Source organism: Hordeum vulgare, chromosome 4H (assembly GCF_904849725.1).
Source record: "Hordeum vulgare subsp. vulgare chromosome 4H, MorexV3_pseudomolecules_assembly, whole genome shotgun sequence".
Classification (NCBI taxonomy): domain Eukaryota; kingdom Viridiplantae; phylum Streptophyta; class Magnoliopsida; order Poales; family Poaceae; genus Hordeum; species Hordeum vulgare.
This window is the reverse complement of record NC_058521.1, coordinates 482,369,405-482,513,583: the sequence shown is the minus strand read 5'-3', so window position 1 is coordinate 482,513,583 and position 144,179 is coordinate 482,369,405. Positions and strand designations below refer to the sequence as shown.

At 43.1% G+C, this 144,179-nt stretch overlaps 3 protein-coding genes across 13 annotated transcripts; 1 reads left to right on the top strand and 2 right to left on the bottom strand.

Annotated features, from left to right (window-relative positions):
• The first annotated feature begins 52,313 nt into the window (after positions 1-52,313).
• Positions 52,314-56,431, top strand: LOC123449051 (serine/threonine-protein phosphatase PP1). 3 transcript variants are annotated; one of them, XR_006631957.1, is made up of 5 exons: positions 52,314-52,611; positions 54,163-54,722; positions 54,806-55,030; positions 55,106-55,158; positions 55,917-56,431. XR_006631957.1 is itself a non-coding variant. In XM_045126128.1 (4 exons), the coding sequence occupies exons 1-3, from the start codon at positions 52,395-52,397 to the stop codon at positions 54,992-54,994; spliced, it is 966 nt and encodes a 321-aa protein (XP_044982063.1). In that variant the 5' UTR covers positions 52,314-52,394; the 3' UTR covers positions 54,995-55,030; positions 55,917-56,431. The 3 variants fall into 3 exon arrangements, 2 of the variants coding, with proteins under 2 accessions (XP_044982063.1, XP_044982064.1); XM_045126128.1 differs by lacking the exon at positions 55,106-55,158; XM_045126129.1 differs by lacking the exon at positions 55,106-55,158 and having other exon boundaries at positions 55,605-56,014.
• Positions 56,432-82,393: 25,962 nt separating this feature from the next.
• LOC123449050 (flagellar attachment zone protein 1) lies at positions 82,394-85,863 on the bottom strand. Its single transcript, XM_045126126.1, has 15 exons — positions 85,684-85,863; positions 85,463-85,550; positions 85,331-85,353; positions 85,089-85,163; positions 84,955-85,008; positions 84,772-84,849; positions 84,612-84,680; positions 84,396-84,548; positions 84,128-84,296; positions 83,853-83,893; positions 83,424-83,513; positions 83,241-83,345; positions 82,982-83,146; positions 82,782-82,891; positions 82,394-82,695 (listed from the first exon to the last, which is right to left on the bottom strand). Exons 1-15 carry the CDS (start codon positions 85,717-85,719, stop codon positions 82,620-82,622), a joined length of 1,332 nt encoding a protein of 443 aa, XP_044982061.1. The 5' UTR covers positions 85,720-85,863; the 3' UTR covers positions 82,394-82,619.
• Positions 85,864-89,105: 3,242 nt separating this feature from the next.
• On the bottom strand, positions 89,106-95,321 carry LOC123449048. Of its 9 annotated transcripts, XM_045126123.1 has the most exons (7): positions 93,592-95,321; positions 91,319-91,533; positions 91,025-91,165; positions 90,797-90,910; positions 90,382-90,482; positions 89,771-89,820; positions 89,106-89,342 (listed from the first exon to the last, which is right to left on the bottom strand). In XM_045126123.1, exons 2-6 carry the CDS (start codon positions 91,403-91,405, stop codon positions 89,817-89,819), a joined length of 447 nt encoding a protein of 148 aa, XP_044982058.1. In that variant the 5' UTR covers positions 91,406-91,533; positions 93,592-95,321; the 3' UTR covers positions 89,106-89,342; positions 89,771-89,816. The 9 variants fall into 9 exon arrangements, 8 of the variants coding, with proteins under 8 accessions (XP_044982058.1, XP_044982057.1, XP_044982059.1 ...); XM_045126122.1 differs by having other exon boundaries at positions 89,106-89,820; XM_045126124.1 differs by lacking the exon at positions 90,382-90,482 and having other exon boundaries at positions 93,592-95,320.
• Positions 95,322-144,179: the final 48,858 nt, after the last annotated feature.

Below are 144,179 nucleotides of genomic sequence, written 5' to 3'. Positions count from 1 at the left end.
ATGGCTAGAATTGATCAAGGACTATGACATGAGATTGCATTACCACCCACGCAAGGCAAATGTTGTAGCCGATGCGTTGAGCCGCAAGAGTTATGTGAACACAATCATAGCAGGAGGATTACCCCAGGAGTTAGCCGATGATCTCCGAGAGCTCAAATTGGAAATAGTTCCAAGAGGATTTGTAGCCACACTGGAAATTCAGTTCACTTTGACAGAAAAGATCCGCGAAGCACAGAAATCAGACAAGGAGATAGCTGAGATTAAACAGAAAATGAAAGACGGGAAGGCTAAAGGTTTTCGTGAGGATGAGCACGGAACTTTATGGTTTGAGGATCGCATTTATGTGCCCAATGATCCCGAACTCAGGAAGTTGATACTTCAGGAGGCCCATGATTCCCCGTACTCGATACACCCCGGCAACACCAAGATTTATCTGGATCTGAAAGAAGTTTCTGGTGGACAGGAATGAAGAAAGACATTGTCGAGTTTGTAGCAATATGCGATGTTTGTCAGCGAGTAAAAGCCGAGCATCAGAAGCCAGCAGGTTTGCTTCATCCTCTGCCGATACCCGAGTGGAAATGGGAAAAGCTTGGTATGGACTTCATCACAGGATTACCCAGGACCCGTTCTGGCTATGATTCTATTTGGGTTGTGGTCGATCGTTTGACCAAGGTAGCTCACTTCATTCCCGTGAAGACTACTTACACGAGTGCCAAGCTAGCCAAGATATATATGACCAGGATCGTATGTCTGCATGGAGTACCGAAGAGTATTGTGTCAGATAGAGGGACTCAGTTCACATCAAAATTTTGGCACCAACTGCATGAAACCTTGGGAATGAGATTGGAGTTCAGTACAACTTTTCACCCACAGACAGATGGACAGACCGAGAGAGTCAATCAGATTCTGGAGGACATGTTGAGAGCTTGAGCACTAGACTATGGGTATAGTTGGGATGACAATTTGCCTTATGCCGAGTTCTCATACAACAACAGCTATCAGACCAGTCTGAAGATGGCCCCTTTCGAAGCTCTATACGGAAGGAGGTGCAGAACACCGTTGATGTGGGATGGAGTTGGAGACCGACAACTTTTTGGTCCCGACCTTATCCGAGATTCTGAAGAGAAGGTCAAGTTGATTCGTGACCGACTCAAGATAGCTCAGTCCAGGCAGAAAAGTTATGCTGACAGCAAACGCAAGGAAGTAACATGCGAAGTGGGAGACCGAGCATATCTTCGGGTGTCTCCACTTCGAGGAATCAAGAGATTTGGTGTGAAAGGAAAGTTAGCACCCCGATTCATTGGCCCCTACAAAATGCTTGAACGTAGAGGTGAAGTTGCATATAAACTGGAACTGTCGGAAGGATTGTCCGGAGTTCAGGTGTCTTCCATGTTTCCCAGTTGAAGAAATGCCACGCTGAGATGGCTGATGTTCCGTTGAGAGATACAGTGCCACTAGAGGCCATACAGCTTGACAGTGATCTGACGTATGAGGAGAAACCCGTCAGGATTCTCGAGACTGCCAACAGAGTTACCCGCAGCAAGATCATCAAGTTCTACAAGGTGTTGTGGAGCCACCACACCGAGGAAGAAGCCACCTCGGAACGAGAAGAAGATCTTCGTCGAGACCACCAGCACCTATTTTCTAGCCAACCCGAATCTCGAGGGCGAGATTCATCTTAAGGTGGGTAGGTTTGTAACATCACAATTTTCCTAATTGGGAATGTTTTACCATTGTAGCTAAGCATCTATGCATATTGAATGGCAATAAAGATTTGCAATTGAATTCTCTCAATTTTTGCTTTTGCATTTCTATGTTTTTCTTCACACGAGAAATGCCGGGGAATAATTTCTTGCAAGCAAGAAAGAGCGGAGGAAAATGACCCTCCAAAATGTGAGGCACTTGTGAAAATATTTGAGCCAAGAAAAACCCAAGTTTATGGGGAAAAACATTTTGCCAATAAACTATATAAAAAAAGGAGTTTTTCTGAAGAAAAAAAACATTTTTTAAAAAAGTTTTTATTTTGGTTTTGGAAAAATGATAAACAATTAGGAAATATTTTTCGGATCAATTTGATATATAATATCACTATATTTAGATTTTATTTATTTACCTTTTTCTTTGATTTACTTTCTGTTTTTTAAATAAATAGAAAATAGGAAACCTTCTCTGTTTTTTTTTGGAAACTGCCCGAGCGGCATTTAAGGCGTGTGTGCCGAATCCTCACCTCGCCAGATTCGCAGGGATTACGGATCGGCCGCCCGCACCTTGCCCCTCGCCTCTCTCTCTCTGGCTGTGGGCCCCACGCCCGATCTCTTTCCCTCCCTCGACCATCTTCTTCCTCCCCGAGCCCTTCTCTTTCCTTCCTCGGCCGATCGCACCCGATCCCCTTCCCCCTGAGCCCCCGATTCCTTTCCTCCCGAGATCCCCTCTCTCCCCCTATATAAGCCGAGCCCCCTCCACACCCTGTTTTCCCCGCCGTCGCCCCTCGTCACTGCCCCAACCCCCCCCCCCCCCCCCCCCCGCTGCCTTGCCGGAGCTTCTGCATCTCGCTGTCGCGCCGCCCTGCGCCACCCACCACCACCAGAGACACCCCTGCCCTCTCCGCGTTCCATTCCCCTCCCCAAAGCCCAGAGCCCTCCACCCAGCCGCCCCTGTTACCCCCTCGCCGGAGCCCGACCACCTTCCGAAGCCCCGAGCTCGAGGAGCTCGCCCTCGCCGCCCTTCCGCACCTCTCCGACATCCCCAGAGGACACCGGAGGATCGCCACGTTCCCCTGGTGCTCTCGCCGTTGCCGGAGGAGCACCAGAGCACCAGCCTCGATCGCCATCACCTTCCTACTTCACCGGAGAAGGAGCAACGGCGGCATCTCCTCCCGTGAGCAACCCTTCTTCTCCCTCCTCCGTCCGATTTGTTTTAGATGGCTAGGATTAGATACCATGTACCCCTTCGGCTTTAGACAAAAAAACAAAACGGTTTTCTCTTCACTTATTAGTTAGTCGGTGCTTTTGCTTAGATTGTGGCCGTTTGCTAGAAAGCCCCGCAGCACACACCGCCTAGGCCAACCAGAAGCTGCCACGTGTACCCCTGTCCGTTAGAACCAGTTCTATTTTTTTCTGTTTAATTCCAAAACAGAGAAAGTTCTAATTTTGTTTGGCTCATAACTTTTTATCTAGAGATACAATGAGGTTGATTCTTTTTCCAGTAGATCACAATTTTTCTGTAGTTTTCAAAAACATATAATTTGTCTATGTTTGAAATTTTCAAATTTGATTTAGATCAGATTTAGTTTAAACCTTGTTTTGCTTATTCCAGGAGTTTAAAAATAGATTTTTATTTGATTCTTTTTGCTACTGCTTCCTAGTGATTATATCTTACCGTAGTAAAAGTTTCAAATTTTTATAAATATTTTTACTTGGGGTTTTAACAGAAACAATTTCTGCCTTAGTTAGGTGAAGTGAATTCTTTCACTTTATGCCATAGCTACCTTATGCTTGTGATGTTATTTTACTTGTTGATGATTGTAGTGCTTATGGTGTGTATTTGTTTGTATCGGTAGATCACCCGGAGTGCGAAGCTTGTTACTTAGAATCGCCTATGCATGCTGAGTAGGTACTTGGAAATTATCATCAAGGCAAGTCATTTTGATCATACTATTCGCCTATGTTTTCTACGCATGGTAGTTTCACCTTTCTTTGCCCAATTGCATGCTGAGTAGGTACTTGGAAATTATAGTTATAGGTTGTAGTATCATGTGGTAGGCACACAACAACCCCGATACTTGGCCCCGGACGACAAATTTCATATTGCTATGCTTGAGTAGACGAGATTCTGGTTGAGTGCATAACATGAGTGATGCGAGGATAATTAATTAACCAAGACCGGTTAAGTCAAGATTTTCAAGACCTCGTGAAGCAATGCAACTCTGGGTGAAGGACAGTTTGACGGGCTCCCTGGAGAAACCAGTGGACGACCCCGGGATGCTGGAGACGTGCCATGACATCTTGCAGAAAGCTTCACCCAGGCTCGAAGAGACGGACGGAGGCTTCAAGACCCAAGGCTTACCTGCACAGCCACAAGTAGTTATGGGCTCTGGCTTGGTTGGACAACGCGGCGACTCTAGACAGGCGGTGCTAGAAGATGTAGAAGAACTGTAGGAATGGATGGGCACCGACAGGGATTCAGAGGGACCCGTTGAAAGACCCTGTTTTGATCATCCGGTCTTCAAACACCCCGAAGTGCGAGGACATACTCAGAGGCGATCAAATATTGTGGGGAACGTGTGTAAAACTCTGTAGAGTGCCCAAACCTAATCGATTAGCCGTGTCCACGGTCATGGACAACTTGAGCCGAAGGCATTGAAATTTCCCTGAACTCTCTACACAACTTAATAATGATGTGGGAATTATCAACAACTCGGGTACGAGAATTGGTTGGCGGAACCATCTCGTTAACAACAAACAATGTAGTAATATTTTGCTTTCAGTCCTCTCTTGTTGTAGGAGAAAATTGGCTTTATGCTAAAACTTATAGCCCCACCTGCCAAATAAGCATGTAGAGATAGTTGGTTATTATTTTTTTCCCTCTCTTTGATGACTTGTCGGCATATTCCATATGTTGACCTACACGGCTGCAACGTATCATGTTGTAGAGTACTTTTCCAACCAGGAGTGAGGCTACGATCTACACTCAACGACATGCCCTGGAGTCGGATGGACTCGTCTACCTGATGCTTCCGCTAGTCTTCGTTAGATATCTCATGAGATGGCCTTCAACCACTTTATTGTAATAAAGTACTCGATATGAGATTTCGATTAATAAAGCTGTGTGATTGAACTCTTGATATATACATTGATGTACTGAGTGTGTACGAGCATGATCTTGGGATGGTACGCAAACACGAGAGGCTTGACTCGTATTGAGTCGGGTCGCTACAAATGAACACGGACAACTGAATTAATTCACCGGGAAGGAACAAAATGAAGAAATGATGAACTCGACTCCTGAGAATGTTCACAATGAATCACCGGCTACAAAAAGGAAGAAGAGATAGCGGAAGCATCACTGAATAAGAAGGCACTTGGATGAAATCCAAACACTGAAGAAAAGGGCGGGAGGGCGGGGAAAAACAAAGACAACTTGGGACAGATGTGATGAACTCCGGAATAAATGAGAGAATGATCTACAATATTGGAGAGGGTTGAATTCACTTGGAGAGAAACACACCATTTGAATGGAATTGATACGATGACTCCGGTTGACAAGAATTGATAAGACAACTGATTGAGCAAAAGAATTTGCACTCTCACATAAAAATATGAGAACACCTCTTAGAAAAGATCTGAAACACCACTTGACATCGAAGCAACTTGAATTACCATATTCCAACAAAACAAAGGGTGAGGCTTATGGAACAAGCCAGAACAAACTCATGAGAAAGATTTCGCCCGATATTTTCGTGGACAGGAATCCACTAGATGTCGAACCCCAACCTAACATCATGCATTTGTTAGAAGATTGTCCTATAAGCAACTACTAGAATTCCCACCTATGAATTCCCGAAATATCTGGTCATGCAATCTGGTACACGGATACAAGGAGTAATAATCACACAACTCCTATACTAACCCGTCACCTGTATCACATCTGTCAACACACAACCAGAATCTCGGACCTTCATCTACAACAGTCCCTCGTGATCACAACGATACAAAGTATGGCAGTACTCCCGAATAATCTGCACCAGTACTGGGGACATCGGGGTTATCTCGCCACTACTAGTATTGAAGCAATTACGAACATCCTTCGTTCTCAGATACTAAGAAATCTGAATGATAACGATGTGCTCAAGAATCCCCTGGAGCTCAACTCCCCTGAAACTCAAAGCAGATAGGAGGCACCAAGACAGAACTCCGTCACATCGGCATCATATAGATCTCAAAAATATCCGCGTGATCCTAAAAAAATTTGAGTGAGAAGAGAAGTAGACTAAATTATTACGTCAAGATTCCTCACCAGAGCATAGAAGAGGAGAAAAAAGAATCCTACTCTCCGATATATAACTAGACTCAAAGTAGTTTTTCACTAGACTCGACTCGGCCAGGTTCGATCAAACAAGGGGGTTCCTAGGTCGGTACTGCTCTAATACCAACTTGTCATGCCCAAGATATGACCCTATCCTCAATTTGGCACGAAGGCCTCGTCAGGGATAGAAGCACATCTCGTCGTGTCGCAAGAATCGATATCGTTACAAGTACATGTACTGAAAAGAAGAGATATATATAGAATTGGCTTACACTCGCCACAAGCTACATCAGAGTCACATCAGTACATGACATAATCATCAAGAGTAAGAGCAGGGTCCGACTACGGACGAAAACAAATGAGAAAAATAAGAACGACGTTCATCCTTGCTATCCCAGGCTGCCGGCCTGGAACCCATCCTAGATCGATGAAGAAGAAGAAGAAGCAACTCCAAATGATCAATCAACGCGCTCGCGTCAAGTAACCTTTACCTATACCTGCAACTGGTGTTGTAGTAATCTGTGAGCCACAAGGGACTTAGCAATCTCATTTCCAAAGGTATCAAGACTAGCAAAGCTTAATGGGTGAGGCATGGTTAAGTGGTGAGGTTGCAGCAGCGGCTAAGCATATATTTGGTGGCTAAACTTACGAGTGCAAGAAATAAGAGGGGGAAGATCTACGCATAACGTACGTGAACTACTGATGATCAAAGGAATGATCCTGAACACCTACCTACGTTAGACATAACCCCACCTTGTCCTCGATCGGAGAAGGAACTCACGAAAGAGACAGTCACGGTTACGCACACAGTTGGCATGTTTTAGTTAAGTTATCTTCAAGTTATCTAGAACCAGTGTTAAACAAAGTTTCCACGTTGCCACATAACCGCGTGCACGGCTTTCCGAAAAGATTTAACCCTGCAGGGGTGCTCCAACTAATCCATCACAAATTACCACAAGCCGCATAGAAATCCTCAATCACGAAGCTCGCGATCTCGTCGGATTCCCTAGTGGAAAACCTCAACTCTGAGATTACCCAAAGCATCACCGGAATCCCGATGCACAAGATATCTCGTCAAAGGTAAAACTAACCAACAAGGCCACCCGGCGTGTCGACGATCCCGATAGGAGCCGCGTATCTCGTTCTCAGGACACGACGGATAAGCACAGTGTACGATGGCCTGATAGAAATCTCCCGAGTTGCCCCGGGTTGGCCCCGCAAACGGCTCTAGTTTTGGACCAGCACCATCAGCACTAGCCCCCTGTATTATGTAGAATTACTCCTCGGGTAGCGCTAACTCCCTATGCATTTTAGTTTAACAGAATTATTATGTTGGGCAAATAGTACCAATGTTGGGCCTTGCCAGACCAGCTTTAGTCTAAAACGAATTATCAAGGGGGTCCCCATAACAACCCCGATCATGTTAGGAGCGCTCAATTATGGAACATAACACCGGTAGCCGAAACCAAGGGGGCAAAGGTGGAACAAAACACCAGGCTAGAAAGGTCAAGCCTTCCACCTTTTACCAAGTATATAGGTGCATTAAATTAAATAGCAATTACTATGGTGATATAAGAAGGAACCCATGTTATCACATGGAAGCATCTGCACCTGCAACTAGCAACGCTACACAGGGTTAAGCAAGCGGTAACATAGCCAATCAGTGGTTTGCTAGGTTGTGAACAGGTTGAAGGTTTCATGGCATTGTTGAGAGGCTGACATTTAACATGTGGTAGGCAACGAGACATAAGGATAGAAACGGTAAAACTAGCATGGCAATGATAGTAATGGTATCTGGGGAAATGGTCATCTTGCCTGAGATCCCGCTTGGAAGAAGAATGACTCCGTGAAGCAGACGAACCAACGTAGTCGAACGGGTCCTCACAATCCGGCACGCTTGCGGAACTCTATCGAGACGAAGCAAACCGGAAACACAAATCAACACACGATATTCACCACACGATGCACAACACATATGATGCATGAGCAGCTGAATACATGCAAGTCACGACATGACAATTCATGACAAACAATCACTACACGTTAAGTGAAGGTCAATATGCAACGAGTTGCATATTGACGAAACTCCACATTTATTTATTTAGTTCAATCCCGATTAGATACACAGCAATATTAAATGTGGTTAAACATGGCAAGAGGTGAAGCGTAATTAAACTACCTATCTAGTCATTTTAAATGAGGTCGGAAATGACATATAGCACCTCCGAGACGACCTCACATGTTAATTTTCAATTCTGTCCAGATCTGAACTAACACATTTAATTGGTTGTTAAACAGCAAAACAAATAGGTTCACGTGATTCTACGCGTCATTTCAAGCAATCTACACATAGAGAACATCTCCAACGGAGCTACGGATCAAAAGTTACAAGCACCGCAAGATATGATGGCATGAATGCAATATGTGTGCAACGACGGTCACGAGCACTTCAAAACATACAACCAGCAAGAGAAAATGAAATTAAACGAGATTCTAAGCAAGTTTCATGTAGGACACGATCAAATCGGAGCTACGGTTCAAAAACTACGAGCAAAACAAGAAATCACTACAAACTGCCAAAATCAGCCACATAGCATTTTCTACACCCCTCAACTATGAACTATTCATCTCAAATATAATCAACCAAGGCATGACACGAAAGAGGGCAAGAAGCACTAAAACAAACAACTAACAACAATTAGCATGGCATCATGGATCACTAGGGAAAGAAGTCACAAAATGGCATCTCACACACTATTTCAGACTTAGTGAAACTAACACTTCATGAAAGTGCAGTTTTCGATCTGAAGCCATATTGACAGCAGAAAAAGCTATAGCTACAGGATTTCAAATGGCATGAAAATTCACAACATGCTAGAGAAACACAAGGGCTACAACTAACTCCATTGGACCAACCTCAAAAGAGCTACAGATCAAAAGATACAAGCAAGACAAGACAGCAACAAAATATAACAGATTCCAGACTTAGAAATATTTCAGCACCTCCAAATCAGCACTATTTCTAGCAACTTGAGAGCAAGCAAACCACACCTAAACATCCATTTCTATTGCAACCAAAAATACCAGGGGCTAGACTAAACATCAAAGAACGACTCTCTAGTTGACAACTTAATCTAACGAAGCACGGAATAAATCCTACGAATTAAAAAAAGGGCATCACAGCAAAATATCGCGCGAACTAATTTGCTCAAAAGCTAAAACTAATTGCACAGAAAAATCACAGAAAAATACCCCGGAAACATATAAAATATGTGGGGTTGCACAACAAAAAATATCGCCACACGTAAATGCAAGAAAATAACCTATACACGGGAAAATTGTCGGGACCCCGATCCTAAGCCATAGGAATCCAGCCTGTAACACATCGCATCCCTTTGTGGTCTCACGCACGGTTAACTCCACGGCTGCAGCCTTACCTTAGCCGGGACCGTTTGCCTCTTTTGACTCACGTATGCGATAGTGTCGCTAGCAATCCAATGTCAAAGAACCCGGATCGACATGTCTAGTCATAAGCCAAAGTGGCAGTACTGCACAAGGACAGGCATACATGACCCAACAAAGCAGGTGTCGGTCATCAGCGAATGTAGACGAGTCGTAGCAAGCTACAAGGACTCCATTACATCGCGTGACATTTCCCCGAAGGGGACAGACACAGCAGCTAAGAAGGACACATGCCGGTCAACCAATGTGTCCGGAGCAGTAGCGAACTACCAAGGCTCGTTGGATCACAAAGGGGCATTTCCTTGTAAGGGGTGCTACTAAAGTTCACGACTAGGTAATCGAACCCCATACATATCAAGTACGACACACGTACGCATGGCATACCGATATGTATAGATACATCGATGGCATCACAACATAACCATAAACATACAACCTTTATTTAAGAGGCTCGGAAAAGCCACACACATAATATTACACATTAAGGTCTCTCGACCCATAATAGAAGTCATACAAATACAAGCCAGCGGAAGAGTTATAAACTGTCTGGGTACAGACAGTGCAACTAGAAGGCACATGGCCTTACTATACTACAGAGCCGATGTAGGGCCAGATCGTAGCTGGGACACCAGCTACTCGTCGTCGTCGATGTCTACGAAGAACCCTCCATTAGGGTCATTAGCAACCTCTGCAACATTTATTAAGCAAACATGAGTACGAAGGTACTCAGCAAGACTTTAGGAGAACTAACTACTCATGCAAGGTATCAAAAGGTATTGTGGGGTTTCATGCGGGAAGCCAGCATTTGACTCGTGGCTAGACAACTTGCATTTTGAAATTAGTTTTGACAACTTGATTTCTCGCACACGAGTCCACTAACACCACAACAATACACTATCATGGAATCATTCCATCTCCATACGGAAATGCCGTCCACGACACTCACGCTTATCTTGACAATTTTATGAGTAGCCATTGAAGTTATCTATGAACAACATATGTCTCCAAGTAGTCCATATCCGCGGACGCGGCTATTCGAATAGATCATAACCCTGCAGGGGTGTACTTCGTCACACACGCTCTCGCCACTTATCGCCATGTGCACGTCATGCACCTCGGCAACCTTCAAGCGGAAGCCCAGCGAGGGAGTCGGCCACGACCGTTAACCACACCAGTACCTAGTCCAGGTTTATCGCCTATCTGAGAGTAACCCGTACGGAAGTCCGGCCGAGGTTTCCGCCACGGCCTCAAACGATGTGCGCAGGGTTCCCAAGCCCACCATCCGGGTGCCACTTGGTACACCGTGCCACTGCCTACCGCATCACGGTCCACCTCTCAGGTCAGCACCATGCACGGCCTCCAGCATTACTATAAACACCAGAAACTACTTGCAACTCCTGGACCGAGTACTACGCGATTAATAGGCCGAGCGGGGTCATATTTCAGGGCCCAGCATGTGGTAGTATCTAGTCTTGGATTACATACACGGAACTCAGTTCCTAAGGACGGTTCCAATGAAACAACCCGCCATGTACTCCTACACAGCCTTTCACCGGTACCTTTACCAAAACAAGTTCAACACACAACCTTTGCTCATCAAACACATTTCACAATTCTGTTCATCTCCCAGATGACAGACCATACACAACTCTAAGCATAGCATGCATAGCAGGATAAGGCACATCATAGCTCAAGCAACTACCAGGTATGCTAGGTTGCAAGGTTCGGCTATTTACCGTGACAAGGTTAAGTCATGCAAAGGAAGTGGGTTCAACTATCGTGGCAAAAGCAGTTGGAGCATCTGATCTTAAATGCAATAAACAGGTGCAGGAGCAAGAACATGGGATTTATCGGGATGATCAAAAGGGTTGCTTGCCTTGTTGCTCAGAGGAGGAACGATATCCGTCAGATGGATATTCGGTGGAATCCGGGGGTGCGGAGCCTACCGAAATGAATGGCAACATTCAATAACAATCATATGCACTCAAAATGATGCATGAGCATGGCATGAGAATGCAAGGTGACAAGTTATTATTTTCAACATGTAATAGGTTTAGAGTTGATTTGAATCACATTCGAATAGCAATTCAAACGGGTATTCTCGGATACCGGTTTAATTGATTCGACCTGATGCTCGGTTCAACTTGATGTTAACATGCATGAAATGTCATGTTATGATACTGGTTTGTAATTAGGGCAGTGTGTGATCATTGCACATATAATGAAATTTGAATATTTTTGCAAATTCCATTTATAAAGTGATTAAAAGAATTGAATTATTCCTTATTCCACAATTTAGGGTTCTGTAACTTTTTCAAACATGGTTGAAAATAGCATAATCAGAATCCTTGAATTTTTCTGATACTTTTTCATATATAAATTATTTTCATTGGAGTTACAGATTAATTTCTATGATTTTTACAAATTTTAGCAATTTCCTGAATTAGTTTTATACTGGAAATTCCATTTATTGCATCAGGCTGACGTCAGCAGGTCAGCCGACCTGTTCAGGTCAAACCTGATAGGGGGGCCCCACTGGTCAGCCTCTCTGGGACTAATCCCGCGCTGACCAGCCCCTAATTGGGGTTTGACCAGGCGTGGGGCCCTCTGGCAGCGACTGAGGGGAGGGCGATTACGCCCTAATGGTCGGCCACGTCGACGCCCACCGGAGGGTGGTCGCCGACGACCAGACCCGCAGCGGAGGGCTCGCCGGAGGCGACCTAGACGGCGCTACACAGCACCAAAACGCACGCGGTTGGCAGCTACAGCATGCTCGCGAAGTGGCCGATCTGGCAGGACCAACTGGGGAGGCTAGGGTCGCCGGAAGAGGCGTCGGCGACGAGCCGAAGCGGCGGCCGAAGCTCGGCGTCATCGGGGTCTTTGAATCATAGGGATCTACGTTCGGTTCTTAGCTGCTACGGCATCTACGCGTCGTCCTGGAGCTGCTGGTGCCCTCGGAAGGACGAGCTGATCATCGGAGGGCTATCGGCGACGAGCGGCAGCGGCGGTCCTCGTCGGGCTCCGGTGAAACTAGGGCTAGAGGAGGGGATCGACGGGGAAAACTTAGGGGAAACGACCGCATGCTCACGGGGAGTGCAGAGCAAAGCTTAGACGGCTCGGGGAAGGCCTGGGGGCGACGAATCGACGGGAGGGGTCCGGCGGCCGGAGGTGGAAGACGACGGCGTTGCGGGCGTTGTAGGGCTCGAGGAAGCTTCGGCTTCTGCAGGGATGACCAGGGCGACGAGGCGGAGCTAATGGCGTGCTCTGGGAGGGAAACCTATGGCTAGGGGCACGGCCAGCTCGAGCTCGAGCTCGGCTCTAATGGCGGCAGCAAGGAGGAGGAGAAGATCCGGGAGGAGGAGGAGAATCGAGGCGGGGAATGGATAGGGGAGGCTCTGGGGAGCTTATCCCCGTCGTCGCCAGCGCGAGGCGGCGGCCAGGCAGGCACGCAGGTGCGTGGCCGCGCCGGAGGAGGCGGCGGCCACCTCCTGCTGCCTACTGGTGCGAGGGAGGGGACGAGCGGGGAGATGGGCCGGGCCAGGCTTGGGCGACAGGTAAGGTTTCTCTATTTTTTTCTGTTTTGCTAATTATTGTTTTGCCAATTAATTCAGCTCCAAAACAAAAAGTAAAAACTATTTTAGACCTCCTGAAATATTTGTTATAATATCCCCACTCATTTCCACGGTTTTCAACATTTTTGGAAATTTATAGATTCTGATTTCAAATTTTAAAGTTTGAAACCAGTGGCTTTTGCATTTATTTAAAATGCTTAAAGTGTCAAGAAAATAGTTTTCTCCAATGCTCATTTACTTTCATGATTTATCAGAAAGTTTGAACATTTCTTGAGGCCATTTTGGGTTCATTGATTTTGAACTAGTTTGAAATTTCCTTTAATTGAAATGGTGGCTAGGGTTTTGAGTTTTGCCTTTGCCACTTTGTTGTTTTTGTTGAAACTTCTTAGATGCAAATGCAAAGAAGACATGAGCACAATGCTATCTTGCTTAAGGGTTAGGGATGTGACAAAAATAAACTAGCGGCAATCCCTACACGCAAAAATACCAATGACCGCTCTAAAATACATGGAAAATAGGTTCCTAAAACATGCGTATTTTAGCTATGGCATACGAGCAACCCAGACATGCGCGAGAAATAAATTACGGGACGTATCCTATTGGAATAGCACATGAACATATGCCTTCGACACGTCAAACAACGTCAAATAAATATGCTAGTTGCAAAATCGTATTCTACAAGAAATTCTACACGAAAGACATATACAACTCATAGCGAACCGATGTACGGTTTAAAAGTTACGGGAGTTTTATTATACGGCTATTTTCTGGAATTTACTTAATTCTGAAAATCCCTAAACAACAATAACTACCGGGCCGAAATCCAACTAACTGGGCCTATAGAACACGGGCGCTGGATAGCTATCATCTGCCTGGGCGTGGAATAGTGGTTCGGGGGGGTCTCACCTTTACGGGCCAGCTTGGTGCAGTGGGCTCGGGGTGAACTGGCCGAAGGAGCTGGCCTGCCTGGCGCTAGGCCTCGGGGCGAGACAGAGGGGGCCGAGGCGCTAGCGTCGCTGGCGCACATCCCTCCTCGTCTCGATCCAGCTCAGGATCGAGAGGAGGCGGCGGCTGCTGCTGGCCCGACTCCGGCGAAGGCGGGCGAGGAGCTCCGGGCGGCGGAGGCGGCAGATCCAGCCGGATCTCGCCCGATCCGGGCCGGACGGCGGCGGGGCAAGGAGTTGGAGACGCTCGAGCTCGGGAGCTCTCAGGAAGGAGAGCCCGAGGCTCACTGGGCGATGTCCGGCGGGTTTGGGGCACCGGAGGGTCTGGCCAGGTGCAGCTCCGGCAGGGAGGCGTGATGCTCGCCGGCGATGGCTGAAGAGGGAACTCGGGAGAAAGGCAGACACAGTAGCTCGGCAGCGAGGGCTGCTCCCTCGGGCACGGGCGCGATCGGGCCCGGGTGGGCCTGCGATGGGCTCCGCAGCCCGCGGTGGCTGACAGAGAAGAGAGAGAGTGGGGGGCTAGGGTTTCGGGGGCGGATCCCGGGGTAGAGGGTGGTTGGCTGTCCAAAATACAGAGGGGACTATATATAGACAAATGGGGGGGCTAGGTTTAGCGGTTTTCCACCCCGGATCCAACCACGCGGACGGATTCGACTAATTCCGAACGCGGGACGAACGAGTTTCAATTATTTTCGAAAGGCCCCTAAACTTTTTAGACAGCAACATAAAAAGTTTAGGGGCCTTTCGAAAATAATTGAAACTTACACAAATCCAAATGGGCATTTAATAATTATTTTGCCACTCTTATAAATGTCTTAGAGGCACTAAACCAAATGATAAAATGTTGGTTCCAATTTTTAAATAGCTTAGAGAATAGTTGCAACCTAAGCATGATTTTTAATTTGAAGTTTGCAAAACTTTTAGTTTCACATTTCAAATAATTTTGAATTCCATAGGGATTTGAACGAGTTTGATTCCAATAGTGATCACACATGGATTAGCAAAATGGATTAGCATAATCCTCAGATTACTGTAGCTTGACTACAGAGTTTACTGTAGCACAAATCCAGGACGTCACGACTCTCCACCACTAAAATAAATTCTCGTCCTGACAATTCAGAGGTAGGGGTAAGGGGAAACGTTTGGTTACGAAATTCTAATGAGTCTTCTCGTCTTGGTTGCTTTTCCCGAAGAGATTCATCATTTTCATTAAACCCTCAATTCTTTGACTCAAGTCATCCTGATGAATTCTTCATGCTTCCTTCGGGATCTTCCTCGTCCTACGAATGCGATAATAGGGGAAAACGTTGGAAGAATGCACCTACACAAAGTTGGGCATGTGACGGCAAACTCAAGGAAGAAGACATGAATTAGTCCTCAAGTTGTAACTCACGGGATTCATTGAGAGTAACAATCGATGGTACAGAGGTTTCCAACGATTAGGCAATCGTTTAATGCCTAAAGAGATATGAGAGGGGGTTAGAGCAACGAATATAAATATTGCTTCTAATACTGAATTGATCGTCCCATTGAATGGTGGCTCGGGGATTTCATACGAAGCCAAGTGCAAAGGATACTTTGGAGTCAAAAGATGTACAGGAGACTCAGGTTTCGATCTTGTGGAACTTTGGGTTGTGGGTCCACCATGTGGGCCAAGAGTTTGGAACTTTGGGTTATGGGTCCACCATGCAGGCCAAGAGTAGGCAGAGCGGTGACGTCTTATACGGTCTTGGTAGCAAGACATGTCAAAGGATAGCCTGTCAGTTACATTGGCAACAACGTCGGTACCAAGGGCGGGGAACGAATAGAACCATTTTCCTGCTCGTTGGAACGAGGTAGACCAATAGGCAAAGTTCTCGTCCACTAACGGCTACCGGAATGCTATCCACAATAGTAACCGGGTCTTACTGGCAGAGTTGTATACCGAGGTGGTTACCAAATCAGGGGATTAACACTGCTTAGATAAGTTCAGATTCAAGAAAGGTTAAACTGACCAATGGAAGGAAAATGTATTCACACACACGAGTATTAGAGTATACCAATCACGAGGAAAATACAGAGTATGGTATACATGATAGGTCATCAAGTACATAACCATCTTGATAAAAGGGAGAGGAGAATCATGATGTTTACCTATACCATACGGTTTGGATAATTGATCAAGAACAATTTAGCATTGCGCTTCCAATGTTCCTGTTGAAATTTGAAGTACCACATCTGTGCTTCGAGGTAGCATCGACATGATCATCAGATAAAAGTTGGACTTTGGGTACACAAAGGATACATGGTGAACAACTTATAACACAAGTCTTACAATTTCCTCATGGTAGAATGGCTAACCTTATACATGGAAGAAATTATAACAATAGGTCCTTTGACCAGGTGTGCTGGACAAGACATCACCGTACTGGTTTACATAAAGACCAAAGTTATAATTATTGGGAAAATGTTCCAACCATCATATCTGACCAAGATTCAGATCTGATTGGTGTCAGGATACCTCAGGCTCGGGATGCCTGAGAAGAAAAGGGGGCAACAAAATTGACAAGATGGTGATGCAAGATCCTCGGGATATGAAGTACAGAAGCAGGTATTGAAGGGATGCCTGAGAAGAAAAGGGGGCAACAAAATTGACAAGATGGTGATGCAAGATCCTTGGGATATGAACTACGGAAGTGGGTATTGAATCATGAGTTGGATTGTAAGACACGTGAACACAATGCCAAGACATTCGTGCCCACATGGAATTCTTACACCGAAATGCAACTGAGTTATGATTTGAGAACTGATGACCCACAAGTATAGGGGATCAATCGTAGTCCTTTCGATAAGTAAGAGTGTCGAACCCAACGAGGAGCAGAAGGCTCTGGTAAACAGTTTTCAGCAAGGTAATAACTGCAAGCACTGAAAGTAGCGGTAACAAGTGATGGTGTAGTGAGGTGAAACGTAGCAAGCAAAAAGTAACAACTAACAAGTAGTAGAAATGGTGCAGCAAGTGGCCCAATCCCTTTTGTAGCAAGGGACAAGCCTGAACAAAGTCTTATAGGAGGAAAAACGCTCCCGAGGACACACGGGAATTTATGTCATGCCATTTTCATCATGTTCATATGATTCACGTTCGTTACATTGATAGTTTGATATATGGGTGGACCGGTGCTTGGGTACTTCCCTTACTTGGACAAGCATCCCACTTATGATTAACCCCTCTCGCAAGCATCCGCAACTACGAAAGAAGAATTAAGACAACGTCTAACCATAGCATTAAACTAGTGGATCCAAATCAGCCCCTTACGAAGCAACGCATGGACTGGGGTTTAAGCTTCTGTCACTCCAGCAACCCATCATCTACTTACTACTCCCCAATGCCTTCCTCTAGGCCCAAATATGGTGAAGTGTTATGTAGTCGACATTCACATAACACCACTAGAGGAAAAGACAACATACATCATATCAGAATACCGAACGAATATCAAATTCACATGACTATTATCAGCATGACTTATCCCATGTCCTCAGGAACAAAAGTAACTACTCACAAAGCATAATCATAATCATTATCAGAGGTGTAATGAATAGCATCAAGGATCTGAACATAAACTCTTCCACCAAGTAATCCAACTAGCATCAACTACAAAGAGTAATCAACACTACTAGTAACCTTACAAGTACCAATCGGAGTCGTGAGACGGAGATTGGTTACAAGAGATGAACTAGGTATTGGAGAGGAGATGGTGCTGATGAAGATGTTGATGAAGATGCCTACCCTCCGACGAGAGGAGTGTTGGTGATGACGATGGCGACGATTTCCCCCTCCACGAGGGAAGTTTCCCCGGCAGGATCGTCCTGCCGGAGCTCTAGATTGGATCTGCTCAAGTTCCGCCTCGTGGCGGCGGCGAAACCATGAAAAAGCTCCCGATTGATTTTTTCTGGAATGAAACCCTTCATATAGTAAAAGAGGGGGGCCAGTGGGCCGTCAGGGAGCCCATAAGCTTGCTAGTTGCCACCAGGGGGTGGTGGTGGCACGGCTTGTGGCGCCCTGGTAGCCCCCCTGTGGTACTTCTTTAGCCCAGTATTTTTTATATAATCCCAAAAAATTCCACGTAAACTTTCAGGGCATTTGGAGATGTGCAGAATAGTGGACTAAGATTTGCTCCTTTTCCAGTCCAGAATTCCAGCTACCTGAATTCTCCCACTTCAAATAAACCTTGCAAAATAAGAGAGAAAAGGCATAACTATGGTACCACAAAGTAATATAACAACCCAAAAAGCAATAAATATCAACATGAAAGCATGATGCAAAATGGACGTAATAACTCCCCAAAGCTTAGACCTCACTTGTCCTCAAGCAAAAAACCAAGTTCCATAAACATGTCCACATGTTGAGGGACGAAGGTGTCGATAAAACATAATACGGACATGAGGGCATCATGATCACACATAGAACAGCAATACATCATAAAGATTCTTATGGGAAAGTAACAATTCCTTCACAAAGCAAAGTATGAAGCAAAAACCTTATTGAGAAGTAACCAACAACAGTCCAAAGTCATTGAAGCAATTGCAATTTATCACAACATCGGAAAGAGTCAAATAAGAGCTTGTGAGGCAAACCCACATACTCAATCATCTCTTTTGTTTTCCACAATTGTTACAACTCACGTGGTACTCGTGGTGTCAAAGTTTCACGTGGACACAGAGGAAGATAGGGGCTTATAGTTTTGCCTCCTAACTATTTACCTCAAGGGTAAAGTCAACAACAATAAAGCATAAGTACTCAACTCCAAGTTGATATATAAATATAGATCTTTCCCAAGCATGTGACGGTAGCCAAGACAAAGGCAAAAAAAGGGAATTCGTGAAGATCACCATGACTCTTACAAGGGCAAAAAGTAAAGGTACAAGATAGGCCCTTCGCAGAGGGAAGCAGAGGTTGTCATGCGCTTTTGAGGTTTGAATGCGTGCCCTCTTAGTGCGGACGAACGTCACTTTATATTGCCTCCTATGATAAAGAACTTTATTATGCAGTCTGTCGCTTTTATGTCTTGCTCATCACAGGTTCGTACAAAGCTTATTTTCCACACACTAATAGGTCACACATATTAGAGAGCAATTTTTATTGCTTGCACCGATGACAACTTACTTGAAGGATCTTATTCAATCCATAGGCAGGTATGGTGGACTCTCATGGCAAAACTGGGTTGAAGGTTTATGGATGCACAAGTAGTATCTCTACTTGGTGCAGGAGTTTTTGCTAATATGAGGTGGAAGCAATCGTCACATGCTAAGGGATCTCTAATCATATAACATTGTTTGGAACCAAGCAAACACAATTCATTATGTTGTCTTCCCTGTCCAACATCTACTCCTAAGCATGTAATAGTTTGGTGAGTGCTCACAATTGTAAAAAAGTGTCTAAGATGATATATTTATATGTGAACCTATCTTTCCTTATTACTTATTATTAATTGCAACAGTGACTAAGGTCTATGTTGATTTATCCTCAACAAGTTTCAATCATCATACGTGTCATATGTGAAGTTATCACTTCCCATAAGATCATCTCATGATCTTTCATGCTATCGTTCTTTTCATACTTTTGATTATGGCACAAAGCAAAGCCCTTGACTAAGATATTCTTTATTATATAGCTCGTAAGCTCGAATACATCGGGGGAGAGACAAAAGCAAAAGACTCAAACTAAACACTAAAGACTTATTCCTCTAAGAGAAGAAATAAAAACTGAAAAGGAAAGAACTAAAACAAAGGTAAAAGCAAAAGATATAAAGGTGATAAGATACCAGGGCAACTCCCCCAAGCTTGGCAGAAGCCAAGGGGATTGCCCATACCAATGCTTAGTTGTCTCCCTTTGGTGGTGATGGTGGTGGAGTTGTTGAAGTAGTCTGATCCTCCGTCTTCCAAGGCATAGGTGCTCCATCATGGCAGGATGAACGAGTCGCCGGAATCCTCAAATCTACAGCCAACCTTATTGATTTAAATCTGTACTAATACTCACAGTTTTGGTTCTGCAGGTCATAGATCTGGCCCTGAAGTTGGTCAACCCTGTCATAGAGCCTGGAGAGGTGTTTCCCAATGTCAATGGCATCCATCTTGTGATTGCTAGTGAACTCCGTGATCATCATGTGGTTGGCGTTGAGTCCACGCTCCACCATCCCTTGACACTTGAAGACTTGTTGCTCCATTGCTTCGAGCCTCGTCTCCACGCTTCCGGTCTTCTTAGGCCCCTCAACATCACGGATATGCAACATCCCCTCGCTCATCTTGATAGATTGAGGGTGTTTCAGCACTTCTGTGAGGTAGGGATTGATGACCTTCTCGAAGATCTTGTCCTTAGGAGTATTTGAGGAAGTCATGATGATCTAGATCTGCCACAGAAACAGGCTCGAAACAAAAACAGAGGAAAACTACGCGATACGGAGATCAAAACCTTCGGGCAAATATATATTGATTTTTTCTGGACCAGAAAGAGTGCTCCACAAGAAAATGGAGTCCGGGAGGCACACGAGGTGCCCTCAAGCCCTCCATCCACCACCAGGGGGGTAGGTGGCGGCTTCCAAGCTTGTGGCCGCCTCATGCGCTCTCTGGACTGCTTTCTATTTTTCTAATTTTCCAAAAATTCCAAAACGGAGGAAATTTCCTATTGGAAAAGCATCGGAGTCCAATTTCTTACCGAAACAGATACCTCTTCGTTTTCAGGGTCTGAAACAAGCTGATAAACATCCCTTATGTACTCCTCTGGAGTTATGACATTGATGATATTGGTCTCAACATTTATGGGAGTGCCGGAGATGTAATGCTTGATTCTTTGCCCATTTACCACTCTAGGAAAATTTCCTTCCGGGTTATTGATTTTGATGGCACCGGAACGATATACTTCCTCGATAACATAAGGACCTTCCCATTTGGAGAGAAGCTTGCCTGCGAAGAATCTTAAACGAGAATTGTATAGCAAGACATAATCACCTACATTGAACTCTCATTTCTGTATTTGTTTATCGTGCCATCTCTTAACATTTTCCTTGAACAACTTGGCATTCTCATATGACTGGGCTCTCCATTCATCTAACGAGCTGATATCAAACAACCGCTTCTCACCGGCAAGTTTGAAATCAAAATTGACCTCTTTGATTGCCCAATAAGCTTTGTGTTCCAGCTCAAGAGGTAAATGACAGGCCTTACCATAAACCATTTTATACGGTGACATTCCCATGGGATTCTTATAACCAGTCCTATAAGCCCATAGTGCATCGTCAAGTTTGCCTGACCAATTCTTTCGAGATCTATTGACGGTCTTTTGTAGGATCAATTTGATCTCCCTATTACTCAACTCCACTTGACCACGAGACTGAGGATGATAAGGAGATGCAACTCTATGGTTGACATCATACTTAGCGAGCATCTTGCAGAAAACACCATGAATGAAGTGTGAACCGCCATCAGTCATCAAATATCTAGGGACTCCAAATCTTGGGAAAATGACTTCTTTAAGCACCTTAATAGAGGTGTGGTGATCAGCATTTTTAGTGGGGATAGCTTCTACCCACTTAGTGACGTAATCCACAGCAACTAAGATGTGAGTGTACCCATTGGAACTCGGGAAGGGTTCCATATAATCAAAGCCCCAGATATCAAATGGTTCAATGACTAGTGAATAGTTCATAGGCATTTCCCGACGTTTGCTAATGTTCCCTATTCTTTGGCATTCGTCACTTGACAAGACAAACTTACACGCATCCTTGAAGAGAGTGGGCCAATAGAAACCTGATTGCAATACCTTATGAGCAGTTCTGTCTCCAGCATGGTGTCCTCCGTAGGCCTCGGAATGACACTTCTGCAGGATCTGTCCCTATTCATGTTCAGGCACACAACGTCTAATAACACCATATACTCCTTCCTTATAAAGGTGAGGATCATCCCAAAAGTAGTGTCTCAAATCAAAGAAGAATTTCTTCTTTTGCTGATAGGTTAAGTTGGGTGGTATGTATTTGCTACGATATAGTTTGCGTAATCAGCAAACCACGGTGCACTATGTGAAGTGCAGATGACATTTAGTTGCTCATGAGGAAAGTTCTCATCAATAGGTCACGGCTCATCAAGGACATTCTCTAGCCTAGACAAGTTATCTGCTACAGGGTTATCAGCACCCTTTCGGTCAACGACACGCAAATCAAATTCTTGTAGCAGGACAACCCATCTGATCAGTCTAGGCTTAGCGTCCTTTTTCTCCATAAAGTACTTAATAGCAGGATAATCAGAGTGAATAGTGACTCTGGAGTCAACTATATAAGATCTGAACTCACATGCAAACACGACTGCTAAAAACTCCTTTTTCGTAGTGGCATAGTTTCTTTGGGCACTATCTAGAGTCTTACTAGCGTAGTGAATGACATTCAACTTCTTGTCAGCTCTTTGTCCTAGAACAGCACCAACGGCATAATCACTAGCGTCGCACATGATTTCAAAGGGCAAGTTCCAGTCAGGTGGTTGAACAATAGGTGCGGTTATCAAAGCCTTCTTAAGTATTTCGAAAGCTTCCTCACAATCCTCATCAAAAACAAAAGGAACATCCTTCTGCAAGAGGTTGGTAAGAGGCCTAGAAATCTTAGAGAAGTCTTTAATGAACCTTCTATAGAAACCAGCATGACCTAGGAAACTTTGTATACCTCTGATATCTGTGGGGCAAGGCATTTTCTCAATTGCATCAACCTTAGCCTTATCAACTTCAATGCCTCTTTTAGAAATTTTGTGTCCTAAAACGACATCTTCGTTAACCATAACGTGGCACTTCTCCCAATTCAAGACGAGGTTGGTATCTTCGCATCTCTGTAAGACTCGATCAAGGTTGCTCAGGCAATCATCAAAGGAAGACCCGTAAACGGAGAAGTCATCCATGAAAACCTCGACAATCTTTTCACAAAAGTCAGACAGTATAGCCATCATACATCTTTGAAAGGTGGCAGGTGCATTGCATAAGCCAAAAGGCATACGTCTATAAGCAAAGGTACCGAAGGGGCAGGTGAAAGTGGTTTTCTCCTGATCAGATTGTGCAACAGGTATTTGCGAGAGACCTGAATAACCGTCTAGAAAGCAGAAGTGTGTGTGTTTTGATAGCCTTTCTAGCATTTGGTCGATAAACGGCAAAGGGTAATGATCTTTCCTGGTCGCCTTGTTCAGTTTCCGGAAGTCTATCACCATCCTATAGCCAATAATAATCCTTTGTGGGATTAGTTCATCCTTATCATTAGGAACGACGGTGGTACCTCCCTTCTTAGGTACGCAATGTACTGGACTTACCCAATCACTATGAGCAACAGGATAAATGATTCCTGCTTCCAGAAGCTTTAATATTTCTTTTCTAACAACCTCTTTCATCTTAGGATTTAATCTCCTGTGATGATCAGCAACTGGTTTAGAATCAGGATCGGTTTTAATCTTGTGCTGACATAGAGTGGGACTAATACCCTTAAGATCATCAAGAGTATATCCAATAGCAGCACGGTGCTTCCTCAGAGTTTTTAGTAACTTATTCTCTTCGTGCTTTAAGAGGAGAGCACTAATAATAACATGATATATCTCCTTCTCATCAAGATAGGCATACTTAAGAGTATCAGGCAACTGTTTAAGCTCGAACACAGGATCACCCTTTGGTGGGGGAGGATCCCCAAGCAGTTCAACAGACAGATTATTCTTGAGAATAGGATATTGTTCTAAGACAATTTTATCTATCTCATCTCTTTCCTCCATATGCATATCATTTTCATGCTCAAGCAAATATTGCTCTAAAGGATCCGTAGCAGGTACGGAAATAGAGGCAAGAGCAATGATTTCATCCCTACTAGACGACTCTTTTTCATGGGTTGTCTTCCAAACTTGGAGAAGTTAAATTCATGAGACACACCCTCGAAACTAACAGTGACGGTCTGCTTAATGCAATCAATGTGAGCATTGACAGTGTTGAGAAAGGGACTACCAAATATGATGGGACAAAAGCTATCTTGTGCAGTACCAAGGACGAGGAAATCAGTAGGACACTTCGTCTTACCACACAGGACTTCTACGTCTCTCACAATTCCCAGAGGGCAGATAGTGTCTCTATTAGCTAGCGTAATAGTGACATCAATGGGTTCTCGCTCAGCAGGTGCAATCTCATCTTTGATTTCATCATATAGGGAACGGGGTATTGCACTAACACTAGCTCCCACATCACATAAACCATGGTAACAGTGATCTCCTATCTTGACAGAAACAACGGGCAGGCCAACTACAGGTCCGTATTTGTCTTTCGCGTGAGGTTTAGCAATTCTAGCGGAGTCCTCATAGAATTTGATAACATGATCATCTACGTCTTCGGCTAAGAGATCTTTGATAATAGCAACACTAGGTTCAACTCTAATCTCCTCAGGGGGTGCAAGTGGTCTAATGTAACCCCTACGTATCACGGTTGGAGCTTTAGAATAATCCTTTATCCTAGCAGGGTATGGTGGTTTCTCAGTGTAGGCACAAGGAACAACAGGATCACTAAAAGCAATGACTTTCTCCTCAACTAGATTGGTTTTGACTATGTTGATTTCTACGGGAGGATAATACTTAAAACACTTCTCTTTGGGAAGATCAACATGAGCAGCAAAAGATTCACATAGAGAAGCTACTATCTCAGAGTTAAGTCCATACTTAGCGCTAAAATCTCTAGAAGTGTTTGTCTCAACAAAAGATTTAACACAATCAAATTGGAAATCCATACCTGACTCCTTACCTTCCTCCAGCTCCCAATCTTCAGAGTTACGTTTGATTCTCTCCAATAAATTCCACTTGTGGTCAATATCCTTCTTCATAGAAGAACCGGTACAAGAAGTGTCAAGCATGGTACGATCTTCATGAGAAAGCCGAGCATAAAAGTTTTGAGTGATAATTTCTCTCGAGAGCTCATGATTGGGGCATGAATATAGCATTGATTTAAGACTCCCCCAAGCTTGAGCTATGATTTCCCTGTCACGAGGCCAAAAGTTATAAATAAAGTTCCGATCACGATGTACTAAATGCATAGGATAAAACTTTTGATGAAATTCCAACTTCAACCGATTGTAGTCCCATGATCCAGTATCATCACATAGCCTATACCATGTCAACGCCTTATCCTTCAAAGATAAAGGAAAGACTTTGTTCTTTACCTCATCCTCGGACAAACCTGCAAGCTTAAATAAACCACAAACTTCATCTACATAGATCAGATGCAAGTCTGGATGTGAAGATCCATCTCTTGTAAAAGGATTAGCCAGCTGTTTCTCAAGCATACCCGAAGGAATTTCATAAAAGATATTTTTAGTAGGTACCTCAGGTTGAGGAACAACTCCTCGTGCTTCCGTTCGTGGTGAAGATACCCCAAATAAACTCCTCAAAGGAACAGTTTCCATAGTGACAAGTGACAATAAATTTCAGCACAGTATATAGATGTTTCCTTACCAATTTCAACTTACCAAAGGCGCTTCACTCCCCGGCAACGGCGCTAGAAAAGAGTCTTGATGACCCACCAGTATAGGGGATCAATCGTAGTCCTTTCGATAAGTAAGAGTGTCGAACCCAACGAGGAGTAGAAGGCTCTGGTAAACAGTTTTCAACAAGGTAATAACTGCAAGCACTGAAAGTAGCGGTAACAAGTGATGGTGTAGTGAGGTGAAACGTAGCAAGCGAAAAGTAACAAGTAGTAGCAATGGTGCAGCAAGTGTCCCAATCTCTTTTGTAGCAAGGGACAAGCCTGAACAAAGTCTTATAGGAGGAAAAACGCTCCCGAGGACACACGGGAATTTCTGTCATGCCAGTTTCATCATCTTCATATGATTCGCGTTCGTTACTTTGATAGTTTGATATGTGGGTGGACCGACGCTTAGGTACTACCCTTACTTGGACAAGCATCCCACTTATGATTAACCCCTCTCGCAAGCATCCGCAACTATGAAATAATAATTAAGACAACGTCTACCCATAGCATTAAACTAGTGGATCCAAATCAGCCCCTTACGAAGCAACGCATGGACTGGGGTTTAAGCTTCTGTCACTCCAGCAACCCATCATCTACTTACTACTCCCTAATGCCTTCCTCTAGGCCCAAATATGGTAAAGTGTTATGTAGTCGACGTTCACATAACACCACTAGAGGAAAAGACAACATACATCATATCAAAATACCGAACGAATATCAAATTCACATGACTATTATCAGCATGACTTATCCCATGTCCTCAGGAACAAAAGTAACTACTCACAAAGCATAATCATAATCATGATCAGAGGTGTAATGAATAGCATCAAGGATCTGAACATAAACTCTTCCACCAAGTAATCCAACTAGCATCAACTACAAAGAGTAATCAACACTACTAGTAACCTTACAAGTACCAACCGGAGTCGTGAGATGGAGATTGGTTACAAGAGATGAACTAGGTATTGGAGAGGAGATGGTGCTGATGAAGATGTTGATGAAGATGCCTCCCCTCCGACGAGAGGAGTGTTGGTGATGATGATGGCGACGATTTCCCCCTCCGGGAGGGAAGTTTCCCCGACAGGATCGTCCTGTCGGAGCTCTAGATTGGATCTGCTCAAGTTCCGCCTCGTGGCGGCGGTGAAACCACGAAAAAGCTCCCGATTGATTTTTTTTCTGGAACGAAACCCTTCATATAGCAAAAGAGGGGGGCCAGTGGGCCGTCAGGGAGCCCACAAGCTTGCTAGCCGCCACCAGGGGGTGGCGGTGGCAGGGCTTGTGGCGCCCTGGTAGCCCCCCCTCTAGTACTTCTTTAGCCTACTATTTTTTATATAATCCCAAAAAATTCCACGTAAATTTTCAGGGCATTTGGAGATGTGCAGAATAGTGGACTAAGATTTGCTCCTTTTCCAGTCCAGAATTCCAGCTGCCTGAATTCTCCCTCTTCAAATAAACCTTGCAAAATAAGAGAGAAAATGCATAAATATGGTACCACAAAGGAATATAACAGCCCAAAAAGCAATAAATATCAACATGAAAGCATGATGCAAAATGGACGTATCAAGAACCATCATCAAGGATATCAAGGCCCTTGTGTAAGCCTCGATTAGCTCTTATGATAGAACTTAATTTCCTTGATCAAATCAGTCAGTGGCTTGGGGTGCTAAGAGAAATTATATGAAGTGAAGATAGCAAATCTCCAAAACATATAACACTTCGCACATGCGTGAATGAATTGGGATGATCCTTGGGGAAGCAAAACAAAACTTTCACATATTCACGGAGGCAAGAATGCACGTGAATTTTGGGAAAACATTTCTTCTATCAAACATATTCTTCATGAGCTAGGCACAAAGATAGTGCTTTCAAAAACTTCATCACGAACCATGGAGAAGTTGAGGGTGTGGCCGATGGGCTCAGCAACAATCCCTCAAGATTTCGATGGGGATGAATTTCCAGAATTATAAGGACAAGGGGACACCAGTTTACAGATAAAATGGTATAATGACGTATGCTCGAGGAAACATTAATAATTAAACATCGATTGAAGGGTGCACTTAGAAATACAGACCGAGTAGCATGACCAATTCTAAAATGTGAGTCAACAATCAACACGCTAAGAATGAAACAATTAGTTATTAACTCTGAAGCAATATGGCTGCTAGAAGTATTGGAATCATACATCAGAGTTCACTTGTCAGTATTCCAGTTAGAAACAACACGGGGACCAAGAAAGTATGGTGATGGCGAGAAGTATCACTATATCAAGAATTCTTTAAGAGGCGCAACAATCCTTACAACGCTCTTGACATAAAAGATGGTAATACTCCAAGGTAGAAATTAACATAAGTTGTATAGCAAGGAACTCAAGGGACAACACAAAATGCGATCAAGTTTGTGTTGTAGGGAAAGCAATAAGATTGTCGATGATAACACACATCATCGAGGGGAAAAGGATGGTATTTATCACCATGAACTCGATTAACATCCTGGAAGAGCTCAGGATGCTAATGATTGATCACGACACATTTTTCAAGAAGTTTCATGAATATGTAATCGTTCAGCAACGACGTGAAGCAAGGGAATGATGAAGCTAAAGGTTGTCGGAACAACATATAAGATTGAAAGCTCAGAATCCAAATTGCCTTTCAAGACAACAAACATGATGTTGAAAGCTTGATGTAAGCTTACCCACATTTGGAAATGTGTTCGAGGGATGGAAGACATGCATAGCATGGTCAAGTTTTAGCATGACGATGATGATGTAGCTTAACACCTTGGAATGACAAGATCAAGTACAAACTTGCAAGCAAATAAGATTACTAAGAGCTCTTGAGTCGCAATGTGTACTCGATTTAGTACATGTGTCTTTGAGTGTCCAACAACTCAAAACACATGGAAAACTGGAATCAGTAAAATATCATAGTTGATGAGGAGCTTGCTGCCTCTTGAGCTTGTGTTGGTTTTTCCCTTGAAGAGGAAAGGGTGATGCAGCACAGGAGCAGTAAGTATTTCCCTCAGTTTGAGAACCAAGGTATCAATCCAGTAGGAGAATCGAGCCAAGTGTCCAGAGTACCTGCACAAACACAAACGAGCTAGCACCCAACGCTATAAAGGGGTTGTCAATCGCTTCAAGATTGATTGCAAAATGAGATCTGAAGGCGGAAAGTGCAACGAAGCAAAAGTGTCAGGCTGAAAATATGATGTGAAGTAGACCCGGGAGCCATAGTGTTCACTAGAGGCTTCTCTCAAAATAGCAAATAATATGGTGGGTGAACAAATTACTGTCAAGCAATTGATAGAACCGTGCAAAGTCATGACGATATCTAAGGCAATGATCATACATATAGGCATCACGTCCGAGACAAGTAGACCGATACTTTCTGCATCTACTACTATTACTCCACACATCGACCGCTATCCAGCATGCATCTAGTGTATTGAGTTCATGACGAACAGAGTAACGCCTTAATCAAGATGACATGATGTAGAGGGATAAACTCAAACCAATGATGTAAACCCATCTTTTTACCCTTGATGGCAACAACACGATGCGTGCCTCGCTACCCCTTCTGTCACTGGGTGAGGTCACCGCACGGTATGAACCCAAAACCAAGCACTTCTCCCATTGCAAGAATCATAGATCAAGTTGGCCAAACAAAACCCACAACTCAAAGAAAATTACAAGGATATGAAATCATGCATATAAGAGATCAGAAGAAACTCAAATAAGATTCATAGATAATCTGATCATAAATCCACAATTCATCGGATCTCGACAAACACATCGCCAAAGAAGATTACATCGGATAGATCTCCATGAAGATCATGGAGAACTTTGTATTGAAGATCCAAGAGAGAGAAGAAGTCATCTAGCTACTAGCTATGGACCCGAAGGTCTATGGTGAACTACTCACGCATCATCGGAGAGGTCATGGTGTTGATGAAGAAGCCCTCCGTATCCGAATCCCCCCTCCGGCAGGGCACCAGAACGTGCCCCAGATGGGATCTTGTGGAGACAGAAGTTTGCGGCGGCGGAAAAGTATTTTCGTGGATCTCTCGCGCAGTTTTGGAATTTTCAGGAATTTATAGGTGGAAGAGGTAGGGCAGACGAGCCATAGGGAGCCCACAAGCCTGCTAGGTGCGGGCCCCCCTGGCCGCGCCTAGGGGGCTTGTGGGGTCCCCTGGTGGCCCCTGCCTTGGTTCTCACATCCCGTGTGTATCTTCTGTTCCAGAAAAAATCATTTCGGAAGTTTTATTCCTATTGGACACCGTTTAAAATCCTCCTCTGAAAAGGGTCAGAAACACGGAAAAAACAGGAACTGGCACTTAGCACTGAGTTAATAAGTTAGTCCCAAAAAATATATAAAAGGCATACAAAAGATCCAAAGTTTGACAAGATAATAGCATGGAACCATCAAAAATTATAGATACGTTGGAGACATATCAAGCATCCCCAAGCTTAACTCCTACTCGTCCTCGAGTAGGGAAGTGATACAGACTGAATTTTTGATGTGGAATGCTACCTAGCATAGTTGTCCTTTGTAACTTATTTCATGCGACATGAATGTTCAGATCCATAAGATTCAAAACAATAGTTTGCTATTGACATGAAAACAATAATACTTCAAACAAACTAGCAAGGTAATCATGAACTTTTGAAATAACAAGGCCAAAGAAAGCTATCCTTACAAAATCATATAGTCTGGCTATGCTCCATCATCCCCACACAACTAATTTAAATCATGCACAACCCCGGAATTGGCCAAGTAATTGTTTTCGCACTCTTACTTTCTCAAACCATTTTCAACTCTCACGCAATACATGAGCGTGAGCCATGAATATAGCACTATGGTGGAATAGAGTGTGGTGGTGGTTGTGAGACAAAAAGGAGGAGATGGTCACATTGACTCGGCGTATTAAAGGGCTATGGAGATGCCCATTAATAGATATCAATGTGAATGAGTAGGGATTGCCATACAAAGGATGCACTAGAGCTATAAGTATGTGAAAGCTCAAAAGGAGAACAAGTGGGTGTGCATCCAACTTGCTTGCTCACGAAGACCTAGGGAAATTTTGAGGAAGCCCATCATTGGAATATACAAGCCAAGTTATATAATAAAGATTACCACTAGTATATGGCGGTGACAAAACGAGAGGCTCTCAATCATGAAGAACATGGTGCTATTATGAAGCACACGTGTGGAAAAGATAGTAGCATTGTCCCTTCCCTCTTTTCCTCTCTTTTTTTGTTTGGGCTCTTTGGCCTCTTTTTTTTATTTTCTCTTTTTTTTATTGTGGGAAACTTTGGCCTCTTTTTTTATTTCCTCACATAGGACAGTGCTCTAATAATGATGATCATCACACTTTTATTTACTCACAGCTCAAAGCTTAGAACGATGATGACTCTATAGGAAATGCCTCCGGCAGTGTACCGGGATGTGCAATGATCTAGCTTGGCGTATGATGTTGAAACATCTCGCTAGCTATCTTACGATCATGCAATGGCAATATGAGAGTGATGGCACAAGTCATGAGATGGAACGGTGGGAGTTGCATGACAATATATCTCGGAATGGCTATGAAAATGCCATAGTAGGTAGGTATGGTGGCTGTTTTGAGGAAGGCATATGGTGGGTTTGTGCACCGGCGAAAATTGCGCGGTACTATAGAGGCTAGCAATGGTGGAAGGTGAAAGTGCATCTATACCATGGACTCACATTAGTCATGAAGAACTCACATACTTATTGCGAAAGTTTTTATTAGTAATCGAAACAAAGTGCTAAATGCATACTCCTAGGGGAAGGGTTGGTAGGTGTAAACCATCGCGCGATCTCGACCGCAACACAACGGATGACAATCAATAGATCAATTATGCTCCGACTTCCTAACATAGCGGTTCACCATACGTGCATGTTACGGGAATCACTAACTTCTACACAAGTATTTCTAGATTCACAACACCCTACTAACATAACTCCAAATAATACCAAATCCACGTCTCAGAACTAATTGAGAGGAATCAAAACTTCTCTTTCTACTCAATGCACATGAAGATGGAGGTTTTATTGTATCCTCTTTGGGTACCTATCACCTTTGGGACTACTTTCATAGCACAAGCCAACTACCAAGTTACGCACCGCCATGCTCTAAAAGATCTAAGTGAAGCACATAGAGCAAAATGGTCTAGCTCAAAAGATATATGTGAAGCACAATGAGCATTCTAGCAAATTCACGATGAGTGCATTTCTCTCTAAAAAGGTGTGCAGCAAGGATGATTGTGACACAGCAAATATAAAAGACTCCTACGATACAAGACGCTCCAAGGAATACACATATCATGTGGTGAATAAAAATATAGCTCCAAGTAATGTTACCGATGGATTGAAGACGAAAGAGGGGATGCCTTCCCGGGGCATCCCCAAGCTTAGGCTTTTTGGTGTCCTTGAATTTGGCTTGGGATGCCTTGGGAATCCCCAAGCTTGAGCTCTTTCCACTCTTTATCCCATTGTCCATGAGAACATCATCCAAAACTTGAAAACTTCACAACACAAAACTTAAACAGAAACTCGTGATATCATTAGCACAAGAAAAAAAATTACCACCTCTTTAGGTATTGTAGCAATCTTGATTTCTATTTATATTGGTGTTAAATTACTGTATTCTCACTTTTCCATGGCTAGTACCCCCCCCCCCCCCCCCCGATACTATCCATAGTTTCATCAAAACAAGCAACCAACTCAACAAAAACTGAATCTGTAAAAAACAGACCAGTCTGCAGCAATCTGTATACTTTGTATACTTCTGGTATCTCAAAAATTCTAATAAATTACTACAGTCTAGGAAAAAGGCATATAAACCAGAAGCAAAAAAGAATCAACTCAAAATATCTTTATGGATAAAAATGAAAAATAATTTCGTGAGCGAAAAGTTTCTGTCTTTTTCCAGCAGGATCAAACAACCATCACCAAAACTAGTCATAAAGGTTTTGCTTGACTCAAACACAAAAATAAATACAAAAGACACAATCATAACAGAATTATGATGGTGTGGACGCAACAAAACAGAAAGAAAAAGATAAATTCATTGGGTTGCCTCCCAACAAGCGCTATTGTTTAACGCCCTTAGCTAGGCATAAGGTGATGGAATCATGTATCGTCGTCTTTGGTGCTCAAACCATAAGTAGCCCTCATCATGGATTCATAAGGAAATCTTATTTTCTTTCTAGGAAAATGATACATGCCCTTCTTTAAAGGAAATTGAAATCTAATATTCCCTTCCTTCATATCGATGATAGCACCAATAGTCCTTAGGAAAGGTCTACCAAGAATGATAGGGCATGTAGGATTGCAATCAATATCAAGCACAATGAAATCCATGGGTACATAGTTCCTATTTGCAATAATAAAAACATCATTGATCCTTCCCATGGGTTTCTTGACAGTAGAATCCGCAAGATGCAAATTAAGAGAACACTCCTCAATCTCATTAACGCCTAGAACATCACATAAAGACTTTGGAATCGCGGAAACACTAGCACCCAAATCACACAAAGCATTGCATTCATAGTTTTTGATTTTGATTTTGATAGTAGGTTCCCACTCATCATGAAGCTTTCTAGGGACAGAAACTTCCAACTCAAGTTTCTCTTCAAGAGATTTTATCATAGCATCGACGATATGATCGTAAAGGCCTTGTTTTGACTATAAGCGTGTGGAGAGTTTAGCATGGATTGCATCAAGGAAATGCATTCAATCAAGAAGCAACTATCATAATTGAATTCCTTGAAATCCAAAGTAGTAGTTTCATTACTACTCAAAGTTTTGATATCTTCTGCTCCACTTTCAATGCTTTTAGCATCAAGATAGATGGACTCCGAATCATTGGGGCGTTTTTCAACCAAAGTGGATTCATATACAGCCCCATCATCAGTAGGTTTGACACTAGAAAACAAAGATTCAATGGGAGTCACACCAAGCACTTTAAGATCTTCGTGATTCTTATCACGAGAACACGCCCTTTTAATCCATTCATGTCTAGCACGAATTTGGGCGGTTCTTTCTTTGCTCTCACTCATGGAAACACGCATAGCTTTCAAAGTTTCATCCATATTGATCTTGGGAGGAGCACATCTAACTTTCAAATCATCAATATCACTAGACATTCTATCAACGCTCCTAGCCAAATCGTCAATTTTGAGTAGTTTTTCCTCTATGGACGCATTGAAAATCTTTTGCGAGTTGATAAACTCTTTGATATTACTCTCTAGATCAGAGGGTAATCTATTGTAATTTCCATGAGTATTGTTGTAGGAGTTGCCAAAGTTATTAGAGGGGTTACTAGGAAAAGGCCTAGGAACATAGTTTCCTCTAAAAGCATTGTTGTTGCCAAAATTATTCCTACCAACAAAATTAACGTCCAAGCTCGCATTACTACTCTCAATCAAGGAAGACAAGGGCATGTCATTAGGATCTAAAGGGCACTCATTGAGTTAATTTCTTCTATAGTGTCTACCTTCTTACTAGTAGGTGACCTTTCAGTGTGCCACTGAGAGTAGTTTGTCATGATATTGTCTAGGAGTTTTGTGGCTTCTCCTAATGTGATTTCCATGAACGTTCCACCTGAGGCGGAGTCCAAGATATTTCTAGAAGCGAAATTCAAACCAGCGTACAAGATTTGTATAATCATCCAAAGACTCAAACCATGAGCGGGACAATTTCTAATCATCAATTTCATTCTCTCCCAAGATTGTGCAACATGTTCATGATCAAGTTGCTTAAAATTCATGATATCATTACAGAGAGAGATAATCTTAGCCGGCGGAAAATACTTGGATATATAAGCATCTTTGCACTTGTTCCAAGAATCAATACTATTTTTGGGCAAAGACGAAAACCAAGTTTTTGCTCGATCTCGCAACGAGAACGGAAAAAGCTTCAATTTAATCACATCATTATCCACATATTTATTCTTTTGCATATCACAAAGCTCAATGAATGTACTAAGATGGGATGCGTCATCTTCGCTAGGAAGGCCAGAGAATTGCTCTTTCATAACAAGATTCAGCAAGGCAGCATTGATTTCGTATGATTATGCACTAGTGGCGGGAGCAATTGGAGTACTAATAAAATAATTATTATTAGTATTCGAGAAGTCACAAAGTTTGCTGTTTTCAGTCATGGTGACTTCAGCAAGCAAACAAGCACACAACCGAACAGGAAGCAAGCGAGAGAAAAGGGCGAACGAAAAAGGCAAACGAAAAAGGCAAATATTTTTGTAATTTTCTGTTTTTCAGAAGTGGGGAAGAGGAAAACGAGAGGCAAAAAAGTAAATTCAAGAGATGAGTTTGCGACACTTACTTGGATGAGTTCTTGACTTGATCCTCCCCGGCAACGGCGCCAGAAATCCTTCTGCTGCCTCTTGAGCTTGCCTTGGTTTTTCCCTTGAAGAGGAAAGGGTGATGCAACACAGAAGCAGTAAGTATTTCCCTCAGTTTGAGAACCAAGGTATCAATCCAGTAGGAGAATCGAGCCAAGTGTCCAAAGTACTTGCGCAAACACAAACGAGCTTGCACCCAACGCTATAAAGGGGTTGTCAATCCCTTCAAGATTGATTGCAAGTGAGATCTGAAGGCGGAAAGTGCAACGAAGCAAAAGTGTAAGGCTGAAAATATGATGTGAAGTAGACCCGGGGGCCATAGTGTTCACTAGAGGCTTCTCTCAAAATAGCAAATAATACGGTGGGTGAACAAATTATTGTCGAGCAATTGATAGAACCGCGCAAAGTCATGACGATATCTAAGGCAATGATCATACATATAGGCATCACGTCCGAGACAAGTAGACCGATATTTTCTGCATCTACTACTATTACTCCACACATCGTCCGCTATCCAGCATGCATCTAGTGTATTGAGTTCATGACGAACAGAGTAACGCCTTAAGCAAGATGACATGATGTAGAGGGATAAACTCAAACCAATGATGTAAACCCCATCTTTTTACCCTTGATGGCAACAACACAATGTGTGCCTCGCTACCCCTTCTGTCAGTGGGTGAGGTCACCGCACGGTATGAACCCAAAACCAAGCACTTCTTCCATTGCAAGAATCATAGATCAAGTTGGCCAAACAAAACCCACAACTCGAAGAGAATTACAAGGATACAAAATCATGCATATAAGAGATCAGAAGAAACTCAAATAAGATTCATAGATAATCTGATCATAAATCCACAATTCATCGAATCTCGAGAAACACACCGCAAAATAAGATTACATCGGATAGATCTCCATGAAGATCATGGAGAACTTCGTATTGAAGATCCAAGAGAGAGAAGAAGCCATCTAGCTACTAGCCATGGACCCGAAGGTCTATGGTGAACTACTCACACATCATCGGAGAGGTCATGGTGTTGATGAAGAAGCCATTTGTATTCGAACCCCCCTCCAGCAGGGCACCAGAACGTGCCCCAGATGGGATCTTGCGGAGACAGAAGCTTGCGGCGGCGGAAAAGTATTTTTGTGGATCTCTCACGCAGTTTTGGAATTTTCAGGAATTTATAGGCGGAAGAGGTAGGGCAGACGAGCCACAGGGGCCCACAAGCCTGCTAGGCACGGGCCCCCCTGGTCGCGCCTAGGGGGCTTGTGGGGTCCCCTGGTGGCTCCTGCCTTGGTTCTCACGTCCCGTGCGTATCTTCTGTTCCGGAAAAAATCTTTTCAAAAGTTTTATTCCGTTTGGACACCGTTTAAAATCCTCCTCCTCTGAAAAGGGTCAAAAACACGGAAAAAAGAGGAACTGGCACTTGGCACTGAGTTAATAAGGTAGTCCCAAAAAAGATATAAAAGGCATACAAAACATCCAAAGTTTGACAAGATAATAGCATGGAACCATAAAAAATTATAGATACGTTGGAGACGTATCAGAGCTCATAAGAAGTTTATATAACCCCGTGATATTCTCGAGATATGAGGGATAATAGTCGAGGTAGATCAGAATAGAGGTTAAACTGATGTATTGATCTATGGAAGACAAACACTTTAACTTTTATACATACGGGATCAAAGAAGAATAATCATGGTCGGAACCATGGTTGGAAATTACCGAATCACAGATGCAAGATCAACTCATACAATGAATGATAAATGATACAAGAAGTTTCTATGATAGGATCAACGTCGTTTACATGGGCATGAACACAAAGTTCAAGGTCGACTCCCACTTCATCAATGCATCACCTGCCATTTACTCCTCGCCTTTGATCAGGTTGTAGCTTGGAAATATTATCTGGCAAGACACCAAAAGAGTAAGACTCGTGAAAAAAATCTTGGGATCACCTTGATTTAGGAAGGCATAGGTTCAACCCATCGGGACATCTTATGAACATATACCACAACTTCAAGAGTAATTAACACATGCTTGACAACAGAGCATGGCCGACAAAAGCATAGGATACAATTTATCACAGGGAGAAGACATAATTTACCAATGACATCAGATATCGGGGGAAGAATATCACAAGGATTTTTGAATGTAAAGGATGCTGTCGGATAATAACCCAACAATGGGTGTGGCGGTCCACAAAGGACCTCATTTGACTATAGGTACTCAATCAGAGGGAGACAGAATGCAAGGCATCGGATTATAGAACATTTAAAAAATATTGATACTTAATTACCAAAGCAATCATGATTTCCAGGTTGGTGTATCACATTCAGATGCTCCGATCAAGTACAAGCAAGATGAATGGACTTAGATGGGCAATCAACCAAGGTTGATTTGTCGAGAACCAGCTCCTGTTTAGAAAATGTCTGAGTCAGGAAGCTAATTTATGGGTATCAACAGATTATTATGTGCATTCACACACAGGTTGGATCAATAAGACCAAAGGACAATCACAAATGATTCAAATGATGGTTACTAGACACATGGAATTAACCATAATGCACGCAGATGAGGAAGGTCAAGAGCAATGCACTACTGAGGATTTTGGAAGATCAAATAGTAATTCGAAGGACTTACGAAACCCACGACAACCGAGGACGAACAAACCCCCGATAAGATAACTCTATGTACCTTGTAATAACAAGAGAAATTGGAAGAGTAAGCATGAACAACCTTTGTATGCAGTCATCCATACGGATTGATGGAAGAAGGGAATCACAAAAGGCGATGGGCACAAATTCTCGAGAGAACATAAGAGAGTATCCTCGGAGTGTTCTGACGAATCAAGCGATCACCTGGAATGAGGGGCTCTCCGGGAGAAAATATTTATGAGAATCTAAAGTTAGAGTTAGAAAAATCTTTAACCCGAAAGAGAAGAGAGAGTAGAACCCAGAGTATATAAAAGGGTTAAAAGATACTAATACCACCCGATTGAGATGTCGGCCCATAAGCCACAACATCAAAGTTAGTAAGTATTTTCAAGTACGAGACTCAACTTTAGCCAAGAAGTTGGAAAGGGGGCTATCTACAGGCAGTCGACTCTGATACCAACTTGTAACACCCTGGATTTGATCGTACGCTAATCATACACACAAATGTGTGACCAAGCTCAAGGACCCACGGGAAGATATCACAACACAACTCTAGACACAAATAAAAACATACAAGCTTCGTATTACAAGCCACGGGCCTCGAGGTCTATAATACAGAAGCTCGATAAACACATGAGTCAGCGAAAGCAACAAATATCTGAGTACACACATGAAACATGAGGTGCCTTAGAGAAGGCTAGCACAAAATAAACAACGATCGAATGAGGCGAGGCCTCTTGCGTGGGAACCTCCTAAACTACTCATGGTCTTCAACGGCCTCCACCTAGCAGCAGGCTCCGTCGGGGTAGCAGTCTTCGTCGGCGGGATACGCCTGTTGGGGAACGTCGCATGGGAAACAAAAAATTTCCTACGCGCACGAAGACCTATCATGGTGATGTCTATCTACGAGAGGGGATGAGTGATCTACGTACCCTTGTAGACCGTACAGCAGAAGCGTTAGAGAACGCGGTTGATGTAGTGGAACGTCCTCACGTCCCTCGATCCGCCCCGCGAACAATCCCGCGATCAGTCCCACGATCTAGTACCGAACGGACGGCACCTCCGCGTTCAGCACACGTACAGCTCGACGATGATCTCGGCCTTCTTGATCCAGCAAGAGAGACGGAGAGGTAGAAGAGTTCTCCGGCAGCGTGACGGCGCTCCGGAGGTTGGTGATGACCTTGTCTCAGCAGGGCTCCGCCCGAGCTCCGAAGAAACGCGATCTAGAGGAAAAACCGTGGAGGTATGTGGTCGGGCTGCCGTGGAAAAGTCGTCTCAAATCAGCCCTAAAACCTCCGTATATATAGGTGGGAGGGAGGGGGCCTTGCCTTGGGGTCCAAGGACCCTCAAGGGGGTCGGCCGAGCCAAGGGGGAGGACTCTCCCCCCCCCAAACCGAGTTGGACTAGGTTTGGTGGGAGGGAGTCCCCCTTCCTTCCCACCTCCTCCTTTTTTTTCTCTCTTGATTTTCTTCTCCTTGGCGCATAGGGCACTTGTGGGCTGTCCCACCAGCCCACTAAGGGCTGGTGTGTCTCCCCCAAGGCCTATGGGCTTCCCCGGGGTGGGTTGCCCCCCCCCCCCCGGTGAACTCCCAGAACCCATTCGTCATTCCCGGTACATTCCCGGTAACTCCGAAAACCTTCCGGTAATCAAATGAGGTCATCCTATATATCAATCTTTGTTTCCGGGCCATTCCGGAAACCCTCGTGACGTCCGAGATCTCATTCGGGACTCCGAACAACATTCGGTAACCAATCATATAACTCAAATACGCATAAAACAACGTCGAACCTTAAGTGTGCAGACCCTGCGGGTTCGAGAACTATGTAGACATGACCCGAGAGACTCCTCGGTCAATATCCAACAGCGGGACCTGGATGCCCATATTGGATCCTACATATTCTACGAAGATCTTATCGTTTGAACCTCAGTGCCAAGGATTCGTATAATCCCGTATGTCATTCCCTTTGTCCTTCGGTATGTTACTTGCCCGAGATTCGATCGTCAGTATCCGCATACCTATTTCAATCTCGTTTACCGGCAAGTCTCTTTACTCGTTCCGTAATACAAGATCCCGCAACTTACACTAAGTTACATTGCTTGCAAGGCTTGTGTGTGATGTTGTATTACCGAGTGGGCCCCGAGATACCTCTCCGTCACACGGAGTGACAAATCCCAGTCTTGATCCATACTAACTCAACTAAAACCTTCGGAGATACCTGTAGAGCATCTTTATAGTCACCCAGTTACGTTGCGACGTTTGATACACACAAAGCATTCCTCCGGTGTCAGTGAGTTATATGATCTCATGGTCATAGGAATAAATACTTGACACGCAGAAAACAGTAGCAACAAAATGACACGATCAACATGCTACGTCTATTAGTTTGGGTCTAGTCCATCACGTGATTCTCCCAATGACGTGATCCAGTTATCAAGCAACAACACCTTGTTCATAATCAGAAGACACTGACTATCATTGATCAACTGGCTAGCCAACTAGAGGCATGCTAGGGACGGTGTTTTGTCTATGTATCCACACATGTAAATGAGTCTTCATTCAATACAATTATAGCATGGATAATAAACTATTATCTTGATACAGGAATTATAATAATAACTATATTTATTATTGCCTCTAGGGCATAATTCCAACAGTCTCCCACTTGCACTAGAGTCAATAATCTAGCCCTCACATCACCATGTGAATTACATTGTAATTAATCTAACACCCATACAGTTCTGGTGTCGATCATGTTTTGGCCGTGGAAGAGGTGTAGTCAGCGGGTCTGCTACATTCAGATCCGTGTGCACCTTGCATGTATTTATGTCCTCTTCCTCGACGTAGTCGCGGATGAGGTTGAAGCGTCGTTTGATGTGTCTGGTCTTCTTGTGAAAATGTGGTTCCTTTGCTAAGGCAATGGCACCCGTGTTGTCACAGAACAAGGTTATTGGATCCAGTGCACTTGGCACCACTCCAAGATCCATCATGAACTGCTTCATCCAGACACCCTCCTTAGCTGCCTCCGAGGCAGCCATGTACTCCGCTTCACATGTAGAATCTGCTACGACACTTTGCTTGGAACTGCACCAGCTTACTGCACCCCCATTAAGAATAAATACGTATCCGGTTTGCGACTTAGAGTCCTCCGGATCTGTGTCAAAGCTTGCATCGACGTAACCTTTTACGGCGAGCTCTTCGTCACCTCCATACACGAGAAACATCTCCTTAGTCCTTTTCAGGTACTTCAGGATATTCTTGACCGTTGTCCAGTGATCCACTCCTGGATTACTCTGGAACCTACCTGCCATACTTATGGCCAGGCTAACATCCGGTCTAGTGCACAACATCGCATACATGATAGAACCTATGGCTGAAGCATAGGGGACGGAGCGCATATGCTCTCTATCTTCATCAGTTGCTGGGCACTGAGTCTTACTCAATCTCGTACCTTGTAAAACTGGCAAGAACCCTTTCTTGGACTGTTCCATTTTGAACCTCTTCAAAACTTTATCAAGGTATGTGCTTTGTGAAAGTCCTATCAGGCGTTTTGATCTATCCCTATAGATCTTAATGCCTAAAATGTAAGCAGCTTCTCCTAGGTCCTTCATAGAGAAACTTTTATTCAAGTAACCTTTTATGCTCTCCAAAAGCTCTACGTTGTTTCCAATCAGTAATATGTCATCCACATATAATATTAGAAACGCCACAGAGCTCCCACTCACTTTCTTGTAAATACAAGATTCTCCAACCACTTGTATAAACCCAAATGCTTTGATCACCTCATCAAAGCGTTTGTTCCAACTCCGAGATGCTTGCACCGGTCCATAAATGGATCGCTGGAGCTTGCACACCTTGTCAGCATTTTTAGGATCGACAAAACCTTCGGGTTGCATCATATACAACTCTTCCTTAAGGAAACCGTTAAGGAACGCCGTTTTGACATCCATCTGCCAGATTTCATAATCGAAAAATGCAGCTATTGCTAACATGATTCTAACGGACTTAAGCATCGCTACGGGTGAGAAAGTCTCATCGTAGTCAACTCCTGGAACTTGTGAAAAACCCTTTGCCACAAGTCGAGCTTTATAAACGGTCACATTACCGTCAGCGTCCGTCTTCTTCTTAAAGATCCATTTGTTCTGAATAGCCTTGCGGCCCTCAGGCAGTATCTCCAAAGTCCACACTTTGTTCTCATACATGGATCCTATCTCGGATTTCATGGCTTCTAGCCATTTGTTGGAATCTGGGCCCACCATTGCTTCTTCATAATTTGCAGGTTCATTGTTGTCTAACAACATGATTGATAAGACGGGATTACCGTACCACTCTGGAGCAGCGCGTGATCTCGTCGACCTGCGTGGTTCAACAGAAACTTGAACTGGAGTTTCATGATCATCATCATTAACTTCCTCCTCAACCGGCGTCGCAACGACAGAGGTTTCCCCTTGCCCTGTGCCACCATCCAGAGGGATGAGAGGTTCGACAACCTCGTCAAGTTCTATCTTCCTCCCACTCAATTCTCTCGAGAGAAACTCCTTCTCAAGAAAAGCTCCGTTTTTAGCAACAAACACTTTGCCCTCGGATTTGAGATAGAAGGTGTACCCAACTGTCTCTTTTGGGTAACCTATGAAGACGCACTTTTCCGCTTTGGGTTCCAGCTTTTCAGGCTGAAGCTTTTTGACATAAGCATCACATCCCCAAACTTTAAGAAACGACAACTTTGGCCTTTTGCCATACCACAGTTCGTATGGTGTCATCTCAATGGATTTTGATGGTGCCCTATTTAAAGTGAATGCAGCTGTTTCTAATGCATAACCCCAAAATGATAACGGCAAATCAGTAAGAGACATCATAGATCGCACCATCTCTAACAAAGTACGATTACGACGTTCGGACACACCATTACGCTGTGGTGTTCCAGGCGGTGTTAACTGCGAAACAATTCCACATTGTCTTAAGTGAGCACCAAACTCGAAACTCAGATATTCACCCCCATGATCAGACCGTAGGAACTTGATCTTCTTGTTACGATGATTTTCCACTTCACTCTGAAATTGCTTGAACTTTTCAAATGTTTCAGACTTGTGCTTCATCAAGTAGACATAACCATATCTACTTAAATCGTCAGTGAAGGTGAGAAAATAACGATATCCGCCGCGTGCCTCTACGCTCATTGATCCACACACATCGGTATGTATGATTTCCAACAAGTCACTTGCACGCTCCATTGTTCCGGAGAACGGAGTTTTAGTCATCTTGCCCATGAGGCATGGTTCGCACGTGTCAAGTGAATCAAAGTCAAGTGACTCCAAAAGTCCATCAACATGGAGTCTCTTCATGCGCTTTACACCAATATGACCCAAGCGGCAGTGCCACAAAAATATGGCGCTATCATTGTTTACTCTAACTCTTTTGGTCTCAATGTTATGTATATGCGTATCGCTATCAAGATTCAATATGAACAATCCTCTCACATTCGGTGCATGACCATAAAAGATGTTACTCATAGAAATAGAACAACCATTATTCTCAGACTTAAAAGAGTAACCGTCTCGCAATAAACAAGATCCAGATATAATGTTCATGCTCAACGCAGGCACTAAATAACAATGATTTAAGTTCATCACTAATCCCGATGGTAGCTGAAGTGACACTGTGCCGACGGCGATTGCATCAACCTTGGAACCATTTCCCACGCGCATCGTCACTTCGTCTTTCGCCAGCCTTCGTCTATTCCGCAGTTCCTGCTTCGAGTTGCAAATGTGAGCAACAGAACCGGTATCGAATACCCAGGCACTACTACGAGAGCCGGTTAAGTACACATCAATAACATGTATATCAAATATACCTGATTTTTCTTTGCCCGCCTTCTTATCTGCCAGATACTTGGGGCAATTGCGCTTCCAGTGACCCATACCCTTGCAATAGAAGCACTCTGTTTCAGGCTTAGGTCCAGCCTTGGGTTTCTTCGGCGGATTGGGAACAGGCTTGCCGCTCTTCTTCGAATTGCCCTTCTTGCCTTTGCCGTTTCTCTTGAAACTAGTGGTCTTGCTCACCATCAACACTTGATGCTCTTTACGGAGTTCAGACTCTGCGACTTTCAGCATCGCAAACAACTCGCCGGGAGACTTTTTCATCCCTTGCATGTTGTAGTTCAACACAAAGCCTTTATAGCTTGGCGGCAGTGATTGAAGGATTCTGTCAGTGATAGCTTCTTGCGGGAGTTGAATCCCCAGCTCAGCTAGACGGTTTGAGTACCCAGACATTTTGAGCACATGTTCACTGATAGACGAGTTTTCCTCCATCTTGCAAGCATAGAATTTATCGGAGGTCTCATACCTCTCGATCCGGGCGTTCTTCTGAAAGATAAACTCCAACTCCTGGAACATCTCAAATGCTCCATGACGCTCAAAGCGACGTTGAAGTCCCGGTTCTAAGCCATACAAGACTGCACATTGAACTATTGAGTAGTCCTCCTTGCGTGCTAACCAAGCGTTCTTAACATCCTGATCAGCCGTAGCGGGTGGTTCATCTCCTAGCGCAGCATTAAGGACATAATCCTTCTTCCCAGCTTGTAAGATTAGCTTAAGATTACGAGCCCAGTCTACAAAGTTGCTTCCATCATCTTTCAACTTAGCTTTCTCTAGGAACGTATTAAAATTCAGGATGACTGTCGCGTGAGCCATGATCTACAACACAAATATATTCAAAGTGGACTTAGACTATGTTCAAGATAATTAGAGTTCAACTTAATCAAATTATATGCTAAACTCCCACTCAAAAAGTACATCTCTCTAGCCATTTGAGTGGTTCATGATCCACTTACACTATCCCAAGTCCGATCATCACGTGAGTTGAGTATAGTTTCAGTGGTAAGCATCCCTATGCTAATCATATCAACTATATGATTCATGATCGACCTTTCGGTCTCATGTGTTCCGAGGCCATGTCTGCACATGCTAGGCTCGTCAAGCTTAACCTGAGTGTTCCGCGTGCGCAACTGTTTTGCACCCGCTGTATGTGAACGTTGAGTCTATCACACCCGATCATCACGTGGTGTCTCGAAACGACGAACTGTAGCAACAGTGCACAGTCGGGGAGAACACAATTTCGTCTTGAAATTTTAGTGAGAGATCACCTCATAATGCTACCGTCGTTCTAAGCAAAATAAGGTGCATAAAAGGATTAACATCACATGCAATTCATAAGTGACATGATATGGCCATCATCACGTGCTTCTTTATCTCCATCACCAAAGCACCGACACGATCTTCTTGTCACCGGCGCCACACCATGATCATCCATCAACGTGTTGCCATCGGGGTTGTCATGCTACTTATGCTATTACTACTAAAGCTACATCCTAGCAAAATAGTAAACGCATCTGCAAGCACAAACGTTAGTATAAAGACAACCCTATGGCTCCTGCCGGTTGCCGTACCATCGACGTGCAAGTCGATATTTCTATTACAACATGATCATCTCATACATCCAATATATCACATCACATCGTTGGCCATATCACATCACAATCATACCCTGCAAAAACAAGTTAGACGTCCTCTAATTTTGTTGTTGCATGTTTTACGTGGTGACCAAGGGTATCTAGTAGGATCGCATCTTACTTACGCAAACACCACAACGGAGATATATGAGTTGCTATTTAACCTCATCCAAGGACCTCCTCGGTCAAATCCGATTGAACTAAAGTTGGAGAAACCGTCACTTGCCAGTCATCTTTGAGCAAAGGGGGTTACTCGTAACGATGAAACCAGTCTCTCGTAAGCGTACGAGTAATGTCGGTCCAAGCCGCTTCAATCCAACAATACCGCGGAATCAAGAAAAGACTAAGGAGGGCAGCAAAACGCACATCACCGCCCACAAAAACTTTTGTGATCTACTCGAGAAGACATCTACGCATGAACCTAGCTCATGATGCCACTGTTGGGGAACGTCGCATGGGAAACAAAAATTTTCCTACGCGCACGAAGACCTATCATGGTGATGTCCATCTACGAGAGGGGATGAGTGATCTACGTAACCTTGTAGACCGTACAACAGAAGCGTTAGAGAACGCGGTTGATGTAGTGGAACGTCCTCACGTCCCTCGATCCGCCCCGCGAACAATCCCGCGATCAGTCCCACGATCTAGTACCGAACGGACGGCACCTCCGCGTTCAGCACACGTACAGCTCGACGATGATCTCGGCCTTCTTGATCCAGCAAGAGAGACGGAGAGGTAGAAGAGTTCTCCGGCAGCGTGACGGCGCTCCGGAGGTTGGTGATGACCTTGTCTCAGCAGGGCTCCGCCCGAGCTCCGCAGAAACGCGATCTAGAGGAAAAACCGTGGAGGTATGTGGTCGGGCTGCCGTGGAAAAGTCGTCTCAAATCAGCCCTAAAACCTCCGTATATATAGGTGGGAGGGAGGGGGCCTTGCCTTGGGGTCCAAGGACCCTCAAGGGGGTCGGCCGAGCCAAGGGGGAGGACTCGCCCCCCCCCCAAACCGAGTTGGACTAGGTTTGGTGGGAGGGAGTCCCCCTTCCTTCCCACCTCCTCCTTTTTTTTTCTTTCTCTCTTGATTTTCTTCTCCTTGGCGCATAGGGCACTTGTGGGCTGTCCCACCAGCCCACTAAGGGCTGGTGTGTCTCCCCCAAGGCCTATGGGCTTCCCCGGGGTGGGTTTCCCCCCCCCCCCCCCGGAGATCTCATCCGGGACTCCGAACAACATTCGGTAACCAATCATATAACTCAAATACGCATAAAACAACGTCGAACCTTAAGTGTGCAGACCCTGCGGGTTCGAGAACTATGTAGACATGACCCGAGAGACTCCTCGGTCAATATCCAACAGCGGGACCTGGATGCCCATATTGGATCCTACATATTCTACGAAGATCTTATCGTTTGAACCTCAGTGCCAAGGATTCGTATAATCCCGTATGTCATTCCCTTTGTCCTTCGGTATGTTACTTGCCCGAGATTCGATCGTCAGTATCCGCATACCTATTTCAATCTCGTTTACCGGCAAGTCTCTTTACTCGTTCCGTAATACAAGATCCCGCAACTTACACTAAGTTACATTGCTTGCAAGGCTTGTGTGTGATGTTGTATTACCGAGTGGGCCCCGAGATATCTCCCCGTCACACGGAGTGACAAATCCCAGTCTTGATCCATACTAACTCAACTAACACCTTCGGAGATACCTGTAGAGCATCTTTATAGTCACCCAGTTACGTTGCGACGTTTGATACACACAAAGCATTCCTCCGGTGTCAGTGAGTTATATGATCTCATGGTCATAGGAATAAATACTTGACACGCAGAAAACAGTAGCAACAAAATGACACGATCAACATGCTACGTCTATTAGTTTGGGTCTAGTCCATCACGTGATTCTCCCAATAACGTGATCCAGTTATCAAGCAACAACACCTTGTTCATAATCAGAAGACACTGACTATCATTGATCAACTGGCTAGCCAACTAGAGGCATGCTAGGGACGGTGTTTTGTCTATGTATCCACACATGTAAATGAGTCTTCATTCAATACAATTATAGCATGGATAATAAACTATTATCTTGATACAGGAATTATAATAATAACTATATTTATTATTGCCTCTAGGGCATAATTCCAACAACGCCATCTCCTGGCCTCCATCATCTGGACGCATCAACAGATCAAGGGGGAAAGGGGGGAGCAAATCAACGGTGAGTACTCATCCAAAGTACTCGCAAGACTGACATCAGAACTATTCTAAGTATGCATCTGTATCAAAGAAAGCGGTTTATGTGGATTGACTGCAGCAATGCGAGAATAGAGAGAGAAGGCCTAGTTTTATCGAAGACTAGCATCTTCAGGGGTCTTGCAACAATAGGCGAGAGTAGTGCAGGTAACACAATTAATAGTCATATTGTTGCAGCAATATTAATTAAAGTCACGCCAAGAGATTCTTCCTCTTCTCCCTGTGAGGAAGCAATCTCGGAGCAAACATTCCAGATAAGTAACGGTTGTAGTTGTATAAGATCAGGGCACAACTCCAAGTTGTCCTGTAATCGTGGACACGACTATTCGAATAGTTAATTTTCATCCCTGCAGGGGTGCACCAAGTTTCCCATCACGCTCGATAAACTCTGGCCGGACACACTTTCCTGGGTCATGCCCGGCCTTGAAACATCGACACGTCGCAACCCCACCTAGACTCAACAGAGAGGCCAACCCGCTAGTCTAAATCATAAGCACGCTGGGGTCATGGGCCCATCGCCCTTTGCACTCTTACACGTTGCGTGGGCGGCCGATGTCAGTCCTGGCACCTCTTATACAAGAACGGTGATAATACAGACCACTCGGGCGCGCGCCGCTCCATTGCTGACGTCTGAAGTGCTTCGACTGATACCACGACGTCGAGTACCCATAACTTCTCCCGCGTAGCCGGTTAGTGCGAAAAGGACTCCAACCAACCCAGATCAAATACCCAAATCCATTAACATTTAATTGACTCATCGACACATCCACGCGGGAATCCACCCGCCTAACTTTTATTCATCAATGTTCCCAGTAACAAGGTCAAGTAACCGTGTGGCTATAACATCAGAGGGGTCCGAGGTATCACCATCGATGGATTCCGAACGATGTAAACGTCAAGGTCGTGAGGGAGGAATCACCCTCGATGGGCCACGCTTGATGGGTTGTACGACAGAGTCGTTATCGGAAGTGGTGAACGAGGAATCACCCTTCGAGAACCACCGCCGATCAACTACACTACAACGCTAACATCGGAGTACGTAACGAGGTGTCATCCTCGATAGTCGATAGTAGCTCTACAACGTCGTACAACTAAGGGGGGGTGAGTGCTGTGTCGGGTCTTGGCTCGTCGATCAGTGATCGAGACTTGACGATAAAGCGGGGGCAACTGGACACAGGGGATGACTGCTCCACCTATACTAAAGAGTTTAGATTGTGGTACAGTAAAGTAGCAGTTCATCAAAAACATGTTATGCATCAGAATAGGATTTATCTACAACAGTAGCAAAATTCTAATGCAAGCATGAGGGAGAAAGAAATAGGCGATATATGGATGATCAAGGGGGGTTTGCTTGCCTTGTTCCTCTGCAGATAAAAATGGATCCTCGACCAGGAAGTAGTCGATCACCAGATCATCATCGGCCTCGGGGTCTACCGGAAAGGCAGTAACGTAGGAGAAACACAATAAATAACAGAGCAATCAAAAGCATCACAAAGCATGACATATATATATATATATATATATATATATATATATATGCGGCGCTAGGCATGAGCTAATGCAGTATTATTCGTCATGGACGGGTCGGAAAAATATCTGACGATATTTCCCGGTTCTCTGGCTACTACCAGTCACGCGAAACAGATGGAAAAGTTCTACGTTCACTATGCTAGGGATGCGTGATAGATGAACGGATAACGTATCCTGGTTCGTCTCGTTTTTCTAATTAACTTTTATGTATAAAGTATTTCCATCCGAACTACTGATGAATTTCTATGAATTTTCGAGGTTGTAGCAATTTTGTGAAAATCTCTGTAATTCTGCTAAGTCTGAGAATCCCTTAGTTTCAAACACCACTTAACTGTTTTTCGAAGGCTATAGTTGTTGTTCTGTACATCCTATGATTTTGTGCCTTACATCAATTATGAGCATTTTTGTGCGACCTACATGTTAGTATAACTTTTATCCATATTAGAGTTCATTAGCTTGATCATCAACAACTCTAAATTAGCTAAGAAAATAAAGTTGTTTTTCAGTTTTTCTCTTAACAGAACTTAGCATTTTGTGATTTTCGTAGGAATTAATCCATGCATTATCTGAAACAGGCCCACAGGAACAAAATGAAGCTTGTTACGTCTACTTTCTCTTCATATAATTTTTACTCATGTTAGGACTCGTCTTGTCGATGTTTGTTGCTCTCAAAAGACGTAGTCAATGTAGCAACAACAAAGCTAGCTACTGCTGCAGTAACTGAATGTTATCGTAGCAGCAGTAGTATAGGGAGAGCAGCAGTTGTAGGCAGCGAGCAGGAGCGACAATGGGGCATCAGCAACATCAGGCACCACGGGGTAGCAGCAGCTAGGCAGCAGGGGGTGGTGAGGGCGAGCAGCGAGTGAGGCCAGCGCGCGCGGGCAAGCGCAGGGCAGGGCGCGGTCGCGGGCCGGTGAGAGCGAGCTCGAGCGGGTTCGGGCGACGGCGACGTACGACGTCTACGACGAGTGAAGGAAGGGGGGACGAGGGGATCGACCGAGGGCTCACAATGGCGACCGATGGCGAGCTCAGGAAGGCCCGGGGACGATCGGTGGTGGAGATCGACGACGATGGCCGCGACGACCGTGGGCAAAGAGGAGCTCGATGGCGACGACAGGGAGCTCTCCTACTCTAACCGATGGACGGAGCCGGTGGACGATGACGACGGTCCCCCTGGACATCTCCGTGCGGCGCGGGGTGGCTGGTGGCCGCGAAGACGACGGCTCAGCACTGCCTTCGGGGAAGAAGTCGGCGCAAGGAGGAAGAACAGAGAGGGTTAGGGTTGTCCCTGGGTTCGGGGTGATCTTATCCAACGCGAGGGAATCGTGGATGTTCAACACAACGACAATCAGCGATGTGGACGGCGTGCACGCAATCCCAGCGCCATGGCGTGCCTTCTTCTCTGCACTTAGAAAGGACAAGGCCTCGGGTGGGCTGGGTTGTGCACGGTAGCAATGGGCTACAAGTGCACAATGCAGTTCTTCTATTTTTTTTCTTTTTTCTTTTTTTCTTTTTGTTAGTTTCTGTTTTGTTTAATTATTTTAGTAATAAAATCATTTATAAAAAGTAGAGGACATGCCCAATATTACAAAGGCAATATTAAACAGCAACATGAAAAGTTTAGGGGCTTTTCAGAAATAATTGAAACTTACACAAATTCAAATGGGCATTTAATAATTGTTTTGTCACTGTTATAAATGTCTTAGAGGCACTAAACCGATTGACAAAATGTTGGTTCCAATTTTTAAATAGCTTAGGGAATAATTGCAACCTAAGCATGATTTTTAATTTGAAGTTTGCAAAACTTTTAATTTTACATTTCAAATAATTTTAAGTTGCATAGGGATTTGAACGGGAGTTTGATTCCTCAGATTATTGTTACTTGATTACAGAGTTTACTGTAGCATAAATCGAGGGCGTCACAACAACACACTTGGGAACGAAAGCGTGGTGCGCAGTGGCTCTCCAGACTTAGGTTGGGTGCGGCCACCAACCCGTGGATTGAAATATCCTCGAAAACTGTTTTGCACGTAGAAGTTTATGCATTGAATCGTCAATGTAGTAGCCCCCAAGACTTTGGTTGGGTAACATGGCCAACCCTAGGATCGTATCTCCTCGAGAACTAGTTCAGCTGTTGTGTATGTTTTGACAACGCCGAGGTGCAACTCGGTAGGAAAGATGTTGAACTGTGGGTCGGAAAAGATTTCCCGAGTAGAACCACCACGCAGAACACCTCGAAGAAAAGGATGCCCTGCCTCCTTAAACGAAAACATAAAAATGGTTAAATGTGCCATAAGCTCAAGAAACCAAAAAACTTACAAAACTTTACATCCGAACTAAATCAAGTTTCTTGCCGCCAATCCGAAAATTGGTCTTAAAACTAATATGCTCTTTGGTCGTGTTTTAATATGATATATCCGGTCTCCAAACTCCAAACGGGCCAGCCTTCGGCTTCAACCTCCATATCACGAAGGGAGAGTGCTTTTCCGAGGTCCGTTTAGCAAACTAAACTCAAACATCTTGAGAAAGAAACCACGCTATCCGACTGTTGACCACACACTCGCGTCGATAAAGGAGTATTAGAAAAATACTTTGCAATGACCAAGAAGAAAACATTATTAAACATCTCATATAAATTTAAGAGGGTAAAAGAAGTATTTTTAACAAACAAACTTTTGTTTTAAGACAAAAACATAATGCTTAGTTGAACCAAGCAAAAAAAATTGAAAATTGAAAATAATTAATCATGAAAGCGACTTAGTTGGTTAATGTGCTCGTTCTTGATGACATGGGTCGAGCTTGAGGCAGGTCGAGGTCCCAGCCCCAAGCCGGTGCCAAAGTGACCTAGCGAGGAGCTCGGCTTGATGAAGTGGTGATGCATCACAATTGTTGTGGTGATGAAGCTGGTGAGCTCGTGACGTCAAAGTCCCTAGAGTGGGTTGATGAAGAGAAGATGAAGCCCTCGGCCCAACCGAGACGTTGAAGTCTCCATGTCAGTCAATGAGTCGAAGCAAGTCGGCGCGTTTGTTGTTAGCTTGAAGATTACCTCGGAAAAGGATTTAAATTTTTTGGGCATGTGTTTGAGAACAACAAACAATATCCTAATTTTTTTTCTTCAAAAAGGATGTGCCATAACCCGTTTATGAAAATGATAAACTTGAGTCGGATTCGTTTTCACGCAGAAAATAAATCAAAAAATGATATACTCATATGACGTTTCCTAGAGTTTGCTAAAGTTTTGATGGGTGATGGATATGTGTTGGCTGTGAGCAAAGACCGTAGGAGAAGAGCGGACACGTACGTCTCGGCGTGTCCGGTACATCGGTGTTGCAGACCAACCAGGCCACCGCGCAACGCCACAATTCCTCCACAAGCGCTGTCCGCGCAGATATATATAGCAATAAAAAAAAGAGAGAGGTTTTAATAACCAAGCAAAAAACAAAACGAAACCAAGTCGACGGGGCGAGTTTATCTAGCCATCGACGGCCCACCACCCAATCTCTCTCCTCCTCCCTCCTCGGCCACCTGCTCCTCCCGAAGCGCCGAAACCCTAACTCCACCGATCTCTCTCCACCCCGGGGGAGGCGATGGCGGCGGCGCCGGCGGCGGGAGGGCAGGGAGGCGGCATGGACGCCGCGCTCCTCGACGACATCATCCGCCGCCTGCTCGAGGTGCGGACGGCGCGCCCCGGCAAGCAGGTGCAGCTCTCCGAGTCGGAGATCCGCCAGCTCTGCACCGCCTCCCGCGACATCTTCCTCACCCAGCCCAACCTCCTCGAGCTCGAGGCGCCCATCAAGATCTGCGGTGCGTGCGTCCAACTCCCCTCTTGCCCTTCTTTAACTCTCCCTTCGCAGAGTTAGATCTAGTTTGTATTGCATACTTGCGTCGCGGCGATAAACAATCATTTGTGGCATTAACCAGGCTCTTCTCGTTTAGTCGTTTTGTTTCTGTTAGATGACATTATCATATTGATTTCTGCTCACGTTTTTGCTGTATGCACACAAGCAATTGCCATTGGATGAGGTGTTTGAACAGGAGGAGGCCCCACAGACAAAGATGCAATCATCATAGACTCTTTAGTGTTAATTTGGGCTGACAAAGTTTTCTTGTGCAACCACCTCTTGAAAATCACCACCTTAAGGGCAACATCATATTTGCTGTTAGTTTCAATTGTTGTTGTACATAAATAAATTTTCCAAAATTCCTTGGGTGCTGCAGGAGCTAACATTCTGTTGCATGAATATACAACAATGCATATGGTGGCAAATATTTGCGGACATGGAATTTTATCACGTCTATTTAGGCATCCAAAGTATTTTTTTTGTAGTTGGGTGTGTCGAGGGTACATCTAGATGTGCCTTAATTATTGCACATCTAATTGACTCAATCAAGCATAAAAAGGAAAAGAAAAAAAAACCTATGCGGATCTCCACGTAAGATCAATGGCATAGGACTTAGATGTGCAATACTTATGGCACATCTAGATGTGCTTTAGCAAACTGTTTTTTTTTTGTAGTGTTCTTTTTGTTAGTGATGCTGATTTTTATCACATAAACAGTCCACTTGCTTTGTCTCGGTTGAAATTTGAATATGCCCTCAAGGTTCTAGGCTTGATTCCAGACCCCCTCCTCGTTTTCTCTGTACAGAATTTAGAACCAAATCCCAATCACTAATTCAGAACGCTGTGATGTTATGCATGTGTGTTCCCTGTAATGTCCTTGCAAGCTCCTTCAGTGACCATCTTAATACCACTACTATTCTCTTGTGTGAGAACCTAAGAAACTTAAGCTTCTGTGCATGTATGTACCTTAGTTTAGTATTAGCGCATCATCCTTTCACCTCTTTGCAAGTGAAATCCCCTCTCCGAACAAGATTACCTTCTTGTAACTAGGGCGTATTATGAAGCATACAGTACATATTGACTGCCAAGCAGCAACTTTTTGGTTCTCCTTTTCTGTCTTAACCTCTACCTATGTGCCTTTTAAGGCACACGATTCCTACAGGTTTTCAAAACTGTGTGGTAGTATTTGCAGCAATGGCCTAGCAAGCATTTGTTCATTCAACTACTTGCTAAAGTACTATCCGTCCTCTGCCTTGATTGAGTTTTTGTTTTTTTAACCTTGGGTCTTATTGCTATTCCTCTGTCTAATAGAACTGTACTAGGAGACATGTTTTTTTTTTTGCTTGCTTTTGTCTCCATCCTGATACATGCTTGTGCCTTGTCATAGTAAGGTCTGATAAATTGCTTTCTACTTGGTGTATGCTTCAGAGTTTCAAACTGTCAGTAGCTCGGTCTTTATTCTCTAGTTACCATAGTAGCAACTAATTTTGCTCTCCCTTGTTATCTGCCTCCAGGTGATATTCATGGTCAGTACAGTGATCTTTTAAGGCTATTTGAGTATGGAGGTTTTCCCCCAGAAGCCAACTATCTATTCTTAGGTGATTATGTTGATCGAGGCAAACAGAGTCTGGAAACTATATGCCTCCTCCTTGCATACAAAATCAAGTACCCTGAGAACTTTTTTCTTCTGAGAGGCAACCATGAGTGTGCTTCAATAAACAGAATATATGGATTTTATGATGAATGCAAGCGGCGGTTTAATGTGCGGCTATGGAAGGTCTTCACTGACTGTTTTAACTGCCTCCCTGTGGCCGCTCTAATTGATGATAAAATATTATGCATGCATGGTGGCCTTTCTCCTGATCTCAGACACCTAGATGAGATAAAAAACTTGCCCCGTCCTACCGATGTGCCAGATACAGGTCTACTATGCGATCTTCTTTGGTCTGATCCAGGAAAAGATGTCCAAGGGTGGGGCATGAATGATAGGGGTGTCTCATACACATTTGGCCATGACAAAGTTACGGAGTTCCTTGTAAAGCATGATCTTGATCTTATTTGCCGTGCCCACCAGGTACTACTCTAAATATCCAACACATCATCTTGTTTATTACTTCCTCAGAAATTAAGGTGTTAACGTACGTCATCTGATATCAGGTTGTTGAGGATGGGTATGAATTCTTTGCTGACAGACAATTGGTCACCATATTTTCGGCTCCCAACTATTGTGGTGAATTTGATAATGCTGGAGCAATGATGAGTGTAGATGAAACTTTGATGTGTTCATTTCAAATTCTCAAACCTGCTGAGAGAAAAATCAAATTTATGGCGTCAAACAAAATGTGAAATGAGGAAGCACTTTCCTCTTCCAGAGGCTCTGAGGTTAGTTGTGGCAGTCGCGCACTATCTTGCCCCACCCGTATGTACTTGCATTTAAGTTGCTAGAAAACATTGTAGGTACCAGGGAGTTCTATTCTGGGACTAATTGATTTTCTGCAAGACTCATATCAGTCACGTGATTACCTCAATGACACTGGCAAAACCTTAGTAGTATATCTTCTGGAACTGGAATACATATTAGAGTATCGATTTAGGTTTCCATTTAAGATGTTGGAAATTATGAATCTGACAGGTCTGAGTGTGTAACTATTGCACTATCGTTAACCCATTTCATTACCAGATTTGTCAAAGGAATTCTATCCTCCATGATAGTTTGTATCATGAGTGACGAGATGCATTATTTTTGCCCAATCATTTGTGAATTCTGAAGATGATTAAGCAACTTACATTGCACATAAAGACATTGATAAATGTACTGTGTTTAGCTTGGTTGAGGTTCCTTTACTTCCCATCAATAATGTCTTGCGGAAGAAATAAAAAACTAGCATTTGTGATCACAATAGAAAAGTTTGTGGTGCCTTGCACACTGCTCAGTGACCTTAAACCACCAATATAGGCTCTCATGTGGACACAATCACATCAGATGGATCTCAATCTTATGTGAAGAAACCTGTAAGACTTGGACCACCGATTTAGTTAAGGCAGATTTTACTTGAACAAAGATTAATAGTTGTGTTGTAATTTACAATAATATAGGTAGTTCTTGATGGGGTTCTTGTTAAGCTGATGGTACCGCTCTATTACAAATTTTCCACTTTTATGTTCCAGACAGATTATCACGTAGACATCCTACATATCATATTCAAGATATTATTTGTGTTTTTTGTTTTGCTTTACCCAATGACACTCGATTATTTGACCAATATAGGCTCTCATGTGGACACAATCACATCAAGACACCAACATGCAGGCGCTAGGCTTGAAGAGGCAGCATTGGGCTAGTTCTACTGGAGAAGTCAAATAATATCATTTCTAACAGTTGGTCTGGAAGTTACTCTTCATAGCAAGTGCCGGATTTTTTTTCCTTTTCTGTTACCACCGTGTGTGAAACTATCTTGTAGCTGTAGATATATTGATTATGGAAGGCTGAAGTTCGCAATTGACGCAAGATGATCCCCTTCTCCAGCAAGGAAAAAAAGTTCTGAATATGAGAGTTTTCTGTTTGGGAGTTCCACTATTTAAAAAGCACATGTATCACTTACTGAGGTAAGAACAAAAGCCAAGCCTGTGTTTGTGTTGCTTGTAAGCAAAATATTGGATGAGTTCTATTTTAGTTTTTAGAGAGCGATAATGGTAACAATTCAAATAGTATGGGCACAAAGAATGTTGATGCTTGGTGGGAACTTGATGAGAAAAATATTCAGCATGTTCCTGATGTGGATACACCAGTCGTGTCTTTGTTCGCAGGCTGTCCAGCAGCTTCGCCGTGTTAATATATGAACTCGAGAGAATATCCAGTGAAAACTAAATTAAATGTGAACTCCATACAAGCACACACTCTCACGTGACAAAAAATACTAGCATGTGACCAATATATTACATGTGGTCACCACTTCATGAAATTTTACTATGTATGTATGGGTTAATTTATACTCCCTCCGTCCCAAAATTCTTGTCTTATATTTGTTTATATATAAATGTATCTAGTCATGTTTTAATATTTAGATACATTCATTTCTAGACAAAAGTAAGACAACAATTTTGAAACGGAGGGAGTAGATAACACATAATCATATTTCAGAAAAGATACCATTAAGATACTACATTATAGAAAAGGAAACCACATGACATCATCTTCGCCGCACACCAAACCATTTTTTAATGAAATCGTAACAACACTAACCGTGCAACAAGAGCACAATGAATCCTTCTAGTATATATAAGCGGGTGCTTTATACGAGGCGTCTAGTTGCTAATTAGGAGTTGTATGGATGGTTTTTAGTCCCTTCCAATATAAAGATGCTTAGATGAGGTGCGAAATGTTTGTCAAAAAATAGATGAGGTGCTAAATGTATGGAAACGCTTAACAACCAAATTTAGGTGTTTAGCTTACTATATTTGAGCTTTCCCCGTTTAATTATTTAGCAGTCAAACTTTCTCATGCATAGTTGTTTTGCCTTGGTCTCCGTGCTTGAAATTGTTTCTTTCTAGGGTTGCCAAGTGTTCTCCCTCCTTGTCACTGACGCGCGGGACATCCCTCGCAGTGGTAGGGCGGTCGTCTGTGGCGGACGCATAGAATGACTTGTGGGGCACCTCTCGCAGCGCTGCACGTTCGTAGGTGATTGGCGGTGTCACTAACGCATGGGACACCCCTGGCAGCAGCAACACGGTAGTCGGTAGTGGGCGCAGGTACTAACTTGTCCGACACCTCTATCAGCGGGGCGCGTTCATAGGTGGTTGGCGGTGCGAGTGACGCGTGGGATACCTACACCAATGGCGGGCCCACCTCGTAGCATCTGCCATGGTTTGTGGTAGGTTTAGTAAAAAAAGAGGGAGCTTATTAAGCAAGGCAGAGTACTCAAAACGAAAACCATACACTCAAAATAATAAAGTAAAATTAAAATGGCTCAAAAAATGAAATTCTTTTGCATGGAGCCATCTTGTGTGCACTAGATGGTGGAAAAATACTAAACTTGGAGTACACCATTTTTTTTATTTTAATGCCTTTCTTTGTGAATGAAGTGCCTCAAATAATTTTGAAATTTTTTCCATTGTATATTTCGCCAAAAGTAGGTCATATTGGATGACTACTAACCAAGTTTCACTAATTTGAGAGTACCATTCATTCCATCTATTTAGTTGACTTTTTATGAATTATAAAGAATTGCCCAAATTTAAACTACAAGTGTGATATAGTTTGGTCCGAAAAATTGCAAAAATATATTTTATGCTCTAATGTTGGTGGTGGATGAACATGGAACAAAGAAAATAGGAATTCCAAACATTTTTGTACCAATGGTTAACACTTCAAATTTGACCTCATTTTGAAAAAAATAAAAGAAAATGAAGAAGGCTAAAAAATGAAATTATTTTGCATGGAGCCATCTTGTGTGCATTAGATTGTGGAAAAAAATACTAAAGTTGCAGTACACCATTTTTTATTTTAATGCCTTTCTTTGTGAATGAAGTGCCTCAAATAGTTTTGAAATTTGTTCCATTTTATTTTTCGTCAAAAGTAGGTCATATTGGATGACTACTAACCAAGTTTCACCAATTTCACAGTACTATTGATTCCGTCTATTTAGTTGACTTTTTATGAATTATCAGAAATTGCCCAAATTTAAACTACACGTGTGATATAGTATGGTCCGGAAAATTGCAAAAATATATTTTATACTTTAATGTTGGTGGTGGATGAACATGTAACAAAGAAAGTAGGAATTCCAAACATTTTTGTACCAATGGTCAACACTTCAAATTTGACCCCATTTTGAAAAAAAGTAAAAGAAAATGAAAAAGGCTAAAAAATGAAATTCTTTTGCATGGAGCCATCTTGTGTGCACTAGATTGTGAAAAAAATACTAAACTTGGAGTACAACATGTTTGAAAAAGACCCTTCACGAAATGGCCTATCTAGTATGAACATGCATGCGTGGATTCCAATGCATATGCACCTATAAATAACCACATACATGGCATAATCCATGATTGCTTGTCCAAATTTGACACAACTACCCGTCTTACCATTGCACACAATGTTTCCATAGGAATCTCCAATTATTTGGTAACGAAAAGTAAATTTTCCATTTTCCAAGTCCTAGAAATGACTTTTTTGTGAGATAAGTGCCTCAAATAGTTTTGAAATTTGTCCATTTCATTTTCACCAAAACTAGGTCATATTGGATGACCATTGACCAAGTTTCAGTAATTTTAGAGCACCATTGCTATATTTCATCTATTTAGTTGACTTTTTTGTAAATTATTACAAATTGCCCTAATTTGAACTATGTGATGTAGTTTGGTCCTGAAAATTGCAAAAATATATTTTATGCTCTAATGTTGGTGGTGGATGAACATGGGACAAAGAAAGTAGGAATTCCAAGCATTTTTGTACCAATGGTGAACACTTCAAGTTTGACCCCATTTTGAAAAAAATAAAAGAAAATGAAACATGGCTGAAACATAAAATTCTTTTGCATGAAGCCATCTTGTATGCACTAGATTATGATTTTTTTACTAAATTAGCACTACAACATGTTTGAAAAAAAGTTCATGAAATGGCCTATCTAGTATGAACGTGTGTGGATTCCAAAGCATATGTGTTGGGTAACGTCGCATGGGAAACAAAAATTTTCCTACGCGCACGAAGACCTATCATGGTGATGTCCATCTACGAGAGGGGATGTGTGATCTACGTACCCTTGTAGACCGTACAGCAGACGCGTTAGTGAACGCGGTTGATGTAGTGGAACGTCATCACGTCCCTCGATCCGCCCCGCGAACCGTCCCGCGATCAGTCCCACGATCTAGTGCCGAACGGACGGCATCTCCGCGTTCAGCACACGTACAACTCGACGATGATCTCGGCCTTCTTGATCCAGCAGGAGAGCGGAGAGGTAGAAGAGTTCTCCGGCAGCGTGACGGCGCTCCGGAGGTTGGTGATGATCTTGTCTCGGCAGGGCTCCGCCCGAGCTCCGCAGAAACGCGATCTAGAGGTAAAACCGTGGAGATATGTGGTCAGGCTGCCGTGGCAAAGTTGTCTCAAATCAGCCCTAAAACCTCCGTATATATAGGGGGAAGAGGGGGAGCCTTGCCTTGGGGCTCAAGGGGCCCCAAGGGGGTCGGCCGAGCCATGGGGGGAAGGACTCCCCTTCCAAACCGAATCCAACTTGGTTTGGAAGGTGGAGTCCTTCTTCCCTTTCCCACCTCCTCCTTTTTCTTTTCTTTTCTCTTTGATTTTCTTCCTATGGCGCATAGGGCCTTCTTGGGCTGTCCCACCAGCCCACTAAGGGCTGGTGCGCCACCCCCAAGGCCTATGGGCTTCCCCGAGGTGGGTCCCCCCCCCCCCCCCCCGGTGAACACCCGGAACACATTCGTCATTCCCGGTACATTCCCGGTAACTCCGAAAACCTTCCGGTAATCAAATGAGGTCATCCTATATATCAATCTTCATTTCCGGACCATTCCGAAAACCCTCGTGACGTCCGTGATCTCATCCGGGACTCCGAACAACATTCGGTAACCAACCATATAACTCAAATACGCATAAAACAACGTCGAACCTTAAGTGTGCAGACCCTGCGGGTTCGAGAACTATGTATACATGACCCGAGCGACTCCTCGGTCAATATCCAATAGCGGGACCTGGATGTCCATATTGGATCCTACATATTCTACGAAGATCTTATCGTTTGAACCTTAGTGCCAAGGATTCATATAATCCCGTATGTCATTCCCTTTGTCCTTCGGTATGTTACTTGCCCGAGATTCGATCGTCAGTATCCGCATACCTATTTCAATCTCGTTTACCAGCAAGTCTCTTTACTCGTTCCGTAATACAAGATCCTGCAACTTACACTAAGTCACATTGCTTGCAAGGCTTGTGTGTGATGTTGCATTACCGAGTGGGCCCCGAGATACCTCTCCGTCACACGGAGTGACAAATCCCAGTTTTGATCCATACTAACTCAACGAACACCTTCGGAGATACCTGTAGAGCATCTTTATAGCCACCCAGTTACGTTGTGACGTTTGATACACACAAAGTATTCCTCCGGTGTCAGTGAGTTATATGATCTCATGGTCATAGGAATAAATACTTGACACGCAGAAAACAGTAGCAAAAAAATGACACGATCAACATGCTACATATATTAGTTTGGGTCTTAGTCCATCACATGATTCTCCTAATGATGTGATCCCGTTATCAAGTGACAACACTTGCCCATGGTCAGGAAACCTTGACCATCTTTGATCAACGAGCTAGTCAACTAGAGGCTTACTAGGGACAGTGTTTTTTCTATGTATCCACACATGCACTGTGTTTCCAATCAATACAATTATAGCATGGATAATAAACGATTATCATGAACAAAGAAATATAATAATAACTAATTTATTATTGCCTCTAGGGCATATTTCCAACAATATGCTCATGGAAATTATCACACACATAACATAATCCATGATAATTTGTACAAATTTGGCACGACTACTTGTTTTACCATTGTGGACAATGTTTTCATAGGAATATGCAATTATTGGGTAATAAAAAGTAAAGTTCCCATTTTTCAAGTCCTAGAAATGACTTTTTTTTCCAAAGGAAGTGCACCAAATAGTTTAAAATTTTGTTCCATTTCATTATCACTAAAAGTAGGTCATATTCGATGAACACTGCCAAGTTTCAGTAATTTTGGAGTACCATTGCTATATTCCATCTATTTAGTTGACTTTTGTGAATTACGAGAAATTGCCCAAATTTGAACTACAAGTGTGATGTAGTTTGGTCCTGAAAATTGCGAAAATATATTTTATGCTCTAATGTTGGTGGTGGATGAACATGGGATCAAGAAAGTAGGAATTCCAAACCTTTTTTATCAATGGTCAACACTTCAAATTTGACCCCATTTTGAAAAAAGAAAGAAAATGAAAAAGGCTCAAAAAATGAAATTCTTTTGCATGGAGACATCTTGTGTGCACTAGATTGTGGGAAAAATACTAAACTTCGAGTTCAACTTATTGAAAAAAAACCTTCATGAAATGGCCTATCTAGTATTAACTTGTGTGGATTACAGGCCATATACACATGGAAATGATGACATACATGGCATAAACCATGGTTATTTGTCCAAATTTGGCACAACTACTTGTGTTACCATTGTGGACAACGTATCCATGGGAATTTTCAATTATTTGGTAATAAAAAACTAAAATTTACATTTTCCAAGTCCTATAAATGTCTTTTTGTGAAGGAAGTGCCTCAAATAGTTTTTAAATTTGTTCCATTTCATTTTTCACCGAAAGTATGTTATATTGGATAACCAATGACCAAGTTTCAGTAATTTCAAAGTACCATTGCTATATTCCATCTATTTAGTTCACTTTTTCTGCACTATCATAAATTGCCCAAATTTGAACTACAAGTGTGATGTAGTTTGGTCATGAAAATTGTAAAAAAATATTTTATGCTCTAATGTTGGTGGTGGATGAACATGGAACAAAGAAAGTAGGAATTCCAAACCCTTTTGTATCAATGGTCAACGCTTCATGTTTGACCCCATTTTGGGAAAATAAAAAAAGGCTCAAAAAATGAAATTATTTTGCATGGAGCCATCTTGTGTGCACTATATTGTGGGAAACATACTAAACTTGTACTACAACATGTTTGATTTTTTTCCCACGAAATGGCCCATCTAGTATGAACTTTTCTCGATTCAAAGGCATATGCACATGGAAATGACCACATACATGGCAAAATCCGTGATTATTTGTCCGAATTTGGCACAACTACTTGTGTTACCATTGTGGACAATGTTTCCATGGGAATGTGCAATTATTTGGTAATAAAAAGTAAATTTTCTATTGTACAAGTCCTAGAAATGATTTTCTTGTGAAGGAAATTCCACAAATAGTTTTGAAATTTGTTTCATTTCATTTATCACCAAAATTAGGTCTTATTGGATGATCACTAACCAAAGTTTAGTAATTTTAGAGTACCATTGTTATATTCCATCTATTTAGTTATTTTTTGTGAAATATGAAAAATATCCCAAATTTGAACTACAAGTGTGATTTAGTTTGATTCTGAAAATTGCAAAAAATTTATTTTATGCTCTAATGCTGGTGGTGGATGAACACGGGACAATGAAAGTAGGAATTCCAACCTTTTTGTATCAATGGTCAACACTTCAAGTTTGACCCCATTTTGAAAAAGTAAAATAAAATGAAAATGGCTCAAAAAATGAAATTCTTTTGCATGGAGCCATCTTGTGTGCACCATCTTGTTGAAAAAAATACTAAGCTTGTAGTACAACATATTAAAAAAATCAATTCATGGAATGGCCTATTTAGTATGTGTTGGAAATATGCCCTAGAGGCAATAATAAATAATAATTATTATATTTCCTTTTTCAAGATAATCGTTTATTATCCATGCTATAATTGTATTGAATGGAAACATAGATACATGTGTGGATACGTAGACAAAACACTGTCCCTAGTAAGCCTCTAGTTGACTAGCTCGTTGATCAAATATGGTTAAGGTTTCCTAGCCATAGACAAGTGTTGTCACTTGATAACGGGATCACATCATTAGGAGAATGATGTGATGGACAAGACCCAAAGTATAAACATAGCATGTGATTGTGTTATTTTGTTGCTATTGTTTTCTACATGTCAAGTATACATTCCTATGACCATGAGATCATGTAACTCAGTGACACCGGAGGAATGCCTTGTGTGTATCAAACGTCGCCACATTACTGGGTGACTATAAAGGTGCTCTAAAGGTATCTCCGAAGGTGTCCGTTGAGTTAGCATAGATCAAGACTAGGATTTGTCACTCCGTGTGACGGAGAGGTATCTCGGGGCCCAGTCGGTAATACAACATCACAAAGAAGCCTTGCAAGCAATGTGACTAAAGAGTTAGCCACATGATCTTGTATTACGGAACGAGTAAAGAGACTTGATGGTAATGAGATTGAAATAGGTATGGGGATACCGATGATCGAATCTCGGGCAAGTAACATACGGAAGGACAAAGGGAATGATATATGGTATTATATGAATCCTTGACACAGAGATTCAACCGATAAGATCTTCATAGAATATGTAGGATCCAATATGGGCATCCAGGTCCCGCCATTGGATTTTGACCGCAGAGTGTCTCGGTCATGTCTACATAGTTCTCGAACCCGCAGGGTCTGCACACTTAAGGTTCGGTGACGTTTTCGGTATAGTTGAACTATTTATTTTGGTAACCGAATACTGTTCGGAGTCCCGTATTAGATCACGAACACCACGAGGGTCTCCCGAATGGTCCGAAAACAAAGACTGATATATAGGATTGTTGAATTTGGCATCCGAAAAGATTTTGGGCATTACCGGTAAAGTATCGGGAGTGACGAATAGGTTTCGGGGTTTTACCGGGAGGGGCCACCCACCCGGGAGAGGACCTAATAGGCCCATGGGTTGCGCACCAGCCCTTAGTGGGCTGGTGAGTCCAGCCCAATAAGCCTATTTCGGCTGAAAGCAAAATAAAGGAAAAATAATAAAAAGAAAAGGAAGGAGGTGGACAAGATGGGAAGGAGTCCTCCACCAAACAGAATTGGGGGAGAACTCCTCCCACTTGGCTCGGCCGAATCCTCCTACTTGGAGTAGGAGGCAAGCCAGCCTCCCTCTTGTTCCTCCTATATACAGTGGAGGTTTGAGAGGCTTTTTGCACCCCAAGCCTTTGTGCACCCCTCTCTCTCTCCACTACTTCGTGACACCTGATACGTCTCCAACGTATCTATAATTTTTGATGGTTCCATGCTATTATCTTGTCAAACTTTGGATGTTTTGTATGCCTTTTATATCTTTTTTGAGAATAACTTATTAACTCAGTGCCAAGTGCCAGTTCCTGTTTTTTCCGTGTTTTTGACCCTTCTCAGAGGAGAATATTAAACAGAGTCCAAACGGAATAAAACTTCCGAAAAGATTTTTTCCGGAACAGAAGATACGCAGGGATCTTGAGAACCAAGGCAGAGGGCACCAGGGGAGGACACAAGCCCCCTAGGCGTGGCCAGGGGGGCCCGCGCCTAGCAGGCTTGTGGCCCCCTTGTGGCTCGTGTGCCCTACTTCTTCCACCTATAAATCCCCGAAAAATCCAAAACCACGAGAGAGATCCATGAAAATACTTTTTCGCCGCCGCAAGCTTCTGTCTCCGCAAGATCCCATCCTGGACACGTTCTGGTGCCCTGCCGGAGGGGGGATTTGGATACGGAGGGCTTCTTCATCAACACCATTGCCTCTCCGATGATGCATGAGTATTTCACCATAGACCTTCAGGTCCACAGCTAGTAGCTAGATGATTTCTTCTCTCTCTTGGATCTTCAATACAAAGTTCTCCATGATCTTCATGGAGATCTATCTGATGTAATCTTCTTTTGCGGTGTGTTTGTCGAGATCCGATGAATTCTGGATTTATGATCAGATTATCTATGAATCTTATTTGAGTTTCTTCTGATCTCTTATATGCATGATTTCATATCCTTGTAATTCTCTTCGAGTTGTGGGTTTTGTTTGGCCAACTTGATCTATGATTCTTGCAATGGCAGAAGTGCTTGGTTTTGGGTTCATACCGTGCGGTGATCTCACCCAGTGACAGAAGGGGTAGCGAGGCACGCATCATGTTGTTGCCATCAAGGGTAAACATATGGGGTTTATATCCATTTCATGAATTTATCCCTCTACATCATGTCATCTTGCTTAAGGTGTTACTCTGTTCGTCATGAACTCAATACACTAGATGCATGCTGGATAGCGGTCGATGTGTGGAGTAATAGTAGTAGATGCAGAAAGTATCGGTCTACTTGTCTCGGACGTGATGCCTATATGTATGATCATTGCCTTAGATATCGTCATGACTTTGCGCGGTTCTATCAATTGCTCGACAGTAATTCGTTCACCCACCGTAATATTTGCTATTTTGAGAGAAGCCTCTAGTGAACACTATGGCCCCCGGGTCTACTTCACATCATATTTTCAGCCCTACACTTTTACTTTGTTGCACTTTCCGCCTTCAGATCTCACCTTGCAATCAATCGTGAAGGGATTGACAACCCCTTTCTAGCGTTGGGTGCAAGTTTGCTGTTTTTGCGCAGGTACGCCGGTGCTTCATCTTGATACTCCTACTGGATTGATACCTTGGTTCTCAAACCGAGGGAAATACTTACTACTACTGTGTTGCATCACCCTTTCCTCTTCAAGGGAAAAAAACCAACGCAAGCTCAAGAGGTAGCAACACCCCGTGGCTAGTTCGGTACGGCATGGGCGAAGCCCTGCCGGAGTAGCTCCACCACCATCACCGCCACACCGTCGTCTCTCTTTCTGGATCAAGAAGGCGAAGATCGTCATCGAGCTGTATGTGTGTTGAAGCGGAGGTGTCGTCCGTTCGGTACTAGATCAGGACGGAGTTCGTGGGACGGATCATGATCAGATCGCAAAGACGTTTGACTACATCAACCGCGTTTCTTAATGCTTCCTGCTTAGCGATCTACAAGGGTATGTGGATCCGATCTCCGTGTCGTAGATGATCATCACCATGATAGGTCTTTCGTGTGCGTAGGAATTTATTTTGTTTCCCATGCAACGTTCCCCAACAGTGGAGTCATGAGCTAGGTTCATGCGTAGATGATATCTCGAGTAGAACACAATAGAGTTTGTGGGCGTTGATGTTCAATTTGCTGCCCTCCTTAGTCTTTTCTTGATTTCGTGGTATTGTTGGATTGAAGCGGCCCAGACCAACATTACTCGTACGCTTACGAGAGACCAGTTTCATCGACTAACATGCAACTTGTTGCATAAAGATGACTGGCGGGTGTCTGTTTCTTCAACTTTAGTTGAATCGGATTTGACCGAGGCGGTCCTTGGAGAAGATGTGAATGGCAATTTGCATATCACCATTGTGGTTGTGCGTAAGTAAGATGTGATCATACTAGATACCCATAGCAGCCACACAAAATTTGCAACAACAAATTAGAGGATGTCTAACTTGTTTTATGCATGTGATGTGATATGGTCGAAGACATGATATGATATTTTGGATGTATGAGATGATCATGTCATAATGGTTAAATATCGACTTGCACGTCGATGCTACGGCAACCGGCAGGAGCCGTATGGTTGTCTTTAATTATTTTTGCGCTTGGTGATGCTTTGCTTTATCGCTAGTAGTAGCTTTAGTAGTAACAGCATAGTTAGCGTGAGAACCTCGATGGCATCACAATGATGGAGATCTTGGTGTGGCGTCGGTGACGATGGAGATTATGACGGTGCTTTGGTGATGGAGATCAAGAAGCACAAGTTCATGGGCATATCATGTCACTTATGATTTGCATGTGATGTTAATCCTTTTATGCACCTTATTTTGCTTAGGACGAGGTAGCATTATAAGGTGATCCCTCACTAAAATTTCAAGATAAAATTGTGTTCTCCCCGACTGTGCACTGCCACGACAATTCGTCGTTTCGAGACACCACGCGATGATCGGGTGTGATAGACTTAACGTTCACATAAAATGGGTGCAAAACAGGTGCACATGCGGAACACTCTGGTTAAACTTGACGAGCCTATAATGTATAGACATGGCCTCGGAACACAAGAGACCGAAAGATCGAGCATGAATCATACAGTTGATATGATCAACATGGAGATGTTCACCATTGAAACTATACTCAACTCACGTGATGATCGGACTTGAGATAGTAAATTTGGATCATGCTACACTCGAATGACTAGAGGGATGTCAATTTGAGTGGGAGTTTATTAGTAATATGATTAGCTAAACTCAATTGTCTTGAACATAGTATAAGTAATCTTTGCAAAATTTTATGTTGTAGATCAATGACTCGCGCAATATCAACCCTCAATTTTAATGCGTTCCTAGAGAAAGCTAAGTTGAAAGATGATGGAAGCAACTTTGTTGACTGGGCCCGTAAGCTGAGGCTTATCGTTCAGGCTGCCCAAAAGTCATATGTCCTTGATGAACCACTAGGTGGTGAACCACCCCAACCTACGTTGCCTAAAGTTATGAACGTTTGGCAGACACACAAGGATGATCACTTGTTAGTTCAATGTGCAGTTTTGCATGGCTTGGAACCGGGACTTCAAAGACGTTTTGAATGTCGTGGAGCATATGAGATGTTCCAAGAGTTGAAGTTTATCTTTGAGAAGAATGCCCGGATCGAGAGGTATGAGACCTCCGTAAGTTCTATGCTTGCAAAATGGAGGAGAACGGGTGTGTCAGTGAACATGTGCTCAGAATGTCTAGGTACTCTAACCGTTTGGCTGAGGTGGGAATTGCTCTCCCGCCAGAGGCGATCACTGACAGAGTTCTTCAGTCACTGCTGTAAAGCTACAAAGGCTTTGTGTTGAACTGTAACATGCAACGGATGAATAAGTCACTCCCCAAGCTGTTTGCGATGCTGAAAGTCGCAGAGTCCGAAATCCAGAAGGAGCATCAAGTGTTGATGGTCAATAAGACCACTAGTTTCAAGAAAAACGGCAAAGGGAAGAAGGGTAACTCCAAGAAGAGTGGTAAAGATGTTTCCCCTCTAATGAAGAAACCCAAGGCTGGACCCAAGCCGGAAACTGAGTGCTGCCATTGCAAGGGGGCTGGTCACTCGAAGCGGAACTGCCCCCAAGTATTTGGCCGATAAGAAGGCGGCCAACGCAAAAAAGGTATATTTGATATACATGTTATTGATGTGTACCTCACCAGCTCTCGTAGTAGTGCCTGGGTATTTGATACCAGTTCTGTTGCTCACATATACAACTCAAAACATGAACTGCGGAATAAAGGAAGACTGACGAAGGATGAAGTGACGATGCGCGTGGGAAATGGTTCCAAGGTTGATGCGATCGCCATCGGCATGATCTCACTTTAGTTACCATCGGGATTAGTGATGAACTTAAATAATTGTTATTTAGTGCCTGCGTTGAGCATGAATATTATATCTGGATATTGTTTATTGCGAGACGATTACTCATTTAAGTCAGAGAATAATGGTTTTTCTATTTATATGAGTAATATCTTTTATGGTCATGCACCCAATGTGAGGGGTTTGTACATATTGAATCTCGATAGTGATAAACGCTCATGTCCATAACATTGAGATGAAAAGATGTAGAATTGATAATGATAGCGTCACTTTTTTGTGGCACTGCCGCTTAGTCATATTGGTGTAAAACGCATGAAGAAACTCCATGTTGATGGACTTTTGGAGTCACTTGATTTTGAATCACTTGACACATGCGAACCATGTCTTATGTGCAAGATGACTAAGACTCAGTTCTCCGAAACAATGGAGCGTGCAAGTGACTTGTTGGAGATCATACATAGTGATTTGTGTGGACTAATGAGCATAGAGGCGCGTGGTGGATATCGTTATTTTCTCACCTTCACTGATGATTTGAGTAGGTATGGTTATATTTACTTGATGAAGCACAAGTCTGAAACGTTTGAAAAGTTCAAGCAATTTCAGAGTGAAGTTGAAAATCATCGTAACAAGAAGATCAAATTCCTACGATCTGATCGAGGAGGTGAGTATGTGAGTTACGAGTTTGGTGCTCACTTAAGACAATGTGGAATTGTTTCACAGTTGACACCGCCTGTAACACCACAGCGCAATGGTGTGTCCGGACATCGTAATCGTACATTATTAGATATGGTGTGTTCTATGATGTCTCTTACCGATTTGCCGTTATCATTTTGGGGCTATGCATTGGAGACAACTGCATTCAGTTTAAATAGGGCACCTTCAAAATCCGTTGAGACGACACCATGTGAGCAATGGTATGACAGGAAGCCAAAGTTGTCGTTTCTTAAAGTTTGGGGATGTGATGCTTATGTCAAAAAGCTTCAGCCTGAAAAGCTGGAACCCAAAGCGAAAAAGCGCGTCTTCATAGGTTACCCAAAAGAGACAGTTGGGTATACCTTCTATCTCAGATCCGAGGGTAAAGTGTTTGTCGCTAAGAGCGGAGCTTTTCTTGAGAAAGAGTTTCTCTCGAAAGAATTGAGTGGGAGGAAGGTAGAACTTGATGAGGTTGTAGAACCTCTGCTTCAAGAAGATGATGGCGCGGGGCAGAAAGATATTTTTGTCGAAGCAACACTAGTTGAAGAGGAAGCTAATGATGGTGATCTTGAAACTTTGGATCAAGTTGCTATCGAACCTCGTAGGTCGACAAGGGCACGTACTGCTCCTAAGTGGTACGGGAATCCTCTCTTGTCAATCATGTTGTTAGACAACAATGAGCCTGCGAATTATGGAGAAGCAATGGTGGGCCCAGATTCCAACATATGGTTAGAAGCCATGAAATCCGAGATAGGATCTATGTATGAAAACAAAGTATGTACTTTGGAAGTATTACCTGAAGGCCGAAAGGCTATTAAGGACAAATGATCTTTAAGAAGAAGACGAACGCGGACGGTAATGTGACCGTTTACAAAGCTCGACTTGTGGAAAAGGGTTTTTCACAAGTTCAAGGAGTTGTCTACGATGAGACATTCTTACCCGTAGCGATGCTTAAGTCCGTCCGAATCATGTTAGCAATAGCTGCATTTTTCGATTATGAAATCTGGCAGATGGATGTCAAAACGGCGTTCCTTAACGGGTTTCTTAAGGAAGAGTTGTATATGATGCAACCCAAAGGTTTTGTCGATCCATAGAATGCTAACGAAGTATGCAAGCTCCAGTGATCCATTTATGGACTGGTGCAAGCATCTGGGAGTTGGAATCAACGTTTTGATGAGGTGATCAAAGCTTTTGGGTTTATACAAGTTTTTGGAGAAGCTTGTATTTACAAGAAAGTGAGTGGGAGCTCTATAGTGTTTCTAATATTATATGTGGATGACATATTGCTGATCGGAAACAATATATAATTTTTGGGGAGCACGAAGGATTACTTGAATAAGAGTTTTTCAATGAAGGACCTGGGAGAAGTTGCTTACATATTAGGCATCAAGAGCTATAGAGATAGGTCAAGGCGCCTAATAGGACTTTCACAAAGCACATACCTTGATAAGGTTTTGAAGAAGTTCAAAATGGAACAATCCAAGAAGGGGTTCTTGCCTGTGTTACAAGGTATAAAGTTGAGTAAGACTCAATGCCCAGTAACTTCAGAAGATAGAGAAACAATGAGTGTCGTCCCCTATGCTTCAGCCATAGGGTCTATCATGTATGCAATGCTATGCACAAGACCGGATGTCAGCCTTGCCATAAGTATGGGAGGCGGGTTTCAAAGTGATCCAGGAGTGGAGCACTGGACATCGGTCAAGAATATTCTGAAGTACCTGAAAAGGACTAAGGAAATGTTTCTCATTTATGGAGGTGATGAAGAGCTCGTCGTAAAGGGTTACATCGATGCAAGCTTCGACACTGATCCGGATGAATCTAAGTCACAAACCGGATACATATTTATTCTTAATGGGGGGTGCGGTAAGCTGGTGTAGTTCCAAGCAAAGCGTCGTAGCTGATTCTACATGCGAATCGGAGTACATAGCTTCCTCAGAGGTGGTTAAGGAGGGTGTTTGGATGAAGAAGTTCATGATATATCTTGGAGTTGTGCCGAGCGCACTTGATCCAATAAATCTGTTCTGTGACAACACTAGTGTCATTGCTCTAGCCAAGGAACCAAGGTTTCACAAGAGGACCAGACACATAAAATGAAGCTTCAATGCCATCCGCGAGTACATCAAGGAGGAGGACATAAATATTTGCAAAGTGCACATGGATCTGAATGTTGCACTCCCGCTGACTAAGCCTCTTCCACGAGCTAAACATGACTAACACCAGAACTGTATGGGTGTTAAATTTGTTACATTGTAAATCACATAGAGATGTGATACTAGATTACTGACTCTAGTGCAAGTGGGAGACTGTTGGAAATATGCCCTAGAGGCAACAATAAAATAGTTATTATTATATTTCCTGTTTTAAGATAATCGTTTATTATCCATGCTATAATTGTTTTGAATCGAAACATAGATACATGTGTGGATACATAGACAAAGCACTGTCCCTAGTAAGGCTCTAGTTGACTAGCTTGTTGATCAAATATGGTTAGGGTTTCCTATCCATAGACAAGTGTTGTCACTTGATAACGGTATCACATCATTAGGAGAATGATGTGATGGACAAGACCCAAACTATAAACGTAGCATGTGATCGTGTTATTTTGTTGCTATTATTTTCTGCATGTCAAGTATACATTCCTATGACCATGAGATCATGTAACTCATAGACATCGGAGGTATGCCTTGTGTGTATCAAACATCGTAACAATACTGTGTGACTATAAAGGTGCTCTACAGGTATCTCCGAAGGTGTCCGTTGAGTTAGCATGGATCAATACTGAGATTTGTCACTCCATGTGACGGAGAGGTATGTTGGGGCCCACTCGGTAATACAACATCACAAACAGCCTCGCAAGCAATGTGACTAAAGAATTAGCCATAGGATCTTGTATTACGGAACGAGTAAAGAGACTTGCCGGTAAGGAGATTGAAATAGGTATGGGGATACCGACGATCGAATCTCGGGCAAGTAACATACCGAAGGACAAAGGGAACACTGAAGACTTTGAAATAACTTGCGTTGGGTTTCTTACCAACCAGTAGTTCATATGAGATTTTCTTGAGGAATTTATGAAGATATACCCTTTTGATGATGTGGCATGCAATGTCAATGGCTTAAGGCCAGAATTTTCTTGGTTTCTTGTATTCACCAAGCATAATGCGAGCCATCTTAATAAGTGTCCTATTTTTGCGTTCCACAATGTCATTCTAGTGTGCTCTGGTGGAGTAGAGAACTCGTGAGTGATACCAAGTGAGTCAAGAAAGGTATCCAGACCCATGTTCTTGAACTTTGTTCCATTGTCACGCCTGATATGCTTAATCTTGATGTTGTAGTTGGTCATGCACCTGTTTGCAAAGTGCCTGGAGACATCCTGCACTTCACTCTTATAAAGTAAGATGTGCACCCAGGTATATCTACAGTAATCATCAACAAATACCAAGCCATGTAGATTTGTAGTGGTAGAGAAAGTGGAATAGTGAGTAGGGCCGAATAAGTCCGTGTGGAGAAGCTCAAAGGGACTCGAAGTCGTCATGATAGTCTTCGAGGGATGTTTGGCCCTAGTCATCTTCCCGGTTCGCATGCACGACATAGATGGTCCTTCTTGAACTTGACAACCTCGACGTTAATGATGTGATTCTTCTTGGCGAGTGTATGTGAGTTCCTTATAACAGCATGTCCTAGCCGTCGATGCCAAAGATAACATTCTAAAGCCTTTGCTAGAAGACATGTGGTCCTGCAGATAAGTCTACCATGTATAGATCACATCTTTAAGAACCTTCAAAGACTTTGGTTTTGTCATAGGCCATTAGTAGAATGCATCCAAATTTTCCAAAGATGACAAGCATGTCAAGATCACACAACATTGAGACACACATTAAGTTGTATCCAAGGGATTCAACAAACATCACATTTTCCATGTGCCTATCCCTTGAGATAGCAACTTTACCTAGTCCCAACACCTTGTTGTTGCTTTTGTCGGCAAAGACCGTGTGATCTTTGGTTAGAGGTCGAAGAGTTGACTCCATCAATAGACTTCGATCATCAGTCATGTGACTAGTGCATCCACTATCCATGAACCATTCGGTTGGATTGGATTTGTCTTCCTGCATTGAGAATTAGTCTTGTTCACCAAGGCATGTAGCAACAACACGCATTGATGAAGATATTGCAGTGATAGTAATAGTAACACTGGAGGAGATAAATGGTAACACCATTTTCATTAGTTTTCTTGCGTCCAGATAAGAATGTTTTCGGGTCTCTAGAGATAGTATTCGAGTTAGGCTTCATTCTACCTAGAGACCCAATGTTGCATGAAGATATTAGTTCTTATTAACCACCCACATCCTGAGAGGTGGCTTAGAAGCAATGAGACATAAAGCAGCGTCAGATAAATTAGGCAATGTAGCCCTAATAGCACGTTTCACACGAGGGTTAAAATACTCGAGTGAATATGTAGAACGGTTCTTAGATGGGTGAACATAACGGTTCATGACATAGTGTTGATATTCATGAGTCTTTTGAGTCCTTCCTGTGAAACATAGTTGTTAGTGCAATCATATGAAGACCTTTGTCTTCTCGAAGACACTAATCTGGGCAATGTCTTCTTCTTGCGAGATGTCGTCGTGACATTCACACGAAGCTTCTCAAGAAGACATGTGGGAACCCAGATCCTCTTCAACAGTGAACCATTCCTGTAGTTAGTGCCAATGAACCTAGCAAATACTTTACCATTTTGAAATTTGAAGAGGTTATAGTTAGAATCAAGGGATTCACCAATGATGATGGGATTAGCAAAGGTAAAGCCAGATAATGTGGATGGATCAACTGAGGGGCCCTTTGCAGCAACTCATGTGGTTTCGGGTACTGCTCAGGCTTCCAGTAAGATCCATCGACATTGATGTTTCTTTCGAAGCCAACACCCTCTTTCCTAGGGTTTTTGTTCAGGATTGTCTTCTTGAGGACATCAACAAAATCTGATGTCCCTTCAGACTTTTGTACATACCTGTTTCAAACCATGTCTTCAACCTATCATTGTCATCAGTGATAGCAGTAGTTTGCTCAGATGAGGGATTAGATACCACACATACAGTTGAAGATATTGCATTTTCAGAAGCATTTGAACATTCAGCAGTGGAATTATTAGCTTCACGAGCAAGGCATTTCAAGCATGGAGCATCAAATTCATCCTGAGTGGTACTAATCTGTTCAACAAGGAGTGAGTCATTTTCCTTCCGAAGATCCTCATAAGCCTCTTTCAACTTCTCAAGATCAAGTTTTCTTTGAATATATTCAAGAGAAGGATTCTCATGATCAGTTGAGAGAGACTCATGAAGATTTTGGAGATCCTCAAACCTTGAATGAAGATCGCGCATATCCTTTGCCATATCTTCGTTCAAACTCATCTCGCTACGCAACAGGTCATTGTTTTTCTCTAGTGTAAGTTGCATTTTTTCCCATATCATTCTCTTTCTTAGTAGCAATTTTGACAAGTTTAGAATAGCTAGTTTCAAGTCATCATCAGTTTTATCTTCGCTATCAAATTCATAGCGTGAATATTTTGAGGATACCTTGGAACCTTTTGCCATGAAGCAGTAGGCTCGAGCATTGTCGTCGTCACTAGCTTCAGTGTTGATGAAGTGACCATTGTCTTCAGTGTCGAAGACAGCCGAGGCGACACATGCAGAAGCCATTGTGAAACCAACAACTTCAGAATCAGACTCCTCATCGGATCCCTCTTCAGCTTTAGACCCAGATTTAGCATCGGAATCCATCTCCTTGCCAATGAAATCATGTGCCTTGGAACTCTTCTTATGCGACGAAGACTTGGATAAAGACTTGTGATACTTGTTCTTCTTGGCATCAGAATCATAGTTCTTTCTCTTCTTCTTTGATTACTTCTCCCATCAAGGACAATCAGCTATGAAGTGACCTACTTTCTTGCACTTGTGACATGATTGCTTCCTGCTGTCATGCGAACACATTTCGTTGGATTTCTTGGAGTCACGCCTTGAAGACTTTGCAAAGCGTTTTGACTTGGCAAACTTCTAGAACTTTTGGACAAGGAGAGCAAGTTCTTTGCCAAAATCTTCGGAACCATCATAACTGCATTCAGATTTGCCTTCGGATGAATACACAACCTTCACCTTCAGTGCACGAGAACGACCATAGTTGGAACCGTAGATTTCCCTTTTGTCATCTTGTGCAATTCGCGAGTGTTGAGCCTCTCAAGTGTATCAGCAGGATCCAATTCTTTGCAGTTGGGGAGTTCTTGGATCATGAGGGCAAGAGTGCCAAAGGAACTGTCAAGAGATCTCAATAGCTTCTTCACAACTTCATGTTTGGTGATATCAGTGGTGCCTAGTGCATTGAGCTCATTTGAGGTATCAATGAGACGATCAAACTGAACATTTTCGTTGTCAAGCCTCTTGAAGCAGTTCAACAGGTTGCGGAGCACATCTACACGTGAGTCTCTCTGTGATGAGACACCTTCATTGACTTTGGATAGCCACTCCCGGATTTGCTTCGCAGTCTCAAGAGAACTCACACTGACATACTGTCCTTTAGTCAGGTGACCATAGACGATGTTCTTGGTGATGGAGTCCAGTTGAGCAAATCTCTTCACATCACCAGCAGTGACACCTTCGTCAATCTTGGGAACACCAGCCATGATGACATACCAAAGGTCATTGTCAATGGCTTCGAGATGCATGCGCATCTTGTTCTTCCAGTATGGGTAATCAGTGCCATCGACGATAAGGCATGAAGGTAGAAACCTTGATTATCCCTGCAGTCGACATAGCTAAAATTCCACATGGTTAAACCGAAACAAAGAACAAGGGAGTACATTGTTGTGATACCAATTAAAAGTGCTAGTTATAGACTAGAGACGATGAATAGGCGATTTTTATGAACAGCTTTGAAACAGTAAATGTATTCAAAGTTGAGCGTAAGCGATACATGATCAGGTACGGATAAGTATCAAGGATCTATGCAATGCATGCAATACTATGAAGACATCCAATCATGCAAAGCATAGTTATCATGCACACTAAGATATATCACAGATAAACTTGGGAAGTGTGAAGATAAACATAAGTTGGGAATGTCTTCGGAGAATGTATCTGGGTGAGATGATCAAGCAATGGCTTCATAATACAGTAAGTAAAAGAGTGAAGGATAGAACCAGTAGCTTGAGAAGACACAAGATTTGTTGGACTACTTCCAGTTGTTGTGACAACTATACGTCTGGTTGGGGAGGCTTAGACCTCGTCTTCACCTTGATCCCCTTGATCCGAAGTCTCTCAGACAACGCCCGATCACTCAGATAAGTCTTTAGGGGCGGCTTCTAAAACCCATACAAACTTGGTCACCCGTCAATCCACAACGACTCTTGGATTGTTCTAGAACATGGCCACCCCGCAATCCATAGGGTGTGTTTGGTAGGATGCATGAGCTCAAAATTATCTCCTCGACCCACTTTTGAGTGTTTGGTAGCCTGCACGGGGCCTCCTCAACATGCACAAGCTCACCCTAAATACCCTTGTAGCATGCACGGAGAGAGAACACCCTAGCATTTGTTCGCTCGTCAGCATGCATGAGGAAAGCGAGTGACAACATTTTTTAAAAAAACGTTCAGAATTTTAAAAAAACTTACATAAAATGTTTAGAATACCAATAAATATTTAGTTTTTTTATTTTTTTCCAGATTTTATTTGTTTTCCAAAATTTCTAGAATTGTCAAGATTTTCAATTTTTGTTAATTTTTTTGAAAAATGTGTTGGAAATATGCCCTAGAGGCAATGATAAATAGTTATTATTATATTTCCTGTTTAAAGATAATCGTTTATTATCCATGCTATAATTGTATTGAATGAAAACATAGATACATGTGTGGATACATAGACAAAACAATGTCCCTAGCAAGCCTCTAGTTGGCTAGCCAGTTGATCAAGGATAGTCAAGGTTTTCTGGCTATGTGCAAGTGTTGTCACTTGATAACTAGATCACATCATTAGGAGAATCATGTGATGGACTAGACCCAAACTATGAACGTATCATATTGATCGTGTCGTTTTATTGCTATTGTTTTCTGCGTGTCAAGTATTTGTTCCTATGACCATGAGATCATATAACTCACTGGCACCGGAGGAATACCTTGTGTGTATCAAACGTCACAACGTAACTGGGTGATTATAAAGGTGCTCTACAGGTATCTCCGAAGGTGTTCGCTGAGTTAGTATGGATCAAGACTGGGATTTGTCACTCCGTGTGACGGAGAGGTATCTCGGGGCCCACTCGGTAATACAACATCGCACACAAGCCTTGCAAGCAATGTAACTAAGTGTAAGTCACGGGATCTTGTGTTACAGAACGAGTAAAGAGACTTGCCGGTAACGAGATTGAAATAGGTATGCGGATACCGACGATCGAATCTCGGGCAAGTAACATACCGAAGGACAAAGGGAATGACATACGGGATTATATGAATCCTTGACACTGGGGTTCAACCGATAAGATCTTCGGAGAATATGTAGGATCCAATATGGGCATCCAGGTCCCGCTATTGGATATTGACCGAGGAGTGCCTCGGGGCATGTCTACATAGTTCTCGAACCCGCAGAGTCTGCACACTTAAGGTTCGGCGATGTTTTAGTATAGTTGGGTTATATGTGTGGTTACCGAATGTTGTTCGGTGTCCCGGATGAGATCACGGATGTCACGAGGGTTTCCGATGGTCCGGAAACGAAGATTGATATATAGGATGGTTTCATTTGGTTACCGGAAAGTTTCGGGCAATTCCGGCAGTGTACGAGGAGTGACGAATGGGTTCCGGGAGTTCACCAGGAGGGCCCCACCCACCCGGGAGTGAGCCCAAGGCCATAGGGTGGCGCCACAAGTCCCTAGTGGGCTGGTGGAGTCAACCCAAGGGGCCCATGGCGCCACATAAGAAAATACCAAAGAAAAGAAAAAGGAAAAAGGAAAAGGGGAGGTGGGAAGGAAGGAGTGGACTCCTTCGCCCAAACCGAATTGGGGTGGGAGTCCACCTCCCCCTTGGCCGACGCACCCCTTGAGGGCTTGGCCCTCAAGGCAAGCCTCCTCCCCCCTCCCTCCTATATATAGTGGTCCTTTAGGGCTGATTTGAGACAACTTTTGCCACGTGCAACTCAACCCTAAACCACATAGTTCCACCTCTAGATCGGATTTCTACGGAGTTCGGGCGGAGCCCTGCAGGAGTAGATCATCACCACCACCGGAGTGCCGTCACGCTGTCGGAGAACCCATCTACTTCTCCGTCCTGCTTGCTGGATCAAGAAGACCGAGATCATCGTCGAGCTGTACGTGTGCTGAACGCGGAGGTGTCGTCCGTTCGGACTAGATCGGAACGGATCGTGAGACGGATCGCGGGACGGTTCGTGGGGCGGATCGAGGGACGTGAGGACGTTCCACTACATCAACCGCGTTTCTTAATGCTTCCTGTTGTGCGATCTACAAGGATACGTAGATCCAAATCTCCTCTCGTAGATGGACATCACCATGATAGGTCTTCGTGTGCGTAGGAAAATTTGTGTTTCCCATGCAACGTTCCCCAACAAAATGTTCGGAATTTCAAAATTTGTTTAATTTTGAAAATAAATGAGAATTTCGAAATTTGATAAAAAAATAAGAATGTTCGGGTTTTTTAGAAAATTGATTTTCCAAAAAATGGTTAGATTTTAAAAAAAATCTGCTAAATTTGTTTTAATTTTTTTTTAGAAACTTTGATTTTTTTAAATGTTATTTTTTAGTGTTTCATTAAATTGTTTGCATTTTTGAATTTTTGTTGTTCACCTATTTGAAAATATTGATTGCTACTGAATCAACCAACATGTCTAAATAGATACAAGCTGCCAAACAGAGTCTCGGCTTAGCATGTCTTTGCATATACACTTCTACCAAACAACAACAAATGCATGTACTCAACATGTCTACACTCGGCATGTATGAAAGGAGAACAACCATGCTAGGTTGGGAATGCTATCAAACACAACCATAAAAACTCTTGGATGCACTAGGCCACGACGCATAACTGCCTCGAAGATCACAATCTTCAAGTGTAACAAGTCTTCAGTTCTATTAGAACAGAATGACTTCGGTAATGCTCAAACACTCTGGCTCTAGGTGTTTGGGTTTATCCTCGCAGGATAGTTCTCTCTTTCTCAATGTCTTCGAGGTGGGTTGCTCAAAAACGATAACAGCCGCATCAACTCTGAGCAGCCACCAACTTATGGTGGAGGGGGTGGGCTATTTATAGCCAACGGGGAATCCTACTTGATATGACTGAAATGACACTGGGTCAATGGCTAACTGACGTGTGTTCCAATAGTTGGATTTCAAAGACACACACGGCAACATTACTTGGACTGCAAGTAATGCTGACTCAACCAACTCTCGAAGATATTTCCTCTCATTGTCTTCGCTCGAAGACATAGGTAAATGTGGGTTGAGCATTACGTCAGCATCTGACTTCGATCACATCGACTCCACTTAACAATACGGTGGTTCCTATGAATCAGGAAAGAAGAAACAAAACAACAAATACTTCATTTTCGTGTTTCATTGTCTTCAAGGGATTATCTTCACGCACCAACAATGGCTTCGGCCATCATCAATGTCTTCGGACATTTTTGGGGGTCGTCTTCGATGGTTATACTGAATCTCCAGGGATTTCTATCTGTGTTATCTTGTAAACTCTCACAAACACATTAGTCCCTCAACCATGTTCTATCCCAAAACAAATTATCAAGTAGGTCCCGTTAACAACCCCAAGCATGTTAGGAGCGCTCAATATGAAACATAACATCGGTACACAAGTAACTAGGACGGCAAAGGTAGAACAAAACACCGAGCAAAAGACCAAGCCTTCCACCTTTTACCAAGTATATATGTACATTAAATTAAATAGCAATAATATTGTGATATCCTAAGATATCCATATTCTCACATGGACCAACTTGCACCTGCAACTAACAACACTATAAGAAGGGTTGAGCAAACGATAACATAGCCAAACAATGGTTTGCTAGGATGTGGAGGAGTTGGAGGCTTGTCATGGCAATGTTGGGAGGATTGACATTCAAGTGGTGGATAACGAGACACAACGATAGAAACGAGACAACTAGCATAGCAATGATAGTAGTTGTATACAGAGAAATGATCATCTTGCATGAGATCCTGCTTGAAAGAAGAACGAATCCTGAAGTAGACGAACATGATATAGTCGAACGAATCCTCACACTCCGAATCAATTTCGGAACTCCAGCGAGGAGAAGCAAATCCGAAAACAAACAAATGAAACAGTAAACACCACAACATATACATGGCATGATGCACAATCAAATATGATGCATTTCCATTTAATTATGCATGACATAGCAAAGCACAACAATAAACTTCTATACATTGGGGAGAAGCTCAATATGCAAGTTGCATATTGACGAAATTCCAAATTTGGATTACTTAGTTCACCCCCGTTTAGGTACACAACAATACTAAATGTTATTAATCATGGCAAGAGGTGAAACATAAATAAACCATCTATCTATGAATTTTAAATGGGGTCGGAAACAACTTATATTATTTTCAAAACGACCTCATATGTTAATTTCAAAATTGGTCTAGATATGCCTAAAACATATTTTATATTAATTAAACAGGAAAGCAAAATGCATCATGTGATTCAATACATCATTCTAGCTGATTTACATATATAGATATAGATCATCTAAAACGGAGACAGTATCTAAAAGACATGACCATCACAAGATCATATGCCATGAATGCAAAATACATGCAAACAAAAAACACAAACATGTTAAAATATGAATGCAACAAGATATTATGAAACTATATGAAATTCTAGGCAAGTTTCATATATGGCATGTTCAAAACAGGGCAACGGTTCAACAACTACAACACAAGTTCTAGTCATAATCTAACCAAAGAGCAACATGGCATTTTACACACATCAAAACAACAAGCTATATGAATCTAAAATGCACAAACGAGACATGGGGGAGTAGTTGACATGATGCTCAATAATTCATATCACATGAGCAAATTGTTTAGAAGCATGGATCAATAGAAAATGAGCTCACAAGATGGCTACTTGAATACAATTTAAGAGTTAATGAAAATAGCAGGTTTTAACAGAGTAGTTTTAATCTAAAGGTATATTGGCAGCAAGAAAAACATATGCTACAGGACTTATCATGGCATGGAAATCTACAATATGATAGTGGGCATGATGCACTACAAATAACTCCACAGGGTCATAAAAATATGCATAGAAACATGGCTAGCATCAACTCATTATTCTCACATCCTCCATAGCAACGACAAAGCTATGTGTAGTGGACTCGTATTTTCTTTTTCGCCCCCCTGCACATTCCGTCTAGCTCCGCCACTGCTCCATAGGGCTATGTGGAGGATACCGTGAATAGAGATCAGGTGGGGTGTGCTGAAAGCTGGCAGGTCAAAACTTCTACCGTGTGCTTGTGCCCAAGAGCTGAAGCCTGAGATTGTTCCCTTGGCCTAAGCGACGTGCTACATTTGGTCCACGAGCATACCATCTTAGATGATTATTGGACGATTCTTCCATCGTGATTACCAACTTCCCTGTAAATGTGAACCCTCTCTTTGCTTGGAGGGAACCTTACATGGAGATGCTAGACATGTTGAGGACAAAACCAAATATTCGTAGCCGCAAGATTGGTAGTGATAGCAGCAGAGTTGCACATGAGATGGCTAAGTTGTATAAGATCAATGATAGCGGCATCCTATTCGGATCCCCACTCACTCATGATCTGGCACAGTTACTGCAAATGCATTGTAATGCTGCTTAATATCATGAAATGATAATCATCTACAATATCATGAATTCACATCCTGACTATTTTGCCCTTTATTTTAAGGTGCAGAGTTAGGCACGAGGCAAACTAATTTTGTAGGCACATGTTTGTGTAGGCACCAAGAGAGCACTTACCACAAACACAAATGATCCAGCGCAAGCTAAAAAAAATGTCCACAGGGCTGACAATTGGTATACTGATTTTTCCTTTCACCATTTCAGCCAGTTTACAAAATACATCAGCATAAACGATAAATACATCAGTACCACACATGTACAACAATGTTGATTGAACTCTACAAATTAAGAACTGCCTAATGAAGGTAGGCAAACACAGCAAAAAAAACACCGATCAATTTGTGGTGCAAGTGGTGTCATCGCTGAGGTTTGCACTCATACCTCGGCAAAATCATAGAATTGTTGCATAAGTTTCTTGTTTCATTTTCATCAGATTACCCTCGATGTCTTTTAATACAGGTCTATATCTGCACAAGAGACGAAAACAATTTGATTTTACCAACACAAAATGGGGTCGACTAAGCAAAATATAAGAAAATGTCAGCAGACTTACAAGCGTGTCAGGTTATTCTGCGCTTGGACTGCCTTTCTAAGCTGAGCTGAAAGTTTCATTATCTCTGCCGATAATCCCTCAGATCTGCTATGTTCTTTGACAAGTTCATCCTACATGCGGCAGGAAGCTACTGTAAACTGATGACATGATATTAACTGGATTTGACAACAGAAAATGTTTCACGAGTTTTAGTTATTAACCTTTAGAGAAAGATTCTCCGTGACCAGTTCTGGTGGGATGCTGGTCTCAGTTTGGCCATCTAGCTGGGCTCTAGTATTGTTTGTTTTCAACAGCTTAGCTTGCTCAATTCTAAGCTTCTCTAAGTGGAGACGAAGCTCTTCATTTTGCTTCAGACAATCTTTAACCTGCAAGTTTCAATTATGCCAGTAGGCAAGATGCAGATTTTGTAACAAAGACTTTTAGCATATTCCATGCACAAACTGAATGCCAACAGTTCACCTGGTTCTCCCATTGCATCGTAACAGACATAGCTTCTTGATATGAAGTTGATAAGACTGAGTTCTCCTCAAACAGATTCTCTATTTCCAATGACTGGGAATCAATCTGTTGAACACATAAAGAAATTAGTACCGTTTAGGAAACCTACTTTACCACAAAAGAAAGGAAGGCAACGTCAAGCACCTCCATCAGCAGCTTTTGGCGGCTGCCCTCTAACCTCTCAACCATCAAAGCCATATCATGCAACTGGTTTTCAAGTTTCTCCCTGTCTTGCTGCCATAACGAAAAAAGCGATCTGAGCTCAGCTACAAGAATACTATGAACATACAGTACTACATGTGCATGTGACTATTCTAGTTACCACTGCAATTTTTGACTTTTAACTATGCCTTCAGAACTACAGGTGCTCAATCACCAGGTATCATACATGATTTAATACCAGCCATACATACCTCCAAAGCTCTTGATCAATCTGGGCATAACTATATGGTGTTACTGTGAATGGCCATAGCACCATGCCTAAACATGTGTCTACGCAGTCTAATGTTCTATACTGTAAGAAGCTTACTTTCTGATTAAATTAACAAACATAAAGTTTGTTAGATATGTTACCATTGAAAATGCCTTGCGTACAGCAAATTCAGAAGCCTCTTCTGCATGGAAGGGAAAACTTATTTCAGCAAGTAGGTACATAATTTTGAAAGCAACATGGTAATAACTATGTATCAGAAAAATATGGATTGTTTGAAGCAACACTTCATGACTACAATACAATAAAGCATGGCAGAGAACACCTACAGCAACATCTGGAGGATAGAGTTACATGTTTGCTTATACTTTCTCGCTTTAGAGATGATATAATGCCACGGAATAAATTCCATCCACACCTGAAGATTTCTTTGTTAATACAGCAATTTTCTCTTCCATCTCTCGCTTTTCAACCTCCAGAGAAGTAGTACGGGATTGTTCTTCAGCTAGCCTTTGCTGATCTTGCTGCCTCAGTAGGAACTCTTCAGCTAGTTTCTGCTGCTCCTGTTGCCTTAGCAGTGATTCTTGCTGTGTTTGCCATTTTTTTAGATGTCAAAGTTTTTTTGGATAAACTAGACGAGAATGGAAGCAAGCACAACATTAAAGTGGAAGGCATAAAGAACCTACCTTTAGCTGAGCTTGTAAATCCTGTATCTCCTTTTCCATAGCAAGAGTTTGCTCACTTGATGTTCCCACTGCATATCCACTGTAAGAGTTGCTCATTACTTGCTGCTGCAGGGTATTGAGCTGCGCTCTCAAGGATGCAGAGTCTTCTTCTGCCTGTTGAGTTGCAACATGAGCATGGTGACTATAATGCTAAGAAGGTACAAACTTTAGACATACCCTGTACTGTTCCTCTTCTGCCTCTCTCAACCGCTTCTTCATGCTCCTGAGTTGCGCTAGAGCATCCTCCTACTTATCATACGGGGCAGAAATGATGAGGCATGCATGCACAGTTAGCAGAATATTGCATAAATATTCCTACAAAACAAGTATTCAACACCTTAGCGATAACTGCAGCGTCTTTCTCCAGTGAGATGTCATTTAGAGACTTCTTCAACGAGGGCACTACATTTTTCTCCTGCAGGCCACAAATCAGGCAACAAATGGCTTAGATGCATGTAAGCTCGGATGCATTAAGATGCGCTACCAGTACTGGCTAGCAATAATACAAGATGCAACTTACGAGGTCATTTAATCGGCTAACCAGGGAATCCTTTTCAACTTCCTTCTCAGCAAACTGGGGACGCATGCTGTGTCTGTTAGGACTTGCTATTCCTCAAATAAATAAGCAATATATCAAATCACAGACAAAGATACCTTGGACATCAGCATTTGGTTTTCCCTCTCCAATTCCAAGTTCCCATTCTCAAGTTGTTGAACTCGAGCAAGGAGCTACCATTCAGACGGAAAAGAAAGCCTTAGTTACGTGTACAAACAACAGGGTTGCTACACATTTGCAGCAAAAAAAAAACTGTTTTTTCAATGCCCCGATGCAGTCAAATGGCGTAGCAAACATGTCCCAGCTCTTGGATACAAGGGAGGAAACTGAAAAGACTAACCTCTGCCGCGGCTCTTTGGTTCCCTGCAGATCATCGGCGGTGTTTCAAAGGGCAGAGTTAGCACCGAAGCGAAGCGGATTAAGCAAAGATCGCAAAGGAATTGTTCAGATAGAGAGAGGAGGATGGACCAACCGTGAGGGTCGCCGTGGGACGCGGTCGCGGCGGGCGTTTGCTGCTGCTGCATCCTCTCGGCCGCCCTCTTCTGCCGGATCTCCTCCAGCTGCCACACACGCAACAGAGATCGGAGCCTCGGACATCAGAAGCTGACGGGCGAAGCGAGGCGCGGATCTGAGCCGCCTCCCGCCTCCAGAAAAGGAAAGAAAGTTAAAAGCGGGGTGTGGAGGGAGGCGTACGGTGCGGCGGCCCCTGGAGGCGTGGTGAGACTCCATCGCGGCGAGCAATGGATCGGCCGGGGCGGGAGCTCGGGAGGATTCGGGGGATTTCGGAACGGAGGAACCCGGAGCTCCTCCGGTTCTGCAATTGCCGCGGTTGGAGAGGTGGGGGAAACGGGAGACACGACAACGATGCTTGTGTCGTGGGCTGGTCCGCGATGGGCTTATCAAGAGCCCCCGCGCTTATTTAGGTAGCCTCTTGCTTTGATGGGCTAAGATTGAAGCTGCCTCGTGTGGTGGCAAACAACGACACATCCGCTCAGGAAAAATGACGACCCATCCGCACATGAACAAGTGGAACTTGGACTGTTTCTCAAAAAATAAAAAAAGGAACTTGGACTGCTTCTCATAAAAAACGTGGAACTTGGACCCATCATCTTAAAAGAAAAAAAATGTGGGGACTTGGACTCACGAATAAAGAAAAGAAAAAATTCCAATTTTGATCAAATTTATGAAACCGCGAATATTTTTTGAATTGTGAATAAATATTGAAACTGCAAACATTTTTCGAATTGTGAACAAATTTTGAAATATGAAAAAAACTAAAATTCGTGAACAAAATTATAAATTATGACCATTTTTTAAATTGTGAACAAATTTCGAAACCATAAAAAAAATTAAACATGACCATTTTAAAAAAAAACAGAGAACAAATTTGAAAGCGTGAACAAATTTTTAAAGCACAAAAAAATGAATTTTCAGAAGAAATTTTGAAACCGAGAACAATTTTGAAAAATCGTGAACAAATTTGAAAGCGCGAATAATTTTTTAACGCATGAACGTATTTTTAATCTCGAGAACAAAATTTTGAAAAGAAGAACAATTTTAAAAAACGCCGAACAAATTTTCAAGCATGAACATTTTTTGAATCTTGAGAACAAATTTTGAAACCGAGGAAAATTTTGTAAAATCCTGAAGAAATTTGGAACCACAAACAATTTTTTTAAGCACGAATATTTTTTGAATCTTGAGAAGAAAATTGACACCCAGAACAATTTTGAAAAATCCTGAACAAATTTGGAAGCACAAACAATTTTTTGAAACACGAACATTTTTTGAATCTTGAGAACAAAAGATGAAACAGAGAAAAAATTTGAAAAAAATCGAACAACTTTGGAAACACAAAAACAATTAAAGCACGATCATTTTTTGAATTTTGAGAACAAATTTTGAATCCAAGAACAATTTTGAAAAATTGTGAAGAAATTTTGAAGCACGAACATTTTTTCAATCTTGAGAATAAAAATTTGAAATAGAGAACAATTTTGAAAATCCCGAACTAATTTGGAAGCGCGAACGATTTTGAATGTTTTTTAAAGCAAAGAGAAAAATTGAAAGCCAGAACAAATTATTAAAGCACGAACATTTTTTAATCTTGAGAACAAATTTTGAAGCGTGAACAATTTTCTAAAATAAGATCATTTTTAAAAACATTTTGAACAATTTTATAGATTTTTCAAAACAGAAAATCATTTTGAAAATCCAGAACATTTTTCAAAAGTACGGAACATTTTTTAAATCTTGAGAAAGAATTTTGAAAATGAGAACATTTTTGAAAATTCCTGAATAAACTTATAAAGGCAAACATTTTTTGAATTTTGGGAAAAATAATCGAAAAACAAGAAAATAAAATTAAAAGAAACATTTTAAAAATACAGAAAAAATTGAAAATCCAGAACATTTTTCTAACAAGCAAAAACATTTTTCAAATTTGAAGATTAACTTCTGAAAATCCCGAACATTTTTCGAAAATCTAGAACACTTTTTTGTCAAAAGCAGAAACATTTTCCGGATTTCAAGAACATTTATTGTAAACCTAGAACATTTTTCCAAAAAAAAAAAACATTTTCCGAATTTGAAGAACAATTTTTTAAAATCCGAACATTTTTTGAAAATCCAGAACTTTTTTGAAAATACAGAACATTTTTAAAATATAAACAGAAAAGAATAAAGAAAAAAGAAAAAAGAAATCGGCTGAAAAGTGTAGAAGGTTCCAAAAATAGGGCTTTGTGGAAGAAAATGCTTTATATGAAAGAAGATGGCGTACGTCTCATACAACAACACTTATCACGCAAGCTTACAAATGTCACATTTTGAAGCCTTATATGGAAAAAGATGTACGCCTCTGAATTTGTTAAAAACCGGAGATAGCCGCATCTTCCGCCCGCAACTGCTTCAAAAGGCACAGGACAAGATAAAACTTATAAGGGACAGATTCAAGACAACCCAAAGCCATCACAAGAGTTATTACGATCAAAAACATCGTGACGTCGGCTTCAAGCCAAATGATTATGTATATCTCACAGTATCACCTATGAGAGGACTACAAAGGTTCAAGGTCAAGGGCAAGCTTGCGCCCCGCTTCATCGAACCATTTTGTGTAATTGCTCGAAGGGGCCAAGTTGCCTATCAACTCGACCTACCAGCGGAACAACAGGTAGCCCATGACAGTATAGAAGTGCAACCAGACCTATCGTATCAGGAACACCCCGTGAGAATATTAGAGGAGGCGGGAAGGAGGACATGACATAAGGTCACCAAGCTATTCAGGGTACAGTGGAGCAACCATTCAGAGGATGAGGCCACTTGGGAAAGGGAGGATTTCCTGCAGAAAGAACAACCACAACTTCTTGAGGACTGGCTGAAATCTCGGGGACGAGATTTTTCTTAAAGGGGTAGGTGTTGTAACACCCACAATTTTTGATTTGGGTTTCTTAACTTTTGAATTGTTTTCAAAATGGATTTATAATTTTGGCTTTTATAAAAAGCTCTTGAAGTTCTTTGAAAACCTCTTTAAGAAAGTTTTTGAAGCTTTCTTTTCTCAACATGCCTGGTTTGAAAAGAATTCTTTTAGCCTCTTCTCAAAACTAGCTAGCATGTACGTGCAACGCACGTATAATTATCATAGGAAGAAATTTTCTGTCATCCTAGTTAGGACATCATTATTTCAATAAAAATGAACGTGCAATAATATAGCACAAATCTTAATTTGAACTGAATATAGTGTTGCATATATAGTTTTTTTCTCTTCATATGAGCACCATATCTCGTATCAAACATGCACACACAATGGACTTCTCAACCATACAGACTTAACAAAAACACATTACATGCAACATCACCGTAGTCAATTTCATCCCACAATTGACAATCAAGTAACACACACATAGAGTACAACAACTTGGTCATCGGCTCGGGATCCATACAACACAAAATGTGAAAGTAAGTTAGACATTGAGCATACTTCATCTATTTTCGTAATTTCATCCATTATGGAAGCAACAAACCATGTGTAATTAACTCGTATATTAACCATTATTTCTGGTTATGTTATAAGCCTGATCATATCTTCATTGATACTATGCACCTACAGTATAATCCAATAAATCAAAAACTGTCAAAGCATCAATAAATGGGGCGCACAATTAACATCACAAAGATGCATCACCATGTATCACAAGCTATACATACAACTTTTTCTACCATGACTGTGTAACCAAATAATGAAAAGTAACCACAACAATCTTGTGATACATTAAATATGTAACATAATTGTGAAGCTCCCCATGCCCTACAACCCACGAATCACCTCAAGTCCTTATAGTGATGTGTAACAAAACCTGCACCTCACAAATATATGTGTTAAAAGTAAAAGGTGTATGCTCTAAAATGCAACCTAGAGAAAGAATAAGTAGATTAAGCCGCAGTGGTGTGTATGTCTGATGTGTGTGAAGGCCTCCTTAATCCTGACCCACACATGCTAAGCACAAGTTGGAGGAATAATAATCTCCTCATCTAAACAGGACACTACATTCCTTTATATAAATGCTTTAATTAAGTATTTAAGAACATGAATTAATTTCATTCTTGCAGGGGTGCACACTGCAATAGAAGCTATAAAAATGATATAGCAAGGGAACACTAATATATTTTTTGTGAGCCAATTAGCAGACAAAATCTTAAGTAATAAGCAATAATAAAAATAATTAGGCATGCAATATTTATGTATATGAAAAGTTTGGCAAGCTCGGAAGATATACTCTATTACCTCAATAACAGCAAGTTGAGCTAAACCTGACAGGTACGACGTAGAATCATCTTGCAAGCACGAGGGATAAAAAGAACATATGGTACTAAGGTTAGTAAAATCCATAAGGATCCAATATAACTGCAATGGTATGCAAAACTATTCACGTGGAGGTGATCAGACAGTCATGGATGCGGGTGTCTATTTGACGTTGGCATGTTTTTCTTCCTTTTCTTGCCACTGCAATTGCCCGACCATGTGTATCATACACAACTTGGCATGGGCACTATCTATGTCTTATTCGTCATGTCATGTCACCAACTCACTGTTGTGAATACATTACCGACCAACTAATTATGATTTTGATCACACTTTGCTCTAGAAATAAGAGTTGGCATCTAACAGGGAAGGTATGATAGATGTAGATAGTTCTATGCAAATTGGTATAGTATCAATTCTTGATTTCAAACATATACGCATACAATGTCACATCAAATCTCACCCTCTTTGATTCCACGTGACCCAATTAAAGTGGTCAAGACCCGTTTGGAATTTATATCCCAATTAAGTGCATTAATGTACTCAGTAGTGAGTACTGAAGCCTGAACCTAACAGAAAAGGCAAACACACACCTGATGCCTGCCAGTGAAGAGGTTATCTCCCTAGCCAACTGAGGCGCGATGTTGGTTGCTTCAGGTGCGAAGCCGCAAAGATCAACGACATCCTTGATGCACTGGATTAAGATGAACATAATTGTAACTAAAAAATAATGTGCGTCTACTGCACCGATGTGTTTAGAGACTACTTGCTCGATGTAGCATATACATGTATTTTCACAACTTGCAAGAATTATCGGGTCACCGCCCTTGGACCACATAAGTCATGACCACAGTTTCCTTGTGCAAACTCTGTGACTGGCCAATCAGAAACTATCAAGTTTGTAGAAACACAAGAGGACACAAGGGCAATGGGCCAATGAAACTGCAATTCATGAAAATCAAGTAGAGAGTGACTTGTACCAGCCAGGCTAAGAATCACAATGGGTACCTCATAGAAGTGGTAGTAGTAGTGCAAAAGGGATCCGTGGAGGGTGAACCCTACGAGGCTAGACCGGAACATGCGAGTACGGTCAAACTCGAAGATGGGCTTGCCTTCGTAGCACTGTAATAAGCAGGAGTAGCACAGACAAGAAGAACCGAATTAGCTATTGCAGGAGCAGAAAGGGGATCAGTCAGCGAGCAGGGGGAATTGGATTGGATTAGATTGGATTGTCACCTGGGCTATCCAGTCGCCGAGGGAATAAACGAAGTCGCTGATCATCATGTTGGCAAGAACGGGATTGGCCTTGAGGGCCTCCTCGTAGGCCGACCAGTTGTGCTCCGGCATGTACCACAGGATCTCGAAGATAGTCCACCCCTGCAACAACCAAATCCAATCAAGAGAAACAAATGTTAATCACCATCCATCATGAACCCTCAATCAACCGAGATTATTTATGGATAGCTATTAGTAGTCCAAAAGAAGAAGCAAATTCTGGTTGGAATGAATCGAGGAGGTCCGTCCGCTTACATAGTCCTGGTCGATGGTGAGGAGCTTGGTGAGTGTGTAGGTGCTGGCACCGAGCACGATGGTCGCGTTGATGCTGCGGTCGCGCATCTTGTTGCTGTCGTCGCCACCGCTGCCGCTGCCGCTGGGGGCGAACCCCCCGCCCACATCAAATAGACACTAACATTGTGTGTTGCATGCTACCTATCTCTGCCTCCACAGCTTCCATATGTGTGAACCTGGTGTAGGATTGTTAGATGAATGTCCATATATATGTGACCCTGGTGTAGGTTTGTCAAACTTCTGTAAACATACAAATGCATGATTTTAGTTGCCTCGGCTCTCGGTACTCCTTTCGACTTTCCTTCTAAATGACAAACAAAGCTAGTTACAGATATGAGAATACGATAGAGACCAAGTAAATTTAGTATTCCCATTTCTCAGTACTCGATCGGATTCTCAAAATTCTACCCCATAAGATAAAACTATTCATCCAATCCTAACAAAGCATGTGGGAAGAAAAGATAAATTTCAGAGTACCTAAGATTTTTTTCCACTACGAAGAGGAGTGAGGCATTGGACCTGTGTAGTGCAAAGGACATATGCAATCTTACTATTTTGAAGGAGTCTTACAAGTATTCCTTTTGGAGCTTCACACAGAACTCAAGCTCTTTGTCATCCAGAAGTACTAGAAATAACTAAATATCAATCTTCTAAGGAGTAACACTGATGATCAATGAAATGGGAAATGAAAGGATTGGCTAAATGTTCCCATCCTTCATCCCATTAAAATGAACGAACATCTAACTGTGGCTTTGATGGTGAAGACTCAAGACAGTGGCATGTTGGCTTCTACTGGCCAGTTTCAAAGTCATAGGCCGAAGAATTTCGACGAACCACTGAATGATGAATGCAAATTTGGTACTTGAAAAACAAAGTAGTCGGTGGAGAATCTACAAAAGAAAAGTTGGACGGGCCTGAGAGTACAAATGTTTCCGAATTCTGAACCATATGTATAGTTAAGTTATCAAAGTATAATAAACAACACTACCAAATTGACAGTAAACAACAATTCAGTGCATTGTTAGACACTAAACTTTTATTGTGAACTTGTAAATTGTAAAAGTGGCATCTGTTATGAACTTTAAAGTGTAAAGAACATATCTTTGGTAGATTATTTATGCTTATCGGGGTGGAATTTAGGGTATGATTTAACGAACAATGACCTAAGTTGAATTTAGGGGAGAATCATTCAAATCAATTTCCCTATGCTACTTGCAGGGATTCACATCAGTAGTGATTCTAATGGATTCAGAGAAGAAGCGAGCTAGTTGGGTGCCTGTGTTGCCGGCTCCCGCTGCGTGGACGCATGGGTCAGCTTAATAGATGTGTGTCGTTTAGCCGTTTCCCCGTCTGTTCGTGGGAGGCATTGATGCGTGCAGTGCTCCGGTGGCCGGCGCCCAACGCCGCGGCAGCCGACGGTTGATGTGTGGTTCACATTGTGCTATGAGGCGGCGGTTGCGGTTGAACCCTGAGCCTGCATCGATGCGAATGCTACGTGTACCAGACTGTTGCGTGCGTGCTCTGTATGGTGTCCGTCAACACCGTGGGCATCAGTAGCATATAATATTTTTTCTGTTCCAGACATGGGTGGGCTACGGTCCAATCGGCCTTGCCGAAGATCCGCCATTGAAAGTAGTTAACTCGCTTTCTTTTATTTCCCAACGGGATATCATCAGATAATAAGGACAATAAAGGTAGCAATTTAAAAATGATATAGGTAACAATGACTATGAAAAATAAATAGCATGGACACATTTTACTCTCTATATAAATATCCACACTTCAGTAATATAAAATAAAGTCATGATGTTTCTACTTCTATATTTGAATCTATCCAGATCATACTATGCCAGATTGCCGACTGTAATTTTTCGTTCACAAAAACTAATCACCATCAAGAATATAAATGTACCATTTCCTATTGCAGATCCACTTATTTCTGGATCTAGTCAACCACTGGCAAATATATCATGTTCAATCATATCGGTGAGTTCTCTTTATGAGAGGCTCACATTGTTGATGTTTCAGAGCTACTGGCAAGCGATTTTTCCCAAGTATAAATGCTTCGTGAAAAAGGCAAACACACTAAGATGATCCATGGGCGACGAAACTAAGAAAAGAGAAAAGATATCCGAATGTGGCTTTCAGCAGACATATCTTATTAAAGCTGACATTTCCACTTCTTATTTTAACAAAAAAAATATGATAGGCTAAATGTTAAAAGCTCTATGCACCTGCATTTTAAAGAATCAAACACTTCAGGAATTCATCTTCGCCTACAACAATTAAGAGACATAGAAAAATGCACTCAACTGAAATGAGTAATTTCAACATTCATTATTGCGTTATCTGAATTAAAGTTGATTACGTAGCAAGAAAAAAGAAGCATAATGTCATACTTTGACATGTTCAATCGGGAATGGAAATATTGAGAGTATTGAAAAAATAGCTCTCTACATCTCTCTCTATTGTGTTGTTATATACCGTTGTCCTAAATAAGTTATAGACATCAATTTTTGCTTCTGAAACTACTGTGAATTGCATTGCAAAAAGTTCATATAATATGAGAGATTAGTTAATGATGCTGGTGAAGCTAATGCGAACACATTAAGGTTTGGTGTCAAGTGGTTGCTGTAGCTGCGAATGTTGTGATTTTTTTAGTCCGACTGCTACTCTCGAGCATGGAGCACCCTGATTCTTTTGCAGCCATGCATGCACTCCGGTTCTGTGCGTATATCTCCCACCATGTAGAAACACAAATGGAGGGCTGTTAATTTCTACTTTCGCTTGCACATTGCCGGCATGAAGATCTTTCGGCCTCGTTGATGCCAGCATGAAGGGCAAGGAGAGAAGCGCATACCTCGGTGTTCAGCACCGCGCCCTCAGCTACGATCTACCCGCACCTCATCCAGAGGGTGTCGGAGATGTTGCTGCAAGTTTCCACTCCTTTGCTAAACTGTCTTCAGTACCATGCACTTGTGTGTTTTTTTTCAAGCCAAAAAAGACTCTAAAAGTATCTTTGATCCATTCTTTTATTATTTGTTGCAATATTGAGTATTTACAAAAATGAATACAAAAAGAATCAATGGATCTAGAGTTATTTACCTTGACGTCTAGAAGTGATTCTACACAGCAGGCGGCCATTATAAGTCTGACTTGACGCGTCCAAGTACATCTTATTTAGATGCCTCTTCACATCAGCCTGTAGCTATAGGCGTTGTGGTACGCAGGGAAGTAAAGAGACCAGATAAAATAAATCAATTTTTTGTCAGTATACACATGTCTCAGAGTACTCCACCTAGCCGGCCTGCTCATCCATTTTAACTGGGCACAATCAAGTGGCAAAGTTCAGATTTTTAGAAAAGAGACGACAATTCCAAGTTTCAGAATTGACCACCCAAATCCCTCTCTTTCTCCCTACCTCTCCTCCTTCCTTTCTATCTCTCCCCTCACCTCTGTCTTTCTCACAAGTGCGGCACCATCTTCGCCATGGAGAGACCCCGCCGGAGCTCGCCATCTTGCTCGGAACCGGCGACGAACGCCGCCGCCATGATATTGGAGTTCAAACCCGCGGTTGGATCTCCTCACGTGCCTCCTAGATCGACTACACGCCGTAATCGCAATAGGATTTGGGCCCTAGCTTGCTTCCTCGACCGGATCCGGCCGGAGATCGCCGCTGCCCCGCCCAGCGTCGTCTGCATCACGACCAGCCTCGGCCTCCAGCTCGCCTCGCTTGCCTGGATCTGGACGTGGAACAATGCGTCTTGGCAATGGCTGCGTCGGGTGGGGAGGAGGCGGTGAGCGGCAGCGTCGCGTGGATAGGCGGGGATGGCGGCAGGGAGGCGGTGGTGTCGTTCTGCCGGTGGCGTCGTGTGGGGCGGCCGCAACGGCGTGGGCTGAGGCGCGTCGGGCGGTGTCCCTATCGTAGGAACCGCTGTCCCGTTTGGGTAGGTGCGAATGGGTATGTGGGGTGGCAGTTAGTAAGGAGGTTAGGACGCTAAATGTTTCGTTGGTGCTCAACATTTCGTTAGTGGAATGATTTGGAGCGTTAGATTTTAGAATAGAAAAAGACCCGTGCGTTGCAACAGAAGAAAAACAATTATAATCTCTAATGATGCTGATCATATTATGTCCTTAAAATTTTAGGACATTTCTTGAAATGCATGAAGATTTTTTGAATTAGCAAACATTTTTTTCAATTACACTCAAAAAATAACACACAAACTTTTTTTCAAAATCATGGATTTTTATTGTTTTCACCATCATTGTTCTAAAAATTATGAACATTTTTCTTTTTCTGAATATGCGAATATTTTTACAAAAATCCTGAGCATTTTGTGAATTCACGAACATTTTATATTTTCTTCAAACATTTATTTCAAAATTCCCAGTTTTATAAATTGCAAAAGTTTTTCAAAGTTCTAAATTATTTAAACTAAAAAATGGAACAAAAAAATGAAAATAAAAAATGAGACTAAAAACAGAGGCACGAACTGTTTTTAAGATTTTTACACGGACTTTGTTTAAAATCGTTTACTTTTTTATTTTATGGACATTTTCTCAAAGTTTAAGCATTTTTTTATATGCAAACATTTTTAAAACTCCGGAGTAGTTTTTGAATTGTAAAAAAATGTTTTTTTGAATATTTTATTTCGAAATTCTCAGTTTCTTAAAATTGAGAAAAGTTGTTTGAAGTTTTAAATTATTTAAAGTAGAAAAACAAAATGGAACTGAAAAGAGAAAATAAAAAAACTAAACTAAAAACACAGGCGCCCACGCATGGGCCGGCCCAAACAGGTGTGCTGCGTCATTTTACAACGCCCAGAGCGTAATATAGGAGGTGCCTACATGGGCCGGCCCAGTACGAAGATTTTCCTGTTTGAAACGTTTTTTATGACTTATAGGTGGTATTGGTGGGTAATTTTAGTCAACTTTAAGGACAATTTGGATGACGTACGGAAGAAGCACTATTTGCTTTATTAATCTCTACTATTAAAGCAGGATGTGCCGTCGTGATTGTTCACGACCTCCTCCTCCTACGTAAAGAAAAACCCCACGTGAAGAAAAACCGGTTCGACCTCCCACGTACCCCACGCCCGCCCCCGCCCCCGCCCCCGCCCCACCGGCCCCGATCCATCCCTCGCACAATACCCCGTCGCCCTGGACCCGACGGCCTCCACCCCGAGGCCGCGCCCTCGAGCCCTCCGCCGCCGTCGTTCCCTTTCTCGTTCCCCTTCCGCCACACCCCACCAGTCCCCCCTCCAACGCTGCCTCGCTCATCTCCGGTGACGGGATTGGCCCCAGTGTTTCCCCCGCGCACTTGGCCCGGCTCGCCTAGATGCGATCTGGCGAAGCTCCTTCCCCACCCCGCCGCCGCACGTCTCCTCCGACCAACCTCCGCCCGCAACCTCCCCCCTCCCGTTTTCAGAAGGGAAGGGAAGGGAAGATAAGAGGGAGAGCGAGAAGGTGAGGCGACGACCATGGCGCTCGCAGATCCGTCGGCCCCGTGGTCCGTCCTCAGCGCGTGATTCTGCTTAGCGGCGTGATGGGGTGCCTGCTCCACGCCCACGCCATGGCCGGCTCGGGACGCCGCCCTCCCCCCTCGTGCTTCTTCTCGGGACGCCGCCATCGACCTCGGACCACACCGCCGCCGCCATTGATGCATAGGTCTCCTCCCCCGACCCATGTTCTTATTCTTCTTAGTCCTATACGTCTCGGCTCCGGCCCTAACGTTGGACCCGCTGTGCGATTCGGAAACCGCTTCCCCCGGGGAGTACTTGGTACTACGGTGCCCAGAACGGCGAGGAAGAAACAGGAGAAACAAGTTGAGGAGTAAAGGCCGACCACCGAAGGCAGGTAGGTGTCCCTCTCGGATACCTTTCTTTTTCTCTTTTCCCCTTCTTCCTTCTCGGTGGATTGACAAGTCGGGGGCGTGAACTGTGAATTCGAAGTGTTAAGGACTGCCTTTTTTCCGATACACTATTTGCTATTATCCTCGTTGGTGGTTCCCATCCTTACCGGTGAAACGATGGTTGCATGTCCTGCTATTGAAGTGCTATATAATTTTATACTTTTAAGAAAGTGGTGCTCTTTTTGAAGAATTTTACAGTAACTTTAGGCTTGTGAAAGAATCCTTTGGTTGAGCCTTTTCATGGGGGAGTCGGAGTCCTTGGGCTTGGCCTCGATTTCCTCGACGCTGGCCGGACCGCCGCCGCCACTGATCCTGCCCTCGAGCAGCCTCCTCCTGATTCGCGACGGCACCCTCGCCGCCGCACCCTCCTCCTCCGGTATGTCCATCACCACGGGCTCCCTCACCCACATCACCGCACCGATCAGACTCCCCTCCGTCTCCCTCGTACTTCGCCGCATCCTTCTCTGCATAGACGGATCTGTTCTTCCTAGCTGTTTTCAGCGAGCCAGTAGGCACTCTGCATTTTCAGTCTCGTAGTATTTTGAAGCTTGAAACAACTTGGGTTGTTCATTTCACAGTTTTCTTGTCTGGATCTTTTTGTGTTCACTTATAAGTACAATAAGTAGCAGCAATGCTGCAAAAGATACATGCCATGCGTTTCCAGTTACATGGTTTAATTGCTCAAGTCATTTTCTTCAGGCCATTGCTGCTCTCAAGAAAGGCGCCCATCTACTCAAGTGTGGGAAGAGAGGGAAGCCCAGGTTCTACCCTTTCAGGCTATCATGTGTGAGTAGCCTCTTTGGCACTACGGAATACTACCAGCACAAGAATTTGCACGTTCTTTCACTACCCTCATACACAATATATTTTGAACCGTGCCATGTTAATAGACAAATCCAAATCTAGCTTTCAGGATTGGTCATGTATTCTCTGTTTTCATACCAAGTATGCATTTTATAATTGTACTAAAACTTGTAACCGTAAAAAAGTTCAGGTATAGAAAAAATAAAAGGCATTTCACACTAGCCCAACATAACTTCTCTTTTCTGTTTGCAGGATGAAAACCTGCTAATATGGTACTCCAAAGAAAAGCAAAAAAGTTTGAGCTTGAGTTCAGTGTCGAGTGTGGTTCTTGGACAAAAAATAGTATGTGGTTTTCTTCCCCGAACACTTACTTTAAGTACATGAAGACATGTTTAAAAAAAAGTACACGAAGACATACATATTCTGAGAATGTATGTATTTGCACACAAACCATTTGCGTTTGCATTGGCCAGAAAAGGAACCTCACTCCTTGTCAGTCATCTATCTATATATACTATATATATTACTATTAAAGCAGGATCTGCTGTTTGTCGTGATGGTTCGACCTCGTACGATCCCACTTCCTCCCGCTGGCTCCGGCTCCGGTGAGATCCTAAACCCTAACCAGACCTGTATAGATATAATATATGGTTTCGTCGGTCTTTATAATTATCTGTGTCTAAGTTTAGAATTTTTTGCCTGGTTAACTATCTATTTGAGCCATATATGTGATTGGTGGATTTGGGGGTGTTCTGAACTGAACCTGATGATTATCAGATATCAACCTGCAGGGGGTGAGAGCATCTATGGGGCACCGTTCGCTGACGAGTTCCATTCACGTTTGAGGTTTAATCACAAGGGTTTATTGGCGTGTGCCAATGCGGGGACACACGTCATTCTAATGGAAGCCAGTTCGTTATTACCCTTGACCGCTACGATTGGCTTGATAAGAAGAATACAATTTTTGGGAAGGTATGTGTCTAGCTTGACTGTCCCCGTTGTGCATGTATTGGTGTAAACCTTTGTTTCATTGGAGGTGATTACAGTTTACCGTGTGTGTGTGTGCACGCGTCCAGGTCACTGGGGATTCTATCTTCAATCTTCTGGCCTTGGCTGATAATGAGACTGATAAGGATGATCGTCCTGTATACCCGTAGAAAGTTCTTTCAGTCGAGGTAGCTTTTCCCCTCATGTTTCATTTAGTTATGGAATACTTCTCAAACAAAGCAGATTCTTCTATCTGTTTTTCTGTTACCTGTGACACCTAACTGGTGGTTGATTAGTTATGTGTGTTTATGCTTTTATAGGTACTCTGAAACCCATTTGATGATATAGTTCCACGACAACTTACGAAGATTCAGCCTGCTCCCAGGGCTGACGCTGAGAGGAAACCAGAGAAGAAAGCTATTAAGTATGTTCTCTGCATGTTGGTGTTGGGGAACGTCGCATGGGAAACAAAAAATTTCCTACGCGCACGAAGACCTATAATGGTGATGTCCATCTACGAGAGGGGATGAGTGATCTACGTACCCTTGTAGATCGTACAGCAGAAGCGTTAGTGAACGCGGTTGATGTAGTGGAACGTCCTCACGTCCCTCGATCCGCCCCGCGAACAATCCCGTGATCAGTCCCACGATCTAGTACCGAACGGACGGCACCTCCGCGTTCAGCACACGTACAACTCGACGATGATCTCGGCCTTCTTGATCCAGCAAGAGAGACGGAGAGGTAGAAGAGTTCTCCGACAGCGTGACGACGCTCCGGAGGTTGGTGATGACCTTGTCTCAGCAGGGCTCCGCCCGAGCTCCGCAGAAATGCGATCTAGAGGAAAAACCGTGGAGGTATGTGGTCGGGCTGCCGTGGAAAAGTCGTCTCAAATCAGCCCTAAAACCTCCGTATATATAGGTGGGAGGGAGGGGACCTTGCCTTGGGGCTCAAGGAGCCCCAAGGGGGTCGGCCGAGTCCAAGGGGGGAGGACTCCCCCCCCAAACCGAGTTGGACTTGGTTTGGTGGGAGGGAGTCCCCCTTCCTTCCCACCTCCTCCTTTTTCTTTTCTTTTCTCTTGATTTTCTCTTCTTGGCGCATAGGGCCCTTTTGGGCTGTCCCACCAGCCCACTAAGGGCTGGTGTGCTACCCTCAAGGCCTATGGGCTTCCCCGGGGTGGGTTGCCCCCCCGGCGGAACCCATTCGTCATTCCCGGTACATTCCTGGTAACTTCGAAAACCTTCCGGTAATCAAATGAGGTCATCCTATATATCAATCTTCGTTTCCGGACTATTCCGGAAACCCTCGTGACGTCCGTGATCTCATCCGGGACTCCGAACAACATTCGGTAACCAACCATATAACTCAAATACGCATAAAACAACGTCGAACCTTAAGTGTGCAGACCCTGCGGGTTCGAGAACTATGTAGACATGACCCGAGAGACTCCTCGGTCAATATCCAATAGCGGGACCTGGATGCCCATATTGGATCCTACATATTCTACGAAGATCTTATCGTTTGAACCTCAGTGCCAAGGATTCATATAATCCCGTATGTCATTCCCTTTGTCCTTCGGTATGTTACTTGCCCGAGATTCGATCGTCAGTATCCGTATACCTATTTCAATCTCGTTTACCGGTAAGTCTCTTTACTCGTTCCGTAATACAAGATCCCGCAACTTACACTAAGTTACATTGCTTGCAAGGCTTGTGTGTGATGTTGTATTACCGAGTGGGCCCCGAGATACCTCTCCGTCACACGGAGTGACAAATCCCAGTCTCGATCCATACTAACTCAACTAACACCTTCGGAGATACCTGTAGAGCATCTTTATAGTCACCCAGTTACGTTGCGACGTTTGATACACACAAAGCATTCCTCCGGTGTCAGTGAGTTATATGATCTCATGGTCATAGGAATAAATACTTGACACACAGAAAACAGTAGCAACAAAATGACACGATCAACATGCTACGTCTATTAGTTTGGGTCTAGTCCATCACGTGATTCTCCTAATGACGTGATCCAGTCATCAAGCAACAACACCTTGTTCATAATCAGAAGACACTGACTATCTTTGATCAACTAGCTAGCCAACTAGAGGCTTGCTAGGGACGGTGTTTTGTCTATGTATCCACACATGTAAATGAGTCTTCATTCAATACAATTATAGCATGGATAATAAACGATTATCTTGATACAGGAATTATAATAATAACTATATTTATTATTGCCTCTAGGGCATAATTCCAACAGTCTCCCACTTGCACTAGAGTCAATAATCTAGCCCTCACATCACCATGTGAATTACATTGTAATAAATCTAACACCCATACAGTTCTGGTGTTGATCATGCTTTGGCCGTGGAAGAGGTTTAGTCAGCGGGTCCGCTACATTCAGATCCGTGTGCACTTTGCATATATTCACGTCCTCTCCCTCGACGTAGTCGCGGATGAGGTTGAAGCGTCGTTTGATGTGTCTGGTCTTCTTGTGAAACCGTGGTTCCTTTGCTAAGGCAATGGCACCAGTGTTGTCACAGAACAAGGTCATTGGATTCAGTGCGCTTGGCACCACTCCAAGGTCCGTCATGAACTGCTTCATCCAGACACCCTCCTTAGCCGCCTCCGAGGCAGCCATGTACTCCGCTTCACATGTAGAATCTGCTACGACGCTTTGCTTGGAACTGCACTAGCTTACTGCACCCCCATTAAGAATAAATACGTATCCGGTTTGCGACTTAGAGTCGTCCGGATCTGTGTCAAAGCTTGCATCGACGTAACCTTTTACGGCGAGCTCTTCGTCACCTCCATACACGAGAAACATCTCCTTAGTCCTTTTCAGGTACTTCAGGATATTCTTGACCGCTGTCCAGTGATCCACTCCTGGATTACTCTGGAACCTACCTGCCATACTTATGGCCAGGCTAACATCCGGTCTAGTGCACAGCATTGCATACATGATAGAACCTATGGCTGAAGCATAGGGGACGGAGCGCATATGCTCTCTATCTTCATCAGTTGCTGGGCACTGAGTCTTACTCAATCTCGTACCTTGTAGAACTGGCAAGAACCCTTTCTTGGACCGTTCCATTTTGAACCTCTTCAAAACTTTATCAAGGTATGTGCTTTGTGAAAGTCCTATCAGGCGTTTTGATCTATCCCTATAGATCTTAATCCTAGAATGTAAGCAGCTTCTCCTAGGTCCTTCATAGAGAAACTTTTATTCAAGTAATCCTTTATGCTCTCTAAAAACTCTACGTTGTTTCCAATCAGTAATATGTCATCCACATATAATATTAGAAACGCCACAGAGCTCCCACTCACTTTCTTGTAAATACAAGATTCTCCAACCACTTGTATAAACCCAAATGCTTTGATCACCTCATCAAAGCGTTTGTTCCAACTCCGAGATGCTTGCACCAGTCCATAAATGGATCGCTGGAGCTTGCACACCTTGTTAGCATTCTTAGGATCGACAAAACCTTCGGGTTGTATCATATACAACTCTTCCTTAAGGAAACCGTTAAGGAACGCCGTTTTGACATCCATCTGCCAGATTTCATAATCGAAGAATGCAGCTATTGCTAACATGATTCTGACGGACTTAAGCATCGCTACGGGTGAGAATGTCTCATCGTAGTCAACTCCTTGAACTTGTGACAAACCCTTTGCCACAAGTCGAGCTTTATAAACGGTCACATTGCCGTTAGCGTCCGTCTTCCTCTTAAAGATCCATTTGTTCTGAATAGCCTTGCGGCCCTCAGGTAGTACCTCCAAAGTCCACACTTTGTTCTCATACATAGATCCTATCTCGGACTTCATGGCTTCCAGCCATTTGTTGGAATCTGGGCCCACCATTGCTTCTTCATAATTCGCAGGTTCATTGTTGTCTAACAACATGATTGATAAGACGGGATTACCGTACCACTCTGGAGCAGCACGTGGTCTCGTCGACCTGCGTGGTTCGACAGAAACTTGAACTGGAGTTTCATGATCATCATCATTAACTTCCTCCTCAACCGGCGTCGCAATGACAAAGGTTTCCCCTTGCCCTGCGCCACCATCCAGAGGGATGAGAGGTTCGACAACCTCGTCAAGTTCTATCTTCCTCCCACTCAATTCTCTCGAGAGAAACTCCTTCTCGAGAAAAGCTCCGTTTTTAGCAACAAACACTTTGCCCTCGGATTTGAGATAGAAGGTGTACCCAACTGTCTCTTTTGGGTAACCTATGAAGACGCACTTTTCCGCTTTGGGTTCCAGCTTTTCAGGCTGAAGCTTTTTGACATAAGCATCACATCCCCAAACTTTAAGAAACGACAACTTTGGCCTTTTGCCATACCACAGTTCGTATGGTGTCGTCTCAACGGATTTTGATGGTGCCCTATTTAAAGTGAATGCAGCTGTTTCTAATGCATAACCCCAAAACGATAACGGCAAATCAGTAAGAGACATCATAGATCGCACCATCTCTAATAGAGTACGATTACGACGTTCGGACACACCATTACGCTGTGGTGTTCCAGGCGGTGTTAACTGTGAAACAATTCCACATTGTCTTAAGTGAGCACCAAACTCGAAACTCAGATATTCACCCCCACGATCAGACCGCAGGAACTTGATCTTCTTGTTACGATGATTTTCCACTTCACTCTGAAATTGCTTGAACTTTTCAAATGTTTCAGACTTGTGCTTCATCAAGTAGACATAACCATATCTACTTAAATCGTCAGTGAAGGTGAGAAAATAACGATATCCACCGCGTGCCTCCACGCTCATCGGACCACACACATCGGTATGTATGATTTTCAACAAGTCACTTGCACGCTCCATTGTTCCTGAGAACGGAGTCTTAGTCATCTTGCCCATGAGGCATGGTTCGCACGTGTCAAGTGAATCAAAGTCAAGTGACTCCAAAAGTCCATCAGCATGGAGTTTCTTCATGCGCTTTACACCAATATGACCTAAGCGGCAGTGCCACAAAAATATGGCGCTATCATTGTTAACTCTAACTCTTTTGGTCTCAATGTTATGTATATGCGTATCTCTATCAAGATTCAATATGAACAATCCTCTCACATTTGGTGCATGACCATAAAAGATGTTACTCATAGAAATAGAACAACCATTATTCTCTGACTTAAAAGAGTAACCGTCTCGCAATAAACAAGATCCAGATATAATGTTCATGCTCAACGAAGGCACTAAATAACAATGATTTAAGTTCATCACTAATCCTGACGGTAACTGAAGTGACACTGTGCCGACGGCGATTGCATCAACCTTGGAACCATTTCCTACGCGCATCGTCACTTCATCTTTCGCCAGCCTTCGCCTATTCCGCAGTTCCTGTTTCGAGTTGCAAATATGAGCAACAGAACCGGTATCGAATACCCAGGCACTACTACGAGAGCCGGTTAAGTACACATCAATAACATGTATATCAAATATACCTGATTTTTCTTTGCCCGCCTTCTTATCTGCCAGATACTTGGGGAAATTGCGCTTCCAGTGACCCATACCCTTGCAATAGTAACACTCCGTTTCCGGCTTAGGTCCAGCTTTGGGTTTCTTCGTCGGATTGGCAACAGGCTTGCCGCTCTTCTTCGAATTGCCCTTCTTGCCTTTGCCGTTTCTCTTGAAACTAGTGGTCTTATTCACCATCAACACTTGATGCTCTTTACGGAGTTCAGACTCTGCGACTTTCAGCATCACAAACAACTCGCCGGGTGACTTGTTCATCCCTTGCATGTTGTAGTTCAACACAAAGCCTTTATAGCTTGGCGGCAGTGATTGAAGGATTCTGTCAGTGATAGCTTCTTGCGGGAGTTCAATCCCCAGCTCAGCTAGACGGTTTGAGTACCCAGACATTTTGAGCACATGTTCACTGACAGATGAGTTTTCCTCCATCTTGCAAGCATAGAATTTATCGGAGGTCTCATACCTCTCGATCCGGGCGTTCTTCTGAAAGATAAACTCCAACTCCTGGAACATCTCAAATGCTCCATGACGCTCAAAGCGACGTTGAAGTCCCGGTTCTAAGCCATACAAGACTGCACATTGAACTATTGAGTAGTCCTCCTTACGTGCTAACCAAGCGTTCTTAACATCCTGATCAGCCGTAGCGGGTGGTTCATCTCCTAACGCAGCATTAAGGACATAATCCTTCTTCCCAGCTTGTAAGATTAGCTTAAGATTACGAGCCCAGTCTACAAAGTTGCTTCCATCATCTTTCAACTTAACTTTCTCTAGGAACGTATTAAAATTCAGGATGACTGTCGCGTGAGCCATGATCTACAACACAAATATATTCAAAGTGGACTTAGACTATGTTCAAGATAATTAGAGTTTAACTTAATCAAATTATTCGCTAAACTCCCACTCAAAAAGTACATCTCTCTAGTCATTTGAGTGGTTCATGATCCACTTACACTAGCTCAAGTCCGATCATCATGTGAGTTGAGTATAGTTTCAGTGGTAAGCATCCCTATGCTAATCATATCATCTATATGATTCATGATCGACCTTTCGGTCTCATGTGTTCCGAGGCCATGTCTGCACATGCTAGGCTCGTCAAGCTTAACCCGAGTGTTCCGCGTGCGCAACTGTTTTGCACCCGTTGTATGTGAACGTTGAGTCTATCACACCCGATCATCACGTGGTGTCTCGAAACGACGAACTGTAGCAACGGTGCACAGTCGGGGAGAACACAATTTCGTCTTGAAATTTTAGTGAGAGATCACCTCATAATGCTACCGTCGTGCTAAGCAAAATAAGGTGCATTAAAGGATTAACATCACATGCAATTCACAAGTGACATGATATGGCCATCATCACGTGCTTCTTGATCTCCATCACCAAAGCACCGACACGATTTTCTTGTCACCGGTGCCACACCATGATCTCCATCAACGTGTTGCCATCGGGGTTGTCGTGCTACTCATGCTATTACTACTAAAGCTACATCCTAACAAAATAGTAAACGCATCTGCAAGCACACACGTTAGTATAAAGACAACCCTATGGCTCCTGCCGGTTGCCGTACCATCGACGTGCAAGTCGATATTTCTATTACAACATGATCATCTCATACATCCAATATATCACATCACATCATTGGCCATATCACATCACAAGCATACCCTGCAAAAACAAGTTAGACGTCCTCTAATTTTGTTGTTGCATGTTTTACGTGGTGACCACGGGTATCTAGTAGGATCGCATCTTACTTACGCAAACACCACAACGGAGATATATGAGTTGCTATTTAACCTCATCCAAGGACCTCCTCGGTCAAATCCGATTCAACTAAAGTTGGAGAAACCGACAGTTGCCAGTCATCTTTGAGCAACGGAGTTACTCGTAACGATGAAACCAGTCTCTCGTAAGCGTACGAGTAATGTCGGTCCAAGCCGCTTCAATCCAACAATACCGAGGAATCAAGAAAAGACTAAGGAGGGCAGCAAAACGCACATCACCGCCCACAAAAACTTTTGTGTTCTACTCGAGAAGACATCTACGCATGAACCTAGCTCATGATGCCACTGTTGGGGAACGTCGCATGGGAAACAAAAATTTTCCTACGCGCACGAAGACCTATCATGGTGATGTCCATCTACGAGAGGGGATGAGTGATCTACGTACCCTTGTAGATCGTACAGCATAAGCGTTAGTGAACGCGGTTGATGTAGTGGAACGTCCTCACGTCCCTCGATCCGCCCCGCGAACAATCCCGTGATCAGTCCCACGATCTAGTACCGAACGGACGGCACCTCCGCGTTCAGCACACGTACAGCTCGACGATGATCTCGGCCTTCTTGATCCAGCAAGAGAGACGGAGAGGTAGAAGAGTTCTCCGGCAGCGTGACGGCGCTCCGGAGGTTGGTGATGACCTTGTCTCAGTAGGGCTCCGCGCGAGCTCCGCAGAAACGCGATCTAGAGGAAAAACCGTGGAGGTATGTGGTCGGGCTGCCGTGGAAAAGTCATCTCAAATCAGCCCTAAAACCTCCGTATATATAGGTGGGAGGGAGGGGACCTTGCCTTGGGGCTCAAGGAGCCCCAAGGGGGTCGGCCGAGTCCAAGGGGGGAGGACTCCCCCCCCAAACCGAGTTGGACTTGGTTTGGTGGGAGGGAGTCCCCCTTCCTTCCCACCTCCTCCTTTTTCTTTTCTTTTCTCTTGATTTTCTCTTCTTGGCGCATAGGGCCCTTTTGGGCTGTCCCACCAGCCCACTAAGGGCTGGTGTGCCACCCTCAAGGCCTATGGGCTTCCCCGGGGTGGGTTGCCCCCCCGGTGAACTCCCGGAACCCATTCGTCATTCCCGGTACATTCCCGGTAACTCCGAAAACCTTCTGGTAATCAAATGAGGTCATCCTATATATCAATCTTCGTTTCCGGACTATTCCGGAAACCCTCGTGATGTCCGTGATCTCATCCGGGACTCCGAACAACATTCGGTAACCAACCATATAACTCAAATACGCATAAAACAACGTCGAACCTTAAGTGTGCAGACCCTGCGGGTTCGAGAACTATGTAGACATGACCCGAGAGACTCCTCGGTCAATATCCAATAGCGGGACCTGGATGCCCATATTGGATCCTACATATTCTACGAAGATCTTATCGTTTGAACCTCAGTGCCAAGGATTCATATAATCCCGTATGTCATTCCCTTTGTCCTTCGGTATGTTACTTGCCCGAGATTCGATCGTCAGTATCCGTATACCTATTTCAATCTCGTTTACCGGTAAGTCTATTTACTCGTTCCGTAATACAAGATCCCGCAACTTACACTAAGTTACATTGCTTGCAAGGCTTGTGTGTGATGTTGTATTACCGAGTGGGCCCCGAGATACCTCTCCGTCACACGGAGTGACAAATCCCAGTCTCGATCCATACTAACTCAACTAACACCTTCGGAGATACCTGTAGAGCATCTTTATAGTCACCCAGTTACGTTGCGACGTTTGATACACACAAAGCATTCCTCCGGTGTCAGTGAGTTATATGATCTCATGGTCATAGGAATAAATACTTGACACGCAGAAAACAGTAGCAACAAAATGACACGATCAACATGCTACGTCTATTAGTTTGGGTCTATTCCATCACGTGATTCTCCTAATGACGTGATCCAGTCATCAAGCAACAACACCTTGTTCATAATCAGAAGACACTGACTATCTTTGGTCAACTGGCTAGCCAACTAGAGGCTTGCTAGGGACGGTGTTTTGTCTATGTATCCACACATGTAAATGAGTCTTCATTCAATACAATTATAGCATGGATAATAAATGATTATCTTGATACAGGAATTATAATAATAACTATATTTATTATTGCCTCTAGGGCATAATTCCAACAGTTGGAACCAATTGTCCTTGGTTTATCACGTCAAAAGGGGAAAAATGTGAGAGGGTCGTTTTGGTGCTCGGGCTCAGCTACACCCGAAATCTAAGCCGCTGGCAGGTGCGTAGGGATGGTCGAAAGGGTGTCAGGCGTGTCAGGGTTGAAGCGGCAGCAGCCCTGGGCGGTCTGCACGCGAGTGCCGCTGGAGTAAGAATGCCTCGCCGACCCACTCTGCGCAATCTACTAGGGAGGTGAATCCCAAAGCCCCCTGATGTGCGAAGAGGTAATCCAGTCACTTTTGTTTGTTCGAATCGTGCTGTGCGTGGCCATCATATAACTATATGTTGCTAAAAATCCTCAGAGTTAATTAGTTCATGTAGTCTATTGTATGATTGGTCCCATGTGTTTGGCTCCTTTGTGCCGTCTGTTCAGCGTGCTCAAATATTGCTGTTAGGTGATTTATTTATTTTTTACAGAATTGGGAAAACTGCTAATAGTTGATAGAACTTTCTGGGTAATTCAGGTTGTGCTTCGGTAGTCAGACCACGATTGGGAGGAGGTTGCCGACGTTGATTTCTGGAGAGCAACGGGATTCAGAGGGAGGGATCTGGGGAATGGGAGTGGGACATGGGACGTGGGACGTGGGTATGGTTTTATTTTTTCCTTTCGTGCGACGTGTGGAGAGGAGGCAAGGCAATTTGGTTTTTTTGGCGTGCAGGGAGTTTACACGTCAAGGAAAGGCCTGGTTGAACCATCATGACAAGAATGATGAGTGCCAAGGTCTCATCATTACGATAAGGCCTACCCAGAAAGAAATATCATGCTTCCCGTTTTAGTAACGCAATGCTGAAGCGACAACACAAACACACCATGTTCTATTCTTTTTCTTTTTGAAGATTACACCAGGTTATATTTGTACACCATTTTTCTACCAGTAATTGCTGAGCATGTGAACACAATCATGTGTGAGCAAAAGTTGAACTATAAGTTGCGATATTGGAGATGTGTACACATAGAAAGGCATCAATTCAATTGATCGTCGGATTCAGAATAGTACGTGTGCAGTAGCTTCTATCTCAATTTGTTTTTTATGTTGTTTGTGTCTGAATTAGTTAGTACATTGATCATCGTGTTTGTTCAGCCTGCAAGGTGATTACCACTAAGCAAACTATTGGAAAGATGCTGATAGCTCGTTTTTGAAGCTCTGAAGACATGAAGATTCAAGAATAGGTGTGGCTACATGCTTTCTATACCTGTCAGCTTCATAAAGCATTTTGGAGGGGTGCATTTTATTCGAGATGTCTGGTATGCATATTTATTTGAAGATTATTTTATATAATAAAGTTGATGAAAATTTGGACTTTAGACCGTATCACGGAGAATTTTTCATGATAAATTACTGGTAGTTTGTATCTTGGGGACATCTTGATGCCGACTGCCGTACTATATTAGGATATGTCCTCTCATGTGCCAGTTTTGATATTTTGTTAGAACTTTTTAGATGCTGAACCGGAGAAAGTGAATTATTGGAACAAGTGAATTATTTGAAAATTAATTTGTTAGTCTGTTACATGTGGAAAGAGACCTCTTGGAACAAGTGAATTATTTGAAAACTAAAATCTTCAAATTTGTTAAAAGTGAAGTTAATCTGCAACTACAATTCTATGCAAGCAATGATCTTTAAATTGAAGGTGATTATTCTTTTTATAGGGGAGAATGATTCACTTTGGTGTATATGATCCGATGGTCTTTTTTATTGATTGCTATGTTTGTTCCTATTATATCCTCTAACTGACCCAACTTGTCATTTCATACTCATGCTATTAGATCGAGTGTTCATGCACGGAGGTTACTTCTCTTAAGTGTGTGTTACTGTTTAATTATGGTTTAGACTTGAACACATACTTATGTTTGAAAAACAATAAGTGCCAACCTCTCATGATTACGGTAACTAATTATTCATCTAAGGCATGCAGATTGTCAGAAACTACCGGATGCCACCACTTTGAAGTAGTGTCATATTTGTGTTGGTGAGACAGGGGACCAGCGAGTTGCAGCGGGTGGAAGGTGCAGAGGTTGCTGCGAGAAAGCTGGCAAGCAGTGGCGTCCTACATGTTTAAGGTTTGATGCTTGCTGCTCACGTAGATGAATACTTATATCAGTGATGAGTTTCTTTCAGAAGTTAGCTTGTATCAGAAGTTAGCTTAAACTCTATTTCCTTTTAGCTAACTTAAACTACAAGATAGTGGGTATTTTCTTCCATGAAGCTACTATTGAATTTGATATAATCCGCACTTGTAATACAAAAGCTGAAGAAATCTGCAGCTGTAATAAAAAAGCTGAAGAGCTACATTGATTTTGCTACCTACCAAGTGTTGTTGTTTTTCGACATTGATTTAGTTGGTGGTTTTTGGTATCATGCTTGTTAGCTTGCTCGGCTGCTGTAGAGAGGTGACACGACGCGACGGGACGAGTGAAGGTAGACATAGTCGGAGACGAGCGTTGGATACAGAGGTAGCGCGACGACAACTAAGATGAGGGTGGCAAGACGGAGACGGGTACATAGGCAGCTTTTCATGCCATTTTGCATGCTAAATAATAAATATGATAGCGAAGTAATAGTGGGCATTGGTTGTTATTTGCTAATGGTAATAGTACTGGACGGAGCATCATTCTGTTGTGGAAAGATATCTCTTGTGTACAAACTTAACTTGTTAGTCATTTTACGGGGGCACACTTATATCGTTTGTTTCTCAATTTCTCATCTAGCTGTTGATTAGATTTGGTGATACATGAATAAAGGCTGCCGCAAAGGATGAGCGTGTACTTGGATCAGTAAAATGTCACGTGTTATATTTTCTTTCTTTTCTTTATCAAACTAGCCAATTCCTATCTAGCAAAAGAAGAAAAACATTAATAGACATGGACTATTTTTATTTTACTAAAATGTCTTCCATCTAAGCACATCAGACCTAAAATATGTTTTGTTAACAAATTATGCTTTACCCTAATCTGTACTTTTTGTTCAGGCCTTGCAGAGTAAAGAAAAGTATATGCCGTGATTGCTATGCATCAAAATCATTTAGCTAGGGTTAAGGTTTCAGGAAAAAAATACATTTTCTTGACAACGAACCTGGTCAAAGTACATAATGCAATTTCTTTATGCAGAGAAATTATTCCTGCTAAAGGGAATTATGGTCTCAGGGCTTAACATAATTGCTTATTGTGTAATTCTATAGATTGAAATGTAAGCTTGTAGACGCTCGAGCATGGGAGGCAGCATGGATTCCTCTATAAGGGGGTCAGGCGCCACCTTGAGGTGAGCACACACAAGCGCTCCATTTGACGTTCTTCAGGAATGTTGAAGATTACATTCAAGGAGAGAACACACCATGGTGACACTCAATAAAGTGAAGCAACCGCTAGCCTTGCAAGAGAGAGAGAGAGAGAGTAGTCCGGGCCTATCATACAATTTAAATATGTTAACTGCTGTTTTGCAGAATCGCTACAAAATTCATGTTAATTTCCTGTGAATGAATAAAGGTCTGATTTTTTGTATGTATTTCTATTTCGTGTTGTCTAGGGTTAGCAAGGTGGACATGACTAATACTATTGTAGAAAGCACTGCAAATTTTGTCTTGAATGAAACATGGTCTTTGGGTGAGACTGTGAGCACCCAAAACATTTTTTGCTTGCTTCTTTTTTGAGATTCCAGTTATCCTCTATTTCCGGGCTTCATTTTTACTGGTTGTGAATCATTCGTTGGTGTCAGTAAATCCTTGTTGGAAAATCTTTATCGGTTTGACATAGGCACATTGATGAGAGTGCTTAAAGCTGCCACAGTTAAGATAGAGCCATCTTATTTTCATTTTTATTTAGCTAGAGAATCATGTTGTCAAGTATGTATGAAAATTGCATGACTTCATGATCGATGGATATTTATCAATTCACGCAACTATTTTAGAACTATATTTTTTTAACCCGTGGCAACGCACGAACCTTTAACTAGTACTAGTACAAATGCCCGTGCGTTGCACCGGGCTAGAAAAAAGTTGTGACAAAAAGAAAAACAAAAATGATGTTCGAAAATGACTGAACTGAAGAAAAAAAGCTCGTCTTGCTGCAGTGCAACTTTCTCTACATTTCTCCTTATATTCCGCCCTCTTTCTTTTGTTTTTTCCTGCTGCCAATCACATGAATGGTCCTCTGAGCAGGAAGACAGTGAAGACGGGATGTTTTTCTGTAGCCTTTGTGAAGTAGAGGTATGTTTCTTTGAACTGCTGGTGTTGATGTATGCTTTTGTATGCAAGTATTTAACGTGTTGCTTTTTGTGTAGGTGTTGAAGTACAGTAAGCATTGCAGAGTTTGTGACAAATGTGTGGACGGTTTCGATCATCACTGCAGGGTAACATACACCTGAATAAATATATCTCTTTTTATATATGATCATGAGCAATCCTCTTCTTATTTTGATTAGCGAGTATATATTAACTCACATGAATTTCTCAATTTCAACAGTGGCTCAACAATTGTATTGGAAAAAGAAACTATAGGAGGTTTTTTCTTCTAATGACAACAACCCTTTTCTTGGTAAGCCTGTGTTCTCTATGATGCCTTTGGTAGATTGTTTTTACAGAAATGCTGCAGATAGCCCTGGTCTTAGTATAATGAGATCTAGTATAATCATGCAAGCATTTTCCAGGCATCAACTGCATTCTACAACGCAGTCGTTTTATGCATTTGAATAAGGTCATCATTATTGGAGAGAGCATTTTATTCCTGGTCCTTTTCATCCTAGTTGACCATTGACAGGTCTGCATGGTTTGTACACTTTTGACCAACTTATCCTGCAATCAGCCACTGGAGTATTGGTGCTAGTTCTCTGCTTTGTTCAGCGAAAAGAATTCTCTATGCAGATTGTGTCAAAGCTAGGAAGCAGCTTCTCCATAGCGCCTTTCATCATTGTGGTGCACGAGACAAGCCAAACAAACAGAAACCGAATTAATACCGAAGAACACAAGCCGTGGGCCATAAAGTGGAAATGGTTGGAAGCCAAAGCTGTCCCCCTTCTACAATACACATGACTCATTGAAACCAACTTTCTCCTTCCTACATTTTATCTCTACAGCAGTTATCCTGTATAATGATTTCTTTTTGGTCGCTACTCTCCTAACCGAAGATATGATCCCAGTGTCCTCGTTGGAATCATCGACAGAACCAGATAGTGACGACGATAGCCTTTGCCACTATGACTTGAATCTTTAACCATCGGAATACCCGATACTCTCTCTACCAAACAGGCAAGATAGTCTTATCTTGAACTCTGTCCCTTCTCTAATGATTGACAGGTTTAGTGCCTGGTAGTAAGGGTATTTTGTGGTCTATTGTCCTCCTAGGAGGTCACTCTGTAGGCTCAGCAAACAATTCACTGAAGCCATTCAAGATCGGTTGCAGGGAAGACAGACCATTGACTTGACATGACTGTAATACATACATAATAGGAAGGATAAGCTATAAGATAGAGATGCCTTGTTTACCTATTTCTTCTACAATTCACATGACTCATTGAAACCAACTTTCTCCTTCCTACATTTTATCTCTACATCAGTTATCCTGTATAATGATTTCTTTTTGGTCGCTACTCTCCTAACCGAAGATATGATCCCGGCAACTGAGACTATATTCCCGTAGCCAATCACTATTACATATATCTGGTACTGCTCTTCAGAATGTGTGTGTACCAGTTTACTCAGAAGGAACGGAAGCAAAACCTTCAGAGATTGCCAAGAAGAAACTCTGAAACATTTGTTCTACATAAACCTGCAGTTTCTCCTACACGTGCTGGACTTCAGTTGGGTTGACCTGGGCAACAGAAGGAGAATGGTTTGGCTGGATGGCAACGGCTAAACAAACTTGGTCCAAACCCATGTTCATGGAAGTGTTCACCACAGCAATGTGGTCGATCTGGAAGGAGAGGATTAACCTGATCTTCAGAGTTGTGACGCCTTCCCACATGTCCTGGTTGTCAAGATTCAGAGAAGCTTTCTTGTTGTTGCAACATAGGACAAAACCTGAGCTGCTAGGGTCCATTACTGAATTTGCCAGAGAGATTGCTTAATTCTCCTAACTACTTTAATCCCCTGTAATCGCTTATACCTCTGAACCCTAGTACCTACCCGCTACCCAACACCACTGATACAACATGCGTCGATCTATCAGACACAGAGCTAGGGGAAAGAAAAATCAAACAACGCTCGGTGTGATACATACCTCTCGTGTAGCCGCAGTAGGCGACATTGGAGTGCTTGACGGATGATCTTCAACCTCCCGCGAAGTCGGCGCTTCTTTCTCCGACGAACTCGGTGGCGACATTGGATGTTTCGTGGCAATTGACCTGATGCAGATTTCAGCCGAGGTGGTGTCCTTCTTATAGAATCCAACAACAATCTAGGACGGGCACTTCGTTAATTTGAGTTTCACAAGGACACGGTTTGTACTTTCAATCGGACTGCAACTGGAAGGGGACGACCCAGTATCGGGCGTTCCGGCGAGAACTCGTCCAGTCAGTGCCGTCGTGCCGTCCGCGAAGCTTCGAATGCCATTTCCTGCTGTGGCTGGTGTCCGTCATCTCCGAGCTCTGGTTCGCGCTCTCCTCGATCCTGGACCAGCTGCCCAAGTGGTCGCCGGTGACCCGGGAGACGTACTTGGACCGCCGTCGACCACAACAGCTGCTACGTCTTCGACGACAGCGCATCCATGCTCTGCTTCGACACCCTCTCCGAGACGGCCGAGCCCATCGCCTCCTCGCCCGTCGCCAGCGAGAAGCCCCCTCCTGAAGACCGCAATGGATAAGCCGGGGAAGGGAACGAAAGGCTTTTTTTTCTAACTTAAAAACGTAGTGCGGGTTAATTATCAGAAAAGCTAGGGGTGTTTTTGCAAAATTACAGTGACGTACGGCAGAAGTGCTGCGCGCTTTATTATTAGGGGAGATTAGACGGCTGAAAAGCTAAGTTGGATCTGCCCTCTCGTGCTTTTAATAGTAGAGATGAATTGGTTTCGGAGAACCTTTTTATTCTTTTTCAAAACCTTGGAATTAATTTCCATAGGTTCACTTGTCAATCTCCTTCAAGATTTCTTTTTCATCCTTTCATTTTGTTTTATACCCTTTGGCACTTCTCTAACATCTAGGTCTTCATTTTTATTGATTTCCCAAAGTTTTAGAGGGGTTTAACCACCTTTCATATTTTGTTTCAAATAAAAGTATCTTCTGTAATCAGTTTTCACCCCCGCAAATTTACAAAGGATCTCATTGATTCCTTTGGAATTTGAGACCCAAACTACCACCCTTAGAAGGCCTTAGTACCATCAACCCATTTCACCAAAAACCTTGGAGTCACAAGTTTGAAAATTTCAAATTTCATTTGACCCAAGTTTGACCCAAAGGACTCTGTTTTTTAATAAAAACCTGACTAAAACATTTTCAAAAATTCTGAAAACTTGTAGGCAGTCTGTGCACTCAATAAGAGACCATCCCAGAAACTTCAGCTAAAAATATTTTGTCCATGTGCCACTTTCATTTGGTCGAACACCTAGCATGCACTCTAGCTCATGTCTCTGAAACTTGATTGAGTGAAACATTCAGAGTTTCAGTGCTTCAGACTTGCACAACGTCAATCACCACAGTATCAACGAGGGCAGCTAGATACTGTGCCCCGATCTTATCCGCGCGCCACGCATCACCTTGAAAGCTTGCTAGCGTCGGTGGTGAGCTGGCCGGTCCAGCCAGCTCCGACAGCAGCACCTACAGCGGCTGCCGCGGCCACCAGAGTCTCCCCTGTTGCATCCCCGCGCCGTTCGACACCGCCCCTTGCACCTGAAGACTCCGCGTGTCCCTGGCCCCAGTGCGCGCCGCGTTTTCCGTCGCCACGCCCTAGGCAGCGCACAACACGAACTGTGTTGCCGCCGTGCACAGGGAGACCCGCACCGTCGAGGCGCGTCTTGTGCCGATGGCTGGTCGGCCTTTGACCAAAAATGGAACCCGCGTGCTGAGTAGGTACTGACTCGACCACCTAACCACCTGACTAAGCCCTGGATCACCGGAATCACTCGCCGGAGTTAAGACCTGCGGCACCTCTCTCGGGCCTCTATAAATAGAGCCCCCTGAGTGCTGCCAAACCCATCACCCACTCCACCACATTCCCACTCCACTCGGAAGCCTTGCCCAAGCCTGAGAAGGGCCTCAGAGAGGCCTTCTTCACCGACTCCGACCACTCCGATCCACCACTGATCTTGACGGCATTCGAGCAAGGTGAACGGAGATGTGAGCCCTTGAGACGTTCAGTAGCTTCCTAGTGGTTCCCTCCTCCTGAGCCCCCCTCCGATTTGATCGCACGCGAGCCCTCGGTGGGATCCGGTGGTGCCCGAAGCTATCATCTGCCGGAGCAAGTCGCCATCGATATAGAGCCCCCCTCGACCCAGTCCACCTCTCACCAACATGGGCGAAATCGGTGAGTGCGTAGGTGCCCTCGGTTGGCTCTCCCCCTTTGTCTGTCGCCGCCGGCGACCACCACACGCCTCTGGCACTAGTGAGTTCGAATCTAACAAGGTGGGACCCCCTCGTCATGGTTCTTTCCTTTTTGAAATGTTTTTCCCGAAAGATTTTTCGTGAGAAGCCATCTTTGCGGCAGGTTAACGTATTTTCTTTCGGGCGTTTTGAGTTTTCTCAAACTAGCCCGTGGACAAATTCTGTTTTATTACAGAATGGTTCTTGATCTTGTTTTGCTTATAACTAATAATCTATAACAGCTTTTGAATTGATTCTTTGTGCAAAATCTTGCTCTAAGGGTCTAGATTTCAGATTTATTTGGAAATTATTTGGAACAGTAGCTAGGCCTCAACTCTTACGACGGTATGTGTTGTATGACGTAGATTCTGACGAAGGAAATGCCGACGTTAACTCACCGAGCTTGATCCCGACTACGTGGAACCAGGCAAGCATGTTTGAACTTTTGATGTGTTGTTTGCTCACTAACAAAAATTTAACATTCATCCATTGCATATTGCATCTCTCATAAACAAAGTTAAAACATGACTTTGTAAAGTGATGGTTGCGAGAGGTCGTGGATAACCTAGTCACGCGGAACGTGATAGGTTATGGCCCGGTCATGACAAGAGCATAATTTTGATGGGAATGAAGTAATAACTCCAGTATCGACCTAGATCGAGTCTTGTCAGTGTCTTACTTTCATTATCGTGCTACCACAGTTTCCTAAATGAGGATTCGGTATAGTCGGTCGTAGGCCTATTATCAGTCGCACACCAAGTAGAGGGGACGTGATGAAGGTATCCATGGCCCTGGACTAAATCCAGTCATCCGGTCAGGGGGCATGGGTGTTTCCGGTCTGGGACCGAGAGGGAGGGCACTCTCTTGTAGCCTGCGGTATAAATTTGATCCCATGCTAGTCGAGGTCGGAGCCTCCCCGTCTTATGGTTTTGCCCTTGCAGCATAGTCCGGGTGAAGCCGGGCTTCGCGGGGGTAAAATGGGTGTGTGCTAATTTTGAGTGTTTGCTTCTAAAATACCGTACGCGGGATTAGTCATATGGACTATCGGAACCCGTGGGCTACGGATAAAGAGTGCACCCTCTACAGAGTCAAAACTATTCGAGTAGCTGTGTCTGTGGTTAAGGACGGTCGTTTGACAGGTCAAGTGTCGGTCTTAGAGTCGGTACTTGGAGTACAAGTTGTTTCAACAATAATGGTTGTGGATATCTAACATTATTGTGGGAAAAAATATATTAACATCTTGGTTCTAAAATTATCCTGAAGGTTGGTTGTACCACCCGGATAATTCCTCTTTATTTTATGCCCTTTATGTGGTGTCGCTAAGACGCCCGACTGCGGCTTGTTATTTATTTTTATGCCCTTTTCATGGTGTCGCTAAGACGCCCCACTGTGGCTTATTATTTATTTGTATGCCCTTTCTGTGGTGTCGCGAAGACGCCCGACTGCGATTTGTTATTTATTTTTATGCCCTTTCTGTGGTGTTGCCAAGATGCCCGACTGTGGCTTGTTATTGGTTTTTATGCTCTGTATGAGGTGTCGCTTAGATGCCCGACAGTGGTAAACTAATACTTGTTAACCTTTCGAGGCGTCGCTCCACACACCCGATCGGTGCATTTTTATTTTTTTGTTGGGGGTATCTCGGGAGGATTACCGCCTGATTTATCCACTAACTTAATTTATTTCCAACACCTTTATTTTATAATTATGATGTGAACCATGCATATTAGCAATTAACTGCATGCATCTCATCTTTTGTACAAACTGTTTGCGAGTATTTTCGAAGTAGTCACTCGCTTGTTGATGTGGCCATATATGGATGAAGGAAACCTCATGGATGAAGAGTTTGATAGCGAGTCCGATGTCTAGGGGAGTCCCAGTCAGTCTTGCGATCTTGGAGTCTGTCACTATATTATTTCACCGCTTCCGCCACCACGAATAAATCGTCAAGCCCCACTCTGACGCTTGGCGCGAAGTAGTTGTTGTCATGTCACATTACTCTGATGTGACGTTGATGTCTACGACACAACCTTCTCCTTGTAAACATTGTTGGGCCTCCAAGTGCAGAGGTTTGTAGGACAGTAGCAATTTTCCCTCAAGTGGGTGACCTAAGGTTTATCAATCCGTGGGAGGCGTAGGATGAAGATGGTCTCTCTCAAACAACCCTGCAACCAAATAACAAAGAGTCTCTTGTGTCCCCAACACACCCAATACAATGGTAAATTGTATAGGTGCACAAGTTCGGCGAAGAGATGGTGATACAAGTGCAATATGGATGGTAGATATAGGTTTTTGTAATCTGAAATTAAAAAAACAGCAAGGTAACTAGTAACAAAAGTGAGCACGAACGGTATTGCAATGCGTGGAAACAAGGCCTAGGGTTCATACTTTCACTAGTGAAGTTCTCTCAACAATAATAACATAATTGGATCATATAACTAGCCCTCAACATGCAACAAAGAGTCACTCCAAAGTTACTAATAGCGGAGAACAAACGAAGAGATTATTGTCGGGTGCGAAACCGCCACAAAGTTAATCTTTCTGATCGATCTATTCAAGAGTCCGTAGTAAAATAGCACGAAGCTATTCTTTCCGTTCAATCTTTCATAGAGTTCGTACTAGAATAACACCTTAAGATACATATCAACCAAGACCCTAATGTCACCTAGGTACTCCATTGTCACCTCAAGTATCCGTGGGCATGATTATACAATATGCCTCACATAATCTCAGAATCATCTATTCAACCAACACACAGAACTTCAAAGAGTGCCCCAAAGTTTCTACCAGAGAGTCAAAACGTGTGCCAACCCCTATGCATAGGTTCCCAATGTCACGAACCCGCAAGTTGATCACCAAAACATACATCGAGTACTCACATGAATCAAACGTGTGCCAACCCATATGCATAGGTTCCCAATGTCACAAACCCGCAAGTTGATCACCGCAGATAGACACGTGCAAGACATACATCAAGTGTTCTCAAAGACTCAGTCCGATAAGATAACTTCAAAGGGGAAACTCAATTCATTACAAGAAGGGAGAGGGGGAAGAACATCATAAGATCCAACTATAGTAGCAAAGCCCATGGTACATCGAGATCAAGACATCTCAAGAACACGAGAGAGAGAGATCAAACACATAGCTACTGGTACATACCCTCAGTCCCGAGGGAGAACTACTCCCTCCTCGTCACGGAGATCGCCGGGATGATGAAGATGGCCACCGGAGATGGATTCCCCCTCCGTAAGGGTGCTGGAACGGGCTCCAGATTGGTTTTTGGTAGCTACAGAGGCTTGCGGCGGCGGAACTCCCGATATAGGTTTATTTCTGGAGGTTTCTGGATTTATAGGACCAGATGGCGGTGGAGTTGCGTCAAGTGGGCCCCTGAGGAGCCCACAAGCTTGGTAGGTGCGGCCTGGGGGGTGGCCGCGCCTACAGGGCTTGTGGCTTCCTCGGGACCCCTCGCCGGTATCTTTTTCTTCCGGTATTTTTGATATTTTCCATAAAAAATCACCGCGAAAGAATTATTCCGTTTGGACTCCGCCTGAAAAAGGGTCAAAAACATGGAAAGAACAGGAACTGGCACTTGGCACTGAATTAATAGGTTAGTCCCGAAAAAGATATAAAAGACATATAAAACATCCAAAGTTTGAGAAGATAACAACATGAAACCATCAAAAATTATAGATACGTTGCACACGTATCAAGCATCCCCAAGCTTAACTCCTGCTCATCCTCGAGTAGGGAAGTGATAAAGAATGAATTTTTGATGCTTTCATGCTACCTAGTATATATGTCCTTTGTAACTCCTCTTATGTGACATGAATGTTCAATTCCGTTAGATTCAAAACAATAGTTTGCTATTGATGTGGAGACAATAATACTTCAAGCAAACTAGCAAGGTAATCGTGAACTTTCAAAATAACAAGGCCAAAAGAAAGTTATCCCTACAAAATCATATAGTCTGGCTATGCTCTATCATCCTTGCACAACGAATTTAAATCATGCACAACCTCGGTATTGACCAAGTAATTGTTTTGACACCTTTACTTTCTCAAACTTTTTCAACTCTCACGCAATACATGAGGGTGAGCCATGGTTATAGCACTATAGGTGGAATGGAGTGGTGGAGGTTGTGAGACAAAAAAGGAGAAGATGGTCACATTGACTAGGCTTATCAATGAGCTATGGATATGCTTATCAATAGATATCAATGTGAATGAGTAGGGATTGCCATGCAAGAGATGCACTAGAGCTATGAGTATGTGAAAGCTCTTAAGGAAAACTAGTGGGTGTGCATCCAACTTGCTTGCTCATGAAGACCTAGGGAAATTTTGAGGAAGCCCATCATAGGAATATACAAGCCAAGTTATATAATGAAAATTTCCCACTAGCTATATGGTGGTGAAAAAATGAGAGACTCTCAATCATGAAGATCATAGTGCTTAATATGAAGCACAAGTGTGGAAAGGAGATAGTAGCATTGTCCCTTCTCTCTTTTTCTCTCATTTTTTGGTGGGCTCTTTGGCCTTTTTTTGTTTTTTGGTGGGCATCTTTGGCCTCTTTTTTTTTCACATGGGACAATGCTCCATCAATGATGATCATCACACTTACAACTCAAAACTTAGAGCAATGATGACTCTATATGAAATGCCTTCGGTAGTGTACCGTGACAATGATCTAGCATGGCATAGACATCAATGGAAACATCATGCTAGCTATCTTATGATCATGCAATGGCAATGTAGAAGTGGTGGCACATGTCATGGTGGTAGTTGCATGGCAATATATCTCGGAATGGCTTTGAAAATGCCATAGTAGGTAGGTATGGTGGCTGTTTTGAGGGAGGATATATGGTAGGTTTATGCATCGGCGAAAGTTGCACGACATTAAAGAAGATAGTGATGGTGGAAGGTGAAAGTGCATCTAAACCATGGACTCAACAATAGTCAAGAAAAACTCATATACTTGTTGCAAAAGTTTTATTAGTAATCGAAACAAAGCATTCAACGCGTACTCCTAGGGGAAGGGTTGGTAGGTATAAACCATCGCGCGATCCCGACCGCTACACAAAGGATGACAATCAATAAACTAATCATGATCAAACTTCATCACATAGCGGTTCACCATACGTGCATGCTACGGGAATCACTAACTTCAACACAAGTATCTCTAGATTCACAACACCATACTAACATAACTTAAATATTACCACAACCACATCTCAAAACTAATTGAGAGGAATCAAGCTTCTCTTTCTACTCAATGCACATGAAGATGGAAGTTTTCGTAACCCTTTGGATAACTACCACTTTTGGGACTACTTTCATAGCATAAGACAACTACCAAGCTACACACCGCTGTGCTCTAAAAGATATAAGTGAAGCACATGTGAGCTGAATTGCCTAACTCAAAGGATATAAGTGAAGCTCGACAAAATCACGGTAAGTGCATGTCTCTCTCTCTAGGTGTGCAGCAAGGAAGATTGTGTCACAACAAAAATAAAAGACTCCTACGATACAAGACGCTCCAAGCAAAACACATATCATGTGGTGAATAAAAATATAGCTCCAAGTAACATTACCGATGGATTGAAGACGAAAGAGGGGATGCCTTACCGGGGCATCCCCAAGCTTAGGATTTTTCGGCATCCTTGAATCAACTTGGGGTGCCTTGGGCATCCCCAAGCTTGATCTCTTGCCACTCTTTATCTCTCTGTCCATAAGAACTTCACCCAGAACTTGAAAACTTCACAACACAAAACTTAAACAGAAACTCGTGATATCATTAGTATAAGAAAGCAAATCACCACTTCCTTAGGTACTGTAGCAAACTTAAATTATACTTATGTTGGTGTTGGGTTGCTGTATTTTCACTTTTCCATGGCTAGTACCCTCTGATACTATCCATAGTTTCATCAAAATAAGCAACCAACTCAACAAAAACAGAATCTGTTAACAGCAGACCAGTCTGTAGCAATCTGTATACTTCGTATACTTCTAGTACTTAAAAAAAATCTGAAAACTTACGACAGTCTGAAGACATTGCCTAGAAATTGGCAGCAAAAAGAATCAACTCAAAAGCTCTTACAGAATAAAAATTAAAATTCTTTTCGTGAGCAGAAAGTTTCTGCCTTTTTCCAGCATGATCAAACAATCATCACCAAGACTAATCATAACAGTTTTGCTTGGCACAAACACGACACAATCATAACAGAATTATGATGGTGTGGAGAAAACAAAACAAGAAGCAAAAATCAAAGAAAAATTTATTCATTGGGTTGCCTCCCAACAAGCGCTATCGTTTAACGCCCTTAGCTAGGCATTGATTTCAAAGATGCTCACATAAAAGGTAAGGATTGAAACACAACGAGAGCATCATGGAGAAAATGGCTAGCACATTTAAGTCTAATCCACTTCCTATGCATAGGGATTTTGTGATCAAACAATTTATTGGAGGAAGAATCAACTAGCATAGGAAGGCAAAACAAGCATAGCTTCAAAAATTTCAACATATGGAGAGGAAGCTTGATACTATTGCAATAAGTAGAAGCATATGATCCTCTCTCATAGTAATTTTTAGTAGCATCATGAATGAAGTCAACAATATAATCAGCACCTAAGGCTTTCTTTTCTTGATCTAAAAGCATAAGAATTTTACTACTCTCCACATAAGGAAATCTATTCTCAAGAATAGCAGTGGGAGTATCGTAAAATACTTGAGCACTACAAATTGTGTCCACAATGAAAAAGCAAGGTTTAGCAAAGGGGTTCTCGAGAGTATGACAAGTTTTATCATCCCTCTATTTTATAGCATAAGTATCCTCACAATAATCATCATAGATAGGAGGCATGCTTTCATCAAAATGATTTTGATCATTCAAAGTGGAAGAACTAAAAAGATCATCTTCATCAAATATAGCATCCCCAAGCTTGTGGCTTTGCATATCATTAACATCATGGGTATTCAAAGAATTCATGCTAACAACATTGCAATCATGCTCATCATTCACATATTCTATGCCAAGCATTCTATGTAATTCTTCTTTCAGCACTTGAGCACAATTTTCCTTCCCATCATGCTCACGAAAGACATTGAAAAGATGGAGCATATAAGGCATCCTCAATTCCATTTTTTTGTAGTTTTCTAGCGAAAGAACAAGAAACAAAAAGATTCGATTACAAGATCTAAAGATATACCTTCAAGCGCTAACCTCCCCGGCAACGGCGCCAGAAAAGAGCTTGATGTCTACTACGCAACCTTCTCCTTGTAGACGTTGTTGGGCCTCCAAGTGCAGAGGTTTGTAGGACATTAGCAATTTTCCCTCAAGTGGGTGACCTAAGGTTTTTCAATCCATGGGAGGCGTAGGATGAAGATGGTTTCTCTCAAGCAACCCTGCAACCAAATAACAAAGAGTCTCTTGTGTCCCCAACACACCCAATACAATGGTAAATTGTATAGGTGCACAAGTTCGGCGAAGAGATGGTGATACAAGTGCAATATGGATGGTAGATATAGGTTTTTGTACTCTAAAATTACAAAAACAGCAAGGTAACTAGTAACAAAAGTGAGCACGAACGGTATTGCAATGCGTGGAAACAAGGCCTAGGGTTCATACTTTCACTAGTGAAGTTCTCTCAACAATAATAACATAATTGGATCATATAACTAGCCCTCAACATGCAACAAAGAGTCACTCCAAAGTTACTAATAGCGGAGAACAAACAAAGAGATTATTGTCGGGTGCGAAACCACCACAAAGTTATTCTTTCTGATCGATCTATTCAAGAGTCCGTAGTAAAATAGCACGAAGCTATTCTTTCCGTTCAATCTTTCATAGAGTTCGTACTAGAATAACACCTTAAGATACATATCAACCAAGACCCTAATGTCACCTAGATACTCCATTGTCACCTCAAGTATCCGTGGGCATGATTATACAATATGCATCACATAATCTCAGAATCATCTATTCAACCAACACATAGAACTTCAAAGAGTGACCCAAAGTTTCTACCGGAGAGTCAAAACGTGTGCCAACCCCTATGCATAGGTTCCCAATGTCACGAACCCACAAGTTGATCACCAAAACATACATCGAGTACTCACATGAATCAAACGTGTGCCAACCCATATGCATAGGTTCCCAATGTCACAAACCCGCAAGTTGATCACCGCAGATAGACACGTGCAAGACATACATCAAGTGTTCTCAAAGACTCAGTCCGATAAGATAACTTCAAAGGGGAAACTCAATTCATTACAAGAAGGGAGAGGGGGAAGAACATCATAAGATCCAACTATAGTAGCAAAGCCCACGATACATCAAGATCAAGACATCTCAAGAACACGAGAGAGAGAGATCAAACACATAGCTACTGGTACATACCCTCAGTCCCGAGGGAGAACTACTCCCTCCTCATCATGGAGATCGCCGGGATGATGAAGATGGCCACCGGAGATGGATTCCCCCTCCAGTAGGGTGCCAGAACGGGCTCCAGATTGGTTTTTGGTGGCTACAGAGGCTTGCGGCGGCGGAACTCCCGATCTAGGTTTATTTCTGGAGGTTTCTGGATTTATAGGACCAGATGGCGGTGGAGTTGCGTCAAGTGGGCCCCTGAGGAGCCCACAAGCTTGGTAGGTGCGGCCTGGGGGGTGGCCGTGCCTACAGGGCTTGTGGCTTCCTCGGGACCCCTCTCCGGTATCTTTTTCTTCTGGTATTTTTGATATTTTCCATAAAAAATCATCGCGAAAGAATTATTCCATTTGGACTCCGCCTGAAAAAGGGTCAAAAACACGGAAAGAACGGGAACTAGCACTTGGCACTGAATTAATAGGTTAGTCTCAAAAAAGATATAAAAGGAATATAAAACATGCAAAGTTTGACAAGATAACAACATGAAATCATCAAAAATTATAGATACGTTGGAGACGTATCAGACGTGTCCCTTTTATTACGAGCAGTAGAGTTATCCCATTACCACTATAACATATCCGTTTGTGTGAAACTTGGACATGTTGTAATAATTTGTAGAGCGACCTCTGCTCTACTGTGTTTAATATTTAGTACTACTGTTTTTATGTATCGAGATGAGTGTATCAGTGGGAAATATTTTTCTACACTGGTGACGCTCATGGCTTATTTCCAGTAAATTATTTTATTTGGAAACCGGTCGTGACAACCTTGGTACCAGAGCCAGGCTGACTGTAGGAAAGCCTTAGGAATGATCGCTAACCGGATTAGCTGTTTTATTATTCTAGATGTTGCACATATTTTTTTTGTTAGTCAGCATATATTTATGTTATGACTATATGACAATTTTGTCTACTCTGTAGATGGCTGGCAGCAGTTGCCCGTCTCAGGTGTTCGCCAACGAGCCGACGGGATTTTCACGACTTCTTTCCGTCATTGCCAAGATCGCGATTGGACCGACGACTCACACCAAGTACATGTTCTACCGCCACAAGATCAGCGACTCCCCGACTATGCATCAGGTGTTGGTGCATTTTATTGGTGGGCGACCGAGGCCCGTCGTCTTCGTTTCATTGGGAGAGCCATGCCTAGGGAGAGGCAGGCTATTCAGATTGCCCGTCTCCGGGACACTCTTCTAGTGATGAAGACTCGTCCTTATCACTACCTGCCATGCCACGTGTAGTACACCGGTCACTATGCTTTTTCCTGCCTAGAGGAGAGGAAGATGATGCTATTGGGATGCTCGTGCAGTACCTCATAGCCTTGGAGTCAGCCTTTGACGGCTTAGTGGATGACTTGGTGGCTGCTCGCATGGAGGTCCTTACTCGTCCTCACAGCAGGACTGAGCTCCTTCGCCCCGCACCACCTCAGTCATGCCCATCTTCCTCTACTTTGTGCACTCCGCCAGCCCAGCTTTACCGCCAGCTGCCTTCGATTGAAGAGTTCAATCAGGTCATTGCTCCTGCCCCCATTAGAGCTGTTATGCCTACTAGTCCAGTTCGTGCTTCGTCGTCTCGTGCAGTCTGCCTAGAGCCCGTGCTAGAGGAAGTGGATTCCCGAGCTCCTCATCTGGGAATTTCACTGGGCCAGCCGATCCAGGTCCCTTCCGACTCCACCTAGAGATGGTGCAACTGAACGTCCGTGTGCTTGTATGATATGTATGATGGTGTGCTCTTAGATTGAAGGGAAGTAGTCGTGTTGCGTCATGTAGGACCAGGAGAAGTGCACTAGCTTAAATAACATGTCAGGGATACGAGAGTACGACCTGAGTGATATGTATAATTATGCGCGATGTAAGGTGTACCGCAGTCCTTCTCCAAATGCGACGGTTATTTTATGAAAAAGACTTTTGGCAGTGTTTCCTTGGATAAAATTTTAATTTCATTTTTCCTTGAACTTGGATTTTTCATTAGGTTTTTGCGACATTAACCCAGCTTTGAGAAAATGAGCCGTCCCTGGACACGCTCCATGCCAAGAATGCAGGGAGAAAATCAATCTGCTGAGACAGGAAATGATTTCACTCAAGGACAGTCAAGCCAACACGAGAGCGACCCAGCATTTTCGGAAGTTTGTCGTCTTTATGAGAAGAGCAAGCAACAACACCATGAGATGATGAACCGGCTGATGAATATGGGAAATCAGCATGGGCCACACCCACAACACTCCAGGTTGGCTGAATTACAGAAGACACGTCCACCAACTTTCTCGCACACCGACAAACCTATGGAAGCACACGATTGGCTACGTGAAATTGAAAGGAAGCTTATTATTGCACAATGTTCCGATCATGAGAAGGTATTCTACGCACCTCACTATCTGACTGGAGTCGCAGTCTCGTGGTGGGAAAATATCCTCCACGTACACCCTGATGAGAACAACATCACGTGGTCCGAATTCAAGGAGAGTTTTTGTTGGGCACACATTCCGAACAACGTCATGAAAATCAAGAAGAGGGAATTTGAAGACCTCAAACAAAGGAGTTCCACTGTAATGGAATGCTTGGACCAGTATAATCAATTATCTCGTTATGCAAGTGAAGACTATAAGACAAAAGAGAAAAGAATGGAGAAGTTCGTGGATGGACTCGCTCTCGCATTGAAGTGCCAGCTAATCGTTCACACCTTTCCAGACTTCAAAACACTTGTGGACAAGGCCAACATGCTTGAGGCCGAACGTCGCAGCCTAGACGACATTCGTAAGCGTCGTCATAACAACTCGGCACCAACTCACAACATCAAGCACAAGACTGAGGACCCAAAGAATCAAACTCCTTGTGCCCCAACTTCAACCAATAAAGTCAACACCCACTTTTATGCGAGGAACAAGGATTTTACTCCCCGCCCCGGTATCACGTGTTTCGCCTGCGGAGAGGCTGGAAACTTCGCCCGACAGTGCCCAAAGCCCGAGAATGGTACGACTAAAACAAACCCTCCCAGCTATGACCCAACACCAAAGTGTAACAACTTCAATCCGAACAACAATCACCGAAAGGGTCACGTGAATCTTGTCGCCAAAGAAGATGCTATGAACACACCAGAGATAGTACTCGGTAAGTTTCATGTCAACAAAATTCCTGCCATGGTTTTGTTTGATTCTAGAGCTTCCCATTCGTTCATTTCCAAATTTTTTGCTTTGAAACACAACTTTTCAACCCTCCCCTCGGGAAATTCGATGACCATCAAATCCCCCGGAGTACAACAGAATATCCAAAAATATTGCAAGGATGTTACCATTGAGATCGAAGGCTTGATGTTTTGGGAAAATCTCATTGTGATCGAAAGCAACAATTTGGATGTTATTTTGGGAATGGATTGGCTAAATATAGACAAGGGATTTATTGACTGCTTCAACCGTACGGTCACACTCACCCACCATCAGGGTAAAAAGTAAAAGTTGCAGCCTTAGAAAGGAAGAAGTCAATTCAAACACGACTGAATAAAATGGAAGCTATTGAGCTAAAGGACGTCCCAGTGGTATGTGAATTTCCAGATGTATTTCCTGACGAACTACCAGGTATGCCACCAGACCGAGAAATAGAATTTGTTATTGAGCTTGCACCTGGTACCACCCCAATATACAAGAAACCATACTGATGGCACCTACTAAAATAGTCGAACTCAAGAAGCAAATAAAAGAGCTGTTGGACAAAGGATACATCACACCCAGCTCTTCGCCTTGGGGATCACCAGTATTATTTGCCAAAAAGAGAGATGGGATGCTAAGACTTTGCGTCGATTATCGATCCCTCAACATGGCCACCATCAAGAACAAGTATCCACTGCCGAGGGTAAATGATTTGTTTGACCAGTTAGCACAAGCAAAAGTATTCTCAAAATTTTATTTGCGGTCAGGGTATCATCAGCTTAAGATACGTTCAGAGGACATCCCGAAGACAACATTTACGTCATGATACGGATTGTATGAGTTTACTGTAATGCCTTTCGGGCTAACAAATGCGTGACTTACTTCGTGCATTTAATGAATAAGGTATTCATGAAATACATGGATAAGTTTGTTGTAGTCTTCATCGACGACATACTTGTCTACTCCAAGAACCCCGAAGAACATGCGAAACACCTAAGGATTGTGTTGGGAGAACTATGTAAGCATCAGTTGTATGCCAAACTCAGCAAATGTGAGTTTTGGCTGAAGCTAGTCAGATTTTTGGGACATGTAATGACCCAAGAAGGCATAGCCGTGGATCCTGAGAAGGTCAAGGCTGTAAGTGAATGGCCGCAACCAGCTAACATGACAGATATCCGAAGTTTCCTCGGAATGGCGGGATACTACCGGAGATTTATTGAAAGTTTTTCCACTATTGCCAAGCCCATGACCCAGCTACTCAAGAAGGAAAAGAAGTTTGAATGGACTGAAGCCTGTGAGAATAGCTTCCAAGGGCTAAAGAAGAGACTGACCATGACACCAGTGTTAATTTTCCCAGACTTAAATAAAGATTTTGAGGTATATTGTGATGCCTCAAGGAAAGGCCTCGGATGCGTATTTATGTAGGAAGGGAAAGTCGTGGCTTACGCCTCGAGACAATTACGGTGACACGAAGAAAATTACCCCACTCACGATTTGGAATTGGCCGCTGTGATACATGCTCTCAAGGAATTGAGACATTTTCTGCTTGGAAATCACTGTGAGATATACACGAATCATAAGAGTCTCAAATATATCTTCACGCAGGTGGCTGGAATTAATAAAAGATTATGATGTGGGCATTCATTACCATCCTGGTAAGGCTAACGTGGTAGCCGATGCTCTCAGCCGGAAGCCCACCTTGGTCAGAGGCCCTGTACAAAAGCTAAGACCTAAAATTGCGAGAGAGTTCACTCTGCTAAACCTGCTTCTCGTTCCAGAAGGCACCGTGGCACAACTAGAAGTACAACCCACTCCGGATGAGAATATCAAGAAGGCTCAGAAAGACCACCCCAGCATTGAAGGCATAAATAAAAAGGTGAACCTTGGAAAGGCCCCCAAATTTGTTATTGATGAACAGGGGATATTATGGTACGGAGACCGACTATGCGTACCAGACCAAGAGAACCTCAAAGCTCAAATTTTGGAAGAAGCTCACAATGTTCCATACTCAATCCATCCCGGAGGTACAAAAATGTTCAAGGATCTACAAGCAAAATATTGGAGGCACGGGATGAAAAGGGATATTGCTTATTTTGTTGCCCACTATGATTCATGCCAACGAATCAAGGCACAACACCAGAAGCCAGTAGGACTGTTGCGGCCTATGAAAGTACCTGAGTGGAAGTGGTATGAGGTAGGCATGGACTTCATTATCGGACAACCCCAGTCATGACACAGACACGATGCTATATGGGTTATCATCGATCGACTCACCAAGGTGTCTCACTTCATTCCGGTAAAGACTACATACTCCACTCAAAGTCTAGCCAAATTATACCTCGCTCGCATTGTCTGCTTACATGGGACGCCTAAAACTATTGTATCCGATAGAGGCACCCAGTTTACATCCAGGTTTTGGGATTATTTGCAACAAGCATTGGGAACCCACTTAGTGTTCAGCACAACATATCACCCTCAAACTGGAGGATAGACTGAAAGTGTAAATCAGATTCTCGAAGACATGCTCAGGGCTTGTGTACTCACATATGGAAACAGTTGGGAGGATAGTTTGCCTTACACCGAATTCTCATACAACAACAGTTATCACGCAACCTTACAAATGTCACCTTTTGAAGCCTTATATGGAAGAAGATGTCGTATGCCTCTAAATTGGTCAGAAACCGGAGATAGATGTATCTTCGGCCCGCAAGTGCTTCAAGAGGCATAGGAAAAGGTAAAACTCATAAGGGACAGACTCAAGACAGCCGAAAGCCGTCAGAAGAGCTATTACGATGAAAAACACCGTGACGCAGGCTTCGATCCAAATTATTATGTATATCTCAAGGTATCACCTATGAGAGGACTACAAAGGTTCAAGGTCAAGGGCAAGCTTGGGCCCCGCTTCATCGGACCATTTCGTGTAATTGCTAGAAGGGGCCAAGTTGCCTATCAACTCGACCTACCAGCGGAACTGTCAGATGTGCACAACGTGTTCCATATTCCTCAACTAAGGAAGTGTGTGAGGAACCCCGATCAACAGGTAACTCATGACAGTATAGAAGTGCAACCAGACCTATCCTATCAGGAACACCCTGTTGGAATACTAGAGGAGGCAGAAAGGAGGACACGACAGAAGGTCGCCAATATATTTAGGGTACAGTGGAGCAACAATTCAGAGGATGAGGCCACTTGGGAAAGGGAGGATTTCCTGCACAAAGAACAACCACAACTTCTTGAGGACTGGCTGAAATCTCAAGGACGAGATTTTTCTTAAGGGGGTAGGTGTTGTAACACCCACAACTTTTAATTTAGATTTCTTAACTTTTGAATTGTTTTCAAAATGGATTTAAAAATTTGGCTTTTATAAAAAGCTCTTGATGTTCTTTGAAAACCTCTTTAAGAAAGTTTTTCGAGCTTTCTTTTCTCAACATGCCTTGTTTGAAAATAATTCTTTTAGCCTCTTCTCAAAATGAATTGTTTTGGGAGAACCTTTTTATTCTTTTGCAAAACCTTGGAATTAATTTCCATAAGTTCACTTGTCAATCTCCTTCAAGATTTCTTTTTCATCCTTTTATTTTTATTGATTTCCCAAAGTTTTAGAGGGGTTTAACCACCTTTCATATTTTGTTTCAAATAAAAGTATTTTTTGTAATCAGTTTTGACCCCGGCAAATTTACAAAGGATCTCATTGATTCCTTTGGAATTTGAGACCCAAACTCCTACCCTTAGAAGGCCTTAGTACCCTCAACCCATTTCACCAAAAATCTTGGAGTCACAAGTTTGAAAATTTCAAATTTCATTTGACCTAAGTTTGACCCAAAAGACTATGTTTTTAATAAAAATGTGACTAAAACATTTTCAAAAATTCTGAAAAATTGTATGCAGTCTCTGCACTCAATAAGAGAACATCCAAAAAATTTCAGCTCAAAATATTTTGTCCATGTGCCACTTTCATTTGGTCGAACACCTAGCATGCACTGCAGCCCGTGTCTGTGAAACTTGATTCAGTGAAACATTTAGAGTTTCAATGCTTCACACTTGCGCAGCGTCAATCACCACAGTATCGATGAGGGTAGCTCGATCTTGCGCCCTTATCCGTGCGCTGTGCATCCCCTTGGACGCTTGCTAACGTCGGTGGTGAGCTGGCCGAGCCAGCCAGCTCCAGCAGCAGCACCTGCAGCAACTGTCGCGACGACTAGAGTCTCCCCTGCTGCAGCCCCGCGCCGTTCGGCACCGCCCCTTGCACCTGAAGGCTTCGCGTGTCCCTCGCCCCAGTGTGTGCTGCATTTTCCATCGCCACGCCCCGGGCAGCGCACATCACGAACTATGTTGCCGCCGTGCACAGGGAGACCCGCACCGTCGAGCCACGTCTTGCGCCGATGGCTGGTCGATCTTTGACCAAAAATGGAACCCCCGTGCTAAGTAGGTACTGACTCGACCACCTAACCACCTGACTAAGCCCCTGGATCACCGGAATCACTCGCCGGAGTTAATACCCGCGACACCTCTCTCGGGCCTCTATAAATAGAGCCCCCTAACTGCTGCCAAACCCATCACCCACTCCACCACATTCCCTTTCCACTCTGAAGCATTTCTCAAGCCTGAGAAGGGCCTCAGAGAGGCCTTATTCCCCGACTCCGGCCACTCCGATCCACCATAGATCTCGACGGCATTCGAGCAAGGTGAGCGGAGATGTGAGCCCCTGAGACGTTCAGTAGCTTCCTAGTGGTTCCCTCCTCCTGAGCCCCCTCCAATTTGATCACACGCGAGCCCCTCGGCGAGATTCGGTGGTGCCCAAATCTATCGTCCACCGGATCAAGGTCACCGTCAACATAGAGCCCCCCTCGACCCAATGCACCTCTCACGGACGCGCTGGAACTCAATGAGTGCATAGGTGCCCTCGGTTGGCTCTCCCCGTTTGTCTGTCGACACCGGCGACTGTTGGAAATATGTCGTAGAGGCAATAATAAAATGGTTATTATTATGTTTCGTTGTTCATGATGATTGTCTATTGTTCATGCTATAATTGTATTAACCGGAAACCGTAATACATGTGTGAATACATAGACCACAACATTTCCCTAGTGAGACTCTAGTTGACTACCTCGTTGATCAATAGATGGTCATGGTGGTATGAAGGTGCACTTAAGGTATCTCCGAAAGTGTCTGTTGGGTTGGTACGAATCGAGACTGGGGTTTGTTGCTCCGTGTGACGGAGAGGTATCTCTGGGCCCACTCGGTAATGCATCATCATAATGAGCTCAATGTGACTAAGGAGTAGCCACGGGATCATGTGTTATGGAACGAGTAAAGAGACTTGCCGGTAACGAGATTGAACAAGGTATAGGGATACCGACGATCAAATCTCGGGCAAGTATCATACCGGTAGACAAAAGGAATTGCATAAGGGATTGAGTGAATCCTCGACATCGTGGTTCATCCGATGAGATCATCGTGGAACATGTGGGAGCCAACATGGGTACCCAGATCCCGCTGTTGGCTATTGGCCAGAGAGATGTCTCGGTCATGTGTGCATGACTACCGAACCCGTAGGGTCTACACACTTAAGGTTCGGTGACGCTAGAGTTGTAATGGGAATTGTATGTGTGGTTACTGAAGGTTGTTCAGAGTCCCAGATGAGATCCTGGACGTCACGTGGAGTTCCGGAATGGTCCGGAGGTAAATATTTATATATGGGAAGTCCAGTTTCGGTCACCGGAAAGGTTTCGGGGTTTATCGGTATTGTACCGGGACCACCGAAAGGGTACCGGGGGTCCACCGGGAGGGTGCACGTGTCCCGGAGGGCTGCATGGGCCGAAAGTGGAAGGGAACCAGCCCCTGGTGGGCTGGTGCAAGCCAAGAGAGGAGGGCCTGATACGTCTCCAACGTATCTATAATTTTTGATGGTTTCATGCTATTATCTTGTCAAACTTTGGATGTTTTGCATACCTTTTATTTATTTTCTGGGACTAACTCATTAACTCACTGCCAAGTGCCAGTTCCTGTTTTTTCCATGTTTTTGACCCCTTTCAGAGGAGATTTCGAAATGGAGTCCAAACGGAAGAAAATCCCCAAAAAGATTTTTTCTGGAACGGAAGAAGATCGGAGAACTTGGGAGCCAAGCCAGAAGAGCCCCAGGGGCCCCACAAGCCCCCACCCCGCGGCCAAGGCGGGCCGCGCCATCCAGGCATGTGGCCCCCCTGGAGGTCCCCTGACCTATATCTTGCGCCTATATATTCCCAAATATTCCCCAAAAAATCAAGAGACGATCGCAATTACTTTTCCGCCGTTGCAAGCTTCTGTCTCCGCAAGATCCCATCTGGGGCACGTCCTGGTGCCTTGCCGGAGGGGGGGGGTTCGGATACGGAGGGCTCCTTCATCAACACCATGACCTCTCCGATGATGCGTGAGTAGTTCACCATAGACCTACGGGTCCATATCTAGTAACTAGATGGCTTCTTCTCTCTCTTGGATCTTCAATACAAAGTTCTCCATGATCTTCATGGAGATCTATCCGATGTAATCTTCTTTTACGGTGTGTTTGTCGAGATCTGATGAATTGTGGATTTATGATCGGATTACCTATGAATCTTATTTGAGTTTCTTCTGATCTCTCTTATGCATGATTTCATATCCTTGTAATTCTCTTCGAGTTGTGGGTTTTGTTTGGCCAACTAGATCTATGATTCTTGCAATGGGAGAAGTGCTTGGTTTCGGGTTCATACCGTGCGGTGACCTCACCCAGTGATAGAAGGGGTATCGAGGCACGTATTGTGTTGTTGCCATCAAGGGTAAAAAGATGGGGTTTACATCATTGGTTTGAGATTATCCCTGTACATCATGTCATCTTGCTTAAAGCGTTACTCTGTTCGTCATGAGCTCAATACACTAGATGCATGATGGATAGCGGTCGATGTGTGGAGTAATAGTAGTAGATGCAGAAAGTATCGGTCTACTTGTCTCGGACGTGATGCCTATATGCTAGATCATTGCCTTAGATATCGTCATGACTTTGCGCGGTCAATTGCTCGACAGTAATTTGTTCACCCGCCGTGATATTTGCTATTATGAGAGAAGCCTCTAGTGAACACTATGGCCCCCAGGGTCTACTCCACACCATATTTTCAGCCTTACACTTTTTACTTCGTTGCACTTTCCGCCTTCAGATCTCACTTTGCAAACAATCTTGAAGGGATTGACAACCCCTTTGAAGCGTTGGGTGCAAGCTTGTTTGTGTTTGTGCAGGTACTTTGGACTTGACGAGGCCCTCCTTCTGGATCGATACCTTGGTTCTCAAACTGAGGGAAATACTTACTGCTCCTGTTCTTCATCACCCTTTCCTCTTCAAGGAAAAAACTGACGCAAACCAGAGAAGTAACAAGAAGAATTCCTCAGCGCTAGGGAAGGACTTTTGTTGCCGCAGCAGAAGAATTTTTGGCGCCGTTGCCGGGGAGTAAGATCAAGTCAAGAACTCATCCAAGTAGGTGTCGCAAACTCATCTCTTGCATTTACTTTGTTTGCTAGTTGCCTCTCGTTTTCCTCGCCCCCACTTCACCAATTTGCCTTTTTCGTTCGCCCTTTCGTTCGCCTTTTCATTCGCCCTTTTTGTTGCCCGCTTTTTGTTTGCTTGTGTGCTTGCTTCCTTGCTGAAGTCACCATGAACGAAAACACCAAAATTTGTGACTTCTCGAATACTAATAATAATGATTTTACTAGTACTCCGATTGCTCCCGCCACTAGTGCGGAGTCATACGAAATCAATGCCGCTTTGCTGAATCTTGTTATGAAAGAGCAATTCTCTGGCCTTCCTAGTGAAGATGCCGCATCCCATCTCAATACCTTCATTGATATTTGCGATATGCAAAATAAAAAAGATGTGGATAATGACGTGATTAAATTGAAGCTTTTTCCTTTCTCGTTGCGAGATCGCGCAAAAACTTGGTTTTCTTCTTTGCCCAAATTTAGTATCGATTCTTGGGATAAATGCAAAGATGCTTATATATCCAAGTATTTTCCGCCGGCTAAGATCATCTCTCTCTGTAATGATATCATGAATTTCAAGCAACTTGATCATGAACATGTTGCACAAGCTTGGGAGAGAATGAAATTAATGATTAGAAATTGTCCCGCTCATGGCTTGAGTCTTTGGATGATTATTCAAATCTTTTACGCTGGCTTGAATTTCGCTTCTAGAAATATCTTGGACTCCGCCTCAGGTGGAACGTTCATGGAAATCACGTTAGGAGAAGCCACAAAGCTCTTAGACAATATCATGATGAACTACTCTCAGTGGCCTACTGAAAGGTCACCTACTAGTAAGAAGGTACACGCTATAGAAGAAATTAACTCGTTGAGTGCTAAGATGGATGAGTTAATGAATTCGGTTGCAAGTAGAAGTGCTCCTTTGGATCCTAATGATGTGCCTTTGTCTTCTTTGATTGAGAGTAGCAACGCTAGCTTGGACGTTAATTTTGTTGGTAGGAATAACTTTGGCAACAACAACGCTTTTAGAGGAAACTATGTTCCTAGGCCTTTTCCTAGTAACTCCTCTAATAACTTTGGCAACTCCTACAACAATACCCATGGAAATTACAATAGATTACCCTCTGATCTAGAGAGTAATATCAAAGAGTTCATCAACTCTCAAAAGATTTTCAATGCGTCCATAGAGGAAAAACTACTCAAAATTGACGATTTGGCTAAGAGCGTTGGTAGGATTTCTTGTGATGTTGATGCTTTGAAAGTTAGATGTGCTCCTCCCAAAATAAACGTGGATGAAACTTTTAAAGCTATGCATGTTTCCATGATTGAGAGCCAAGAAAGAACCGCCCAAATTCGTGCTAGACATGAATGGCTTAAAAAGGCGTGTTCTCGTGATGAGAATCACGAAGATCTTAAAGTGCTTGGTGTGACTCCCATTGAATCTTTGTTTTCTTGTGTCAAACCTAATGATTATGTGGCTGGATATGAATCCACTTTGGTTGAAAAGTGCCCCAAGGATTCGGAGTCCATCTATCTTGATGCTAAAAGCATTAAAAGTGGAGTAGAAGACGTTAAAACTTTGAGTAGTAATGAAATTACTACCATGGATTCCAAGGAATTCAATTATGATAGTTGCTCCTTGATTGAATGCATTTCTTTGATGCAATCCTTGTTGAACTCTCCACACGCTTATAGCCAAAACAAAGCCTTTACCGATCATATCGTCGAAGCTATGATAAAAGCTCTTAAAAAGAAACCTGAATTGGAAGTCTCTATCCCTAGAAAGCTTCATCATGAGTGGGAACCTACCATCAGAATTAAAATCAAAAACTATGAGTGCAATGCTTTGTGTGATTTGGGTGCTAGTGTTTCTGCGATTCCAAAGTCTTTATGTGATATTCTGGGTTTTAATGAGATTGAAGAGTGTTCTCTTAATTTGCATCTTGCTGATTCTACTATCAAGAAACGCATGTGAAGGATCAATGATGTTCTTATTATTGCAAATAGGAACTATGTACCCGTGGATTTCATTGTGCTTGACATTGATTGCAACCCTACATGCCCTATTATTCTTGGTAGACCTTTCCTAAGGACTATTGGTGCTATCATCGATATAAAGGAAGGGAAAATAGATTTCAATTTCCTTTAAGGAAGGGCATGGAACACTTTCCTAGAAAGAAAATAAGATTGCCTTATGAATCCATGATGAGGGCTACTTATGGTTTGAGCACCAAAGACGACGATACGTGATTCTAACGCTCCTATGCCTAGCTAAGGGCGTTAAACAATAGCGCTTGTTGGGAGGCAACCCAATGAATTTATCTCTTTCTTTATGTTTTGTTGCGTCCACACTTTCATAATTCTGTTGTGATTGTGTTTTTTGTGTTTCTTTTTGTGTTTGAGCCAGGCAAAACTTTTATGACTAGTCTTGGTAATGGTTGTTTGATCCTGCTGGAAAAAGACAGAAACTTTTCGCTCACAAGATGATTTTTCATTTTTATTCAGAAAGAGCTTTTGAGTTTATTCTTTTTGTTGTTGATTGATATGCTTTTTCCCCAGACTGTCGTAATTCTTTAGATATTTTGGGGTACCATAAGTATACGAAGTATACAGATTGCTACAGACTGGTCTGTTTTTGACAGATTCTGTTTTTGTTGAGTTGGTTGCTTGTTTTGATGAAACTATGGTTAGTATCGGGGGGGGGGGGTACTAGCCATGGAAAAGTGAGAATACAGTAGCCCATCATCAATATAGATGGAATTCCAGTTTTCTACAGGGCCAAAAGAATTGGTAGTTTGTTTTCTTGTACTAATGTTATCACAAGTTTCTGTTTAAGTTTTGTGTTGTGAAGTTTTCAAGTTGTGGGTGACGTTCTCATGGACAAAGAGATAAGGAGTGGAAAGAGCTCAAGCTTGGGGATGCCCAAGGCATCCCAAGCCAAATTCAAGGACACCAAAAAATCCTAAGCTTGGGGATGCCCCAAGAAGGCATCCCCTCTTTCGTCTTCAATCCATCGGTAACATTACTTGGAGCTATATTTTTATTCACCACTTGATATGTGTTTTGCTTGGAGCATCTTGTATCTTAGGAGTCTTTTCTTTTTGTTGTGTCACAATCATCCTTTCTGCACACCTTTTTGAGAGAGAGAGACATGCACTCATCGTGATTTTGCTAGAATGCTCATAGTGCTTGATACGTCTCAAACGTATCTATAATTTTTGATGGTTTCATGTTGTTATCTTGTCATCTTTGGATGTTTTATGTACCTTTTATATCTTTTTTGGGACTAACTTATTAATTCAGCCCCAAGTGCCAGTTCTAGTTTTTTCTGTGTTATTGGCTCTTTTCAGATCTGATTTTGGAACGGAGTCCAAAAGGAATAAAATCCCCAAAATAATTTTTTCCCGAACGGAAGAAGATCAGGGGGCTTGAGGGCCAAGCCAGGAGAGCTACAGGGGGCCCACAAGCCCTGTAGCCGCCACCAGGGGGGCGGCGGCTAGCAGGCTTGTGGCCTCCCTGGCGCCCCCCTGACCTAGCTCCTTCACCTATATATTCCCTAAAATACAGAAAAAATCAGGGAATCCACGAAAACACTTTTCCATCACCGCAAGCTTACGTTTCTGCAAGATCTCATGTGGAGACCCTTCTCGATGCCTTGTCGGAGGGGACTTTGGAGTTGGAGGGCTTCTACATCAACATCATCGCCCCTCCAATACTCGTGAGTAGTTCACTTCAGACCTACGGGTCGGTAGTTAGTAGCTAGATGGCTTCTTCTCTCTCTTGGATCTCTCGCTTTTACTTTGCTTTGTTACTTTGTTGCTTTCAGTTCTCACTTGGAAAACAATCTATAAGGGATTGACAACCCCTTCATAGCGTTGGGAGCAAGCTTTTTGTGTTTGTGCAGGCACTTGTGATACTCCTTCACTCGATCGATACCTTGGTTCTCAAAACTGAGGGAAATAGTTACCACCGCTGCGCTACATCACCCTTTCTGCTTTGAGAGAACACCAACGCAAGGCTCCAAGGCCACGAGGAAATCCTTTGCATATTTGCCTAGGAAGTCCCTAAAGGCGTAGCCGTAGCAGAAGGATTCCTGGTGCCGTTGCTGAGGAGAATCAAGACAAGAATAGTCTCCCGTCAGCACGTGTTTCTGGCACCGTTGGAAGGTCTTTTGTTGCAGTAGCAGAAGTATTTCTCGCGCCGTTGCCGGGGAGGTATTGCTATATTCTCTGAGTCACTTGAGTTTTATATCTGCTAATCACTATGAAGAATCTGAAGGATCCAAAAGCAAAGTCTTGCCCTCAACTACGAGGGGAGGTAAGGAATTGCCATCTAGCTCTGCACTTGATTCACCTTGAGTTATGAGTAAGTTTGTGACATCACCTCCTCCTAGAAATCCTGATATGTCGCCTGTGCTTGATGATGCTTATGATGCTATGCCTGATACTGCTTTGCCTGATACTGCTAGAGATGCTATGCCTGATACTGCTATGCCTGATACTGCTAGAGATGCTATGCCTGATGATGCTATGCTTGATACTGCTAGAGATACTACTTTGCGTGATGTTCCACTAGGGGTGTTCCTTGATGCTCATATTGCTAGAGTTACTGCCAATGCTCGTGATGCTTCTGAAACTACCGATACTATTGAGATAGAACCTGCTTTTTCTCCTGCTAGATCTAGCTCTCCTAGATATGAATTGTCTGATATACCTGAGGGTTATGTTATGGAGGGAGAGATAGCTGAGGATTTTCTTGCGTGTAAGGATGCCTATGACGCTGAGAAATTACTTCTCAAGTGGAAGGAAAAATCTTTGAAAGCTAGGATGAAATATGACCCGAAGTTTGCCACTTCACCTATCTTTATCACCGATAAGGATTATGAATTCTCTGTCGATCCTGAGATAATCTCTCTAGTCGAATCTGATCCTTTCCACGGTTACGAGTCTGAGACGGTCGTAGCCCATCTTACCAAACTACACGATATAGCCACCCTTTTCACTAGTGAGGAGAAGATCCGCCACTATTATATCCTTAAGCTGTTCCCTTTCTCTCTAATGGATGACGCTAAAGTTTGGTTCACCTCTCTTACTCCTGGATGTGTGAGTAGTCCCCAGGATATGGTCTATTACTTCTGCGAGAAATATTTCCCTACCCATAAGAAGCAAGCTGCCTTGCAGGAAATATACAACTTTGCTCAACTCCAAGAAGAGAGTCTCCCACAAGCTTGGGGGAGGCTCGTCCAGCTACAGAATGCTTTGCCTAATCACCCTCTTAAGAAGAATGAGATACTTGATATCTTCTATAACGGACTTACCTATGCCTCTAGAGACCACCTAGATAGTTGTGCCGGTTGTGTTTTTAGGGAACGAACTGTAGAACAAGCTAAGATCCTTCTGAATAACATCTTGATCAATGATAATGCTTGGACTATTCCCGAACCACCTCCTAAGACAACTCCGAAGAAAAGAGGTATTCTATTCCTCAGTCCCGAAGATATGCAAGAAGCCAAGAAATCTATGCAAGATAAAGGCATTAGATCTGAAGATGTCAAAAATCTACCACCTATCGAAGAGATCCTTGGTCTCGATAACCCGATACAAGTAGTAGAAGTGAATTCTCTATGTAGGTTTGATGAGAGTGATATTCCTTTTGATAAACCTGCTAGCCTATGCTTTGATGAATTTGACAACTTTATTGCCAAACAACAGAGTTTCAATGATTATGTTAGCAGACACTTGGAACAAAGTACTCGTATGCTTAGCCATTTAAGTGCTTGTGTAGACAGAAATGTCAATGATCTGAAGCTTCTGAGTAAACATGCCTCTATGATTACTACTTAGGTAGAACAAGTACTTAAAGCTCAGAATGACTTGCTCAATGAATTAAATGACAAATCTGTCAGAGTCATTACTAGAGGAGGCAAAATGACTCAGGAACCTTTGTATCCTGAAGGTCATCCTAAGAGAATTGATCAAGATTCTCAAGGAATTAATGCCGATACACCCAGTCATTCTAAGGAGAAGAAGAAGGATGATAGAAACCTACATGCCAGTTCACCAAATATTGTCACACCCGAAGAACCTAATGATATTTCTGCGTCTGATGCAGAAACACAATCTGGTGATGAACATGAACCTGGTGACAATATGGACAGTGATGTTCATAATAATGCTCAACCTAGCAATGATGAGGATGTGGAGATTGAACCTACGGTTAATCCTGATAACCCACAACCTAAGAGATACGATAAGAATGACTTCACTGCTTGGAAGCATGGTAAAGAAAGGGAGCCATGGGTTCAGAGATCTATGCCCTTTCCTCCTAATCCATCCAAGAAAAAGGATGATGAGGATTTTGAGCGCTTCGTCGAGATGATAAGACCCGTCTTTCTGCAGATGCGGTTAACTGATATGCTCAAAATGTCTCCATATTCCAAGTACATGAGAGATATCATGACCAATAAACGGAAGATACCAGATCTTGAGATCTCCACCATGCTTGCCAATTACACTTTCAAAGGTGGAACTCCTAAGAAACTTGATGATCCCGGAGTTCCCACTATACCTTGCTCCATTAAAGGAAACTACGTAAGAACTGCCTTATGTGAACTTGGAGCCGGTGTTAGTGTTATGCCGCTCTCTCTTTATCGTAGACTTGAATTGGATAAGTTGACACCCACTGAAATTTCTCTGCAAATGGCCGACAAATCAACTGCTTTCCCTATCGGTATTTGCGAGGATGTGCCTGTTGTGGTTGCTAACACCACTATCTTAACAGACTTTGTTATCTTGGATATTCCCGAGGACGATGCCATGGCTGTCATCCTCAGAAGACCCTTTTTAAACACTGCAGGGGCTGTTATAGATTGCAACAAAGGCAATGTCACTTTCCATGTCAACGGTAATGAACACAGTGCACTTTCCGAAGAAACGATATCAAGTACATTGCATCAATGCTATCGAAAAAACTTCATCGATTCTTATTGGGAGATTTGAATGCCCTATTCCTCGTGTCAAGATGAAGTATGATTTGCTTGTTGGGGCGATACATATCCCCATTGAGGTGACTTAGTGGCTATTCGAAAATTCTCCGTTCTCTCTTGCGATCCGAGAAGGTTTTATCATGAGACTTGATCAACCCCATTGACGGATTTCTTTCGATGACCATGAAATGGATGAATCAAAGAGTCACATACCTCTGTTTTGAGCTTTCATTTTCTGTTGCTTAGAAGAAAAATGATAGATTTAGTCTAGTTTTTCCTATTTTCTGTTTTAGCGTCCCGGAGAAAAATACCTCGAAAATAAAAGTTCGCCGATGGTCCTGAAAATTTAGTATGTTTTTTCTGGAATATTTGAAAAATACTGGGCCTGAGAGCTGGCCTGGGGGCCAGACCAGTGGGCCACAGGCCCTGCATCCGCCGCCCCCTCGTGGCGTCTAGCAAGCTTGTGGGGGCCCACAGGGACCCCCTCCACTCATTCCAGCACCCATCCTCTTCTTCCACCTCCAGAAAAATTTGTTTCACAGCTCAAACCCGTGTTCTTGCTCATTTGGCTGTGATTTTTGATCTCCTTGCTCAAAGCAGCATTCTCCGAACCGTTTTGGGGAAATTACTCCTTGGTAAGTGACTCCTCCATTGGTCCAATTAGTTTTTGCTGTAGTGCTTTATCCTTTGCGTATTCTTGCTACCTTGGTGACCCTGTTCTTGAGCTAGAAATGTTGATTTTAGATGGTCCCAAGTAGTTTTAGCGCGTGATACGGTCTCTAGGCACTAGTAGGAGTAGTTGCTACAAGGTGTGGTTGGCCTTCATTCACTTTTCTCTTGAACTTCAAAAATTTCAGCAAAAGGAAATTATGTTTAGGAGGAAGTTTCATGGTGGTTCCTCAAGTAAGAAGGGTCCCCGTCTTTCTTTTTGGGAGCCCGAACCTTTTCAACTAAGGGACGCACCGGTACAACCATGTGAATGGCCTTCCGATGATTTCATGATCGAAACAGGTTTCTAGGATGAGTTTGATACACTTGTCCACAATGCCGGGTTAGAACAATTCCTCTCAGATAAATGTGAACAGTATGCTATGCTCACTGCCTCTTTCGTGCGTAGATTTAATTCAGTTGGTCGTGACTCATCCATACTGTTTGATCTATATGATAAATCCTACGCCATGGATTTGG

Bases quoted from the DNA above. Each gene is read 5' to 3' on its own strand.
- LOC123449050 (XM_045126126.1), bottom strand. From the start codon at position 85,719: ATGGAGTCTCACCACGCCTCCAGGGGCCGCCGCACC. The intron at 85,551-85,683 runs GTACGCCTCCCT...CGTGTGTGGCAG, and splicing joins CCTCCAGGGGCCGCCGCACC to CTGGAGGAGATCCGGCAGAA. The intron at 85,164-85,330 runs GTTAGTCTTTTC...TCTGAATGGTAG, and splicing joins ACCAAAGAGCCGCGGCAGAG to CTCCTTGCTCGAGTTCAACA.
- LOC123449051 (XM_045126128.1), top strand. From the start codon at position 52,395: ATGGCGGCGGCGCCGGCGGCGGGAGGGCAGGGAGGCGGCATGGACGCC. The intron at 52,612-54,162 runs GTGCGTGCGTCC...ATCTGCCTCCAG, and splicing joins GGCGCCCATCAAGATCTGCG to GTGATATTCATGGTCAGTAC. The intron at 54,723-54,805 runs GTACTACTCTAA...ATCTGATATCAG, and splicing joins TTATTTGCCGTGCCCACCAG to GTTGTTGAGGATGGGTATGA.
- LOC123449048 (XM_045126118.1), bottom strand. From the start codon at position 91,405: ATGCGCGACCGCAGCATCAACGCGACCATCGTGCTCGGTGCCAGCACC. The intron at 91,166-91,318 runs GTAAGCGGACGG...TGGTTGTTGCAG, and splicing joins TCACCATCGACCAGGACTAT to GGGTGGACTATCTTCGAGAT. The intron at 90,911-91,024 runs GTGACAATCCAA...TGCTTATTACAG, and splicing joins TCGGCGACTGGATAGCCCAG to TGCTACGAAGGCAAGCCCAT.